Source organism: Symphalangus syndactylus, chromosome 11, assembly GCF_028878055.3.
Source record: "Symphalangus syndactylus isolate Jambi chromosome 11, NHGRI_mSymSyn1-v2.1_pri, whole genome shotgun sequence".
Lineage (NCBI taxonomy): Eukaryota > Metazoa > Chordata > Mammalia > Primates > Hylobatidae > Symphalangus > Symphalangus syndactylus.
The window spans coordinates 53,599,855-53,721,750 of NC_072433.2; the positions used below are offsets into that span (position 1 = coordinate 53,599,855).

Genomic DNA, 121,896 nt, shown 5'->3' on the forward strand with positions numbered 1-121,896 from the left:
GCTGCTCCATCTTCAATCTGGGGTCCTTGCTGAGCCCTGGGCCCAACTACTCCAACCCTGACCTCCTGGTATCCTCCTCACTGGGGACCCAGAGAGGGCCAGTCAGATCACTGCAAATCTCCTTACTAAGATACCACCCCAGGGACCGGGCACAGTGGCTCATGCCTGTAATCATAGCACTTTGGGAGGCCAAAGCAGGTGGATCAGTTGAGGTCAGGAGTTCGAGACCAGCCTGGCCAACAAGGTGAAACCTCATTTCTACCAAAAATATAAAAAATTAGCCAGGTGTGGTGGTGCACACCTGTAATCCCAGCTACTCGTGAGGCTGAGGCAGGAGAATCGCTTGAAGGAGGTGGAGGTTGCAGTGAGCCAAGATTGTGCCACTGTACTCCAGCCTGGGGGACAGAGCGAGACTCCATCTCAAAAAAATAATAATAATTTAAAAAATAAGATATCACACCAGGGGAGTTCCTCTTCAGTGTCGCCCCAAGGAAGTTCTTCTTCCTGACTTCTTGAATTCCACCTGTGGGACTAAGGATGTCCCTGTCACATAGATAGGAAACCTGCCAGTCATTTATGACTTCTCACTCTCCTTCCCTGGGCAATGCCATTAGCCACCAGGTCCCACGTGAGTAATGTCTTTATCCCCTGTTGAACCCTAACTCCTCATCTTGACTCCTAGAAAACATGTGTCCCAGCCGGGCACGGTGGCTCACGCCTGTAATTCCAGCACTTTGGGAGGCCAAGGCAGGAGGGTCACCTGAGGTCAGGAGTTCGAGACCAGCCTGGCCAACATGGTGAAACCCAGTCTCTACTAAAAATACAAAAATTAGCTGGGCATGGTGGTATCCGCCTGTAATCCCAGCTATTGAGGAGGCTGAGGCAAAAAAAGAAAACATGTGTCCCACAGCCAAGCCTAGGTCTTGTCTGGGGTCACAGTAACTTCTTATTGAATGGAAGAAAATAAAGCAGGGTGTTATAACCGGACTGAGCATCAGGAGACCTGGTTTCCTGACCTTGAGCAAGTTCTTTCTCTGAGCTCAGTTTCCCCATTTGGAAAAATCATCCAATTGGACTTCATGATCTCTGCAGGCCCTTCCTGCATACATCTGTCATCTAATACTTCATGAAACATTTGCTGAAATGTCCTCATTTCTGAGAAAAAAAACCCACCTGGGTTTTTCTCATTCTTGTGTTGACGGAGTTATAGTTCTCATCAGCTTCCTCCTTCTGGGGCTCTATGGCTGTGGGAAGACACAGGGGTATTGGGGGTACTTGTCTCCATAGGATTTTTAGGGAAATATAATTTATCATAAAATGACTAAGGCTGAGCCTCTAAGAGGAGAAAATAAGTTTATTTTTCTTTGCATTACATCACTGAGTTCCCATAGGTATGCAGAGGCCACCTAACAAAACCCCATCTCCCTGCCCAAAGAATGCCCAGTGGGCAGTAATAACTGTGTAAGTAAATGGTTTCATTATAAATAAAAGAACCTGAGAGGCGGGCTTGTGCTGTGGAGAGTACAATGGCCTGGAGGCCAGGAGACAGAGATGCTAGACCCAGGCCTGCTGTGTGACCTGGATATATCACTGGCTTCTCTGGGCCACACACTCCCCAGATATACCAACAACAGGGCAGGAACAGAGGGAAGGATGTGTCTGAGTTCCCAGGAGCTCACCCTTCAGCTGCAGGCGGATCTCCCTCCCCAGCTGTTTGATCTCATCGCGCAGGTTCTGCAGCTCCTGCTTCATGCCTGAATAAGAGAAGGCCAAGACTCCCAAACAGCAGCCCCCACCTCAACAAACCACTCTGGCCACCACCTGCATGGAACTACAACCCCCACAATCCCTGGGGCAGAGCATGCGCCCTGCAGCCAGGGTTTCACTCACTCTCCTCGGGAAGGGGCGTGGCCAGGATGGTGACCTGCTGTTTCTCCAGCTCCTGGACTTTATTCCCCAGCTTGACAATAGTCTGCCGAATTGTCCGGACCTGGGGAGGGTGACCGAGAGGGCTGAAAGAGATATGGGGTACTCCAGACCACGCTGCTCCTCGGGTCCTCCTACCCCCTCGCGAATCCAGGCGGAGACCCCAGCCCCTTACCTTCTGGAAGAACTCCTCGTCCGGGCTCCCCAGCCGTGCCGTGCCCGGGTGCACCACCAGCGCGACCCGCTCCTTGTCCTCTTCGTCCGAGCTGTCATCCCCCTGCCAGGCCCGGAGTCATTGGCACCACCGTTTCGCTGCAGCTCTTACCCCGCAGGACCCACAGGCTTCCGGGACTTTCCTTCCTGGCCATCAGCCACCCCTCCCTACCCCGAAGACCAGAAGTCCTGCGTTCCAGTTCGTCCGCCCGTCCCCATCCCCGCTGCCCTGGCGTCTCACCTGCCTCAGCTCGTGGGTCCTGTCCCGCATGGCCGCCTGAGCTCTCCCTCCCCGGCGCCAGAGCCGGGAGGCCCTCAAATTTGGAATTCTCGTACCCCACTCACACTCTGACACTCCCCTCCCTCCCCCTGCGGACCCCAACACCCCCACGAGCCGCCAGAGGCTGCGTCCCTTGCACCGCCCACAGTCAATGGGAAGGCGCCGACCCCGGGGACCCCCCAAGGTTCCACAGGTTGGAATTCCCTTTTCTTCCCCCCTCCAGCTCCCGCAGCCTCAGCCCCGCCCCTCCGTGATAAGTTCGGGGCATGCGCATATGGTCGCGTCTCTTTCTTGCCCGAGGCTGGGAAGGTGGAGTCGGAAGTTGTTGCGCCCCGAGCGGAAGCGGAGCTGCCCGGACGCGAGAACTCGCTACCGTCACCGGAACCGTTGCATCTTCCAACGGAAATCTGGTTGCCAAAAGGGGTAGGAATACGTCATTTGTACGTAATCCGAGACACCCGCATCTCACATCACCCCATGGTGCCCCCACCGCGTCACGTGACCAGCCCGGTCCCAAACTCGTGGACCGCAGAATGTGACGCTGTGACTGTCACGTGTCCCGGCTCTGTCAGCGCCGTCTCTGGGACGCCGTTCTCATCACGACGTCCCCGGCACCCCGACGACCGAGCGACGCCCACACGGCCCCAGCGAGGTGGGGAGGGGCGCGCCGACCACCCCCAGAGGCCTTTCGAGGCAGTGGGTGGTAGGACCCTTGCTGACTTCGCCTTCATTGCTTTCGAGTCCAGGGGCGTGGGCGGACTGACGACTTAGCATTTGGGGCTGTCAGCATCATGGGACCTTGAAAATCGGGAAATAATAGGATCCGAGTCGTCAGCGTCAGAAAATTGCAGGGTTGTGTGGGCAGGGAATCTGGGGGTGGGAAGTGACCTCAGTCAAGGCAGAAATCTCTTCTTCCGCATCCTTCTGGCGCAGCCTCTGACAGGTGGGCGGCCAGCCGGCGCCCTCCTTGAACACTGCAGCCCGGCTGCACTCACCACCTTGTGAGCCATCAGACCATTTCAGGGCAGCTCAGGCTAAGAAAAGTGTTTGTATTGATCACGCTGCCTCCCTGCCACTCACACACCCCAACCCCTGCCTTGCATCTGAGGCCAGGTAATGACTTTGTTCTTAACTGAATCTGGGGAGTTCCTAGCTCAGTACCAAGCACATTACGGGCCCTCTATAAATACTTGTGGACAGAATTTGAGCCTTTCATGTATCTGAGGATAAAGCCCCTGGTTCCTTGGTCTTCTTTAGGTTTCAGGCTTTCTGACTGTGACACTTCTCTAATCCTGGGTATCTAGATATTCACTCATTTTTTATTTTTAAAAATTTTTAGGAGATGGGGTCTCAGTATGTTGTCCAAGCTGGTCTCTAACTCCTGGGCTTAAGCAATCCTTCCTCAGCTTCCCAAAGTGCTGGGATTACGGGTATGCACCACCATGCACAGCAACATTCATTCATTTAATGGATATTTTTTGGGCACATACTATGGGCCAAACACTGTTCTAGGGCTGGAGATACATCAAGGGCTAATAGACAAAATTTCTGCACTCCTGGAATTTATATTCTCTAGAAGGAGTCCCCAAAGTCACTCAGCAAGTCTCAGCATAGCCGGGAACGAATAACGGGTCTCCTGGACCCCAGGGCTCTGTCCAGGAAGCTTCTGTGAAGGTACAAGCAAGGAAAGGAATGGACCGTTTCTGCTATGCCCTGGTCAGGAAACCTAGATTCCTGGGACTGAGTTGCTATGGACTTCTGGAAATCGCTTCCTGTCTCTTAAGTGTCGATCTCTCTCTGCACAGTGGGTAACTGTAGGGGGATGGGGAGATCATCTTTCTGGGTATCGGCTGCTCTAAACCTCCGTGATGATGAGGTTGGAAACTGTCAAGTGCTGTCTGATTCTATGTGAGGAGTTTTGGCTTTTCTCTTCCTGTTAAAACCCAGCTCAGGCATGGTGTGGTGGCTCATGCCTGTAATACCAGCACTTAGAGAGGCCGAGGCAGGCAGATCACTTGAGGCCAGGAGTTGGAGACCAGCCTGGCCAACATGGCAAAAACCTGTCTCTACAAACATAGAAAAATTAGCCAGGCATGAGGGCAGGTGCCTGTAATCCCAGCTACTTGGGAGGCTGAGACAGGAGGATTGCTTGAACCCGGGAGGCAGAGGTTGCAGTGACCTGAGATCATGCCATTGCACTCCAGCATAGGTGACAGAGTAAGACTCCATCTCAAAAAAACAAAATAAAAAAACTCAGCTAGTAGGAGAGTGGTGCCCTGATCAACCCACAGAGGGAATGCAGGGTTTTTCAGGAGGCCAAGCCCTGCCCAGTGGTGCCCCTGGAGATGATAAGGAAAGATTCTCTGCTCCTGGGTCTTTCATGTCAGCCTCTGGCTCTTCAGTCACTGCTGCTTGCCTCCTGCATCTTTTGTCCCCTGCCACCCGACCCCCTTCCCCCTCCTACTCTCTGTCTCTGAGTGGACACGGTGGAAGGGCTCTTGGACCCCTGACTCATAGTCCTGCGTGGGATCTTAAATAATGCATTACTCCTCTCTGGGACTCAATTTCCCCATTTGGCAGCTTGGTCCTATAATTTCTGCCTTGCCTAAGGTAGTACTTGGACAGTATCAAGTGAGGTTAGGAAGGATGTGGAAGGGGCTGGAAAACTGTTGAGGGTGCCCTCCCCTCTGGGCTTTTTTTTTTTTTTTTTTTTGAGGTCACGTCTGGTTTTGTTACCCAGGCTGGAGTGCAGTGGTGTGCTCTCAGGTTCAGTCAATCCTCCTGCCTCAGCCTCCCAAGTAGCTGGTACTAAGGCACGTACCACCATGCCTGGCTAATTTTTGTATATTTTTTTGGTAGAGACAGGGTTTCACCATGTTGCCCAGGCTGGTCTCAAAACCCTGGGCTCAAGCGATCCACCCACCTTGGCCTCCCAAAGTGCTGGGATTACAGGTGTGAGCCACTGTGCCCAGCCTCTCTGAGCTTTTAGTACTGTGGGTTCCAGCGTCTTCTGGGCCCCTTGCTCCCATCTTCCTCTTTGTTTCTCAGCGTCTTGATGGCATGCCATCTTCGTCCACTAAACTTCTCAGGATTATAATATTCATTATTTCATTTGTGGTCTCTGGGTGAGATCGCAGGGCTTTGGAATGGTGAATTAAGGTCACAGGAAGCTGGACTCCAAGCCTTGTGGTGGCATGTGGAGAGGAAAGAGGCCATTTAGAGAGATTGGCGCCGGGAGTGGAGCTTTCCAGAACTGAGCCCTTTGTTCCTCTCAGGCCCTCTGAGCAGCCTTGAAGGGGATATTAGCTATATTAGGCTAGGTGCAGTGGCTCATGCCTGTGATCCTAGCACTTTTAGGAGGCCAAGGTGGGTGGATCACTTGAGGCCAGGAGTTCGAGACCAACCTGGGCAACACAGCGTCTGTCTCTACAAAAAAAAAAAAATCTTCTTTTAATTACCCAGGGGCGCTGCCACTCTCCTGTAGTCCCAGCTACTCAGGAGGCTGAGGCAGGAGGATCACTTGAGTCCATGAGGTCAAGGGTACAGTCAGCAGTGATCTTGCCACTGCACTCCAGCCTGAGTGAGATCTTGTATCAAAAAAAAAAAAAAAAAAAAAAGTAGGTGGGTGCAGTGGCTCACGACTGTAATCCTAGCACTTTGGAAGGCTGAGGCAGGAGAATCCTTTGAGCCCAGGACTTGAGACCAGCCTGGGCAACATGCCAAGACCTCATCTCTGTTGTTGTTGTTGTTGTTGTTGTTTGTTTGTTTGTTTTGAGACGTAGTCTCGCTCTGTCTCCCAGGCTGGAGTGCAGTGGCACAATCTCAGCTCACTGCAGCCTCTGCCTACCGAGTTCAAACAATTCTGCCTCAGCCTCCCAAGTAGCTGGAATTACAGGTGCACACCACCGCACCCGGCTAATTTTTGTATTTTTAGCAAAGATGGGGTTTCACCATATTGGCCAGGCTGGTCTCGAACTCCTGACCTCATGATGCTCCCGCCTCGTGATATGCCTGCCTTGGCCTCCCAAAGTGCTGGGGTTACAGGCATGAGCCACTGTGCCCAGCCTAAGACCTCATCTCTAATTAGATTTAAAAAAATAATTAAAAATAAATAAATAGAAGTAAAAATAAAGTTTAAAAAAGTAAATTGGGTCTTGGGTGTATGGGTGGTGGGCGTGTATATTCGCTCCAGACTGTGCAGCTGTTGTGGAGCGGGGTGTGTTTCTTAACCTCTACACTGTGATCCAAGGAAAATACCAGCTGGGGTGGCTTCCCGTGTTCCACCCACCCTTGGGGGCTTGCTGTTACCTATTGCTTTGGACTGTCTTGGGGGAGAAGTGGGTGGACTGCCTGCCCCCACTAAGCCTTCTCCTGCCCCTGTCACAGGGCCTCGCCCACTCTCCCACACCTGCTAGGTTGGAGCCGACTACTGGAGAGGTTGTTGATCCTATCTGGCTCTACCCGGTCCTGAGGCTTGGCAGTTTGTCTTGTCCCCTCTACCTGTGGGTCCAGACCTATCTACATGGGAGCCAGATGACCTGGGTTGGAATCCCAGCCCATTCACCCACTGTAATAACTTTAGGAGGCAAGTTATATAACCTTTCTATACCTCAGTTCTCATTCATTTGTTTTTTTGTTTGTTTGTTTGTTTGTTTTTGGGTGGTGGTTGTTTTTTGAGACAGAGTCTCTCCAGGTCACCAGGCTAGAATGCAGTGGTATGATTTTGGCTCATCACAGCCACCACATCCTGGGTTCAGGTGATTCTTCTGCCTCAGCTTCCCGAGTAGCTGGGATTACAGGTGCCCACCACCAAGCCCGCCTCAAGTGATCCACCCGCCTTGGCCTCCCAGAATGCTGGGATTATAGGCATGAGCCACCGTGCCTGGCCCTCACCGAGGCCGGCAGATCACCTGAGGTCCGGGGTTCGAGACCAGCCTGACCAACATGGAGAAACCCTGTCTCTACTAAAAATACAAAATTAGCCAGGCGTGGTGGCACATGCCTGTAATCCCAGCTACTTGAGAGGCTGAGTCAGGAGAATCGCCTGAACCCGGGAGGCGGAAGTTGCAGTGAGCCAAGACTGCACTATTGCACACTGGGGGCCACAAGAGTGAAACTCCGTCTCAAAAAAAAACGAAACAGAAAAATCCGAATAATAATAGCACCATATTCATAGGATTGCTGTAAAGATGAAGTGATATTTGTAAAGCAAACAGAACAGCAGCTGGTGTGGAATGTCACTATGTCAGTGCTTCCTGCTGTTGTATGACGGTGATGATTGTTACTCTGAATCTTTTAGCAGCTCTAGTGTCTCTGCTAGAGGGTCCATGTTGCTGCCTATCTGGGGACTTCCTTCTGCTCTCCATCTCCTGGGTCCCACTGTGCACCAGGGCTGGGGCTATCAGCCTTGCCAGCTCACGCCCATCTCTTGTGTCTCCACTTGGAGCTGACATACCATATATTTTGCTAATTTATTTACATATTGGGCTAGGCATGGTGGCTCACGCCTGTAATCTCAGCACTTTGGGAGGCCGAGGCAGGAGGATCGCTTGAGCTCAGAAGTTTGAGACCAGTCTGGACGACATAGTGAGACCCCATCTCTACAAAATAAAAAATAAGGCCGGGCGCAGTGGCTCACACCTGTAATCCCAGCACTTTGGGAGGCCGAGGTGGGCGGATCACCTGAGGTCAAGAGTTTGAGACCAGCCTGGCCAACATGAAGAAACCCTGTCTCTACTAAAAATACAAAAATTAGCCGAGTGTGATGGCGCACACCTGTAATCCCAGCTACTGGGGAGGCTGAGGCAAGAGAATCGCTTCAACCTGGAAGGCAGAGGTTGCAGTGAGCCAAGATCACGCCACTGCACTCCAGCCTGGGAGACAGAGTGAGACTCTGTCTCAAAAAATAAATAAATAAATAATTTAAATAAATAAAATATTAGCTGGGTATGGTGGTGCGCACCTGTAGTCCCAGCTACTTGGGAAGCTGGGACAGAAGGATTGCTTGAGGCCAGTAGTTAAAGGCTGCGGTGAGCTATGATTGTGCCAGTGCACTCCATCCTGGGTGACAGAGTAGGACCCTGTCTCAAAAAAAATTTTTTTTAATAAAAAATAAAGGCCAGGCATGGTGGCTTACTTCTGTAATCCAAGCATTTTGGGAGGCTGAGGCGGGCAGATCACTTGACATCAGGAGTTCGAGACCAGCCTGGCCAACATGGCGAAACCCCGTCTATACTAAAAATAAAAATAGGCCAGGCGCGGTGTCTCACACCTGTAATCCCAGCACTTTGGGAGGCCGAGGCGGGCGGATCACAAGGTCAGGAGATCGAGACCATCCTGGCTAACACGGTGAAACCCCATCTCTACTAAAAATACAAAAACATTAGTCGGGCATGGTGGTGGGCGCCTGTAGTCCCAGCTACTCGGGAGGCTGAGGCAGGAAATGGCATGAACCCGGGAGGCGGAGCTTGCAGTGAGCCGAGTTCACGCCACTGCACTCCAGCCTGGGCAACAGTGCAAGACTCCATCTCAAAAAAAAAAAAAAAATGGGCCGGGCATGGTGGCTCACACCTATAATTTTAGCACTCTGGGAGGCCAAGGCGAGTGGATTGCCTGAGCTCAGGAGTTTGAGACCAGCCTGGGCAACACAGTGAAACCCTGTCTCTACTAAAATATAAAAAAATAGCCAGATGTGGTGGCGTGCACCTGTAATCCCAGCTACTCTGGAGTCTGAGGCAGGAGAATCGGTTGAACCCAGGAGGTGGAGGTTGCGGTGAGCCGAGATCGTGCCATTGCTCTCCTGCCTGGGCAACAGAATGAGACTCCATCTCAAAAAAAAAAAAAAAAAAAAATTTTACGTATTGTCTGTTATCACTGCTCCCCCGTCAACTAGAATGCAAACTCCACAGGACAAGGGTTTTCACCTGCCTTACCCCTAGTTGTGCCCCCAGCACCTACAACAGTGCCTGGTACACAGTAGCCACTTGACAAATACGAATGAATGAAATTATTTCTTATTCAATATTTATAAAGCACTTTATGTGCCGGGCACTAACATAAGCACTTTATTAACTCATTTAATCTCATAACAGTTTTATGAGGGAGGTACTATTACTGTCCTCATTTTATGGAGGAAGGAGTGGAGGCACAGAGAAATTGAGGAACTTGCCTGAGGTTACACAGCCAGTAAATGATACAGCCGGGATTTTAACCCAGATGCTGGAGCTCCACAGTTTGTATTTTTTCATTGTTATTGATGTTGAGACAGGGTCTTGCTTTGTCACCCAGGCTGGAGTTCAGTGATGTGATCATGCCTCACTGAAGCCTTGAATTCCTGGGCTCAAGGAATCCTCTCACCTCGGCTTACTGAGAGTAACTGGGACTATAGACGACTGCCACTATGTTTGGCTAATTATTTTATTTTATTTTTTGTACAAACGGGGTCTCATTATGTTGTCCAGGCTGGTTTCAAACTCCTGGTCTCAAGCAGTCCTCCCACCCGGGCTTCCCAAAGTGCTGGGATTACAGGCATGAGCCACCACTCCCAGCCCATACTGTTTGTACTCCTAACCACTGCACTGTGATCCCAGGGAAATACCAGTTCGAGTGGCTCCCCGCGTTCCACCTACCCTTGGGGACTTGCTGCCACCTATTGATATCCTGCTTCGGACTGTCTGGGGGAAGAGGGGCAGATGACTTGTACCCACTGAGCCTCCCCCCGCCAACGTCTCAGGTCTCTCCCAACCGCTGGGTTGGGGCTGACTGCCAGCGAGGTTATTGGTTCTCCCCTTCTCCCTGTGAGCTGTGTCCCAAGCAGCCAAAGATATCCACAAAGGACTCAAGTAAGGGCTGCAGTTAACCCTACAGACATCTCTGAGGCTGTTTCTGTGCCAAGCCCTAAGGGCCATGGAGATGATACGCCCCCATAGCTCTCTCCCCATGGGCATGTTTTGGGCTTAAACTTGACCACTCCCTAGAGTTTCATCTGAGACCCTCTCTTCCTCAAACTATTACATACTCTTGTGGCTTTGAATAACCATATGCTGGCCTGCAAGTCCCTATCTCCAGCCCCAAATTTCTCCTAACTCCAGACCCTTGAATCCACTTGCCTCCTGGAGGTCCCACAGACATTTTAAGCTGAAAGTGTCCCAAACTGGAAGCATTGCCTCCCGCTGAGAACCTCCTGAGCCAGCCACTCTTCCTCCTGTTTCCCATCCACGTGGATGACACTGTCATAATTTTACGATTGGGTCACCCATGTCATAATTTTGGCCCTGAACTTTATTCCTTTTTTTTTTTTTTTTTTTTTTTGAGACAGAGTTTTGCTCTTGTTGCCCAGGCTAGAGTGCAGTGGCTCGATCTCGGCTCACCGCAACCTCCACATCCTGGGTTCAAGCAATTCTCCTGCCTCAGCCTCCAGAGTAGCTGGGATTACAGGCATGCGCCACCACACCTGGCTAATTTTGTATTTTTTAGTAGAGATGGGGTTTCTCCACATTGGTCAGGCTGATCTCGAACTCCCAACCTCAGGTGATCCGCCCACCTCGGCCTCCCACACTGCTGGGATTACAGGCATGAGCCACCGCACCCAGCCCTATTCCTTTTTGTTGTTGTTGAGACGGAGTTTCGCTCTTGTTGCCCAGGCTGGAGTGCAGTGGTGCGATCTTGCCTCACTGCAATTTCTGCCTTCCAGGTTCAAGAAATTCTCCTGCCTCAGCCTCCCAAGTAGCTGGGAACACAGGCACAGGCGCACCCCACCACTCCCGGCTAATTTTTATATTTTTAGTAGAGACAGCGTTCCACTACGTTGCCAAGGCTGGTCTCAAACTCCTGGCCTCAGATGATCTGCCCACCTTGGCCTCCCAAAGTGCTGGGATTACAGGCGTCAGCCACCGCACCCGGCCTGCCCTGAACTTTATTCTAAAGGTGATGGATCATGCAATTTGTTTGGATAAACTATGTTAAAATGGTAGGAGATGCTGGGCACGGCGGCTTATGCCTGTAATCCCAACACTTTGGGAGGCCGAGGTGGGTGGATCATTTGAGGTCAGAAGTTTGAGACCAGCTTGGCCAGCTTGGCCAACATAGTGAAACCCCGCCTCTACTAAAAGGGGTAGTACTCCTCTACTAAGTGGAGTGCACTGACACAAAAATTAGACGAGCGTGGTGGCACACCCCTGTAGTCCCAGCTACTCAGGCGACTGATGCAGGAGAATCGCTTGAACCCAGGAGATGGAGGTTGCAGTGAGCCAAGATTGCACCACTGCACCCCAGCCTAGGTGACAGAGTGAGACTCTGTCTCAAAAAAAAAATAAATAAAATGCTAGAAGAAAATACGGTCAAAATCTTTTATAACTTTTGGAGTGAGGAAGGCCCTTCCAACTCCAACTCAGAATTCGGAAACTGTAAAAGAAAAGATTAATACCTTTGTCTACATACAACAATTCTGCATGGCAAAAATCATCATAAGTAAAATCAAAAGACAACTGTTGGGGTGCAGTGGCTCATGCCTGTAGTCCCAGCACTTTGAGAGGTCGAGGTGGGAAGATCACTTGAGGCCAGGAGTTGGAGACCAGCCTAGGCAACATGTTGAAACTCCATCTGTACTAAAAATATAAAAACTAGCTGGGTGTGGTAGTAAACGCCTGTAACCCCAGCTACTCGGGAGGCTGAGGCACAAGAATCACTTGAACTGGGGAGGCAGAGGCTGCAGGGAGCTGAGATCATGCCACTGCACTCCAGCCTGGGCAACAGAGCGAGATCCCCTGTCTCGAGAAAAAAAAAAAAGAAAAAAAACTGGGAAAAATATTTGCAGTTATTATCGCATACAACGGTCTAATCTCCCTACTATTTAAAGAGCTCTCATATATTGATAAGAAAGACCAGTAGTTCAATAAAAAACGGGCAAAGAACATGACAGTTCACAAAAACAATAAGGCCCTAGACACATATACAGATGTAAGTTTGGCAAAACACTCTTTTGGCAAGATTGTGGGGAGATGGGTCCTTTCACCCATTGTTGGTGGGAATGGAAAATGATACAAGCCAGACAATGTTTATCAAAATTACAAATGCATTTACATTTTGTTTTATTGTTGTTGCTTTGAGCAGGGTCTCACTCTTTAATGCAGGCGGGAGTACAGTGGTATAATCGCAGCTCACTGCAACCTTGATCTCCTGGGCTTATGTGATCCTCTTGCCTCAACCTCCTAAGTAGCTGGGACCACAAGCACACACCACCACCCCTAGCTAATTTTAAAAATTACTTGTAGAGACAGGGTCTCGCTATGTTGTCCAGGCTGGTCTCAAACTCAAGCGATCCCCTTGCCTCAGCCTCCTAAAGTGCTGGGATGACAGGTATGGGCCACTTCACCCAGCTGCATTTATACTTTGTTTTTCTTTCTTTCTTTTTTGAGACAGAATTTCACTCTTGTTGCCCAGGCTGGAGTGCAATGGTGCAGTCTCGGCTCACCGCAACCTCTGCCTCCTGGGGTCAAGTGATTCTCCTGCCTCAGCTTCCTGAGTAGCTGGGATTACAGCCATGAGCCACCACGCCTGGCTAATTTTGGATTTTTAGTAGAGACGGAGTTTCTCCGTGTTGGTCAGACTGGTCTTGAATTCTCTACCTCAGGTGATCTGCCTGCCTCGACCTCCCAAAGTGCTGGGATTACAGGCAGGAGCCACCGCGCCCGGCAAGCATTTACACTTTGAACCAGTCATCTTACTTCTGAAAATCTATCTGAAAGGGATTTCCATTTTATCAGTTAGCTACTCTTGGGTAAAAAACCACTCCCAAACCTTGAGTTTTCTTACCGAGATAAACAACAATGTATTGTTTCTCCAGATTCTGAGAGGAGCTGGTGGCTTATATTATGTAAGTGGCTGCAGTCAGCTGGCATCACGGCTGGGGCTGGATGGCCCAAGATGGCCTCACTCACCTGTTGTCTGCTATCTTAGCTCTGATGACTAGGTTGGCGGGAACAGTTGAGCCACTCCCAGCATCTTACATTTCTTCCTGGGTTTCTTCTTAGCATAATGGCCTCAGAGTTCCAGGAAAGTGAAAGTGGAAGCAGTAACGAAATCTTGAGGCCTTGCTCAGAATTTGCACATGACTTCTACCACATTCTGTTAGCCAAAGCAAGTCTCAAGTCCACACCAACTTCAAAGGTTGGGGAAATAGAATTTTAATTCAACACGTCTGCGCATGTATGAAATGACCCATCCATCCAATGTAATTCACGCAGTATTTGCAATAATCATAACTTGCCCATCAGCAGGTGCAGAGCTGTCAAAAAGAATTAGAAACTTCATTTTGCATAGATATGAAATACTTGTTCATTGAATATCAAAGTGTAGAATAAGTGTATCATGCTTACTGTTATGTAAGAAAAAAATTGTGTGTGTGTGTGTGTGTGTGTATTTGCTTGTATCTATGTCAGAGGCGTTTGAACCACAGCAACTCCATCTTGAATAGGAACTGGGTAAAATGAGGCTGAGACCCACTGGGCTGCATCCCAGACAGTTAAGGTGTTCTAAGTCACAGGATGAGATAGTGATCAGCACAAGATATAGGTCACAAAGACCTTGTTGATAAAGCAGTTTGCAGTAAAGAAGCCAGCTAAAACCCACCAAAACCGAGATGGCAATGAGAGTGACCTCTGGGCGTCCTCACTGCAGCACTCCCACCAGGGTCATGACAGTTTACCAATGCCATGGCAATGTCAGGAAGTTACCCTATATGGTCTAAAAAGAGGAGGCATGAATAATCCACCCCTTGTTTAGCATATAATAAAAAAATAACCGGCCCAGCGCAGTGGCTCGCACCTGTAATCCCAGCACTTTGGTAGGCCAAGGCAGGCGGATCACCTGAGGTCAGGAGTTCGAGACCAGCCTGGCCAACATGGTGAAACCCCGTCTCTACGAAAAATACAAAAATTAGCTGGGCATGGTGGCACACGCCTGTAATCCCAGCTACTTGGGAGGCTGAGGTAGGAGAATCGCATGAACCCGGGAGGCGGAGGTTGCAGTGAGCCGAGATTGCGCCACTGCACTCCAGCCTGGGCGACAAGAGTGAAACTCTGTCTCAAAAAATAAAAAATAAAAAAAAAAAACCATAAAAATGGGCAACCAGCAGCCCTTGGGGCTGCTCTGTCTGTGGAGTAGCCATTCTTTAATCCTTTACTTTTCTAATAAACTTGCTTTCACTTTACTCTATGGACTCGCCCTGAATTCTTTCTTGAGCAAGGTCCAAGAGCCCCCTCTTGAGGTCTGGATCCAGACACCTTTCTGGTAACATCTGCATAAAGAAATTCTGGAAGGTTTATAAGAAACTAATAAAAGTCGTTCCATAGGTGTGGTTCATGGGAACAAAGTGGCTAGTACAGCTGTTAGGGTAAGAATTTCACTGAACCCTTTTGGTATTATTTAGATTTTTGTATTATGTGAAAGTACCACCTATTTGAAAAAATATATCAAATAAATAATGGTAAAGAAAGAATGTTGATTGGGCGTGGTGGCTCACGCCTGTAATTCCAGCACTTTGGGAGGCCGAGGTGGGCAGATCACGAGGTCAGGAGTTCGAGACCAGCCTAACCAACATAGGGAAAACCCATCTCTACTAAAAAAATAGAAAAATTAGCTGGACGTGGTGGCGGGCGCCTGTAATCCCAGCTACTCAGGAGGCTAAGGCAGGAGAATTGCTTGAACCCAGGAGGCAGAGGTTGTGGTGAGCCGAGATTGCGCCACTGCACTCCAGCCTGGGTGACAGAGTGAGATTCCTTCTCAAAAAAAAAAAAGAAAAAGAAAAAAAGAAAGAATGTTAAAAGGTAATATATCAAAGAATGGTACCTTTGAGTAATTTTAAACCAATTTTAACTATGTCTTAGTTAGTTTGGGCTGCTTTAACAAAATACCATAGATGGGGTGGCTTAACCAACTGACATTTTTTTCTCACAGTTCCGAAGGCTGGAAAGTCCAAGATCAAGGTGCCAGCAGATTCCGTTCACAGTGAGGGCTCACTTCCTAGTTTGCAGACAGCCACCTTTTTGTATTATTACATGGCAGAGAGAGAAAGCTCTGGTGTCTGGTGTCTCTTCCTTTTTTTTTTTTTTTGAGATGGGGTCTCAAAAAAAGCCCAGGCTGGAGTGCAATGGCACAATCTCGGCTCACTACAACCTCCGGGGTTCAAGCAATCCTCCCACCTCAGCCTCCTGAGTAGCTGGTACTACAGGTGCATGCACCACGCCCAGCTAGTTTTTTTGTATTTTTGGTAGAGAAGGGTTTTGCCATGTTGCCCAGCCTGTTCTTGAACTTGTGAGCTCAAGTGATCCACCCGCCTTGGCCTCCCAAATTCCTGTGATTACAGGCATGAGCCACCACGTTTGGCCTTCTTCCTTTTTAAATAATGGCACGAATCCCATCATGCTCATTATCCTCCACCCTTGGGATCTCATCTAAACCTAGTTACCTTTCAAAGGCCTCACCTCCTACTCCCATCACATTGGAGGTTAGAGATTCAACATATGAGGCCGGGCACAGTGGCTCATGTCTGTAATTCCAGCACTTTGGAAGGCCGAGGCGGGCGGATCACTTGAGGTCAGGAGTTCAAGACCAGCCTGGCCTACATGATGAAACCCCATCTCTACTAAAAATACACAAAAAAATTAGCTGAGCATGGTAGTGTGTGCTTGCAATCCCCGCCACTCGGGAGGCACCTCAGGTGATCTGCCCGCCTCAGCCTCCCAAAGTACTGGGATTATAGATGTGAGCCACCGCACCTGGCCCCCGTTTGACTAATCTCTGCCTCCCCGTGCCACCTGGCACAGGACCTATTACACCTGTTGTGCTCAGGAACAAAAGAATGAATACCCATTTGACCTATCCATCCATTAACCAGTAAATCTCTATTCAGGCCCCACTCTTTGTACCAGGACGATGCTCTGATGCTAGATAGAGACATGGTGGTGAGCAAAACAAGTGTTTATCTGGGCAGGGCGCAGTGGCTCACATCTGTAATTCTAGTGCCTTGGGAGGCCAAGGCAGGAGAATTGCTTGAGGCCAGGAGTTTGAGACCAGCTTGGGCAACATCATGTCTCTACAAAAAAATTTAAAATTACTCGGCATGGTGGCATGTTCCTGTAGTCTCAGCTACTCAGGGGGCTGAGGTGGGAGGATCGCTTGAGCCCGCGAGCTCAAGGCTGCAGGGCAGAGAGTCCTGGTCGTGCCACTGAACTCCAGCCTGGGTGACAAAGTGAGATCCTGTCTCAAAAAAGGACTTCTCTAAAGTCTTTCAATAAAATTTAATTCTTTTCTCCCATAAAGGACATTAACACATGTTTTATTTTATTTATTTTTTTTTTATTTTTTTTTTGAGACGGAGTCTCGCTCTGTCACCCAGGCTGGAGTGCAGTGGCGCGATCTCGGCTCACTGCAAGCTCCGCCTCCCGGGTTCACGCCATTCTCCTGCCTCAGCCTCTCCGAGTAGCTGGGACTACAGGCGCCCGCCACCACGCCTGGCTAATTTTTTGTATTTTTAGTAGAGACAGGGTTTCACCGTGGTCTCGATCTCCTGACCTCGTGATCCGCCCGCCTCGGCCTCCCAAAGTGCTGGGATTATAAGCGTGAGCCACCGCGCCCGGCCTAACATATGTTTTAAAGATTTATTCTTTTTTTTTTTTTTTTTTTGAGACGGAGTCTTGCACAGTTGCCCAGGCTGGAGTGCAGTGGCATGATCTTGGCTCACTGCAAGCTCCACCTCCTGGGTTCACGCCATTCTCCTGCCTCAGCCTCCTGAGTAGCTGGGACTACAGGCGCCCGCCACCACGCCCGGCTAATTTTTTGTACTTTCAGTAGAGATGGGGTTTCACCATGTTAGCCAGGATGGTCTCGATCTCCTGACCTTGTGATCCGCCCGCCTTGGCCTCCCAAAGTGCTAGGATTACAGGCATGAGCCACCGCACCCGGCCTTAAAGATTTATTCTTAAACACTATAATTTTTTTTTTTTTTTTTTTTTTTTTTTTTGAGACAGAGTCTTGCTCTGTCGCCCAGGCTGGAGTGCAGTGTCATGATCTCGGCTCACTGCAACCTCTAACTCCTGGGTTCAAACAATTCTCCTGCTTCAGCCTCCCAAGTAGCTAGGACTACAGGCACATGCCACCACACCCGGGTCATTTTTTGTATGTTTAGTAGAGATGGAGTTTCACCATGTTAGCCAGGATGGTCTCAATCTCCTGACCTGGTGATCCGCCCGCCTTGGCCTCCCAAAGTCTTGGGATTATAGGTGTGAGCCACCACGCCCAGCAATTTTTTTTAATTAATTAAATTTTTTCCTTAGAGACAGGGTCTTGGTATGTTCCCCAGGCTTGTCTTGAAATTCTGGCCTCAAGTGATCCTCCTAGCTCAGCCTCCCAAAGTTCTGGGATTACAGGTGTGAGCCACTGCACCCTGCCAGGTACTATAGATTTCTATAAATGGCATTTTTACATTTCCTAGTAGTTTTGCTGGTATGATTTATAAAGGCAGTGTATTTCAAGATCTTACACTTTTTTTTTTGAGATGGAGTCTCGCTCTGTTGCCCAGGCTGGAGTGCAGTGGCACAATCTCAGCCCACTGCAACCTCTGCCTCCAGGTTCAAGCGATTCTCCTGCCTCAGCCTCCTGAGTAGCTAAGATTACAGGTTTGCACTATCACGCCTGGCTAATTTTTGTATTTTTAGTACAGACGGGGTTACACCATGTTGATCAGGCTGGTCTTGACCTCCTGACCTTGTGATCTGCCCACCTCAGCCTCCCAAAGTGCTGAGATTACAGGCATGAGCCACCACGCCCAGCCAAGATCTTTCTCTTATTCCATCAAACTTACTCCACATACAGTAACAGCAAGAGACCCAGGAGTGATCTAGGACCCTCCTCCCTCCATCATCTGTTCCAATCTGCAATCGTGTCTGACAAATTTCCCCCCATGACACACCTCTGTAATGGATGTTCCATCCCCACCTCTAGGCCTCGGTGCAGGCCTCGTTATTTTTGGCCTGGGTGATTCCTAACTGATCTCCCCATCAACCTACACAGAGCCAGAGTTACTGCCAACTTGACTGCACCTTGGTGGAAATTAGTTAAAGGCATTCTTTCTTCATGACACTGTACCTCCACCTGTCAGATAATTGTTATAATAAATATTCAAATACATGATGTCTGGGATGTGAGCAGTGCTCCTGGGGCATGCTGCTTCACATAGTGCACTCTGCCACAGCCATCTGTGGTGGTCCAGCACACGGCCACCAGCAGGATCTTTGTTTTTTTTTTTTTTTGTTGTTGTTGTTGTTTTTTTTTTTGAGACGGAGTCTTGCTCTATCACCCAGGCTGGAGTGCAGTGGCCCGATCTCGGCTCACTGCAAGCTCCGCCTCCCGGGTTCACGCCATTCTCCTGCCTCAGCCTCTCTGAGTAGCTGGGACTACAGGCGCCCGCCACCACGCCCGGCTAATTTTTTTGTATTTTTAGTAGAGACGGGGTTTCACTGTGGTCTCGATCTCCTGACCTCGTGATCCGCCCGCCTCGGCCTCCCAAAGTGCTGGGATTACAAGCGTGAGCCACCGCGCCCGGCCTGGATCTTTGTAAAATGAAAGTTTGATCGTGGTATTCTGTTAGGGGTTGAATGTTTGTGCTCCACCCCAGCCGCATTCATATTTTTTTGTATGTGTTTTCTTGAGATAGAGTCTTGCTCTGTCACCCAGGCTGGAGTGCAGTGATGTGATCTTGGCTGACTGCAATCTCTGCCTCCCAGGCTCAAGTGATCCTCCCACCTCAGCCTCCCGGAGTTCGAGATCAGCCTGGCTAACATGGTAAAACGCTGTCTCTACTAAAAGTACAAAAATTGGCTGAGCGTGGTGGCTTACACCTGTAATCCCAACAGTTTGGGAGGCTGAGGCGAGCAGATCACCTGAGGTCGGGAGTTGGAGACCAGCCTGACCAACACGGAGAAACCCCGTCTCTACTAAAAATACAAAATTAGCCAGGCGTGGTGGTGCATGCCTGTAATCCCAACTACTCGGGAGGGTAAGGCGGGAGAATCCCTTGAACCCGGGAGGCGGAGGTTGCAGTGAGCCGAGATCGCACCATTGCACTCTAGGCTGGGCAACAAGAGCGAAACTCCGTCTCAAAAAATAAAATAAAATAAAGTAAAATAAAATAAAACAAAATAAAATAAAATAAATAAAATAAAATAATAAAATAAAATATAAAATACAAAAATAAAATAAAATAAAATAAAAAATAATAGCCAGGTGTGGTGGTGCGTGCCTGTAATACCGGCTATTCAGGAGGCTGAGGCAGGAGAATCGCTTGAACCTAGGAGCCAGAGGTTGCAGTGAGCCAAGATCACGCCACTGCACTCCAGCCTGGGTGACAGAGCCAGACTCCATCTCAAAAAAAAAAAAAAGAAAAAAAAATTTAGCCAGGCATGGTGGCGCATACCTGTAACAATCCCAGCTATTGGGGAGGCTGAGGCAAGAGAATCGCTTGAACCCAGAAGGAGGAGATTGCAGTGAGCCGAGATCACGACATTGCACTCCAGCCTGGGCAACAGGAGTGAAACTCTGTCTCAAAAAAATAAAATAAAATAAAATAAATAAAATAAGGTAAATAATAAAAATTAGCAAGGCATGGTGGTGCATGCCTGTAATCCCAGCTACTCAGGAGGCTGAGGCAAGAGAATTGCTTGAACCTGGGAGGCAGAGGTTGCAGTGAGCCAAGATCGTGCCACTGCACTCCAGCCTGGGTGACAGAACCAGACTCCATCTCAAAAAAAAAGAAAAAAAAAATTAGCCAGGCGTGGTGGTGCGTGCCTGTAATCCCAGCTATTGGGGAGGCTGAGGCAAGAGACTCACTTGAACCCGGGAGGCGGAGGTTGCAGTGAACCAAGATGGCACCACTGCACTCCAGCCTGGGTGATGGAGTGAGACGCTGTCTCGAAAAAAAAAAATAGGCTTTTGAGACAGAAACTAGCACCCCATCTTGAAAATCAGTTATTCTTTTTTGCTTTTATTTTTCCCCTCCTTTCCTTTTATGCTGGGCTTTTAATAATGCTTAACTAGTGCTTGGCATAAAGAACTCCAGGAAGTGGCCTTGAAAAACTAAGCAGGGAATCAAGGTTGCAGCATGTCTGGCTCTGGGAAGAATGCTGAGTGCCTCCTGTATTCCTGTTGCACCCGAACCAGTGCCAGCCAGACCACCAGATGGCCCACTGCTCAAGACTGTCATCGAGACCAGACACACTGACCCATCTAGAGTCAACCTGTGCATAGCTTCCATATATCCCCTCTCATAACCACCCCCTCTCATAACCAACCCCCTACCAGCTGGGCGCGGTGGTTCATGCCTGTAATCCAGCACTTTGAGAGGCCGAGGTGGGGGGCTGCTGGTTGTGGGGGCATCACTTGAGCTCAGGAGTTTCAGGCCAACCTAGGGAACATAGCGAGACCCCATCTCTACAAAAAAAAATCAAAAAGTGAGCCAGGTTGGCCGGGCGCGGTGGCTCACGCCTGTAATCCCAGCACTTTGGGAGGCCGAGGCAGGCGGATCACGAGCTCAAGAGATCGAGACCATTCTGGCCAACATGGTGAAACCCCGTCTCTACTAAAAGTACAAAAATTAGCCGGGCGTGGTGGTGCGTGCCTGTAGTCCCAGCTACTCGGGAGGCTGAGGCAGGAGAATTGCTTGAACCCGGGAGGCGGAGGTTGTAGTGAGCCAAGCGCACGCCACTGCACTCCAGCCTGGTGACAGAGTGAGACTCTGTCTCAAAAAAAAAAAAAAAAAAAAAAGTGAGCCAGGTTGGTAGCATGTGCCTATAGTTCCAGCTACTTCGGAGGCTGACGTGGGAGGATCGCTTGAACCTGGGAGGTCAAGGCTGCAGTGAACTATAACTGTGCCACTGTACTCCAGCCTGGATAACAGTGAGAGATTGTCTCAAATAATAAATATATAAAACCCAGCCAGCCTGAAAATTTTGAGATGAGACTTTCAGACATTAGTCTGCCATCTCCTCGGTTTGCTGGCTCTCCGAATAAACCTGCTTTCCTCCTACCAACTCTTTTTTTTTTTTTTTTTTTAGACAGAGTCTCATTCTGTCACCCAGGCTGGAGTGCAGTGGCATAATCTTGGCTCACTGCAACCTCCACCTCCCGGGTTCAAGTGATTCTCCTGCCTCAGCCTCCCCAAGTAGCTGGGATTACAGACGTGAGCCACCATGCCCAGCTAATTTTTGTATTTTTAGTAGAGACAGGGTTTCACCATGTTGGCCAGGCTGGTCTTGAACTCCTGACCTCACGTGATCCGCCCATCCTGGCCTCCCAAAGTGCTGGGATTACAGGCATAAGCCACCGTGCTCAGCCCCCAACTCTCATCTCGTGTTTGGCATTTGGGCAGTGAGCAGCTGAGCCTGGATTTGGCTATGCTTTCCCTCTAGTGTCAGGAGGGCCAAGAAAGACACCGTGGCTGAACTTTGATAGATGAGCAGGAGGTGGGCTTGGGGATGTTAGAGGGAAAGGAGTTCCAGGGGACAAGAATGACATGAGGAAAGGCATGGAGATATGAAAATGCAGGGAATAACGGGATAGGAGTAGAGGGTGCGTGAGAATAGGTGGCATGCCCTAAAGTGGAAAGCCAGGTTAGGAAATTGGGGCTTTACCCCATAAGCAATGGGAAACCAGGGAAGTTTTCTGATCAGGCGCTGGCCTGGTTATATCGATATTTTAAAAAGGTTGGCCAGGCCGGGCGCGGTGGCTCACGCTTGTAATCCCAGCACTTTGGGAGGCCGAGGTGGGCGGATCACGAGGTCAAGAGATTGAGACCACGGTGAAACTCCGTCTCTACTAAAAATACAAAAAATTAGCCGGGCGTGGTGGCGGGCGCCTGTAGTCTCAGCTACTCGGAGAGGCTGAGGCAGGAGAATGGCGTGAACCCGGGAGGCGGAGCTTGCAGTGAGCCGAGATCGCGCCACTGCACTCCAGCCTGGGTGACAGAGCGAGACTCCGTCTCAAAAAAAAATAATAAATAAATAAAAAGGTTGGCCAGGCACAGTGGCTCACACCTGTAATCCCAGCACTTTTGGGAGGCCAAGGCGGGTGGATTGCTTGAGGTCAGGAGTTCAAGACCAGCCTGGGCAACATGGTGAAACCCTGTCTCTACAAAAAATACAAAAAAATTAGATGGGTGAGATGGCACGTGCCTGTGGTCCCAGCTACTCGGGAGGCTGAAGTGGGAGGATGGCTTGAACCTGGGAGGTGGAGGTTGCAGCGAGTGGAGATTGTGCCACTGCACTCCAGCCTGGGTGACAGAGCAAGGCGCCATCTCAAAAAGAAAAAAAAAAAAGGGTGGGGGGCACTGGGTAGCCAACTGCATAGGAAGAACTTCCTTCATGATTCACATGACTCACTTTGGGTAGCCCATAAGTGATCATGAATGTAATGAGCTTGAAATCACTGATCAGTGAGAAGAATTGCTATATGTGTGTGCCTGTGTCCATCTTTAGAGCTGCAGCCAGATTTGAGTGGTGCGCCATTCACTCATTCATTCCTATAACACATAATTACTGAGCGCCTACCATGTGCCAGGTTCTGTGGAGCCACTGGAGAACCAGCAGTGAACACACAACAGACAAAACTCCCTGCCTTCACAGTTTGCTTTGTTCTTTACGCCTGGGTAAAACGGGTGTGGGAATATGCCATTTATTCACTCTGATTTTTTTGTTTGTTTGTTTTTGAGACAGAATCTTGCTCTGTCTCCCAGGCTGGAGTGCAGTGGCACGATCTTGGCTCACTCCAACCTCAGCCTCCCAGGTTCAACCATACTGGTTGCCTCAGCCCCCAGAGTAGCTGGGATTACAGGCACATGCTACCACACCCGGCTAATTTTTATATTTTTATTTTTTATTTTTATGTATTTATTTATGTATTTTTGAGATGGAGTTTCGCTCTTATTGCCCAGGCTGGAGTGTAATGGCGTGATCTCGGCTTACTGCAACCTCTGCCTCCCAGGTTCAAGCAATTCTCCTGCCTCAGCCTCCCTAGTGCCTGGGATTACAGACATGTGCCACTATGCCCGGCTAATTTTATATTTTTGGTAGAGACAGGGTTTCTCCACGTTGATCAGGCTGGTCGCAAACTCCCGACCTCAGGTGATCCGCCTGCCTCAGCCTCCCAAAGTGCTGGGATTACAGGCATGAGCCACTGCGCCTGGCAGGTCACATTTGTTTTAGGGGCAATCACATTAAGGACTGAGGAGGAAGACATTATGTAAAGGAAAGGGGCTTCGTTCAAGTGGGAAGACCAAAGAGAGAAGGCTGTGCTGACGGCCCAGGTGAAAGACAGTGAGGGCCTAGACTGACCTGAGGTGGTGGGAACAGGAGAGGGCCTGGAGACGGCTCTGGGTGTCACAGTTGAGAGAGGAGCTATAAGAGCATGCTTTTATAAGAATGGGCTGTGAGCCGGGTGCAGTGGTGTGCCCCTGTAGTCCCAGCCACTCAGGAGGGTGAGGTAGGAAGACTGATTGAGCCCAGGAGTTTGAGTCCAGGCTGGGCAACAGAGTAAGACCCCATCTCTTGAAGAAGAAGAAGGAGAAGGAGAAGGAAGAAGAAGAAGAATGGGCTTTGCAATCAAAAGATACAAACAAGGTCAGACACAGTGGCTTATGCCTATAATACCAGCACTTGGGAAGCCAAGGTGAGAGCCCAGGAGGCTGAGACCAGCCTCATCTCTGCAAAAAAAAAAAAAAAAAAAAAAAAAAAAAACAGAAAGAAAAAAAGTTAAATTAGGGCCAGGTACAGGTACAGTGGCTCACACCTGCAATCCCAGCGCTTTGGGAAGCCAAGGCAGGTGGATCACCTGAGGTCAGGAGTTCCAGACCAGCCTGGCCAACATGGTGAAACCCTGTCTCTACTAAAAATACAAAAATTAGCCAGGCACGGTGGCAGGCACCTGTAATCACAGCTACTTGGGAGGTTGAGACAGGAGAATCACTTGAACCCGGGAGGCGGAGATTGCAGTGAGCCAAGATCGTGCCATTGCACTCCATCCTGGGTGACAGAGCGAGACTGTCTCTCAAAAAAAGAAAGAAAGAAGGAAAGAAAGAAAGAGAGAAAGAAAGAAAGAAAGACAGAAAAAGAAAATTAGCTGGACACAGTGGTGTACACCTGTAGTCCCAGCTACTCAGGAGGCTGAGATGGGAGGATCGCTTGAGCCCAGGAGGTCAAGGCTGCTATGAGGTGTGATTGCACCACTGCACTCCAGCCTGGGGAACAGAGTGAGACCCTGTCTCTGGAGAAAAAAAAAAAAAAAAAGTAAACAAGACCCCAGCCCTGCCCTTTATTAACCTTGTGAACTTGGATATGTTATGTGACCATTCAAAGCCTCAGTGTCCTGGTCTATACACTTGGGATCTTAGCAGTGGCTACTGTGAGGTTGGGAGGTTTCTGGGAGCTACCAGCATAGTGAATGCAACACATTGGATGCCCAGAACGTGATGGCATTATAATGGCAGGGAGGCAAGGACAGATTTCTGTGCTTTGAGTGGCTGGGTGGATGGAGTTGATGCCATCTCTGAGGGAGAACACAGGAAGGAGCACTTTGGGGAGGATACAGCCACCTCCTTGAGGTCCCCACGTCAGCGCTAGCCATGCCCACTGTAGTCATGGATCTACTCATGGCTCTGGGGGCATCTTCAATCTCTGTCTTCTTGGTGCCCAGCTCAGAGCTTAGGCATATAGTAGGGGCTGTCTTACGGGGGGAGGATCTGGCTCGCAGGTACAGATGTGGGCACTGCAGACACGGAGGTGCAGAAAGATGCAGGTAAAGAAGGAAGAGAATGCCAGGTGTGGTGGCCCAGGCCTGTAATCTCAGCACTTTGGGAGGCTGAGGTGGGAGGATCGATTGACCCTAGGAGTTCAAGACCAGCCTGGACAACATAATGAGACCCTGTCTCTACAAAAAATAAAATTAGCCAGGTGTGGTGGCACGTGCCTGTAGTCCCAGCTACTCAGGAGGCTGAGGTGGGAGAATCACTTGAGCCTGGGAGGTTGAGGCTGCAGTGAGCCGAGATTGCACCACTGTACTCTAGCCTGGGCAACAGAGTGAGACCCTAACTCAAAAAAAAAGAAAAGAGAAGAGAATGGATGGAGCCCAGGGAACCCTGAGGTTGAAGGGCTGTGGGAAAAGGGAAGGACCTGGAAGGAGGCTGGGAGACAACACTCACAGGTCAGGTTAGGGGGTAGGCGGGCGGAGCACCATGGACAGGAGGGTTTCAGGAAGAGGGGCTTATCAGGGTCACATGCTGCTGAGAGGTCAGGGATGGTAAGGCCCGACTGGCGGTGTGGGATGAGGGTTTATCAGACACAGATTTGGCACCAAGGAGGTCACTGGGTACCTGGCAAGAGAATGCCGGGTGCAGTAGCCCAGCCATGTAATCCCAGCACTTTAGGAGGCTGAGGCAGGAGGATCGATTGAGAGTCAAGACCTGTCCCATTGGAGACCGGCGCCCCATTGCAGGGGGTGGGAGGAGCTGGTGTGGTGTAAGGACGGGGAGAGGAGAGGTGGACATCAGAAAAGAAGGTCACTCAGACCCTCAGGGGCACTTGATTTCCCCTCCCACTAAGGACAAATTTCATGTTCAACAGTCAGAGCCATCTGCAGATGGGCCAGGAGGTCCTGGAAGGTAGTGAGCACCCTGTCCCCGGAGGCAGACAAGCAGAGCTCCGAGACCCACCGCAGCGGGAGAGGCCCAGGCTGTGCAACACAAGCCCCGTGTCCTTCTCGGCAAGCACCTGGCTACTTCCCTGCATCGTAAAAACCACACAGAGGGTCAGTCTTTCTATTTCTAGTGTCCAAAGAGCCTCCTGCAGGAACACACACGGGCTCACACCCAGAGGTGGTCGCGCGCAGCCTCACGCAGACACCAGACACAAAACACAGCCGCGATCTGTGTCTCCTGGAAAGGGATCCACATCCCGGCTCCCAGGTTATTCCCTGAATTCATTCCCTCACCCCCTCTTTCCGCCGTGCCACCCCACCCCCCGGGCCACTCTAGCATCTCCGCTTGGCTCTCCGCATCTCTCCCTGCTCCTCGGGCTCTGCCCACCCCCACCAGCCTCCAGGCCTCTCCCGCCCCCTCCTCGGGTGTCCCCCAAGCCCGTGACTACAACCCCCAGGCGCCCCCGGCCGGGGCGCTGCGCATGCCCCCTGCTCCCTGCGCGCTCCCGCTCCCCCCGCCCTCGCTTCCTCCTCACCTCCCTCCGCCCCCCTCCCCCGCGCTCGGCTCCCGCATCCCTCCATCCTACCCTGTGCCGCAGCCGCATCGCCACCGCAGCCCGGCAGAGCCGAGCCCGGTCCAGGCCCCTGCCCCTGCCCGGCCCTCGGCCAGCCGCTCCCGGCCCCGCCCCCGCCCGCAGGCCCCCCGCAGCGGCCGCGGCGCCCCCCACGCGGCGCCCCCAGACCCCGGCCTCCGGCACAGAGGCGGGAGACCCGGAGCAGCAGCAGAGGCAGGAGGACGAGGAGGAGGAGGAGGAGCCGTCGCAGGATGAAGGATCGGACTCAGGAGCTGCGGAGTGTGAGCTTGGGGGTGGGGAGAATGGGGGGGCGGGACCCCAATATTGGGGGAGCGTGTGGGGATGGAGTGGGGGAGGCGCTGGGACGTGGGGACGAAGGATGAGATCGGAGGTTGGTAGCCAGGGCACCCCAGTATCTTCAGGCGCCTGATGTCTCTCCAGTGAACCTGCATTTTGGGGACAGTGGCTGGAAGGGGTTGGAGGCCATTAAGACACAAGGGGGCAGGAGAGGTCTCAGGGGCCTCGAACACCCCGCATTCCCAGGAGGGCCCCGGGGTCTGGTCTGGGGATGGGAGAGAGTGGATGTCAGGAGAGACCGGAGGGGACTGTCATCCCCTGGGCAGGTTTGCCAAAGAGAAGCATGGGGGCGGTGACTGGGCCAGGCTGAGAGTCTAGCAGGACCCAGATTCAGGGGATGCTACAGGGAAGGACACAGGTTGGGACTGAGATGCCAGCACCTGGCAGTGAATGAAGTGTGTGTGTGTGTGTGTGCACACGCGCGTGTCACTCCCTGTAGGGAGGAGGCATCTCTCCAAGACAGGGAGGGAAGAGGTGGCCTCCGGAGAGAGCCAGAGGGCCAGGGCCTGAGACAGCGTGACCCAGAGGTGGGAGATGGGGATGCAGAGGAGAGGGCCATGGAACACGGGCCGCGCTCTGCTGGGGGGAACTGGGGCACCCCAGGCAGTCAAGGGCTGATGCAGGCCCCAGGTCTGCAGGCCTGAAGAGGCCTGGCTCCAGGAGTCTGGCCAGGCAGTCCCTGGTTTTGGGGGGACGGGGAAGGACTGCAGTGGAGGCTGTTACTTGGAGGAACTGGGGAATGGGGCTCGATAAGAATGGTTTCAGGGGCAGGGAGGACGCTGGGGCATTTGGAGAAATGACCTGGGGCCCCAAGGAGGCAGCGCTGACAGTCCTCACTGTGCTGGGCTGGTGGTGTTATGTTAATAAGAGTACCGGCCCTGGCTGAGCTGCCCAATGCACTGAGCCTTTACAGGGAACTGGTGGGTTGTTACCCCAGGGGTTATTACCCCACTTGACAGATGAGGAAACTGAGATTCAGGCGTGGGAAGGGACTTGCCCAAGGTCACCAAGCAAGTGGGTAGGGGGCAGACTGCAATCTGCTTTTCCTGTCTGCCAGGTTGACACAGGTCTCTGCTTTTCTGGCCTTTGAAACAGAAGTTTCAGCATTGGGGGGTGAAGAGCTGTCTCCTGGATTTGGGGTTGGGGACCCAGGTTACAGACAGACGAGGAGAATGTGTTTGGAGGCAAGTGACTGCTGTCTCTGGGGACAGACAGGTTGCCAAATGGGAAGCAAGGAGGAGCTGGTGGCTGAGGGAGGCAATTTTGAAGGTTTCTTTATTACATTTTTACTGAATATACACTCAGGCATGAGGAAAATGACAGTAATAATAAACATTGTTTGAAGTGTTTTATGCATATTCACTCATTTTGATCCTCACAGCAATCCTATGAGACTGGTTATCTCATTTCATAGATATATAAATATCTTTTTAGATATACAGATATATGTTATCTCATTTTATAGATAAGGACACTGAGCTCAGAGAGGTTAAGTAATTAGACCAAAGTCACACAGCTGGTAAAGGCTGGATTCAAACCCAGGCAGGCCGGCTTCAGCATCGGTGCTGTCAATTCCCCTCCTCACGGTGCAGTTTGCAGAGCAGGCTTTCATCCGTGATCTCATTAGAGCCCCACTGACCTCCTGGCAAGTGGACAGAGAGGCTCTTTCATTTTAGAGTTGGGGAAACTGAGGCCCGGAGTGGTTGAATAACTTGCCAAGGGTCACACAGCTAGCAGGTGAGGGATCCGGACTTAAACCCACCTCCCCTGCTACCAGGACTATTCCATGACTCCAAAACCCAGGGAAATGGAAGTGGGTTGGGATCAGGTGGTGTGGAATTAGGGTATAATTCAAGAAATAGGGAGGGAAAAGGCTAAGCGGGATAAGGGGGAGGCAGGGGAGGGGGAGGCCTCATGAATGAGTCAGGGGCCCCTGCTCAGAGGTAAGGAATCCTGTTGGCTGTGGCTGCCGGAGGTGGTGTGGAAGGGTGAAGGGGCTGAGTGGATGTGGTGGCTTTGGTATTAGTCACAGCTCAGGGAAACTGGAGATTCAAGAAGGGGCGGGCGGGGTGGGAAAAGCTGATAGATTCGGGTAGTGTAAGGGTCTCCCTGCTACAGTTGAAAGCAAGGAGGCTGGGATGCAGGAGACACCCGGCCGGGTGTGGGGGACCTGGAAACAGGGTCTCTGAGACACTGGGAAGGATGAGGCAGGGGCGGTGGTGGGAGGGGACATTAGCCCAGGGGACTGATTGTCTTTCCAACAGTACCTTGGCATTCCCAAGGGGTTCTCAAGTCCGTTTGTCACACAGTGGTTTCAGGAGCGAGACTGTCTGGGTTCAAATTCTAATTTTGCTACTTCCTGTGAGACCTTGGGCAAGTTGCTTAACCTCTCTGGTCCTCAATTTCTTTGTGTATGAATTGGGAGAAGTAAGAGTACCTGTTTCACAGGGTTATCCTGAGGATTGGAAGTAGTTAATATGCATCAAGTGCCTAGGAGGGGGCCTGGCGCCCAACAGTGCTGTGTGTCTGTTACCCAGCAGATGGCTTGTTTATTTCTCTTCAACACCACACAAGCCCCCTGCGATGGGCAGGAAATGGCCCCTATTTTATTTTGGAGTACATCGAGGGCCAGAGGGGGTAAAAAAACCTGACTTGGCCGGGCGTGGTGGCTCACGCTTGTAATCCCAGCACTTTGGGAGGCCGAGGCGGGAGGATCACAAGGTCAGGAGATCGAGACCACGGTGAAACCCCGTCTCTACTAAAAATACAAAAAACTAGCCGGGCGTGGTGGCGGGCGCCTGTAGTCCCAGCTACTCGGAGAGGCTGAGGCAGGAGAATGGCGTGAACCCGGGAGGCGGAGCTTGCAGTGAGCCGAGATCGCGCCACTGCACTCCAGCCTGGGCGACAGAGCGAGACTCCGTCTCAAAAAAAAAAAAAAAAAAAAAAAAACCTGACTTGTCCAAGGTCAGATAGCTCTTAATGGTCGAGGTGGGCTTGAACCAGGGTTTTCTGCGTCCAGTTTACCAGGCAACCTTGGTTGGTGCTAGGCTGGTTGTGAGACTGTGATGAGGAGTTAATCAGCTAAATAGGTGTCCCAGGGTCTAAGGAGTGAAGCCAGAGTGGGGCTCAAGAGGAAAGAGCAGAGCGAGTGAGGTGGAGAGGAAGGTGGGTTATGGGAGAAGACAGGAGGGGCACAGGGAGGGCTGAGGTCTGAGAGGCAGCTGTGGAGTCAGGTGGGAGAAGTGTGGAGACAACCTGGGAGGAAGGTGGGGCCTGCCGAGCAGGAGCCTGAATCTGAGGCTGGACAGGATGAAGGCTGCTGAGGGACCGCCCCGAGCCCCGAAGGCCCTCAGGTATGAGGCAGGCACAGCAGGTGCTTTAGAAACGCAGCCCTGAAATCACAGGGGGCAGAGACCAGCGAACCCTGGGTGACGGATCCATATCCTCCGGCTGCTCTGGGCTGCCTTTATTTATATTTTTAAAAATGTTTTTAGAGACATGGTCTTCTTCTGTCACCCAGGCTGGAGTGCAGCGGTGCAATCATAGCTCACTGCAGCCTTGACCTCCTGGTCTCCAGGGATCCTCCTGCCTCAGCCTCTCTAGTAGCTGGGATTACAGATGCACACCACCATGCCTGGCTAATTCTTTTTACTTTTGTAGAGATGGGGTCTATGTTGACCAGACTGGTCTTGAACTCCTGGCCTCAAATGATCCTCCTACCTCGCCCTCCCAAAGTGCTGGTATTCCAGGCATGAGCCACCGTGCTCGGCTGGCACTGGGCTTCTTTCTGCTATCCAAACACACAAGTTTACCCCTGTCCAAGGACCTTCACGCATGCTGTTCCCTCTGCTCAGCATGCTGTTCCCTCTGCCCTGAATTCTGTTTCCCCAGCATTGTGGCACAGTTGGCTCCTTCAGGACCTAGCTCAGATGTCACCTCCCCAGAAAAGCCCTGCTGACCGTCCTGTAGAAATCCTTCCCCAATCCCCCCCAACCCCCGAGTCTCTTGATCCCATCTTTCTGCTTATCTCCCTCCTGCTATTCAGCACAATCTGAAATGGTCTTGTTCACCTCCCATTGTCTGCCTCCCCCACTGGAATGCCAGCTCCCTGGAGGCAGGCTCTTCTCGCCTGTCTTCTTCACCACCACATCGCCAGCAGCACCAGAAGAGCACCTGGCATAAATCAGACACATCTGTTAGATGAATGAATGACTCTATGAGGCAGAGGGAGGATGAGAAAGGGGCAGGGGGTAAGGCAGGAAAGATGGAGGAGAGAGGTCAGGGTGAGAGGGCCAGGCTGCTCAGGGGGAGGGAGCAAGGAGAGGCCCAGCCAGGGAGACAGATGGACTGAAGCAGAGGGTGGGGGAAGGGGCACAGGGGGAGGCTGCTGCCTCCGATCAAACGATGATGCTTGCACCCCTGAGGAGCATGGGGAGCCTGTGTGTGTCAGTGCTGGGGCACTCATGTGTTTACACACACACACGTACACACACGCACACTCTCTCTCTCTGACTTTTCTGTCACCCAATTCCAGTCTCTTGCCGCCTCTGTGTTTTTGTCACCGTCTCACCATCTGTCTCTCTGGTCACTGACTTGCTGGCTCTCACTGTCACTCTCCTCCTTCCGTTTCTGTATCTGTCCTTGCCATCGCTCCACATTGACATACACACAAGGCCCGTGGTGGCTCCGCTGTGGAAGACTTGGACTTAGGGGGCCCATGAGGAGGTCAGGCTGCAGCTGGAGGCTTGGATCTGATGTGGGCAGTCCCCAGGTGCTTCTGGAAGGGGCTCAGGAGCACTGCATTCTCTCATTCAATCCCCCTCAAGTGCTCAAGGAGCTGTGTGCTGCAGAGCAGCGTGCCTCAGTTTGAGTCATCCCATCAGCTGTGTGATCCTGGGCAAGTTACCCAATCTCTCTGTGCCTCCACCTCCTCATCTGTCCAATGAGAATAAGAATATGACCTCATGGAGTGGTCGTGATGATTAAACAAGAAATGCAGGCTGGGTGCGGTGGCTCACACTTGTCATCCCAGTGCTTTGGGAGGCCAAGGAGTGAGGATCTCTTGAGCCCAGGAGTTCGAGACCAGCCTGGGCAATATAGTGAGATCCCATCTCTCAAAAAAAAAAAAAAGAAGGAAAAAGAAAAAAAAGAAATGCGAAGCACTTGTAATAGGACCCAACTCGTGGTAATCAGCACATATATGTTACATGTATGTGAATTTTTATCCTCCTCGATTTGCACATGAGGAAACTGAGGCTTGAATCGTTCACCTGTAACCTGAAGCCACCATAAAGCAGACTGGGGCACATTTGATCATCTTTTCCTAGGTAGTCTGGTTTGCCCACAGCCTGCTTTCTTTTTGGCTGGCCTAACTTCTTCCAGAAATGGATGCTGTGCTCATTACTAAATATGCATCACTCAGAGCACAGAGGGCCCCTCAGAGCAGGGTGGGCACTTGCACCAGCCTGCTCATTTCAGTGACAAGGGAACTGGGGCCCAGGGAGGAGCTGAAGTTTGCCTGGGGTCACACAGCAAGACAGACGGAGGCTGGGAGGCCTGGCCTCCTGTCCAAGCTCTTCCTGCAGCCCTGGGCCCCTCCTACTGATTTTCCGTCCTGGCTGCAGTTCAGCAGTCCTGAGGACATGGCAGAGTGGGCTTTTTAGGACCAGGAGGGACTGCCATCTGTCAGCAGGACAGAAGGGAGAGAGCCTGACATTTAGTGCCAGACAGTCCTGGGTTCAGGTCCTACCTCTGGCCTCATTTGCTGTGAAGCTTTAGGCAGGTCAGGCAACCTCTCTGAACCTGTTTCCTTGTCTGTAACATGGGATCGGCCGGGGGTAGGCATTGTTACCATTCAACAAATGCAGAGACTAGGCTCAGGGGTAGAGCCAAATGGTCTTCTAACAGCTGACCTGGGGCAAGTTTTTTTTTTTTTTTTTTTTTTAAGAGACATGGTCTTGCTCTGTCACCCAGGCTGGAGTGCAGTGGCACAAAATCACAGGTTACTGCAGTCTCTTAACCTCCTGAGCTCCAGGGATCCTCCTACCTCAGCCTCCCAAGTAGCTGGGACTACAGGTGCGCACCACCATGCTCAGCTAATTTTTGTATTTTTTGTAGAGACATGGTCTTGCTATGTTGCCTAGGCTGGTCTTGAACTCCTGGGTTCAGGTGATCCTCCCACCAGAGCCTCCCAAAGTGCTGGGATTACAGGCGTGAGCCACTACAACTGGCCTGAGTTATTTAGCTCTATGCCTCAGTTTCCCCATCTACAAAAGGGGGCTATAATACCTCCGAGGGGACTGTTTAAGAGTGAAATGGATAGATATGTGTGGAGCACATAGAACAGTGCCCGGCACATTGTATAACGCCATCTAAATATTTGCATAATTATAATTATGTTGGCCAATGGTCCTTACAGAGTCCTAATGAAGATTAAATGGGATAACTAGAATTTAAGACTTATGCAAAAAATACCATCAAGTGCTCTTATTTTGCTAGGTTGTCCGGACACAGAGCCTTCCCCAGATTGGGACTTAGCAGGCGCTCACTGAGAGAGAAAGTAACTGGGAGCGGAAAGTCAGCAGGGGAGGTAGCCCAGTCTGGAGCCTAACAGGGGTCTTTGTGGGGCTGGGTGCCCTTGGGCAAGTCACTCTCCTTTTTCCCTTCTGGCTTCCTGTTCCTTCATCTGTGAAATGAGGACGATGATGTTTATGCAGCTTTTCTCGCAGGGCTGGTGGTGCTAAGGATCAAAACGGATTATGGATGTAAAGGTGTTTGTAAATTGTAGAGGATTATTAGCGCTCAGCTCTCTTTGTATTTATTATACCAAATAAACCACACTTAGGCCTTCTATCTTTCTTCCTCTCTTGAGGACAAACAAATAGGTAGCCCAGGGTGCTCCAGAGATGAACCTAAGGGAGGTGGCTCCGAGAACAACAGGAGAGATTGAAATTAGATTTTAGGAAAGACTTCCTAACGTTAGCATGGGGAAGGGAGAGACACAGAACGGGAAAGTCTTCAGGCACCCGGGCCACAGAGAGGCCGCATGACCTGCGTAAGGCTGGCGGCTGAGTGAGTGGTTGAAGGGAGAGAAACAGCAGAGGAAGGCTTTTGGCTCTAGGGGAAGGAGGCCTTGTAGCACAGCTGGGTTTTGAGGACAGAGAAAGTGAAGAGCATCATGGTAGGCCGATGGGTCCTCAGAGGTGAGCCCAGCATCCCAGAGCCTCTCAGCGTCCCCAACTTATGCCACCTGTGCCGCCCCACTTTCTGGGGGCAGCTGTGAGCCAAGACGGAGGAAACCCCCTTTCCAGGTGGATGGTTGGGATTGTCTGGAAACTCAACACAAGTGCTGAACACATTTTCCGACACAGTGTGGACCCAGCGTCTGTGTGAAGACTCCCTGGAGTTCCATTTGGGCTGGGCTTAGCAGGGAGGCTGGAGTGGGTTCAGGAGTGTGGAGCTGGAGGCCCCCCGGGCTGTGCGGGCTTTTCCCGGGGCTGTGGAGCACTGCTGATCCTGAGTTTTGGCTGTGTGGACTGCACCTAGGTCCCATCTGGCCCTGTTTAGGTTCAGTCTGAGCTGTCTGGGATCTGTGTGAGCCTTGGCTAGTTCAGTCTGAGCCTGTCTGGTTTCTGTTAGGCCCTGTCTGCGTGTCGCTGGGACGATGGCAAGCTCTCCTTTTTGGATTCCAACTGACTACACCCCCAGGTGGATGCTGTTTGGATCCTGTCTTGATTTCACCCAGGCTCTAGTGGTTGGATTCTGTCTGAGCTCTGGCTGGGTTCTTTTTGGAAATCAGGATGAACTCTGTATACATTTCCACTGGGGCTGATCAGGGCTCCAGATGTCATTAAGCTTGATGGGCTCAGATTTTGCCGTCAGAACTCTGTCCCAAGCAGAGAAGGACTCAGGTGTGTGTAGCACGGGGCACCTCCCCTACAGCCTCTCCTGTCCAGCTCTGAGCGTGTGTGCAGACATGAGGCTCCGAGAAGCTGGAAGAACAAGCCCAGTGAGCCCTCCCAAATGTCCTCAGGGGTGCAGCTGAACGCCAGTGTGTCCACACATGTCAGTGCGGCTCAGCTGTGAGTCTGAGTGCGGGTGAACGCCAGCATCAGTGCATCTCTGTGTGGGTGTCCGGGGGAGGGGGGGTGGCTTATTCCTGTGTGCCTTGGGTGTCAGCTCTTCTGTCCATGTCGCGAGTCTGTCTGTCGGTGGCAGTGGTGCTGTGGGTGGGTAAATCCCTTTGTGTCTCTGAGCCCTGCGGGTGGAGGGTTGAGCAGCTGCAGGTTGCAACTGGGAAACCCAAGCCAGCAAGAGTAGGTGGGTGTGAAGTTGGAAGGGGCTGGATGAAAGTAAGTGAATCCACTGCGAGGGAGAGCCGGTTGGGAGGGGACGGAGAGTGGGCGGGAAGAGGGGGGCACCGGGCGTGAGGGAGGTCGGGGTGCTGCCCATGTCTCTTATCCAGCCCTCACTGCTTGCTCAACTTGGCGCCTGCCGCTGGCAGTGAAGTGACCTTGCACAGGGTACATGTCTGGTCGGGTGGGGCAGGAGAGGAAGAGAAGGAGTGAAGTGAGATCCGGGCAGGAGAGCAGGGACAGTAGGGAGATCCAGGCTCCCAGTTCTCCAGTCCAGGACGCTTCACGGAGCCCAGGGTCGGTTACTGCAAGCCTGACGTTGAGCTGGTTGTTGAAATATTGAAATCATCCCTATTGGCTGGTCAAGGCTGACTCTGCGCCCCCAAGGCCACATCTGCCCTGAGAGGGGGTCTTTTGCCAATTCCTTGTAAGGAATCCTTTGGGCTGACAAACACTTTTAGTGTCTTTGCCATCTCCTCTGCATGGGACCCCTCCCAGGACCCCTTCTCTGAGCCTAGAGCTGGGAGCACCTGTGTGTGCATGGCAGGGAGAGGGTGGGAGAGCCAGAGAGCCAGCCTTGGGGACCCAGGTAGGGCCTACTCACGGACTCAGCCTTCCTTGCCCCCAGGCGAAAGACAGTGATGATGAAGAGGAGGTGGTCCACGTGGATCGGGACCACTTCATGGATGAGTTCTTTGAACAGGTAATGGGCCTCCAAGGCCTCCAGCCCCAGCGCCCAGCTCCAGCACCTAGCCCCAGCCCCAGCCCCTAGTCCCACTGCCCAGCCCCAGCCCCAGCCCCAGCACCCAGCCCCAGCACCCAGCCCCAGCCCCAGCCCCAGCACCCAGCCCCAGCCCCAGCCCCTAGTCCCACCGCCCAGCCCCAGCCCCTAGTCCCACCGCCCAGCCCCAGCCCCAGCCCCAGCCCCAGCACCCAGCCCCAGCCCCAGCCCCTAGTCCCACCGCCCAGCCCCAGCCCCAGCCCCAGCCCCAGCACCCAGCCCCAGCCCCAGCCCCTAGTCCCACCGCCCAGCCCCAGCCCCCGCCCCAGCCCCAGCCCCAGCCCCAGCCCCAGCCCCTAGTCCCACCACCCAGCCCCAGCCCTGGCACCCAGCCCCAGCCCCAGCGCCCAGCCCCTAGCCACCAACAACTTCCTTTTCCCTGTCTCCCACTTCCCTGCTCCTGCACCCTCCCTGGCCTTTTATCAGCCGTTCTGGGGCTGGTCCATCCCCCTGAACCCTGGCTGGTTCCCCTGGAACCCGTTGTTTGGCCTGACAGCTTGGCTGGGTATAGCCGATTTTCTGCTCCAGGTGGAAGAGATCCGGGGCTGCATTGAGAAACTGTCGGAGGATGTGGAGCAGGTGAAAAAACAGCATAGCGCCATCCTGGCCGCCCCCAACCCAGATGAGAGTGAGTGTGGCTGCAGGTGACTGTGGGGTGGGAGGAGAAGGGGTCTGGGGTTCCCACCCAGACATCTCACTTGCCCTCACCCTCCCCTCAGAGACCAAACAGGAGCTGGAGGACCTCACTGCAGACATCAAGAAGACGGCCAACAAGGTTCGGTCCAAATTGAAAGGTGAGGAGTACAACCCCTCAACCAGGGAGGAAAAGAACTGTGGGTGGAGAGTGGTGGCTCAGGCCTTTGGGAGGCCAAGGTGGGGCCAATTGCTCGATCCCCAGGAGTTCAACACCAGCCTGGGCAACATGGCAAAACTCTGTCTCTGTGAAAAATACAAAAATTAGCTGGGCCAGTTTGGGAGGCCGAGGCGGGTGAATCACGAGGTCCGGAGTTCAAGACCAGCCTGGCCAAGATGGTGAAGCCCCATCTCTACTAAAAGCACAAAAATTACCTGGGTGTGGTGGCAGGCACCTGTAATCCCAGCTACTCAGGAGGCTGAGGCAGAGAATTGCTTGAACCCGGGAGGTGGAGGTTACAGTGAGCTGAGATCGCACCACTGCACTACAGTCTGGGTGACAGAGAGAGACTCTGTTTCAAAAAAAAAAAAAATTAGCTGGGCATGATAGTACGTGCCTCTGTTCCAACTACTCGGGAGGCTGAGGCACAAGAATCGCTTGAGCCCAGGGGGTCGAGGCTGCAGTGAGCCGAGATCATGCCACTGCACTCCAGCCTGGGTTACAGATAGAGACCCTGTCTCAAAAAAAAAAAAAAAAGGGGGGGGGGCTGGGCGTGGTAGCTCACGCCTATAATCCCAGCACTTTGGGAGGCCAAGGTGGGTGGATCACCTGAGGTTAGGAGTTCAAAATCCTAACCAAATCCTGGCCAAAATGGTGAAACCCCATCTGTACTAAAAATACAAAAATTATCCGGGCGTGGTGGTGGGCGCCTGTAATCTCAGCCACTTGGGAGGCTGAGGCAGGGGAATCACTTGAACCCGGGAGGCAGAGGTTACAGTGAGCCGAGATCGCGCCACTGCATTCCAGCCTGGGTGACAGAGCAAGACTCCTTCTCAAAAAAAAAAGAACTTTGCCATGCATTGAGCAAAACAGGCCTTTCTCTAACGAATTTCTACAAAGTTCCAGGAGCCAGATTATTAAACAGTGAGAAAGCACAAAACCCCAGCTTTCCCCCTTGCTCCAATTCTTTGGAGAAAGAGATATGATAGGAAATGAGGGAGAAGAGAGTGTTCGTCTAAATTGCATCTGAGCCCTGCTGGTTCCACCAGCATGAAGGTTCACCAGAAAAAGGTGATCTTCCGAGTGGCTTCAATTTCATTAAGTCCTCATCTCTCCTGAGCAGGCCCCCGGCATGGCACAGAGCACCCAGTGGGTGGGTCCAGCAAATGCCTCTGAATCGGTATCCTTGGCTCAGGACAGATTGGACTTGTGTGGCTGACATCAGGGGCTGGCGAGCTTTCAAGACGGACTTGCCAAATGTTCATTTATTCACTCTAATTTAAGGACTTGGGTGCTGGTAATAACCACCTTCCCCCAAAGCACCGTGGGTTGGGAACCTCCTTGTCTGCTCATACCAGGGAAATAGCAGTGTTACCGGCTTGCTGTTTTGCATGCTCCTGGTAAGTCAGTATCAGAAAATGTATGCTGAGTACCTCCAATGTCCGAGGCACATTGCTAGGCTTTGGGGAACAGGAGCTACACCAGCTACCTGGCCCAGAGAACACTGACCTTGGCCCAGAGAGAGAAGGGTAGTAACTCCATGCCCTCTGGACTCGAGGGGAGGCCATATGTGAGCCTCTGATGTGGATTTGTAAAAACAAGCCCTTTGTACTCAGGAGAGTCTGCTGGATGGAAACTGTCTGAATCTGGGAGCACGTTAAGTGCAAATCCAGGCAGACAGAGTCCAACCTCCACCATCAGCTCACCCTAGACAAGTCCCCTACTCTCAGCTTCCTTATCAGTACAGTAAGACAAATGAAAGCAATTTTAAAATCAGCTTGTTTTGGAGGTGGGGGGTGGAGGGCATCAAAATATATTTTTTTCCTGAGTCATACAAAGAATCCCAATATATAAAACATAAAAGTCAGATTGTTCTAGCTGAACTGGAGCTGGGAGCACCTACCTGCCTGACCGCTCTTTATTCTCTGCAACAGCCCCTGAAATTCCTTCTCAGAAACAAGGTTCCTGCCGGCAGTTTAAAATCCCCTGGGCTCAATGGTTTCTCTAGGTCCATCAAGCCTTGACCTTGAACACTCTCTGTAAGACCCTGGGGAGGGCTCTGTGGGTGAGGGGTTCAGGAATAGACCAAGAAAGAAGCTGGAAAAGTGGCTGTCGTTTAGAGAAGCTGACCTTTCAGACCTCCAGGAAAGGAGAGAGGATTCTCTTCGTCCTCTTCCAGCTGGTGGCATGAGCTCAGGCTTTGGGTGTGACCTTGAGTGAGTGGTTTTGCCCATTGGAAACTGAGTTTCTAGTCTAAAACATGAGCTGATATCACTAAACTCCCAGGAATGTTGTAAAAAGTCAATGAGATCCTGTAAGAGACCCCTCTCTCCGGACTTGGCCCCAGCCCCAAGGCTGACAGTCGGGCCCCAATCTGGGCCAGCTGATTCCAATATCCCTGGGCCAGAGCTGTCACTCAATCGGGGGAGCCTTGGGGTGCCATCCGGCCCCGTACCTCCCCCACTGCCAACAGAACGGAAGAGTGAGGCTCTTAGGAACGACCTGGAGGCCGGTGAGGTCTGAGAGGGCCGGTGATTCATCCCTGCTGCACTTTCTGATCTCACCGAGGTAGATTTTACCACGATCTCTTTTTTAGAAAATTGGAATGCTAGTGTCAGGAGTGCCTGATCCAGAAGCAGGAATCTCAGTTAATCTGTGCACTTTTCCAGAACATCCTTCAGAAGTGGGAATTCCCGGATCGGGGATCACCTTGCAGGGCAGGGAGAGGGCTGCTTTCTCCCTTGGAATATCCATGCGTTTGCCCTTGAATTCCCCAGGGAAAGAGGGGCCACTAGAACCTGATCCACCTGGAGGTGACTGCCTTCCATCAGAAAAAACGCAGGCTGCGTCCTTGCCCCCTGTCCAGAGGCTGTAGGAAGTAGGGAGCACCCCATATACATGGCCCCTTCAGGCGGGCTGGGCCGGCACCCCTCATGGAGTTGGACAGGAGTTACCACTGATGGGACTTTCCAAGACCCGGTTCTGCCACTAGAACAAATAGCCCCCTTCTGTCTGGTGACCCTCTGACCCTCAGTATCCCTTCCTGCCGGCCTTCGGAACCCCCTCAAACGTCTGTTCGTCTGTTTATCTGCTGGCTCCTAACACCACCCTGGGGCACCGCTGCGCGCACTCGCCCTGGGGATGACGTTTCTCCCCGGGCCTGGCGCTGCCGCGGGGTGTTGACCATTCGTACGCCCCGGACCCCCGCCCCATGCGCCCCGGGTCTCCCGCCCATCGCTGCGCCCTCTCTCCCGCAGCGATCGAGCAAAGCATTGAACAGGAGGAGGGGCTGAACCGTTCTTCCGCGGACCTACGCATCCGCAAGACTCAGGTAGGAGGCCGCAGCCCAGTGGGTGCCGGGCCGGGACCCGGCTCGGGAGGAGCCCAGGCTGGAGGCTGGCGGGCCAGGGCCAAGCACCGGCGGGGGCGTGGTCAGAGAGGGCTGGGGCAGGGCTCTGGGGGCGAGGCTAGAGGCGGGCGGGGCCCTGGGGCGGGGCTCTCGGGGAGGGCGGGGTCGAGCCGCATCTCAGCGCTGTAGCAGTGTCTCTAGCTGGTGTTGGCCTAAGGCGGGGGTACCGGGCGGGTAGGGAACCATGAACTTGTCAGGGTTTGGGATCGCGGCCCGAGCTGAAGAAGGGACCGTAAACTAATTCAGCGCGTCCTCCTTATTCCGCCCATGCACTGCCTCCTCACCTGCCTTGGTCTCTGCTCCCTGGCTCCCTCCCTGATCCCTGACTCCCTCCCTGATCCGTCTGTCCTCCCACCCCCACCGTAGCACTCCACACTGTCCCGGAAGTTCGTGGAGGTAATGACTGAATATAATGCGACCCAGTCCAAGTACCGGGACCGCTGCAAGGACCGGATCCAACGGCAACTGGAGATCAGTGCGTGTGCCCCCCACCCCAGGACCCCAAACTCTTCGAGGCTGCCCAAGCCCCCTTCCAGGCATTTCCTCTCTGGAGGGGGCCCCTGGCTTAAGGCGGCGTGGGAGGGTGGGCCCCGGGTCCCCGCCCCATCACCCCACCTCAGGCCCCCAGGCTGTCCCAGCCCCTGAGCAGGGAGTCCTTTCTTCCCGCAGCTGGAAGGACCACCACCAACGAAGAACTGGAAGACATGCTGGAGAGCGGGAAGCTGGCCATCTTCACAGATGACGTGAGCCGCGGGTGGGGCGGGCTCTGTTTTTGGAAAATTTTTGCCTCCCCTCCCTAAGTTCAGGTTGAACTAAGGTCCTAAGTCCACCCTGGAAAAATGAGCAGCGGGAAGCCTGAGCCGGGAACTGGGGAATTCCAAGGGAGCGGAGCAGGAAGGCACCCCCATCAGATGACGGAGTCGTTCGTGTGCCAGGCACTGTTCTAAGCACTTTCCATCTTCACATTCACCCACCAACTCATTTAATACTCACACATCCCCTTCGAGGAAACCCCATTTCACAGATGAGGAAAACTGGCCCAGAGAGATGAAATCACTTGGCAAGATCTCAGAGCGAGGGGGAGGGCCAGGAGTTGAATCCTGTCTAGTTTCAGAGTCAGAATTCTTGAGTCCTAGGATACACGACATACTCTGCTACTGAAGCAAGTCGTTTCACCAGAGAACTGATTTGCCTACATTAAAAGAAATTATTTTTTTAATTAAAAAAACTTTTTTTTCTTTTTTTTTTCTTCAAGATGGAGTTTTGCTCTTGTCACCTATGCTGGAGTACAGTGGCGAGATTTCAGCTCACTGCAACCTCTGCCTCCTGTGTTCAAGCGATTCTCCTGCCCCAGCCTCCCAAGTAGCTGGGATTACAGGCGCCCACCACTCGGCCTAAAAAAAACTTTTGTTTGTAGAGATGGGGGGTCTTCCTCTGTTGCCCAGGCTGGTCTCAAACTCCTGGGCTCAAGCAATCTGCCTGTCTCAGCCTCCCAAAGTGCTGGGATTACAGACGTGAACCACCGAACCCAGCCTAATTTGCCTACATTTTGAATTTTTTTTTTAAACAAGTTTTAGTTTTGCTTAGGTTTTGCCCCCTGTGCTGCCCTTGTCCTTTTACATGTGAAAGGATGAGCTGGTCGGGCCCAGTGGCTCACGCCTGTAATCCCAGCATTTTGGGAGGCCAAGGCAGGTAGATCACCTGAGGTCAGGAGTTCGAGACCAGCCTGGCCAACATGGCGAAACTCTGTCTCTATTAAAAATACAAAAATCTGGAGAGGATGTGGAGAAATAGGAACACTTTTACACTGTTGGTGGGACTATAAACTAGTTCAACCATTGTGGAAGTCAGTGTGGTGATTCCTCAGGGATCTAGAACTAGAAATACCATTTGACCCAGCCATCCCATTACTGGGTATATACCCAAAGGATTATAAATCATGCTGCTATAAAGACACATGCACACGTATGTTTACTGTGGCACTATTCACAATAGCAAAGACTTGGAACCAACCCAAATGTCCAACAACGATAGACTGGATTAAGAAAATGTGGCACATATACACCATGGAATACTATGCAGCCATAAAAAATGATGAGTTCATGTCCTTTGTAGGGACATGGATGAAACTGGAAACCATCATTCTCAGTAAACTATCGCAAGGACAAAAAACCAAACACCGCATGTTCTCACTCATAGGTGGGAATTGAACAATGAGAACACACGGACACAGGAAGGGGAACATCACACTCTGGGGACTGTTGTGGGGTGGAGGGAGGGGGGAGGGATAGCATTAGGAGATATACTTAATGCTAAATGACGAGTTAATGGGTGCAGCACACCAACATGGCTCAGGTATACATATGTAACAAACCTGCACATTGTGCACATGTACCCTAAAACTTAAAGTATAATAATAATAAAATAAAATTAAAAAAAAAAATTAGCCAGGCATAGTGGCACGTGCTTGTGATCCCAGCTAGTAGGGGGCTGAGGCAGGAGGATCACTTGAACCTGGGAGGCAGAGGTTGCAGTGAGCTGATATCTTGCCACTGCACTCCGGCCTGGGCAACAGACCGACACTCTGTCTCTTAAAAAAAAAAAAAAAAGAAAGAAAGGATGGGCTTTCCCCGAACCTAGTTCTTGTTTCTGTCAGTGGACTTTTGCCCCGGCCTGCCCACTCCTGTCTCTATTTCTGCTTCTAGTGGCAAAATGACTCTGGTTAAGGGTTCTAGACCAGGTTTAAAGGATGCGCTATGACTGTCTTAAAAGTTTTCAGCTCATTGTTATTTGGAGAACTGATCTTTGTTGAAAACGCGTTGAGCAGCCCGGTGTGATGGCTCACACCTGTAATCCCAGCATTTTGGGAGGCCAAAGCGGATGCATGGCTTGAGCCCAGGAGTTCATAGACCAGCCTGGGCAACAAAGTGAGACCCCATCTCTAACAAAAAAAAGTTTTTTTGATTTTAAAAAAATTTCTTTTAATGTAGGCAAATCAGTTCTGTGGTGAAACCTGCTTTAATTAGCCAGGCATGGTGGCCTGTGCCTGTAGCTACTCGGGAGGCTGAGGTGGAAGGATTGCCTGAGTACAGGAGGTCAAGGCTGCAGTGAGCTATGATAGCACCACTGCACTCCAGCCTAGGCGACAGAGCAAGAACTTGTCTCAACAAAGAACAAAAACCAAAAAAAAAAAAAAAAAAAAGACAGGGAGACTGAACACCGTCCAAACAGCCATTGGATGATTTCGGCTTATAGAATGGTCATAGGATGAGCAGGAGATGAGGGGAAAGGGAGTCTGGGCCTTGACTGCTGAAGGGAAGGTGTGGAGCCTTGAGTAGTGGGGAGCCATGGCAGGCTGTAGAGCAGAGGAGTGGCTCAATGTGGTAAGAACAGTGAGTAATTTGGGAAGTGAGTCACCTGGCTGAGGCTGGATGTTTGTGGAGAGGAGGCATATCTGACTGTGGGTTGCAGTCTCTTCCCCACTGGCAGTTTTTTTTTTTTGGCATGTTGGAGTGAAGTGAAGCAGTCATAGCTTACTGCAGCCTCGACCTCCTGGGGTCAGGCAATCCTCCTGCCTCAGTCTCCTGAGTAGCTGCGACCACAGGCGCCACCATGCCCAGCTAATTTCCTTTTTTTTTTTTTTTTTGATAGAATCAAAGTCTCACTATGTTGCCCAGGCTGGCCTCAAACTTCTGGGCTCAAATGATCCTCCTGCCTTGGCCTCCCAAAGTGCTGGGGTTATAGGCCTCTCCCTACTGACTCTTTTTTTTTTTTTTTGAGACAGAGTCTCACTCTGTGGCTCACTGCAAGCTCTGCCTCCCGGGTTCACGCCATTCTCCTGCCTCAGCCTCCCAAGTTGCTAGGACTACAGGCGCCCACCACCACGCCTGGCTAATTTTTTGTATTTTTAGTAGAGATGGGGTTTCACCACGTTAGCCAGGATAGTCTTGGTCTGGTGACCTCATGATCCGCCCCCCTCAGCCTCCCAAAGTGCTGGGATTACAGGCGTGAGCCACCTACCATGCGCGGCCGTGACTCTTTTTTTTTTTTTTGAGATGGAATTTCACTCTTGTTGCCCATGCTGGAGTGCAGTGGCGTGATCTCGGCTCACTGCAACCTCTGCCCTCCCGGGTTCAAGCAATTCTCCTGCCTCAGCCTCCCAAGTAGCTGTGATTACAGGTGCCCACCACCACACCAGGCTAATTTTTATATTTTTAGTAGAGATGAGGTTTTGCCATGTTGGCCAAGCTGGTCTCAAACTCCTGACCTCAGGTGATCTACCCACCTCCCAAAGTGCTGGGATTACAGGTGTGAGCCATCGTGCCTGACCGATGTGCACATATTAACTCACTCAGTCTTCACAACCACCCTGTGAGGTGGCAGTGTTATGATCCACATTTTCTAGGTGGGGAAACTGAGGCCAAGAGCAGGTAAATAATGTGCCTAAGGTTTCAGCTAGTAAATGACACTGGATTTGACCCTGGCCACTCCACTGTGGTGGAGGCGCTCGTGGCGGGGAAGGGTGATCGTAGCTCTCTCCCTCGTCGCCCTAGATCAAAATGGACTCACAGATGACGAAGCAGGCGCTGAATGAGATTGAGACGAGGCACAATGAGATCATCAAGCTGGAGACCAGCATCCGCGAGCTGCACGATATGTTTGTGGACATGGCCATGCTTGTAGAGAGCCAGGTACTGGCTCTACCACCCATGCCACCCTGGGAGCCTCCCTGGGCCTGAGGTCCCCTCTTCCAGCCCAGCCCCCATCCCTCCCTGTGCATGTCTCCTCTGTCTGCAGGGAGAGATGATTGACCGCATCGAGTACAACGTGGAACATTCTGTGGACTACGTGGAGCGAGCTGTGTCTGACACCAAGAAAGCAGTGAAATATCAGAGCAAGGCCCGGAGGGTGAGCGGGGCAGGCAGCCTGGGGGTAGGCGGGGGAGCCCAAGGCTGAGCCCGGGCTGAGGTGAGTGATGGCAGCGGGCGGGAGGCCTTATCTCTGGCTCTGACCTCTTCCTGTTTCTGTTTTCTCTCCCCTCTTCCCCCTGCCACCCTCTGCCCCGTCTGTCCCTGCATCTGTCCATGTGTCGGTCTCTCTCACTGTCTCCCTGTCTCACTCCTCTTTCTGCTGCAGAAGAAAATCATGATCATCATTTGCTGTGTGGTGCTGGGGGTGGTCTTGGCGTCATCCATTGGGGGGACGCTGGGCTTGTAGGCCCCCCCACCCTTCTCTCTCCCAGACCCTTCCCCCACCACATTGGGAGCAATACCCCCCACCCCTTTCACTCCATCCCGTGTTCCAGGCTCACCCCCAAAACAGACCCAGGCAGCCCCACCCCTCCTCCACCCCCACGGCAGACCCTGGTGTCCCTGGACCTCACCGGGCCATGGACCCCCCCCGCCCCCGCACGTAGATCGCAGCAGGCGTGATTACACATGCACACCAACATGCATGCCGCCGGCACATGCTCGAGACGTGTGGACACCCCAGCGTGCGTGTGCGTGTGATGTGTGTGATGCACCAGAGCACCCCCCCCCCACCTTGGGTGTGTGTTCGTGGTCTGAGCTTCCCCCTTCACTGGGGCTGTTGTGTAGACTGCAGCCGAGTGTAACACAGCAGCCCATCACGCCCTCTCTGTCCTCTGTGAACGGTGTGTGTGCGTGAGTGAGACCACAGATCTGTGGACACACCATTTGTGTACGTGGAATTTTGTGTTTGAGTGAACCTAATGCAACAGCAACAAAGCCACTGATAACCAAGCCCTTTGTGTCTGCTACAAACCAGGCAGGTGGTGTGTGTGGACTCACACTCACATTCTCAGAGGATCCAGGGAGGCCCAGGTACACACAGGCCATGGCAGACACCCCATGTCTTTGTTACCCCAGGGGCTGCGACATGTCCCAGGAGGGTGTGCATGCGTGTGTGTGTGTGTGTGTGTGTCCCCAGGATGTGCCTGAAGTGTTGACAGGTCTTCTCAGATAGAGCCCTCCACACTGTGGACTGGACACCTGTTTTGGGAGGGCACAGAAATGTGTATTTCTTGCTACCTAGAATGCAGCTGTGTGTGTGGCATGTGTGTGTGTGGCATGCGTGTGTGTGGCATGTGTGTGTGCGCATGTGTGTGTGTGTGCATGTGTGTGTGTTAGGGGCTCTCTACATGGTGTGCTTTTTACTTTTTTTTTTTTTTGAGACGGAGTCTTGCTCTGTCACCCAGGCTGGAGTGCAGTGGCGCGATCTCAGCTCACTGCAACCTGTGCCTCCCTGACTCAAGCGATTCTCATGCCTCAGCCTCCCAAGTAGCTGGGATTACAGGCGCCTGCCACCACGTCCGGCTAATTTTTGAATTTTAGTAGAGATAAGATTTTGACATGTTGGCCAGGCTGGTCTCGAACTCCTGACCTCAGGTGATCTGCCCACCTTGGCCTCGCTAAGTGCTGGCATTACAGGCCTGAGCCACCACACCTGGCCTACATGATGTGTTTCTGCCCTGCCTGACCTACATGGTGTGTTTCTGCCCTGCGTATTACACACACACACACACACGCGTGCATGCACACACACTTCTAAGGACGTGGCCCCATCCGTGTTTGTCTCTCCAATTGTCCTTGCCCTGCCCCTCTCCCCAGAGGTGCTGCCCAGTGCCGGTGTGGCCACACACATGGCTACATCATTGTGCAGCCAGAGCTTCCTGCCTGCCCGGCCTCAGGGCTCTGCACGCTCACACCTAGAACCTCATCGTCCTCCATGTCTCTGCCCAGCATAGCCCCGAGCCCCTAGAAGCCGGTACCTCTTAGTGTGCTCACACGTGGCAAGGCTGAGGTGGCCCCAGGCAGGGGCCATACCAGGCACAAACCATGCATGCTGGCATGGGTGCGGGGATCACACGAATGCCTCCTGGAAGGAAAGGGCTACTTGTAGGAATGTTACTGATGAGGCAAGATGCCAAGGACTTCCCTGCACAGATCAAAGATCAGGACACGACCCCTTCCTCACACACCCGCCTCAGACCTGGGAGAGGACTGTGTCCCCCACTGCCCCATCGGATGCTCTGGGCTCTGCCTCAGGGAACTCGGGTTTGGGGAACTGTTTATTTCAGACATACTGGAGTGGCCAGTGTGGCAGTGGCCACTCAGGGTGGGCTGGGTCCTGAGACCCATCCCCGACACCTCTCCTGCTGAACCCTCAGGCTGCTCCCCACATCAGGGTGTGACTGAGGGGTACACAGGTCTGGGTTTCCAGTGTGAGGAAGGGGCTAGTGCCTCCCCTGTTGTGTAGCCAGCACAGGCACAATTTGTGGGTTTGGTGGCAGGTAGGTGGTGCGTGGGAGAAAGGACAGTGTTAGAGGTCCCCGCTCCATGGCCCAGGAGCATGAAAGGTGAACACACAAGTACGCAAATGTGCCATGCCCTGGCATGGGGCTTATGTGTGCACAAGCGAGGGACTCGGTGTGTGTGTGCGGACCCCAGGGTCCCAGGTCATGTGACGTGTACGTGTGTGTGCATTGTGTGTGCATCGTATGTGTGTGTGCATTGTGTGTGTACATTGTGTGTGTGTGCATTGTGTGTGCATGTGGCCATACAGATGTGACCTCCCAGAACACAGTACCCCTCCACCTCTACCCGAGCTCAGATAGCCGAGCTCTCCCTTGTCCTGTGTGTGTGTCAGTGTGGCCACGTGCGTAACCCCAGGTGGGCTGTCCTGAGCTGGGGGCCTGCCTGTCCCTTCCCAGAACGCCCCTCTGCAGGACAGGAAGTCTGCCCCAAGTCTGGCCGCGGCCCTCCTGCTCCCATCTCGGGCTGCTTGGGAGACGTCAGAGCAGGCCCCAGCCCCCAGTCCCCTCTTCCGGCCGCCCGGACAGGACCCCCATTCAGCCCAGGTGTTTCCGGAAGTCCCATGGCCTTGGGGCCACAGGAGAAGGGTTGCAGCATGGCTGGGGCACCGCTCCCGCTGCCTGGAGTGGCATTGGGCCCACAGCTGCCCATCTCTGGGCCTCAGGTGGACCAGGGGATCTCTAAGGGTCTGCTGTGCCCTGACTTTCTATGCGTCCCCCACATCCTATGATGTGCCTGCTTGTTGGCTGCTGTCTGTGTGTGTCCTGGCGTGTTGTCTGGGGGCTGGTGTCTTTTGCATGTTCTCGGACAAACGTGTGCCACCTGCCCAGGCGCCTACAACCATTGAGCCCAGGTGTGCCCCACGTGTGCCCTGCGGGTGGTTCCCGGGCCTGGCCAGGGCTCAGTGCTCCTCTTCCCCCTCCTCCCTGTTCCTGCCCCTCACGAAGCACACTGCGTGTCCATCCCATGTACCCGTGGGTCGACGCACGCTCTTGCCACGCCCTGAGCGTGTACACATGACGTGTTCTATGCATTCACCCTGCCCCCCAGCCCGCCCCGCAGAGGACAAGATGGGTGGCCCCGGCTCCCTTTCCCCTAACCACCCCTGCCCGCTGTGCAGCCGTGTGCGTTGGCGTGTGTTTCTGTGTCGCTGGCGTGTCACGTGATGTAGCCGTGTTTGCTGACATGAGCCCCTGCCCCCTTCTCTGTTTCTCCGTTGGTTTCTAGAGCTCTCTCCCTCCCCTTCCCAGAGGGGACAGGACTCCTGGGGCCTGGCTGGGGCCCAGAGCCAGGCCGCCCTCTCCTGTTAGCCCTCAGAGTCCCATTTCTCTCTATTGGTGACCAACTCGCAAATGGATAAAACACAGGAAAATCCTGCCCCCGCCCTTCCGCCCTGCATGTCCTGTCCCCAGAGCCCCCCACCCCACCCCGGGCCAGGTCGGGCCCTGTGGGACGGGAGAAATAGCAACCAGTCCAACAGTGGGTGTGCCGTGTGCTCACTTCCTTCTGTCCCCACGTGGGATAAGCGCCGTGGGGAGGCGGACATGGGGTGGCGGGGCGGGAGGGAGAGCTGGACAGACAGATGGACACGGTTGTGGATGAGGCTTTTAATCCGGGCTCAGCCAGGTACAGCACTGGGGACATCCCCAGGCCCAGGGCTGGCGACGTGCCGGGAAGGAACTTGGGTAGAGAGGTGGGAAGTGAAAGCGCAGGGAGGCCATAGCCCTCCAGAGGGGAATTCTAAGACAGACGGTTGAAAGTGAGGCCTTTGAAAAACAATGGGAACATCACCTCCCAAAGAGGGACTGAGGTGGCTGGAGGAACCAGAGCCGCTTCTGCACTCTGCACCAAGGGTCGCGTGTGGATGTCAGGAGAGCGGCGTATGCCTGTGGAGCCTCTGCTCACTTCCTGCTCAGAAAGCCAGAAGAGAGCCGGGGCAGGTCACCAGGGCACCAGACACTCACCAAGTGGCCATCAGGACTGGGGTGAGAGGACAGAGGAAGGACACTGTGTCCCCAAACCCTGCCCTTGTGTCCTGACGGCCCTAGAACTTGGAGGCGTCAGGACACAACACAGACTCAAGGCTCCTGGATTGAAAACGTGGAGGGCTTGGGCTGGGCGTGGTGGCTCACACTTGTAGTTCCAGCGCTTTGGGAGGCCCAGGTGGGAAGATCACTTGAGCCCAGGAGTTCAAGACCAGCCTGGGCAATATAGTGAGACCCTGTCTCTACAAAAAAAAAAAAAGCCAGGTGTGGTGGCATGCACCTGTGGTCCTAGCTATTCAGGAGGCTGAGGCAGGAGGATTGCTTGAACCCAGGAGGTTGAGGGTGCAGTGAGCTATGATCACGCCACTGCACTCCAGTCTGGGTGACAGAGCAAGACCCTGTCTCAAAAAAAGAAAAAAAAAGAAAGAAAGAAAATGTGGAGGGCTCTAGGACAAGGACAGCCATTCTGGCCCCAGAGCCCTGCCTCCCACTCTGGAATGCAACCGTCCCTTCCCATCTAGGGTGTGAGGGCTCGGGACCTGGGTGGATGTGCTGTGATGGGCCTCCAGGCCCCAGCCCCACCGTCACTGGGCTGAACCCCTAGCGGCCTGTACCCAGAGAATGGTGCGGGTCCGGCTATCCTCCCACGAGAACAGGGGCTCATAGCCGAAATGGCGCTGAGCCTTGTCGGTGCTGACGGTGAAGGTGGTGTTGGCCACGGCCAGAGTGTAGGGGTTCAGCAGGGGTGCGTAGAGCACCAGCGGCCGCAGCAGCCACTGCAGCAGGGCATTGAGGGCAGCCAGGAACACCAGCAGCCAGTAGGGCAGCAGTGGGCGGGCGCCTACCAGCCGCAGTCCGCAGGGGCCCAGGAACTCCATGTTGAAGTCCTCGTAGCTCTTGTAGGGCGATCCATCGTAGCAGAAGTATACCTGGCCACCCATCAGGGCTGCCCGCTGCTCCAGCTCCCGGGCTGCCAGCACGTGCATCCAGGCAACATTGCCTGCCGGTGGCAGAAGAGAGGCGGACACACCCTGAGCGCCCTTGCAACACCACATCGAGGCTGCTCTCCTGGGCCACCCCCTCTTTGGGCCCAGGTCGTTGCCACCCACATCCCCACAGCAGCCTGGGAAAGGCTGCCTTCTCCCTCGCCCTGGTAGTCACTTGCTCTCCTGGGCCAGCCTGCATCTGCAAAGAACCTGGGGAGAGGATGGAGAAGCCAGGACCTGCGTGGTGGGCCCTGAGAGGCTTGAGGACTGCAGGATGGAGCGGCAGGTGACCTTATTCCCTGTGTAGATGCTACTTCCTCTAAAAAAAATAGTTTTAGAGACAGGGTCTCTCTCTGTCATCCAGGCTGGAGTCCAGTGGTGCGGTCATAGCTCACTGCAGCCTCCAACTCCTGGGCTCAGGCCATCCTCCCGCCTCAGCCTCCTAAAGTGCTGGGATTATAGATGTGAGCCACTGAACCCAGCCCTTTTAGTGCTGTGTAGACACTGTCCCTCTCCTCTCCCCTCCTGGGGAATGGCTGCTCCCATAGCTGCAATCTTCTCTGTAGCCTATGATACACTTTTTAATGTCCCAACTTGCATGGATCCTGTATTCTCTGCAGGCTGTGGAGACACATAATCACAGTCTACCTTGGCCCATGTATAGACAATATTTTTCTAGCCAGAGTCCACACTTCTCTCCCAGGGCCATGTGGGTCCCGCCCCCTTCTAGAGCAAGTCCTCATGCCATATTCTCAGCCTCCCCCTTCCTAGCCCAGTCCTCACCCACATAGACCCGGCCATGCTCCACAGAGGCCGGGATGGCCCGGAAGAGCCAACCTCCCAGGCGCAGGCCCTGGCGGTAGAAGTCCCTCATGATCTGGTGGCCTTCACCGTAGATGCCCGTGGGACGAAGGGCACATGTCACCAGGGGCAGCCCCCCACGGACCTGGTGGCAAAGGCAGGCACTGCTGAGACTTGGGACCCGACAGCTTGCTCTCGGCCCTGGCCTCCTTGGGCTAGCGGGGTAAGTGGGTGTGCAGGGCAGGAGCCCCACTTCTGTGCCTCCTTTTTCTGGGCTCACCTTCCTCCCGTTGGCCTCCAGGACCAGCCACTCAGCCAGGGCCTTGCTGCAAGGATAGGGGTGCCTATGCACTGCTTCGTATGGGGTGTCTTCGTTGCCCCTGGTGGGAGGAGAAGGAAGACTCAATGCTGAGGGAAATGGGCTCTTAGAGGACAGGAGGGCCTGCCGCTCACCTGTAGAAGGGGTGACCTTTGGTGTTAGGCCCCACAACTTCCATGCTGCTGGTGTAGACCAGGAACCGTGTTCCAGTCTGCACACAAGCCTCGATCACGTTCCGGGTGCCTGGCAGAGGAGGGGGCGTATCCAGGCTGCAGCTTCCTCCCTCTCTGCATCTTCCTCCTCCCCATCCCAGGTCCAGGGAAAAGAACGACAGGTCAGGGGAGGCGGGGGCAGGGCTGTCAATAGGACAACTTGTCCCAGGGGAGTCACAGGAGGTCAAGGCCAGAGTGGGGAACAAGCAGGCAAGATGGCCAGGAGTGTCCAGGGCTCCTCACCCTGCACGTTGACCTCATGGATGGTCTCGGGACTGGCCCTGCCAAACACGTCTACCAGCCCTGCCGTATGGATGACCACATGGGCTCCGGCCACAGCTGCTGCCACCTCATGGGCCTGGGTCACGTCCCCCTGGATGGCAGTCACCCTCACAGGCCCTGGCCAGGGTTGGAGGACACAGGCCATGTCACAGCTGGGTCCAGAGGCCAGAGGCTGGGTTCATCTTCCACCCTGGAGTCACGTTCCCAATGTGACTCACTCGAACCATCCATGTGGACAGAAACCAGCATCATCTGTTCCACTGCAGGGGTGGGGATCCCAGCTTGGGAAGGGGTGGGGATCCCAGCTTGGGAAGGGGTGGGGAAGCGTCCACACCCTCTCCACCACAAGCTCCCCCAACAAGAACCTGTCTTCAGCTCCTCTAGCCAGGGACCCAGGTGTCGGTCAAAGACCCGCAGCTCCCCGAGTCGGGGCTCCCGCTGCAGCAGCATTCGCACCACATGCTCTCCCAGGAAGCCGCAGCCCCCTGTGACCAGGTACACCAGCTTCTGGGCCTGTGCAGAGTCGGCCATGCCTGGCTGGGGAAGAGACCTTGGCTCACCCAGGGGCTGGCTGCCACCTGCCGCAACCACCTGTTACTGCTGGAGGTGCCCTGGAGCGGTGACAAGACTGGCGTTTGTGGGGAGGGCAGAGCTGATCCTGGGAGCTGCAGCAACCAGGCCACCTGCCGTCTGCCCCTGCTGATGGCTGAGTTATGGAGAGAGGGACGGGCTTGGGGTGCAGGAAGGGGTCAGGGTTTAGGGAGATTTGAAGGCAGTAAAAGGGTGGGGAGGCCAGGAGTTGAGGGAGGTGGAGGGAAGGTTATAGGAAGGCGGGAAGGGCCGGATGGAGGGAAAGGCCACTTGGGCACTGGCAGCGCCTCTGCCTACCTGCAGCCGCTGTCCCAGGGTGCCCAGACTGGCCCGGAGGGGCCCTCTTCTTTCGTCCAGGGCTGGCCGGCCCGCACACCGTCCCCTTCCGCTGGCTCCTCCTTCTCCCTCCTGCCCCATTCCAGGAACAGAGATCCGCCCAGCCACAACCCCCACCACTCTTGCCCCAAGGCGCCCCCTGGCGGCCGCTGTGTGCTCCACTGGCATCCGGGGCCAGCGGAGAACTTGCAGGGATGAAGCTCGAACTTGCAGAGTGGGCTGAAGGGCTCTGGGGCTGTGGGTGGAGCCAGCGGTGACCTCATCCCACAGTGTGACCTCAGGCCTTCCCTCCTGCTGGGCTTCCCAGGAGGCCAGAGGCCCAACCGCAGCTGCGATTCTAGGAAGGGGAGGCCTGACCTTGGCACCGCCCTGGTGGGCACTGGTGGGGTATTCCTGGTGCGGGTGCAGCTGCTGCAGCCTGTCAGGGGGTCCAAGACAGTCTCGGGGCCTCTGCAGGTCTGGGCTCTTGCCTGAAGGTCCCTTTATCCGCCCCACACTTCAGGTACCCACTTTTCTCTCTCTTCATCTTGCCCAACCCTCCGTGCCCTCCACCCCCAACCCCTCGCTCCTGCCCAAATACACCAAACACTTTTGTACAATAAAGTTTAATCACAATTATAAAAATGTGGCGTCGGGTTTGCACTATTAACATATGTACAGTCCAGCCCAGCAGAAGGGGCCCACCCCACCATCCTGGCCTGGCTGAGCCGGGGCGTGACACCAGGGTGGGAGGGTGACCCTCAGGGTCTGGCAGAAACAGATGAGGCAGGGTTCCAGGCACGGAGTCCCCAGGACTGGGGGTGCAGAGCCCCCCCAGGGGGAGAACATGGCCACTGCCCCAGAGACCCCTAAACTGGGGAGGCGTACACGCAGGGCATAAGGGGAAGTCCCCATTAACACAAAGCGAGAGGACTGTGCAGCCCCCCAGGACAGAATCTGTACAGGCCGGCACCCCAGGTTTCCACAGGAAACAGCTGCTGGCTGCTACAAAACATTTACAGCTTCTTCTCCGCAAAGAAAAACAATCAGGGGGTGGTGGGCAGGGGTGACAGGAAAGGCAGAAGCTGCCTCCAGGGACTGAGGCTCCCTCGCTGGGCTTGGGGTCCCCAACCCCACGCTTGGAGATGGGGGCATGTGGGCCCTGCTAAGCCCACTAAGGCTGGGGGGGTGCTGGGAGCTCAGGGCACCAGGGGGAATAAATAGGGGTGTGGGCACCCGTCCTGCCCCACCTCAGTTTAGGGAGCCCCGGCAGCTCTCTGTGCCACACAGACACGGGATCTTGTTGTCTTCCAGTGGGAACTTGTAGTCGTAGGTGATCTCCTCGTCCACGCCGATGGGCTGCTTGGAGTAGATCACGATCTTCTTCTGGGACTCGATGGTGATGACCTTGGCGTAGCAGTTGGGCTGCAGATGGAAGGGCGTGTGAGCCATGGCCACCCCCACCGACCCCCAACTCCTGCCCCAGCTGGCCCCTGGCGCACCGTGCAGCAGTGGTTGATGAATCTGGCCAGGTTGCCACACTTGGTGGCATCGATGATGGTGTCATGGTCCACCCGGAACAGGTAGCTGCTGCCAATGCCCTCCTGCACGTAGCGCTTCTCCCGCATGTCGGCCACCATCTGCCAGGGTGAGATGCGATGGTCAGGGAAGAGTCCCCCACTTCCTGCCCCTGAGCACGCCTGCCAGCCAGTACCTCAGGTCCACACCCACCAGGCCTAGAGCTGCAGTTCTGCCTGCGGCTCCCGCTAACCCGGCACTGACTCTCTCGACTGCTTCCAGGAGCCCTCCCTCTTTGGGGCAGCATCCTAAGCCTCTGGTGGCCATTCTAAGTCACCCGCAGGGGACTCCAGGGAAATCTGCACTGGGTAGGAGAGCCACTGGCTTCTTCGAGCATCTGCCTGGTCACAGTGGGGTCCCCGGACTGCCAGGGCAAGTCTGGGGCTGGGGATGCTCCTGAAATGACAGTGGCCATGTCACCGACGGCACCCTGCTCATCGCTAGTCCCTGGACCTCTCTCCAAAACAGGCACCTGTTGGCTGCCACCGGCCAACGCAAATGGCAGGCCACCCATGTCAGGCCCCGCACCTCCGTGTGAGGAGCAACCCTTACTTCCCAGAAGACAGTGACGAGCCTCTGCGCACCCTCCTCGGGTGACCTCACTCCCTTCCAGAGCCTCAGCCGCCAGCTATGTGGTGGGGACTCCTCCCAAACTTCCATTTCCAGCCAAAAGCCACCTCAGTGGAGCTGCTGGGTGTCATCCCCTAGATGTCCCTGGGGCACTGCAACCCCACATGTCCAGACTGGAGCTCATCTTGACCACATATTTGTTGTTCCTCCTCGCACCCATCTCACTGGCCATCCCACCATACCCCCAGCAGCTAAGAGCAGCACCGAGAGAGGGCCTCCCGTCCCCCCTCACCCTCTCACTGCTGAGCCCAGCCAACCACCTTGCATCCAAAGCCTACTCTCTGTCACCTCTGCTGCCACTGCTTGGGTTGGGCCACCCTTGCCTTTGCCTGGACACTGATGTCAGCCTAGACATGGAGCTCACTAGCCATGGGGCCCTCTCCTGAGGAAGGACCCTCTCCTGCAGAAAGCTCCAGGACTTTCCTCCTCTCACCACAGGCCCGAGTGGATTCACAGGCTCCCAAGCCCTTGCGGTCTGGGCTCCCCGTTACCTCCAGCCGCAGGTCGTTGCCACTGACCCGTGTTTTTTTGTTTTTTGTTTTTTGTTTTTTTTTTTTTTGAGACAGAGTCTTGCTCTGTCGCCCAGGGTGGAGTGCAGTGGCGCGATCTTGGCTCACTGCAGCCTCCGCCTCCCAGGTCCAAGTGATTCTCCTGCCTCAGCCCCCCTAGTAGCTGGGATTACAGGCGCCTGCCACCACGCGCCTGGCTAATTTTTGTATTTTTAGTAGAAACAGGGTTTCACCATATTGGCCAGGCTGGTCTCGAACTCCTGACCTCGGGTGATCTGCCTGCCTCGGCCTCCCAAAGTGCTGGGATTACAGGCGTGAGCCACTGCGCCTGGCCATGGCCCAGGTTTCTAATGAGCCAAGCTGACCTCCACACTCTCACAAGACGCCCTGCCTCCAGGTTCGTGCACATGGTGTCTCACAACCAAGTGCACACACACTGCCACTTGTCTGGGCCTGCGAGCTCCTTTCAGCTTTGCTCAAGCACCGTGGTCTCTGGGAGGTCTTAGGCCCCCCAGGTGTGTGTTCCCATAGCCCAACTCCCCAGATCTTGTTAATACCAAACACCATCCTTTTGGCTTTTGTTTTTTCTAGAGACACGGTCTCGCCCTGTTGTCCAGGCTGGAGTGCAGTGGTGCAATCTTGGCTCATGGCAGCCTCCACCTCGTGGTCTCAAGTGATCCTCCCACCTCCGCCTCCCAGGTAGCTGGAACCACAGGCACGCACCACCACGCCCGGCTAGCTTTTGTATTTTTTGCAGAAATGGGGTCTGGCAATACTGCTCAGGCTGGAACACCATCCTTTTGTGTGGATACTTGTTCAGTGCCTGTCCTCCCGCTTCCCAGGCCCTTTGAAAGGGAGCAGTGCTTGGCCGGATGCCATGGCTCATGCCTGTAATCCCAGCACTTTTGAGAGGCCAAGGCAAGCAGATCACAAGGTCAGGAGATTGAGACCATCCTGGCCAACATGGTGAAACCCCATTTCTACTAAAAATACAAAAATTAGCTGGGCATGGTGGCGCATGCCTGTAGTCCCAGCTACTCGGGAGGCTGAGGCAGGAGAATCGCTTGAACCCAGGAGGCAGAGGTTGCAGAGCGCTGAGATCACACCACTGCACTTCAGCCTGGCAACAGAGAGAGACTATGTCTCAAAAAAAAAAAAAAAGGGAGCAGTGCCATCAGCCGTGCCTCCTGCTGGACCACTGACACCTGCTGACCACACAAGAGGGAGGCTGGTCTCACTGGCTAGGTACCAAGGCTAGGGAGTGTGCAAGGCTTTAACCGGACAAATGGCATGTGTGTGAGCCCCCATGCTGTCTTGTTGCATCAGAAGCCGGGGCGGGGCTGGGAGCGCAGCCTCACCTGACGGATGTTCTGACCCACGTATTCGATGACCATCTCATCAGCAGCAATGGGTTCCATGGCAAACAGACCCCACTCGTGGATCCGGCTCCGGCCAAATCGGAGCTTCTTCTTCCGGAACTGGGGGGCAGACGGGAGACTCAACTGCCAGACACCTCCCACACCCCAGACCCTTGCTCTTCCCACAGACCTCCTGGGCAGAGGGCGTTCTGGCCACTTACCCCCCAACTCCACTCGAGGGAACCACAGAAGCCTGCTGGGTGGTCCCCTGGCCTCTGCCCCTTCCTGCCCCACCCCATCCCACCGAGCCCCTCCTGCAGCCCAGCCTCACCTTGAGCTGGTTGAGTTTTAGCAGGTCACTGTCCATGATGGCAGAGGTACCGATGGCACTCAGCAGCCGCCGCTGCTCGGACCGGCGCTCGGACAGCACGCGGTTCGTCCCCTGTGAGACACAGGGCAGGGAAGAGGTGAGCAGGGCAAGGAAGAGGTGAGCAGGGCAGGGAGGTGAGTGGCAGGAGGACGATGCGGCGGCGGGGTTGGGCCCACCTGAGTGTCCACGCCCTCCAGCTGCCGGGCCGAAACTGGGCACACGTCCAGGTACTTGTCCTTCTCCTTCTTGCTGATGGGGTAGTAGCCTTCGCTGCGGGCCGAGCCTGTCTGGTGCTCCCGGGGCCCGTCCTGGGGCCGCCGCTTGCGTTTTGGGGTGGTCAGGTTGGTGAGTGCAAGGTGTTAAGGAAGAGAACGGCTCCTCACTGGCCACCTGCATCCCAGCCAACGGAGAAGGCGGGGCCCACGCCGCTGAGCATACCCAGGAGAGGGAGAGGGGAGGAAGCCCCAGCCCCATTGTTCCTGCCAGAAATGCTTTGGAAGGCAGAAAAGAGGCACCAGGCAGACAGAAAAGATGGCTTGGAGTCAGAGGGGAGGCAGACAGAGTGGGGGACAGATGCAGGTGCCAGGAGGGGTCGGGGGAGGACCCAAGCCCGGGGAAGGCCACCCACACTCAGGATATTTGTGTGATGGACCCAGTGAGTGTCGTTGAGCCAGTCGGCCCCGCTCGTCTGCTGCAGCAGCCGCTCGTACGTGAGCCGCAGGTAACTCATGTCCTCTGAGTCCAGGCCTGAGTTCCAAATGTCATACAGGATGGTCATCTGTTCAAACTCACTGCGCGGCTCATAGGCGCGGGGCGGCGGCGGCGGGGGTGGGGGCGGCGGGCGGCGGCGCCGGGCGTGGGAGCGGAGGCTGCGCCTCCGGAGGGCACCCTCCCCATCGCTGCTGCTGCTGCTGTCAGAGGACTCCTCCTCCTCTTCCTCCCCCTCTTCTTCCTCCTCCTCTTCGCCCTCCTCCCGCTGCTGCTGCAGTTGCTGCAGCTTGGGCTCCTCTGCCTCAGCCACCACCACCTCGGGGGCCTCCAGGACCTCATCAGCTGGGGAACTGAAGAGGGCGGCGGGTGCGGGCACTGGCTCCGGGGGCCGAGGGGCTGGCGCAGGTGGCGTGGGCTTGACAGCCAGGGCATAGTTGTGCTCTAGGAGGATGTGGCTGAGCAGGGGCCCAGGGCGCTCGGCCTCGTCCGATGTCTCTGTGGCCTCCGAGTCTTCAACAGCAGGCAGGGCAGGCAGCCCGCGCCGGGCAGGGGTCAGGGCCAGGTCGGCCAAGACCGCCAGGTCCACCTCTGTCCCTGGCTCAGCCTCCTCTTCCTCGGTGGCGCGGCCTCGGCCCCCAGCCCGGCTCCGGCCTCCTCGGGACACCTCCTCAGGCCAACTCTTGACCAGAGACGCGTGGTCCAGGGGCAGGTTGCGGATGGTCCGCTCCACGCCCCGGGGGGCCTTGCGGGAGGCTGGGCCGGGAGACTTGGCCTGCGGCGGTGTGGCTGGAGGGGGCTCTGGGGCTGGCACCACCTCGATGGCAGAGAAGGAGACAGTTTTCCGGCGTTTTTTGGGTGGAGGCAGGAGCGGGATGGGAGAAGAGGGACGCTCGTCGGGGCGTGGGGCAGGGGCCGGGGGCCCAGCAGGTGGTTCTGGGGGAGGCAGGGGCACACTGGGGGGTGGCTCCTCCGTGGGGCCTGGGAAGGAAGCACATAGGAAGGAAAGGAGGTCAGGGAAACCCAGGCTCAGCCGCCCTGGCCGCCCATGACCACAGGCTGTGTGCTCTCCCCCGCTTCTGCCCAGGAACCTCGGGGGGACACAGACGCCCTGGCCTCAGCCCCACATCCCAGCAAGATGAACTCCCTTGATGAGAGGGGGTTTTCCACCTGTTCGTTACCGCAGTGACACATGTGGGGGACACTCGGAGTCCACACACACACCTTCCATGTCCTCCCGGAGCCACAGTCCAACAGGGGACACCACCACAACATAAGCTGTAGCCATGCTGAGAAGGGCGGCACCACTCGCCCTGGACTCCACTTTCCTACCCAGACTGGCGGGACAGCCCTGTGCCCAGGCCCCAGCCATGTCGCATGCCAAGGACCCAGTCAGCCACATTTCAGCTAAAATATCCATTATCTCCATCATAAACAATATTCTCAGTTTAGCAAAGTGAACATGATACAACCTAAAAAGCGGCATCTTTTTATTAAAATATTTTATGAAACTTGCCTTCCTCCCCATCCCCTACAGAACTTGAACATGCCCTGCAGGGAGGGGCAGGAGACAGTGCTGCTAGAGAAGCAGGGCTAGAGCGGAGATCCCAGGATGCGGGTGGCTGGGGAGGGAACACACTTGCTCCGAGCTAGGGGTGCTGCCTCCCCAGCACACCCCCAGGACGGGGAGTGCATCCTCCCTTGGCCGCCATCTCTGGGAAAGCCTGCATGAGGCTCCCAGAGCCAGCCCAGTGGATTTTGTGCCTAACACAAATCACACCTCTTACGTAGAGTAACTCATGTAATCCTCACAACAGCCCAAAGAGGTTCCTATCTTTTTTTTTTTTGAGATGGGGTCTCGCCCTGTCGCCAGGTGGGAGTGCAGTGGCGCAATCTCGGCTCACTGCAACCTCCGCCTCCCGGGTTCAAGCGATTCTCCTGCCTCAGCCTCCTGAGTAGCTGGGACTATAGGCATGCACCACCACAGCCAGCTAAGTTTTGTATTTTTAGTAGAGACAGGGTTTCACCATGTTGGCCAGGATGGTCTCGATCTCTTGACCTCGTGATCTGCCCGCCTCGGCCTCCCAAAGTGCTGGGGTTACAGGCGTGAGCCACCGCGCCCAGCAGAGGGTCCTATCTTACAGACAGGAAAACTGAGGCACAGAGATGTGGTCAGTTACCACATGACAGAACAAGCTCTGCTCCCAGGCCATGTGGGTTGAGCTCATGCTCTGAACTGCAGCCCACGGACTCACTGGCTTCACAAATGGCTTCCCCGCTCAGCTCCAACAGGGCCGCCAGCACCAGGCCCGGCCCTAGGAGGCAGCGATTCACCTGAGTCCACCGCACTCCCAACCCTGGCGCCCTGAGCCAGGCCCTTGGCTGCACCTTAGGCTCTACACACCCGCTGGGGTCTCAGCCTGTGGCAGCAACCCACTCCAGGAAGCCAGGGAGGACCCAGACGCGCCCAGGCCTCCTCTCATCTTCCTCCCCACCATGCTGGGGTAGCGCCCCCTACGGACCACCTCGCGCTTCAGCCTGCATGTCCTCAGGAAGCCTTGCTCGAAGGAGAACACACTCCTCCACCAGCACAGCTGCTGCACACACACTTCCCTCTGCGACTGTCCCAAAGGAAACCTGCCCATGCCTTTCATTTAGGAGACAACTTTTGGGGGCACCTGCCCAGTCAATACGACTCCCACCACCTTCCTCTGAGAACTGCTCTACTGCCATGCTCAGGTCCATGGGGCGAGGCCCCAGAAGTCAGTTCCTACTGCATAACCTGCCCCTCCCCAGGGCCATCACTAACATCCCCAGGCAGCAATCACTAAGACGGTGGTGACTGAAACCGGTTCTGGTTATTAGAAACTCAGTGAGCTGGCCGGGCGAGGGGGCTCACGCCTGTAATCCCAGCACTTTGGGAGGCCGAGGCGGGTGGATCACGAGGTCAAGAGATCGAGACCATCCTGACCAACATGGTGAAATCCTGTCTCTACTAAAAATACAAAAATTAGCAGGCGTGATGGCGTGTGCCTTAGTCCCAGCTATTCAGGAGGCTGAGGCAGGAGAATTGCTTGAACCTGGGAGGCTGAGGATGCAGTGAGTCGAGATGGCGCCACTGCATTCCAGCCTGGTGACAGAGCGAGACTCTGTCTCAAAAAAAAAAAAAGAGAAGAAACTCAGTGAGCCTTCACTAGGGCCCCCTTGCTCTGAGCCACGGCTCCTCTGTCCTCGGTAACTCAGACTCCCTTGTGGTGCCCTCTCACTATCCAGACACCAAGGAGCTGCCTGCATCTTCCTCTCCTCTTCCACCTCTGCCACCTCCCCAGGGGACTTGGCAATCACGCCTGTTTACCTGGATTCTTCCATCTCCAGTGATCCCCTTCAATCACCCTCAGCTCCCCTCAAGCAGCCACACACCTGGCCTTGTCGACCCCAGAATGGCTCCGCCTTGGAGATTCCCCATCCTCTCCAACATTCCCCACTGTCCATTCAGTCCGCCCCACTGCACCTTCAATTTCCCATCCTTCAGTTTCCCTCTAGCACATCACCCTCTTCCTAACTTCCTCCTCCGTCCTGCCAAGACCCTAGGGCCCGTACTTTGCCCTCTCTTGTCCCAGCACAGCCCCAGGTCCTCATCATTCCACCATACCTTTACCCTGTGGAGCCAGCCAGCAGCCTCTTCTCCCCTCACTCCCAGGCCCCAGCTCTGGCAAGGCCTTCCAGCATGGGGAGGCCCAGGCGAGAGGCTTGCTCTGTCTCCAGGATATAGTGCGGCAGCACAATCACTGTTTACTGCAGCCTCCTCGACCTCCTAGGCTCAAGCAATCCTCCCGACTCAGCCTCCCCAGAAGCTGGGACCACAGGCACGTGCCACTATGCCTGGCTTTTTTTTTTTTTTTCGTTGTTAGCCAGACTGGTCTCAAACTTCTGGGCTCAAGAGATTCTCCTGCCTTGGCCTCCCAAAGTGCTGGGATTACATGTGTGAGCCACTGCGCCTAGACTGGAGCAACTTTTCTCCACTTTCCAAGGTTCTTACTCCACCCTTCCTCTCACACTCCTACAGCACAGGGTTAAAAGAGGCCTCAGGCACAACACCCCCATCTCCCTGCCTCCCCACCGAAGGGTATAACTGCATCAGATCTGGAAGCTACTCCACCTCCCCAAAAAGGCCATGCCAGCAAGCGTTCCTCTCTCCTGGCACATCTACCTGGCCCCTGTTCCCTTCAGTGGAACATGCCCAAGCCTCACCTACTTGGAAAAACTAACCCCTCCCTCAACCCTGCCCTCTCTTCTTGCTCTCTCTCCAGCTCTGGCTGGTAACCTTGAGTTTGTCCCTGCATCTCACTAAGCCTTGAAGCCATCATCTATAAAATGGGAATCATAGGGAGGCTGTGGGGCAAGCGCAGTGGCTCACACCTGTAATCCCAGTACTTTGGGAGGCCAAGGTGGGCTGATAACTTGAGGTCAGGAGTTCGAGACCAGCCTGGGCAACATGGTGAGACCCTGTCTCAACTAAAGATACAAAAATTAGCCAGGCGTGGCAGTATGCACCTGTAATCCCAGCTGCTTGGGAAGCTGAGGCAGGAGAATCGCATGAACCCAGGAAGCGGAGGTTGCAGTGAGTCGAGATTGTACCACTGCACTCCCGGCTGGGTAACACAATGAGACTCCATCTCAAAAAAAAAAAAAAAAGTGGGGGAGGTTGTGGGGATTCAATGAGAAAATGAATTGTCAACATGCTATGCCTTGCCTAGAGCCTGGCACACATAGGTACTTGACACATGGGAGCTGATGTCACAACTCCCAATTCTTTTTTTTTTTTTTTTTTTGAGACGAAGTCTCACTCTGTCGCCCAGGCTGGAGTGCAGTGGTACGATTTCGGCTCACCGCAACCTCCACCTCCCAGGTTCAGGTGATTCTCCTGCTTCAGGCTCCTGAGCAACTGGGATTACAGGCGCCTAACAGCACGCATGGTTAATTTTTTTTTTTTTTTTTTTTTGGAGACAGTCTCACTCTGTCACCAGGCTGGAGTGCAGTGGCACGATCTCGGCTCATGGCAACTTCTGCTTCCCCGGTTCAAGCGATTACTCCTGCCTCAGCCTCCCGAGTAGCTGGAATTACAGGTGTGTGCCACTATGCCCAGCTAGTTTTTGTATTTTTAGTAGAGACGGGGTTTCACCATGTTGGTGCTGACCAGGATGGTCTTGATCTCTTGACCTCGTGATCTGCCCGCCTCAACCTTCCCAAGTGCTGGGATTACAGGCGTGAGCCACCGCACCCAGCCTAATTTTTGTATTTTTAGTTGAGACGGGGTTTCACCATGTTGGCTAGACTGGTCTGGAACTCCTGACCTCAAGTGATCTGCCCACCTCAGCCTCCCAAAGTGCTGGGATTACAGGTGTGAACCACTGTGCCTGGCCCCAACTCTCCTATCTCAGCAAGAGTGGTCCACCCTTCCAGAAAACTCCCCTCCCCTCATTCCTTAACACCCTGTAACTTGGCTTCAGTCTGAACCACTCAACTGAAATTGATAAGGTCACCAATGACCTCCTAACTGTCAAATGCAACAGATACTTCCTATCTCAGCCTTGCTGGTGGCCTGGTGATACAAGGCCACTCCCTGCTTTGCAGAACCTCTCCACTACCTGCTTCCCTTCTCGCCTCTGGTCACCGCTCTCAGCCTCCTTGGGTCCTGCTTGCCCACCGCTCGCACAGGATGGGAAGGCTCTGCCCTTTCTCTCCCTCCACTCGCCTAGCTGGGTTTACAAGTGAATTCACCGCTACACTTTTTTTTTTTTTTTTTGAGACGGAGTCTCGCTGTCACCCAGGCTGGAGTGCAGTGGCGCGATCTCGGCTCACTGCAAGCTCCGCCTCCCGGGTTCACGCCATTCTCCTGCCTCAGCCTCTCCGAGTAGCTGGGACTACAGGCGCCCGCCACCACGCCCGGCTAATTTTTTGTATTTTTAGTAGAGACGGGGTTTCACCGTGGTCTCCATCTCCTGACCTTGTGATCCGCCCGCCTCGGCCTCCCAAAGTGCTGGGATTACAAGCGTGAGCCACCACGCCCGGGCTTACACTTTCAAGACCTAAGCACCGACCTCATATCCAGCCTACGGTTTTTTCCAGACCCCAGATCCATGGATCCAACTGCCACTGTTTCTACTGGGAAGCCCGAGGGGCATCTCAAACACAACCCCAACTACACTCATCAGTTTTCTTCCTAATCCTGGTTTTCTTTCCAAGTTTCTTTTCCTGGGGAAGTTTAACCAAGTCATCCTACCTCCTAAATTTCCCTCCAATCCTCACCCCCATTTCCACTCTTCTGCCACATTAGAACCCCTCGGCTTTGGTTCATGCCATTAAATCTCACCTGCATCCTTTCAAACCTCCTCATGTCACCCACCTCCTTCCTCCTCTCTTCCAAATCTCTCCTCCTCCTGCTAGAATGGGCTTTCTGAAATGCAGATATGGTCAGGCCCCTCTCCTTCCTGCTCTGATGGGAATGGAAGAGGACTAAGATCCATGCCTTCTGACCTGCCGGTGACCCCACAGGCCCTTCTGCTACCCAATGGGCCCAGAAGAGGTTGGAGAGTCATCTGAGGTGTAATGAGAGCGTCAACTCCCCTCTCACGGGGTCTGGAGATTAGTAGAGTGCACCAGTGTGAGGAGGTCTTCCTGTGGGCGCTGCCTATCTCAGACCACAACAACATGCAACTGGGAGATCCCTGGGAGGCCATGCACATCTTCACAGCACATCTTATTTTTGAGATGGAGTCTCACTCTGTTGCCCAGGCTGGAATGCAGTGGCATGATCTCCACTCACTGCAACCTCCACCTCCCGGGTTCAAGCGATTCTCGTGCCTCCACCTCCCAAGTAGCTGGGACTACAGGCACACAACCCCACATCTGGCTAATTTTTGTATTTTCTGGTAGAGACAGGGTTTCACCATGTTGACCAGGCCAGTCTTGAACTCCTGACATCAAGTGATCTGCCCGCCTCAGCCTCCTAAAGTTCATAGCACATCTTGAACACTGACTTATTTGAGCTAACCTTGCAACACCCGAAGTCCAAGCTATCACCATAATTCGCCTTACATTCTACAATAGCCACTTAAGAGGCACCCTACATCCACTGTGGCCCCTTTCCAAGCTTTCTCTGCACTGCATTTTTTCGAAACATACATCTGACCATGTCATTCCTCTGATGGGTTTCTACTTCAAAATAAAGGCCAAATTCCTGACATGGCTGGCCTATTTGTCTGCTGGGCCCAACCCTCACTCACCTCTCCAGTTTCAGCCACCCCAGCGCCCCCTTGTGCTCAACCCTCTTGAAGGGTCGGCTTTCTTCCAGTCTTCCAACCCGCTGCTTCCCCTGCTGGAGGGCCTTTGCACACGTTAAGCCAGCCGTGCTGCCTGCTTTGCCCAGACTTCAGCCCAGCAGTACCTCAGCAGGAAGCCTTCCTCCTCCTGCAGATGTGCTCCGGCTGGCTGCCCTGTGCCTCTTCCTGGTGCTTCTCATGGTTCGTAACCACAGGTTTTCCTAGGTATTTTTTTTTTTTTTTTTGAGACTGAGTCTCACTCTGTCACCCAGGCTGGAGTGCAGTGGTGTGATCTTGATCTTGGCTCACTACAACCTCTGCCTCCTGGGCTCAAGTGATCCTCCCACCTCAGCCTCCCGAGCAGCTGGGATCACAGGTGTGTGCCACCACACCTAGCTAATTTTTGTAATTTTTGTAGAGATAGGGTTTCACCATGTTGCCCAGGCTGGTCTTTTTTTTTTCTTTCTTTTTTTGAGACGGAGTCTCGCTCTGTCGCCCAGGCTGGAGTGCAGTGGTGCGATCTCGGCTCACTCTAAGCCTCTGCCTCCTGGGTTCATGCCATTCTCCTGCCTCAGCCTCCCAAGTAGCTGGGACTACAAGCACCTGTCACCACACCTGGCTAATTTTTTGTATTTTTTAGTAGAGATGGGGTTTCACCATGTTAGCCAGGATGGTCTCGATCTCCTGACCTCGTGATCTGCCTGTCTCGGCCTCCCAAAGTGCTGGGATTACAGGCATAAGCCACCGCGCCTGGCCTCCTATGTATTTCTTACTCAATGAAGATGTCTTTCCCTATACACTGTAAGCACGGTAAGAGTGAGAACACTGCCTGTGAGGCTCAGCATCCCATTCCCTGTACCTACTGTTTGGCTGCAATGAGCACTCAATAAATATCTACTGCTTGAAAGAGCGGTTTCCTCAGCAGGCTAAGCTATGCGAATGTGCTAGAGTGTAACAACTAGACGTACAAATGAACAAAGGAAAGCAGCTAGGACCAAGTTCTTGATGTTAATACTTGTTTTCTACCTATTTGCCCATTTAATCACCTGCACTTGTTCACTACTCACTGAAGAACAGGCTTAAGAAAAATTAGGAGGAAGAACTTATTCAATAGGGCACTTTCTCCTTAATTTACTTGAGAAGAGACCAACCCATTTTACTTTAGTAGCTAGCTTAGCCTGGGGTTCTGTAAATCACAACAGTGCAGTTTGAGTGTGTCAGACAATCAATGTCTCTAGAAAGGAGTGACAGGAGATGGTGACATTTTCTTTGTATGTTTTTCTAATAAAGTCACACACTTGTACACAATAAATGCAAGCATCAGTTTTCTCTCTCTCTCACACACACACACACACACACACAGAGATCCAACCGACAACCCTGTGGCACCTACCTGCAGGCCTTGCTGGAGACGCCTCCTGTTCGGGCAGGGGTGTGACTGGGGAGCCTGCAACCCTCTCTGGCACTGGCACCTCCACAGGTGCTGGCGTGGGCACTGGGACTTCCCTGGGAGGTGGGGAGGCTGAGGGAAGGGCTGCTGGCTGCTCCTCTTCCTCTTCATCTTCAGAGGAGGACTCAGAGGATGAAGAGGACGAGGAAGATGAGGATGAGGAGGAGGAGGAGGATGAGGAGCTGGAAGAGCTGCTGCTCTCGGAGTCCGATGTGCTGTCATTTTCGCCATCTGAGTCAGCATACAGAGAACATTTGGAGGACGAATCGCTTTCCTCGTCCTCGCCTGGAAATCCAGAAGGGGCAGTCAGGAGAGGTGGGCAGACCTCACTTGGCCAGCCGTGGGCTCCTCACTCACTCCCTGCTGTGGATGCTGGGCTCTGGGCTAGGGATGGGGAAGTCCAACAGACCAAGGAGCTGCATAAGCAAACCATTTTCACGTGGAATAAACATCAGCACGCGCGCGGAGGATGGCAAAGGAAGCCCTAGACTCTATCTGAAGAGGCCCGACAAGGAAGGCATCCTGGGGGACAAGCTGAACTCAAGGACAAGGAGTCCACCACACAGACATGGGGACTGCACAGGGATGTCCGAAGCAAGAGGAAGTGGAGGCTTGGAGACTGGGAAGCAGGCTGCTCTGGCACTCAAACCTTACTAAAGTGGGTCTCAGGACCCAGTCTGGACGAAGGACTGGGTGAAAAAGGATTCTGGGCTGAAAAGGTTAAAAAACATGGCAGGCAGGCCGGGCGCAGTGGCTCACGTTTGTAATCCCAGCACTTTGGGAGGCCGAGGCGGGCGGATCACGAGGTCAGGAGATCGAGACCACGGTGAAACCCCGTCTCTACTAAAAATACAAAAAAATTAGCCGGGCGTGGTGGCGGGCACCTGTAGTCCCAGCTACTCGGAGAGGCTGAGGCAGGAGAATGGCGTGAACCCGGGAGGCGGAGCTTGCAGTGAGCCGAGATGGCGCCACTGCACTCCAGCCTGGGTGACAGAGCGAGACTCCATCTCAAAAAAAAAAAAAAAAACATGACAGGCTCTATATTCTGAGACTGCTCATGTACGGGAAGGGCTCGAAGAAACTGAAGAATTTCACAGTTTTTGAGGAACAGAATTGGATAAGTTAGACTAGAAGGTGGTGGCAGCTGGGGAGCAGACTGGAGGAGGGCAAGATGGAGCTGAACAGAGCAGGGCCAGGAGATAAACGGCCCATGGTGTCGGCCTGGGGAGACACCCTGTGGAGAACAAGTTGCCAGGAAGGACCTTATGGAGGGAAGTCACAGGGTCAGGAGTGCATTTTAGGAAAGAGATTCTATAAGCAGTTTGGAAAATGGACTGGAACAGAGGGAGAAGGACAGAAAGAGAGACAGGGAAAGCAGTCAAGACTGCTGCAAGAGGCTGGGTGCAGTGGCTCACACCTGAAAGCCCAGCACTTTGGGAGGCTGAGGTGGGTGGATCACTTGAGGTCATGAGTTCGAGACCAGCCTGGCCAACATGGTAAAACCCCATCTCTGCTAAAAATACAAAAATTAGCCAGGTGTGGTGGCTCACGCCTGTAATCCCAGCACTTTGGGAGGGTGAGGCAGGAAAATCGCTGGAACCAGGGAGGCGGAGGTTGCAGTGAGCCAAGATTGCATCACTGCACGCCAGCCTGGGCAACGAAGCGAGACTCCATCTCAAAAAAAAAAAAAAAATCCAGGTGTGGTGGCTCATGCCTGTAATCCCAGCACTTTGGGAGGCTGAAGTGGGTGGATCACCTGAGGTCAGGAGTTCAAGACCAGCCTGGCCAACATTGTGAAACCCTGTCTCTACTAAAAATACAAAAAATTAGCTGGGTGTGGTGGTGGGTGCCTGTAATCCCAGCTACTAGAGAGGCTGAGGCAGGAGAATCGCTTGAACTCAGGAGGTGGAGGTTGCAGTGAGCCGAGATTGCACCATTGCACTCCAGCCTGGGCAACAAGAGCGAAATTCTCTCAAAAAAAAAAAAAAAACAACATTCTGCCAGGCTGTCCTTTTGGACAGCTATGTCTCAGCAGAAGAGGGAGCAGGAGGGAGCAGGAGGGAGCATTCTGAGCACTGAGCTTATTGCCGTCAAGGGGCCAAGGGTTCCTAAGAATGTGGCCCAAACAGATGCCCTTGCAGAGGGCAAAGGTGACCCACAAGCCCAGCAGGAAGGTCACATGGGCTCAGAAAAGGGCTAGCCAGGCAGCCGAACCCCTCCTCCGAGCCCAAAGTCGATTCCACTGTCTGTGCTCACCATCCGACACCCCTGACTCCTTCTTTGTGGTATCCACAGCTTCCTCTCGATCTTCATCTTCCTCATCTTCTTCGTCATCCTCCTCATCCTTAAGAAAAAAGACAAATGGAGACTAACAGGAAAGGGACAACTAGTCCTACACCAGGCACAGCTGCCTGGGCTCCAACCACAGAGATGCTGGCTATGGGGAAGTAGGCTTCGGCCAGGAGCTGGCACCCGGGCCCTCACCTTCTCCGAGGAGGACTCCTGGGACGCCTCCTCCCCTTCACTGTCCAGAGCAAAGGACTTGCGGTGCTTGCCCTGGGTCTTGCCTCGCTCTTCATCCCGTTTTGGGGGCTTGGTCCCCGGACGTCCGGGCTCTCCAGCCTCCTTCTCTCGCTCAGGGTCTAGGCCAGCAGAGTGGTAGTTGAGGACATTTACCATCAACCACAAGATACTTGCCCTGTGCAAGGGGCTTTACATATACTATTACCAATCTTCCTGATGGTCTTCATTTTACAGATGAGAATTTGGAAGCTCATCAGATACATTCAAACACCTCAGTTACCTCATGTTTCATAGTTTTGTTTTTGTTTTTGAGACGGGGTCTTGCTCTGTCACTCAGGCTGGGGTGCAGTGGCATGATCACAGCTCACTGCAGCCTCAACCTGCTGGGCTCAAGCGACCCTCCTGCCTCAGTCTCCTGAGTAACTGGGACTATACAGGGGCATGCTATCACACCCAGCTAAGTTTTTAAAAATTTTTGTGGAGACAGGGTCTACCTATGTTGCTCAGGCTGGTATTGAACTCCTGGGTTAAAGTGATCCTCCTATCTCAGCCTCCTGAAGTGCTGGGATTACAGGCGTGAGCCATCGTGCTTGGCATATATATATATATATATATATATATATATATTTTTTTTTTTTTTTTTTTTTTTTGAGACAGAGTCTCGCTTTGTCGCCAGGCTGGAGTGCAGTGGCAAAATCTCGGCTCACTGCAACCTCTGCAGCCCGGGTTCAAGCAATTCTCCTGCCTCAGTCTCCCAAGTAGCTGGGACTATAGGCACCCGCCACCACGCCTGGCTAATTTTTCTATTGTTAGTGGAGACGGGGTTTCACCATGTTGGCCAGGATGGTCTCGATCTCTTGACCTTGTGATCCGCCCACCTCGGCCTCCCAAAGTGCTGGGATTACAGGTGAGCGCCACCTTGCTTGGCTTTAATATATATATATACACATATGTGTGTGTATACATACATATGTGTATGTGTGTATATGTGTATATATGCGTGTGTGTATATGTGTATATATGCATATATATGTGTGCATATATATATATATATATATATATATATATATATACGTACATATAGGTATATATATGCATTTTTTTTTTTTGAGACACAGTCTCATGCTATCACCCAGGCTGAAGTGCAGTGGCATAATCTTGGCTCACTGTAACCTCCACCTCCTGGGTTCAAGTGATTCTCGTGCTTCTGCCTCCCAAGTAGCTGGGATTACAGGTGAACACCACCATGCCTGGCTGTTTTGTATTTTTACAGAGACAGGGTTGCGCCATGTTAGCCAGGCTGGTCTTGAACTCCTGACCTCAGGTGTTCCTCCTGCCTCAGTCTCTGGAAGTGCTGGAATTACACTCAGGAGCCACTGCGCCCAGCCCACACAGTTTTAAATATGTCCTGTCCATTTGATCTTGTATCATTTTCTGGTCGGGTGGAAGAGGGAGCTGACTTGTTATGCCTGGCCCAAGAAAAGGGTATGAAGGCCAGTGGGTCTCCAGGGAAGCAGATCTGACTCAATGGGCAAGTTTCCAGGCCATGGTAGCTATTAAGCAAGGGCTCAAACTCAGGCAAACTAGGAGGAAGGTGGTAGGAGGGCATTAGCATCAGGTGGGAAACTTGGGGAGTTAAATGTTAACTCGGAATTCTGTGATTCCAGACACTGAATTTCATGGGTGGAAAAACCCAAAATACAGAAAATGTAAATCAGCAGAGCAGAGAAAGACCTGCAACTACAATCCGGGGAATAACCCTACCTGGTGCATCCCACACCTCCCAGAACTGCTGCATTTCAACCCTGCACCTCCACCTGGCTCTGCCCTCAGGACGACCTGACCCCTTCATCCCCACCTCTTGCTCTCACATCAGAACCCACACAGCACACCCCTTCTCCTTATGCCTGACCCTGCTCACCGTCTTCATCTTCCTCAGCAGGAGTGGAGGGACGAGGCCTCTTTTCCTCACTGGCCTCGGAAATTTCCGATGGCTCTTTCCGCTTTACCTGGGGGATGGGGAAAAGATGGGGCCTGTTTAGAACTCAAACACTCAGGCAGAGCACGATGGCTCACTCCTGTAATCTCAGCACTTTGGGAGGCCAATGCAGGTGGATCACCTGAGGTTAGGAGTTCAAGACCAGCCTGGCCAACATAGTGAAACCCCGGCGCTACTAAAAATACAAAAATTGGCCAGGCATGGTGGCGGGTGCCTGTAACCCCAGCTACTCGGGAGGCTGAGGCAGGAGAATCGCTTGAACCCGGGAGACGGAGGTTGCAGTGAGCTGAGATCACGCCACTGCACTCCAGCCTGGACAATAGAGCAAGACTCCATCTCAAAAAAAAAAAAAAAGAAAAAACTCAAACACTCATGGTTCCTGACCACCCCTACCCCAAGGAAGGAGGCCCCCTCTCCCTCTCCCTACCATACCCCACAAAATGACAGTTCTGAGTACCTTGAATGAAGGCAGCCGCAGGGCCCCTCTCAGCCCTGACCCAAAGGCGAAGGCCTCAATGCCCGTAGTGCCCCCGCTCTTGGCCCAGTCCACGAGGGACAGCAGGCCAGGCTCCTTCAGCTTCATCTTCTCTTTATCCTCCTCCTTGGCTTGCTGCTTGGCCGCGTTCTGGAATGGCTGCAGGCAGCAGTGGGGCTGAGCCCCAGCGCCCAGAACCCAGGCATTCCCTCCTGCCTGAGACCTACTCCCGGACCCCAGGAATACAGAACGCATCTACTTGCTGCTCCATATCTTGGTCACACCTGTCCCAGCCCCCACACAGCATTTTCTCAAAAGTCTGCTCATTTCACCCACCAGTCGTAAGAAATAGCCACCATTCCCACTTCACAAATGGCAAAATGGAAGACCAAAGCTTGAAGAGACCTAAGGGCCTTGTCCACCGCAAGCAAGCAAGCAATGGAGCCAGGACAAAGCTCTGCTGCCTCCCAGGCCCATCTGTGCCTGCTTCTCTGTCCCATCAATTCCCCTGCCCAGCCAGGGTGGCCTGGAGGGCCTGTGGCCTCTCTCCACTCGCCTCTGTCACCTGTCTCCTCTGAGCTGTGCAGCCTGGAGGAGCCAGAGGCCCATTTCCTCCTGCAAAGCCCAGGGCTCCCCGGTCCCAGGCGCTGGCCTCACCTTGGCCTTCTCCTCCTTGCTCTCCCACCACTGGTCAAAGGCTCCGAAGGCCACGTTCTCCACCATCTTGCGGTTGAGGTCTCGCTGCATGATGCTCTTCATCTCCTGGACCAGCATGGCGAGCACCCGGCCCACAGTGCCTGCCGTCGGGAGGGTCTTGCCCTCTGCCAGCTCTGCTTCTTCCCTGGGTGGCAGCCGGGCCTCCTCTCCCGAGACTGAGGAGGAGGGCAGGGGCTCGGCTGCCACGGGCATGGGCAGGTGGTAGGCCTCCCGTGAGTATGCCCCTCTGCCCTCCTGCCCCTGTGCATATAGAGCATAGGGCAAGCCATAGGCTGCCTCCTGCGGGGGTGGAAATGGGAGGAAGGCCTCCCCAAAGGCCCCACTTGGGGGGCCAGCTGAGGTGGCAATCAATCCCTTGCCCTGCCGCAGCTGATGGAGCCGAGTTAACATCTGGGTCTGCATCTGGAAGGACATGGGCATCCCTCCCCACTGAGCCCCAAGTCGGTCCATGAGCTCCAGGGAGTTCACAAAGTCATAGATGTGCGGGGGTGGTGGTGGAGGTGGGGGGTACTCAGGGGGCGGCGGCCCATCAGGTCTGGGTGGGAGGAGGTAGGCAGGTTGGTGGGGAGGATAACCAAGAGGAAGGGATGCCAGGTAGGGAGGAGGAGGCGGCGGGGGAGGGGGAGGCGGCGGAGGCTGCTGAGGGGGCGTCGGGGCCGGAGGGGGTGAGCCACCCCGGTCGTCGTCGGAGATCTCCATGTCGTCTCCAGAAGAACATGGAGAAGCCTGCGGGGGCAGAGGAGGGTCACAGAAGGCTTCTGCCTGTCCCAAGCCCTACTTTCTCATCTGGTTCCCTTCCCTCTCCCCTAGGCCCAACCCTGACTCCCAGAGCCCAGGTGCCTCCTCTGGCTGACCCCAGCCTCACCTGGTTCTGTCCATTTGCCTTGGGAGACTCCCGGGTGGCCCCTGGCTCCCCGCTCCCTGTAGGTGCCACATCCTCAAAATTAGCTGGGGCTGGAGGGGGTGTGCAGGGCCCGTGCCCTGACCCAGAAGGCACCTCACTTCCTGCATCTCTGGCCCCAAGGCTCACGCTGCTGTTCTCTTCCTCCTCCTCTGTGTCAGAGGCCAGGAAGGAAAACTTGGAGCGCTGCTCCTTCAGCAGCATCTCGATGCGGGAATCCAGGCTGCTGTGCTGGGCAAAGGGCACACTCTCATTGGTGGTCTCCGGGGCTGGGGAGCCAGAGCGGGCAGGTGAGGCTGGGAGGGGGGAAGTCCGAACTTCTTCTCTCTCAGGGCTGGGCCCTCCTCCACCCCCGCCTCCACCAGGTTCTGGAGGCTCCGGGGGTGGAGCCTCTGAGGCAGGAGGCCGGTAGTCCTGGTCGGTGGGCCGGCTGGGCTCAGGGGGCAGGTAGGAGGTGTAGGAAGGTGGGAAGCGCTCAGCTGTATTTTCAGCAAAAGGGGCTCCAGGGGGTTCCTCCCGCGTGGCCCGGCGTGGTGGGTAGGAAGTATGGCGCTGGTAGCGATTCCAGCTTTCATAATACGCTGGGTAGTTTGCATCAGAACTACGAAACTGAGAGGACGAGGAGGAAGAGGACGACGAGGAGGAAGAGGACAATGAGGAGGAAGAGGCAGAGGATGAGGCAGTGGCTGCAGTGGTGGCGGCGATGGCCGTGGAGGCGGTTGTGGAGGCTGAAGATGCAGAGAAGTGGCGGCGGGAAAAGGCATCTTGGTAGCTGTTCTCTGACCGCCGGGGCTTGAAGGAGGTTGAAGTGGTGCTGGAGAAGAAGCAGGGGAGTTAGCTGGGCTCAGCTCTCTATGAGCAAACCAGAGCATCCTGGGTCCCAAGGCCCAACGCCCCGCTATGCTGCCCTCAAAAGAAGAGCTATATGTTGGGTTCCTAGCTAGTGTGTTCCCTGAGGACAGCAATTTGTTGACTGAATCCACAGAGAAGCTAGGACAAATTATTTCCAACTCCCTCTTGGAGAGACTCTGGGCTTCTTCTTCCCAGTGGCAGCTCCCAGAGTTTGTGGCCGGGGCCCCAGGCGGGGTCTGCCCTGTACCTGCTGGAGTAGGCGGAGTCCTGAGAGTAAGGGGTGCTGCCCCGAGACGTGTAGGGGGTTCCTTGGGAGGACTGAGGGGTGAACTGGCCAAAGGAAGATGGGGTATCTTGTCGACTGCTGGAGAAGCTTGTGTCCTGGGAGCAGGGGGTGCCGTTGCCAGGAGTGCCCACCGCAGTGGCACCTGCTGGGTAGGCAGCTGTGTCGGAGGAAGAGCGGCGGCGGGATTCGGCCTGGAGCGACAGAGCAGGGCAAGGAGAGAGGAATGGGCTCAAACACCACTTGAAACCTGCCCTTCCCCAAACCAGGAATCCTAGTTCCCTCTTTTTTTTTTTTTGAGATGGAGTCTCGCTCTGTCGCCCAGGCTGGAGTCCAGTGGCATGATCTCGGCTCACTGCAAGCTCCGCCTCCCGGGTTCACACGATTCTCCTGCCTCAGCCTCCCGAGTAGCTAGGACTACAGGCGCCCGCCACCACGCCTGGCTAATTTTTTGTATTTTTAGTAGAGACGGGGTTCCACCTTGTTAGTCAGGATGGTTTCAATCGCCTGACCTCGTGATCCACCCGCCTTGGCCTCCCAAAGTGCTGGGATTACAGGCGTGAGCCACTGCGCCCCGCCCCTAGTTCCCTGTCTTTTGAAAGCATCTCAGCAGCTTTGCTTGGCTCTTCTTTGTTTAACGGGGAAGCCCGGAACTGCCCAAAGACTGCTCCTGCTCCGGGCACCATGCCCACATGGCTAGGGGCTGTGGCAGCCACAAACTTCTCACCGTCTCAGTGGCTGCACCCGAGCCTTGGAACTTCTCACTCAGGGCCTTGCCCCCAGTGGGCACAGTCTGAGGGGTGTAGGAGCCATTGACAATTAGTTCATAGTATTTCATTCGTTGTTGTCCTGGAGGGAGGGAAATGGGAACCAATTGTCAGATGGAGACACTAACTCCTTCCTAATCTGGTATTCCTGCTTCTTTCTCAGGCCTCAAGTTTCCTACAATTTCTTGGAATCTGGGTTTCAGGATTTCAGTTCTCCTACCATAACTCTACCTTTGGGACCTTCTACCTCATCTCTACCTCTGAACTACCACAAACAACATATTTTATGACACTTCACGATTTATCAAAAACACTTCTACTTATTTTACCATGTTGGATCACCAGAAGGGAAGCATCAGTATCTTGTTCTATAGGCTTAAAAGTGACCTACACAAAGTCACAGAATTGGTCATTGGAAAAATTGGAATTCAAACCCAGAGGCTCCATCACCCCATGCTCTTTATCCTGTAAACTAAAGCCCGCAGAACAGCAACCCGGGGACTAACGGAGCCTGCAGGAGCTGTGGAGTGAACACCTCAGAAACACCTTATGAGGAAAGAAACATGGTATTTAAAAACCAAGAGATTTCACACAAAAACCCAGATTTCTGGCTTGAGTGCAGTGGCACGATGTAACCTCCACCTCCCAGGTTCAAGTGATTCTCATGCCTCAGCCTCTCGAGTAGCTGGGATTATAAGCATGAACCACCACATCCAGATAATTTGTTATTTTTAATAAAGATGGGATTTCACCATGTTGACCAGGCTGGTCTCAAGCTCCTGTCCTCAGGTGATCCGCCCACCTTGGCCTCCCAGAGTCTTAGGATTACAGGTGTGAGCCACTGCATGCCTGGTCCTGGCTTTCTTTTACAAATCAAATTCAAGAATGTTAAACCTCATTTCTACTTGCGAACTGGCCAGTGCCTACTAATGGCTGCCTGCTCCAGACAATACTGCAATCTGCAGCTCGCCACAGACCCCACTGCTCCCCATCACTCAACACAGAAGCCCAGACCACCTTGCTTGCGTTCACAGCTCCTTTACTCTCTATCTCAAATTTCCAAACCAAAAAACCCAGAAAATCCAGTATTTCTGAGAATCTGGCATCAAAACCTATATGGGTTATAGAATGGCACATAGAACGATTAAAAAGAGGCCAGGCACAGTGGCTCACGCCTGTAATACCAGTACTTTGGGAGGCCGAGGCAGGCGGATCACCTGAGGTCAAGAGTTCAAGGCCAGCCTGGCTAACAGGGTGAAACCCTATCTCTACTAAAAATACAAAAATTAGCTGGGCATGGTGGCGTGCAAATGTAATCCCAGCTACTCAAGAGACTGAGGCAGAAGAATCACTTGAACCTGGGAGGTGGAGGTTGCAGTGAGCCAAGATCGTGCCACTGCACTCCAGCCTGGGTGACAGATTGAGATTCCATCTCAACAAAAAAAATTAAAAACAGGCTAGGCAGTGTAGTGAGACTTCACCTCTGCAAATAATTAAAAAAACTTTGGCCAGGTGTGGTGGTGTGTGCCTGTAATCCCAGCTACTCAGGAGGCTGGGGTGGTTGAGCCCAGGAGTTGGAGGCTGCAGTGAGGAAAGATCACGCCACTGCTCTCCAGCCTGGGTAACAGAGCAGGATCCTGTCTCAAAAACCAACCAACCAACCAACCAACCTGACCTGGGCTGATTTACTATAATCTATTCATCTTACCTAGTACAACCCTTCACATGATTTTTTTTTTCAGATAGTTATGTGCTTGATTATGGCCTATTGCCCAACCTTGCTGGAGACACCACACACACAAAAATCCATGTACCATAATTCCACTCTAAAATCTGATCTGATTTCAGAAACACAACTGGCCCCAACAGTTTCAGATCATGACCCTGGGTGCCTACCTGACCCTGACAGGCATTTGCGTGTACAACCTCCGCTGGAGGCCAAGCCTGAGTGGCAGGCAGAGGAGTCCTCACCTTTGATGTCAAGCTGGGCATGGATGATGTTGCCCATGACGGAGGTAAGGTGGAGGTTTTTGACCGTTTCCTTGGCGCCCCGAGTGCTGGTGAAAAGCACACGGGCCAGGCCCAGGTGCTTGCGCGTACGGGGGTGAAGGAGGATCTCTACCTCTTCCACCTCACCGTACTTACGGCACATATCCTTCAGGAAGGTCTCCCGCACGTTGTCATTCAGCCTTGCAAAAGTCACTTCCTTCAGTGGAATCTGTCCAATATAGAACTCGTCCAGCTGGGGAAAGAACAGGAGTTGGTACACTGACCACTGCTCCTTTGTCCTTCGGGAAACTTTAGCAAGCTCCATGAAGTCAAGAGAGAGGTCCAGGAAAGTGAGGGACAAGGGAAGGGGCCCAAAATAAGGGATCCATCAGACCTGACCCCTTTTCCCTGAATTATTCTCACCATAGAATAACAGCAAGAATTAAGAACAGAAACGTGCAAACTAGGCTGGGTGCGGTAGCTCACACTTATAATCCCAACACTTTGGGAGGATGAGGTGGATGGATCACCAGAAGCCAGGAGTTCAAGACCAGCCTGTCCAACATGATAAAACCCTGTCTCTACTAAAAATACAAAAAAAATTTAGCTGGACATGGTGGTGGGCACCTGTAATCCCAGCTACTCAGGAGGCTGAGGCAGGAGAATCACTTGAACCTGGCAGGCAGAGGTTGCACTGAGCCGAGATCACACCACTACACTCCAGCCTGGGCAACACAGTGAGACTCTATCTCAAAAAAAAAAAAAAAATTAAAAAAAAAAAAGAAATGTACACACTGAGGAATAAACATACGTGGAGAGAACGAGCTACAGGGCAATGATTCCCTAGCTCAGCCTTTACTAGGTAACTACCATGAACGAGGCACTGCGAATACAGAGATAGAAAGGAAAAGATTCTCGTACAGAAAAGTAGCAAGACATGCACATACAAACACAACACGACCCAGTGGCAGCTGACGCGTACGTGGTGTTCTGCAGCCCAGCGAAGGAAACCTTTGTACAGAGTATGATCAGGGAAGAATTCATAAAGATGGTGTCATTCTTACTGAGATTTGGGGATTAACAATTCATCAAAGACAAGGACCCCTAGGACATGGAAATATAAAACAACTTGGTGTTTTTGAAAAACTGCAAAGCGTATGGTGTGGATGTAACACAGGGGTGTGGTGTCAAGGCAGAGAATAAGGCTTGGCCAGGTCAATAACCATACATGTCAATGTCCCAAAACATGGACTTGGCAACAAAAGGAAAACAAAAGAGCAGTGACGCCAAAGAGACAAATGACAGCAAGGCAGAGGAGAAACTGAGGCAAGTACGAAGGCAAGGAGACCAGGTGAAATGAATACCAAAATCTACATTAAGTGGCAATAAGAATAGAAAGATGAAGAATAAAAAGGAAAAGAGCCAGGAGGATTCGGTGACCGACTGTGAGAGAAAAGGAGAGAATCACAGGCTGCCAGGCTGTACAGCTGAGTCGATGGTACTGCCATGTATGAGTAGAGAATAAAAGAAAAAGGTAGGTTAAGGAGGTAGATAATTTGTTTTAAATCCCTTAAACCTGAAACGTGTGGTCTCCAAATGAAACTGTCCCCCTACTAGGCATACAAGCCTGGAGATATTGGCTGGAAACAGATATTTGGAAGTCATCAACATTTAGGTAATAGTTGAAGCTGTGGGTGTGAAAGAGATTGTCCAAGTGAAGTGTACAAAGTAAAAAAAAAAAAAAAAGAGAAGAAGAAGAATGAAGGGACCCCACAGACAATTTATTTAGAAAGGAAGAATAAAGAATCAGAGAAGGAAATGAAGAACCACCAGTGTTCCAGGCCCAGTTCAAGGCCTGAAGCATATCCTGCCTAGGGTGGGGAATGGGAGTCCTCCAAGGAAACAAGATGGAAATGACATCGCCAAATGAGAGGTGGGGAACAGTGCAACCCAAGTAGACAGTGGCCTTGTCACTCCCCTTGACTGTCAAGGAACTGGGAGATCCCACTCTTGTGTGCTATGATGCACTGTCTAGGAATATACAGTGATACGTATAACAGCTAAACAGTCTTTACCTCACCCTTCAAGAAGTCAACACCCCAGCCACCAGGGATACACTTAGGACATCTGACCTGTACCTTTCTAGAAGATTAAGTGTACCTCCTGTCCAAAACAACTGAGTCTCACAGCCTCAGAGGTTGCTAGATCTGGCTGAGACCCTTTCATTGGAAACCCTTTTATTCAGCTATAGTGCCAAGACGCATCCTCCACACCCTCTTAGGACTACCACACCAGGAACCCAGCAGACACTTACCTTAAACTTAGGGACTGGGAGGGAAAAGTCTCTGTTTTTGGACCTGACATGGCAACGGGGGTCTTGGAGGTCTTCGACTGGTATATACTTTGAGTCCTAGGAAGGAAAGCGGCAGCAGAAAGAGAGCTCAGGGTGAATCCAGGCTGGGGAGCTCTAAGCAGCCCACCTGGACACGCACATGCAAAAGAGCTGGGTTCAACTGCCCACTTTCAAGAAGGCAGGCTACCGTTCTAGGTGCTGAACAGAATCACAGAGGACAGGGGCACCTGGAGCTCCCCAGATGGCAAGCAAAGGCCCGGGCACTCACGTTGACACTGAAGTGGACTCCATCATAGCGGTACACCTTCTGAGAAGGCCTGCGCAGGGCAGGGTCCAAGGCAGGATCCACGATGAGCTTGTAGTTCCGCCACTGGAAGCTCGGGGCCTTCTGCCCATCTCCCCCACCTTCCTGATCCATCTTTGCTCATTTACACTGTTAGGGACAGGGGGACACGCAAGAAGGGTCAGGACTTGGGCCTGACTCCCCTGCCTTTCCTCATTGGCCAACCCCGATTCCAGATTCTCCCATCACTCCAGTTTCCACCCCTCACCCTGACCCAGGGCTCCCCCAGATTCTCCCCTAAGTACCCTCTGTTTCGCCACAACAACCCAGCCTCTCTCCACCTCCCAACTCTACTGTCAGGCCCCCAGGCCCGTCTCGAGCCCCCTTACCTTCCCGCTCTCCCTAGCGCGCGCCCCACTTGGCCTCGGCGCAAGACCCCTCCCCCGCCCCCTGCAGGCCCCGCCCCCTCCCGCCTCCTCACCGGCCAGCGGCCCGGGCCGAGCCCGGCCACGGCTCCCACACACCCGCTGTCGTCCCCGCGCCCCGATCCTCCGGCCGAAAGGTGGCACCTCGTCGGGGCGCTGGAAACACCGCGAGACCGAGCCCGAGACCCGGCTTCGACCCCGAATCCGGGCGGGGGGTGGGGGGAACGCGCGCCGCTGCTCTCTCCTCCCGCCCCGGCGCGTTCTGCACCCCCCAGCAGGTCTCCGCGCACGCGCGCCGCGCGGCCCCACTCACCCGCTCCCGTCGAGCGGCTCGCCCTCCCCCCACCTCGCGCGGCACCTCAGCGGCGCGAGGCGGCGGCAGCGGCAGCGCGAGACCCGGCCCCGCAGCGGTGGCGGCGGCGGCGCCCCCCCACCACCACCTCCCCGGCGCGCGCACCAAACACCACCGCCACCTGCGCGAGGCCCAGCGGGCACAGGGTCTGCATTCGCACTTTCGCCACAGGCGCTGCCGGGGGACCCACGGGGCCGAGGGTAGCGGCTTCGTCTCGGCCGGCGCCCTGGGAGGCTCGAGAGTTGCGGCCCAGGGAGCCTGGAGATTGGCCGCATCCCCCGGAGAGTCGGCTTCGCCACGACGATCCAGATGCTGCGGCCCGGGATTTTGACGAATCGGCGGCGACGAAAGCTGCGACTAGTCCCTGAGGAAAAGGGGCGGGGCGGAGGGGAGGAGGCAAGCCAGCGCTGGGGAACCTTCAGTGGCGCGTTCGGCAGACGCAGATTCACCGGGCGGGCGGGGCGAATCGCTGGACAGGATGCCCGCCGCCTTGCTCCTGTTCCCCGTCCCTGCCTTGTACGGCCAAAGTCTGAGAGGCTGCAGATTCGCCACTGTTCCCAGCCTCAGCCGTAGCCTCCCCTTCATCCGCCTTGGTGGAGTCAAGAAAATAACGGCCCGTTAGCCAATCCCTGCTGGCAGAGTCGACAACTTTTTCTGGATTTTTCTTACTGGCCCAAGTGAGAGAATAGCCCGCTTCTGACCCTGGGGAAAATGCCTCCAGCCCAGCGCTCCTCTCAGAGTCCGATGAGAATTTTCAGCCGAGTATCGAGGGACCCGAGGAATTCTGAGGATCCGGCCTGGCGAATCTGCGGATTCTGCTGTGGGCGGGGCCGAGTCAAGGGGCGGGGCCAGGGTGTGCGGAGCCTGGGACTTAGGGGGCGCCTTCGGGAGGACCCACGAGGACTCACCCGGATGGGAGGGACAGCCGGGAGGTGGAAAAACACAACCGTGAGCGGTGACTCAGGCGGTTTGCCCCGCCTCGCACATAGATGCAGGGTGCCTTTCCTTCCCGTTATCGCCCTTGAGCGTCTGGCTGCTTAGGATGCCCATTTGCCAGATGGGGAGGGTGAGGCCTGTAGAAGGTACCCTAGTTTGCCGTACTCAAACCCACCATTAGTGGTTAAATCCAGGGACTGTCTCAAGGTTTTCTGATGACCCTAGTGGGGCCTAAGTGCTCTTAAATGGGCCCTGTAATAATAAACGAGGTCAGACAGGAACGGGACTGGACTGGTGTGTCCTCCTGGCGTCATGGTCCCAGTGCCCGCTTCTTTGGCTATGGCGCCCTATGCTCACGGGATGCCTCCGCACAAGGGCAGCAGCGGCCCAGGCCTACCCCTGGAACTTGGGCTAAGGGCTTCTGAAGGCTGGGCACCGTTTTGATCCCGTGTGGACGCAGGCACTCCCGGGAGGTCCCTTTTCCTGAGCTGAGGATGCCCCAGGCTCCTGATATGTGTACATCAGGCCCTCGCTATATGGCCTTGGGCAAGTTATTGACGTCTCTCAGTTTCGGAGTCTTCCTTTAAACTTGTATGTCAATTTGTACACATCCGAACAGTGCAGAAAAGACCCTAAGAGCCTGGTTTATGCAAATTCACCATTTTAAGTAATAGGAAAAGGTGGAAGGGAGACTTATCCAAGGTCTCACACCACAAGATAGAAGAAGATTAGGACTCTAAAATTTTGAGGGAAACAAGGCTGAAAAAATTAATTTACGTGGAGGCATAGGTGTTGAGATCAGATTCCTCTCTGTTCTAGTTGAAAGGCACTGGTTCCTTTTCTCAAATCAAAGAGAGATTCCCATGTGAGGGGTAGATAGTCCAAGTTCAGTTTCATGGACTAGCTGTGTGGTTTTGAGCAAGATCTTCAGCCTTCCCTGGCCTGTTTCCTTATCTCTGAAATGAAAATGATAAATAATGCTTGAGGTGTTGTGGGATTTAAATAAGATAACCTATGAAAGGCCCCTAGTATGTGGTAGTTGCTCAAGAAAGAAACTTGAGGCCAGGTGCAGTGGCTAACACTTGTAATCTCAGCACTTTGGGAGGCCAAGGTGGGAGGATCCCTTGAGCCCAGGAGTTCAAGACCAGCCTGGACAACATAGTGAGACCCTCCTCTCTACAAAGAAAAAAAATTAATTAGCTGGGTTGGTGGGACGTGCCTGTGGTGCCAGCTATTTGGGAGGCTGAGGTGGGAGGCTCATGAGCCTGGGAGGTCAAAGCTGCAGTGAAGCCAAGATTGCACAGCTGCACACCAGCCTGGGCAAAAGAGTGGGACTCTGTCTCGGCTGGGCGCAATGGCTCACGCCTGTAATCCCAGCACTTTGGGAGGCCAAGGCAGGTGGATCACTAGGTCAGGAGATCGAGACCATCCTGGCTAACACGGTGAAACCCCATCTCTACTAAAAATACAAAAACAAAATCAGCCGAGTGTGGTGGTGGGCACCTGTAGTCCCAGCTACTCGGGAGGCTGAGGCAGGAGAATGGCGTGAACCCAGGAGGCGGTGCTTGCAGTGAGCTGAGATCATGCCACTATATTCCAGCCTGGGTGACAGTGCGAGACAGAGCGAGACTCCGTTTCAAAAAAAAAAAAAAAAGAGTGCTTATACTAAACACTCAGGGAGGGCCGGGTGTGGTGGCTCATGCCTGTAATCCCAGCACTTCAGGAGGCCAAGACAGGTGGATCACCTGAGGTCAGGAGTTTGAGACCAGCTTGGCCAACATGGCGAAACCCCGTCTCTAATAAAAATACAAAAATTAGCCGGGTGTGGCAGCACACGCCCGTAATCCCAGCTACTCAGGTGGCTGAGGCAGGAGAATTGCTTGAACCCAGGAGACAGAGGTTACAGTGAGCCGAGATCGCACCACTGCACTCCAGCCTGGGCAACACAAGACTCCATCTCTAAATGAATAAATACTCAGTGGAAGAGATAGAGACTCTGAACTCAGGGACAAGAGTTCAAAGCCTGTAGCCTTGGAATAACTCTCCCCATTCAGAAGCTGTTGGCCCTTGTTAGCATCTGACAGGGTTACACCTGAAACCCACTCCCCTCCCAGGTCCTGTCCACCCAAACTTGCCACCACCCAGCTCTTGGGAACAAGTAAAGTTATCCTAAGAAGGCCTGCCCCGCATCCCCTTCACAGCAACAGGGACATCTGTGAAACACAATTTATTATATAAAAGAAGGTGCATCCAAATTCAGTGTCAGAAGAGCTTTGTATTCCAAGGGCTAAAGACTGGACCTTCTCCCTTAAAACCTCCTCACCCAATCCTTGCTAAGGACTCAGGCCTGGGGCAGAGGCTGTCAGTCTCTAAAGACCCCAGCCCTGGCCCAGGAGGGGGAGAACAAGTTTAGTGCATAGCGTGGGGCTAGGGCAGTGGGTCAGGCACCATCCCTGCTGTGAGTGGCCACAGGTCACCACGGTGGGGGAAGGTGGGGAGCTTGAACCTCCAAAGATAGGTTCGTTGTAGGACAAGCTAGACCAATGCCTGGGGTAGAAACACCCAAATCCCTCTACAACAACTAAAGCAAGAATGTGGAACCCATCGAAATCTTCCCCCAAAATGCCAACCATAAAACAGATTCTACAGAAATAAAGCAAGGAATCCCAGCACTTTGGGAGGCCGAGGTGGGAGGTTCACTTGAGCCCAGGAGTTTGAGACCAGCCTGGGAACATAGCGAAACCCCGTCGCTACAAAAAATACAAAAGAATTAGTCGGGTGTGGCAGCACACACCTGTAGTACCAGCTACTCACTACCTGGGAGGCTGTGGTGGGAGAATCTTTTGAGCCTGGAAGGTCAAGGCTACAGTGAGCTGTGACTGCATCACTACACTCCAGCCTGGGAAACAGAGACTGTCTCAAAAAAAAAAAAAAAAAAAAAATCAAACCAACAGTTGGCTGCCTTCTGACCTTCACATCCTGTATAGGAATGGAAATGGTGGCTAAAGTCAGCACCAAAGGTCCCACAAGCTCTCCCTGCCTCCCCTCTATCTACTGTATGATCCTTCAACTGAGGCCAGCCCAGGTGCAGAGTAGCTTGAAAAACCCAAGGGACAGACTGATGGGGAAAATCCTTGGGAATGTGGGAGCTGCCCCAAGGCCCAGGCCAGAGGACCCTGCAGGCAGGAATCTGAACTCTGCCTGAGAGTGGCCACTGGAAGTGGCTCCAGCCAGGGGATGGGGGGATGAGGTCTGTAGGCCCCTGCGGCCTCTTACAGACCCCGGAGGGAGGCAGTGCTTGCAGTGAGCGGTGGCTAACACCAGCCTCACACAGCCTGCAGCTCCCCCTGCAGGCGATTCAGTTCCTCTAGTTCCTGCTTGTAGCGGTCTGTCTTGTGTGCCACCAAGGAGCGGTAGAAATGCAGGGCAAAGGCCACAAACACGAGCCCCACGGGTACCATGATGGCCGTGGAGGCCATGGCTGCTTGCCAGCCTGGCCCATGGGCCCCACCACCACCACAGGCTTGCCGGGGTGGGCAGGCTGGCTCAGCCTGGGACGGTGCTGCAGACACAGAGGATGGTGGGAGATTAGAAGCTGGACTAAGGGAGGTAGCCACTGGTGCCAGAGTCCCGGGCACCCGGGATGTGGGCACCATGGGGGTCGGTGTGTCCAAGGGAGCCCCAATGGGCACAAACTTGACCCAACCAACCAGGACAACTTCAGCAAGGAAGAGAAAGGTGCCCAGGGCAGTGGAGAAGCCCCAGGCCAGCTCCACATAGCGGTGCAGTCTCTGGTGTGGTGACTGGTGGACAGAGTTGAGGTTGTGGATGTTGCTCACAGCTTCAATGTGGGGCAGCAGACACGTGGAGACCATGAGTGCAAACAGGTGCACAGCCACCAGCACGGTGGTGCAGGCACTGAAAGCCACCAGCAGGCCTGGTGGGTACTCGTGGTCGCTCTCCAGCTGCACCTCCACCATGGCCACCTGCAGGGGCAAGAGGGGATGTACTGATCTCCCCATAACCTCCTCAACTGTAGAAATTTTTTCCGCCTATTGGGATACATCACTGATACATATCCCTAGGACCTAGAACTGTGCCTGGCAGAAAGCAGAGACATTCAGTCTCTGTTGAGTAAACGAACGGACAGCTTTGCAAAGGCTCTGTTCTGGTTTCCCCACCTGCCTATCAAGAGGGCTGGATGGCCGGGCGTGGTGGCTCATGCCTATAATCCCAGCACTTTGGGAGGCCAAAGTGTGTGGATCACCTGAGGTCAGGAGTTTGAGACCAACCTGTCCAACATGGCAAAATCCTGTCTCTACTAAAAGTACAAAAATTAGCCGGGCATCGTGGCACATGCCTGTAATCCCAGCTACTCGGGAGGCTGAGGCAGGAGAACTGCTTGAACCCAGGAGGCAGAAGTTTGAGTGAGCCAAGATCATGCCACTGCACTCCTTTGCACTCCAGCCTGGGCAACAGAGCAAGATTCTGTCTAAAAAAAAAAAAAAAAAAAAGGGCCGGATGACATGTTTCTAACAGGTTTACTGCATAGGGATCAAACAGCAGATTCTGGAGCTGGGCTGCCTGGGATCATTCTCTGCTCTAGCTGTGTAATCTTGAGCAAGTCAGTTCTCTGTGTGCCTCAATTTCCTATCTGGAAATGGAGATTGATAACAGCACCTCCCTGCCTTATAGGGTTGGTATAAACATTAAATGAAATATACATGAAATGAGCTGGGAGTGGTGGCTCACGCCTTTCATCCCAACACTTTGGGAGGCTGAGTCGGGTGGATCACCTGAGGTCAGGAGTTCAAGACCAGCCTGGCCAACTTAGTGAAACCCTGTCTCTACTAAAAATATAAAAATTAGCCGGGCATGGTGGTGTGAGCCTGTAATCCTGGCTACTCAGGAGCTTGGGAGGCTGAGGCAGGAGAATTGCTTGAACCCAGGAGGCAGAGGTTGCAGTGAGCCGAGATCGCGCCACTGCACTCCAGCCTGGGCGACAGAGTGGGACTCTGTCTCAAAAAAAGAAAAAAAAAAAGAAAGGAAAGAAAGAAAAAGAAAGAAAAGAAAAAAGAAAGAGGAAAGGAAATGAAAAGGAAAAGCAAGAAAGAAAGAAAGAGAAAGAAAGAGGAAAGAAAAGGAAAAGGAAGAAAAAGAAAAGAACAGTGCCAGGCACAGAATAAGCACTAGGTATGTGTTTGCTGTTCTTGCTATAGTGAATGCTGAAGTCTGAGGACAGAGTTTACAAATTGGCACACTGTGGACCACTGCCAGCTTGCAGACGTGTTTTGCTTGGCTCACACAGTGTGTTTCTTAAAAAATGGAAGACGTTGCCAACTTGTAAAACTCAAGAGATTTCTTATATCCCTATTTCCAGATCCCCCTGAAAATTCGGAAGAACTGGCCACACTTGGCCTGCGTTCCTGCATGGCAACTATCAGCTCAAATCAGTCATGGCTGCTCCCCTTGGAAAGGTCATGGGGTCTCTCTCTCTCTCTCTTTTTTTTTTGGTAGATGCCAGGTCTTGCTATGTTGCCCAGGCTGGCTGGACTCGAACTCCTGGGCTCCTGGGCTTAAGCGATCCTCCTGCCTTGGCCTCCCAAAATGCTGGGATGAAAGGCGTGAGCCATCACCCCCAATGTCATGGGGTCTCTTGCTTGCTAGTCCCTACCCAGCCAACTTGGCATCCATATTACCTGCCTGGCCCTTTGCAAACATTTGAGTTGATGACCCTCTTCTAGGAATTTGTAAATGTGGAGTCTGGAACCAGATTGCTTAGGCTCAAATCCTGCCACTTACTTGCTGTGGGACCTTGGGCAGGTGTCTTAACATCTCTGATCCTCAGTTTCTTCATCTGTAAAATGGCCAGAGTAGCAGTACCCACTTTGTAGGCTAACAGATGACGTATATAAAGGCACTGAGGGCAGTGCCTGGTGCTTAGTGACAGCTGGATACAATTTGTATAATGCTACTCTAACTTAGGCCACCTGAGTTTCAGAATCCCACTCTCTCCCCATCTCTGGTCCTTGTAGGGTCTGTTCGATTGCTCTGGGCCTGGGGAAAGAAGGTAGGTGTAGAGGCTGGCGGGTGGAGGTAGGAAAACAGGGCTGAGTATTTTGGGAAATTGGGCCATAGCAGGTGTCAGGAGGTGTTTTCCACAGACAGGGATCTGGGCCAGGCTTAGTCCTGATTTCTCCCAGAGCCTGGCCCAGCCTCAGTCACCCCTGCTAGGACTGCGGCCAGTCCTGTCCCCAGAACCTAAACCTCCAGCCCTTTGCTCCTGCGGAGAAGGCTCGGGCCCTTAAGCTGTCACCCCAGCAACCTGCACCTGCATATTCTGCCGTGGAAGGATTGTCTCCTTGGGAACAGGCTGGACCAAGGGGTTGACCTCCCTCAGCTTGGGTGGCTGCTCCCTTCCCTCTGCAGGCTGTGCAGATGAAGGGGAGCCAAAGCCCTGTCCCCAGGTGATGCCCCCATCATGAAAGGTAAGCTGGTCTGTGGGTTCTGGGACCCCACATATTAGACCATAGGCTTATGATGACCCTTAGGGTTAGAGAGTTTCCCTGTCATTGTTCAAATACGGAGGTTGTGGCACAGATGGGGCAGGGACTAGCCCAGATCCCCTAGCGCCATGGTCCCCGCCCCAAGCGCCTCTGATATCCACCCCCACAGGAGTGCGTTCCCCAAAGTACCTCCTGCAGCTCACTTTCTCCTTTTTCCTGGGGTGATGGTGGGGAAACCCCAGACTAACAGAGCAGCAACCCTGGGTCCCAGTTCATGCGCTCCTGCCCAGAGGCAAGGCTTTTACTTTCCACACCTGTCCAATTAGCAGGCTAGTCTTAGCCATCCTTGGTAGGTGACCTGCTCTGACATGCCTGGCTCACCCTGGGGCGGTTACTTGGCGGGCTACAGAGGGCGCACCCTCCATGATCTCAGTTTCCCACTGGCTTGCAAGGGGGGTGGAGGCCTGTCTAGGGTCACACAGCTGGCCACAAGCAGGGAGGAGCCAGGACTGTGTCTGCTGATCCTCACCCTGGGACCTGCTTCCATCCCACTTCCTGTGAGGCCACCGCTGGGGCAGACCGTTAGCCGACACCCTCCTCCTGCACCTGGGGTTTATCAGCTTGAGACTCGCTTATCAGTTTCCTCATCGGCCTCCTTCCCCAGCGGCTCCCTCCCAGGCATGATCTCTTGTCAGTTTTCCTGGTTGACACTAGCACCTCTTGGGCCCGCTGGAGAGTGGCCACCTTCCCTGGGACGGGCCCACCCTCAGCTGGGTGACCCTTCCACCCAGCTGATCCATCTTGAGCCCCCCACCTGTTGATGCAGCCCCCACCCAGCTGACCTGCCTTTGAAGCTGGCACTGGGACTTAGGAACCACTTCTGCCAGGAACAGGCTCCATCTGGACCACTCTGCCTCATTGTTGCAGTCAACCCCACTGGTGATTTGTTCACCCCACTCCCACTATGACACCTTTAGGACTTTCGTGTCCTCCAGTGGCCCCGTCTCCTGGGGTCCCCTGTACACACACATCCATAAGAAGGGACTTGCTCAGTCCCGTGGGACCTTGTTCCTTCCCCCTTGACGAAAGCCCCCTCTGCCCTGACTCCCTTGGGACCTGTTTACTTTCCCCCCCCCGACCTGTGCCCCCCACGTGCTCTGCCCCCCCGGGTGTGACCCCTCCCGGCCCCTCACCATGGCGAAGCCCGAGAGCAGGGCAGACGTGCGGCTGGAAGCTTTGAGCTTGGCCCGGCTGAGGTAGAGGCGGCGCCAGCTGAGTGCCCGCAGCGAGTGCTGACTGGCCCCCATGAGGTCCAGGTAGCCGCGGTGCACGAACTCCCGGTACGTGGCCGAGCCTGCAGGGCTCTCGCCCTCAGGGTTCAGCGGGGCCTGCTCGCCCGCGTCCCCCTCGCCGCCCTTCATCTTGGGGGCGGCGGCACCAGGCGGTCACTACGGGGCGGAAGCGCCTCGGGGGCCCCAGCCGGGCCGGCCCAAGCCCGGGGGCGGCACCATTCCCAGACAGGGCGAGCAGGATGCAGGCGGCGGGCGCCCAGGAAGAGGCAGCCCCTGTGGAGCAGGAAGAGCAGCGTCTGCGGGGAGCCCCAGGGGCCGGAGCGGGACAGCGGAGGCCAAAACAGGAACTGGGACAGAGGCGGAGCCGGGGCTAGCCACATGATGGGGTGGAGCTGGGGACCGAGTCCCCGCAGTCCCGGGCCCGCAGAGATTCCCCGCGACCCCTACCCACCAAGAACATTATCCAAGCGCCCGGACCCCACCGAGGTGCACGCCAGCCCCAGCCAGCCCCCTCCAAGGTACAGCTGGACACCCCAGGTTCCACACTTCCAAATCCCTCCCACAATGAACCCAGGAGAGGTGAACCCACTCATCTGTAGGTAGGGACCCCGCAGGTACACACACGAACTCCGCGGCCCCGGCTGGAAGATTTTGAGTTTTATAGCAAACCGTATTGTACAGACCCGGGGCCCAGGGGCCCAGCCCGGCTGGGTCCCCGGCTTGCCCCTCGCCGGGCTGCCTCTTCCCTCCCGCAAGCGGCCCCATCCTCAAGCCTCTCGCTATCCCCAGGCCCCACCCCTCCGGCCTTTGGTCCGCCCAGCCCTCCCCCCACCCGCGCACCTCCCTGTTACCTGAGGTATGTGGATAGATCTCCCCTCCCCTACATGGTAAGCCCCGGCCCCCCGGAGGCCTGCGCGGAGGGGCGGGACCTGGCCCGGCTCATCCCCCGGGTCCCGAAGCCCCACCCCGCGCTGGAAGAAGGGGCGGGGAAGGAGGGCCAGAAGAGTCTGTTACTAGGTTCCCATGGCAACTAAGAGGGGGCCATTTCCAGCCTTAGCACTGGCATCGGGAGGTGTCCGTTGGCTGCTATTTCCATGGCAACCAGGAGTGGCGGTTCCCTGGGCAAATGGGATACAAGTTTCCATGACGATGAAAGAGTGGGAAGAGCCAGGCTGGAGGAGTCCCATGGTCCCCATCCTTGGGCTGGTGCCCCCAGCCATAATACGGGTCTGGTGGGTGCCGCCGCTCAATACAGTAAAACAAGAACGAGCCTGGGGGTGGCGCAGTCCCAAATGGGCGCCCACCGGCCCGGTCTCAGTCCAAGCTGGTCCAGTCCCCTCACACCCTGGCTCCCCCAGGTCCGAGGTTCCCCCGGTTCAAGTAACACTTCAGTACAGATGAATGTTCAAGTATTGTGCGGAGAGGCGGGCAGGGGGTTAGGGCGCCCCTCGCCACTCCCCTGGGCCGCGAGCTGAAGAGCGGCTGCCCGCGGCCCCCACTCCTTGCAATAGCTGCCGTTTTCAGTGACGTTCAAGGAGTCAGGGTCAGGGGGAAGGAACTGAAGCCTGGGGAGGGGGGAAGCAGAGAGGTGACCCGCAAGGGGGTATTGCTGTTCCCACACCTGCTGTCATCCCTACCTCCAGCTCAGCCCCGGCTTGCCCCTGGTTCCCCTACCTCTGACACCTGGATCCCCAATTGCTCCTCCGGTTTTCCTTTTGTGGCCCCACCCCCACCCCCCACTCCAAGTAACTGGTCTTTGTTCCCTGAACCCTTGGTGGTCTGCTGTCTGCCCCGCCCCCCGCCCCTTCCACCTCCCCCAGCCCCTGGCTCCCATATCCTGTGTGTCCTTTCCCCATTCTCCCCCCCCAACACTTGCACCATAACCCCCCTCCCACCGTCCCTTTGGCTCAGCACCCTCCAGTACCTCTGACCCACTCCCCCCAGGGGATGGACAATGAAGCAGGTAGCAGGGGGAGGACATGGGAAGGAGAAACCCCCAGAGATATCAGTGCAGGGGGGAAAGAAGGGGGTGGCTGGCTTGAGTCCCTGGGTGGGAATCCCAAGTCACTGACACTCAAGAATCCCAGGGTGGTGAGGTGGGAACCTGGCCTCCCAGCAGGGGTGAAATGAAGCCGGAGGTCCAGGCTCCTGTCGAGTCCGGGGGAGGGTGGGGGGCGCCCAACTAGCTGTCCTTGAGAAGCAGCTTCTCCTCAGGGCAGCGGAAGGGGCCAGGGGGCCCGGCAGCTGCCAGCCGGGCACAAGCTTCAGGTGAGAGCTGGCGGCAGGAGCGCAGGTCTAGGCGGCGTAGACGAGGGCAGCGGCGGAACAGCGGGAGGCAGTGGTCCGTTAGGCGGTGGCAACCTGGGGATGGGGCAGTGGCAGCTGAGACCAGGCAGGTGAGCAAGGGGTTGGCACTGGCCGTGGAGACCCACAGGCTGGCAGGAAGGACAGGGGACCATGCTTACCAGCAAGATTGAGGTGCACCAGGGTCTCGCGGAGTGGGGATGTGGGGGCCGTGAGGAGGTGAACACTGGGGTCCCCGACGTGGGCGCAGTGGCTCAGGTCCAGGGCGCTCAGCTGGGGTGCGTGGCGCAGCAGGAGCCGCAGGGAGGCATCTGTCAGCTCCAGACCTGCCAGGCGCAGTTCTGCCACCCCCTGCAGCCGACCACGGCTCTCTGTTTGCCCTGGGCAGCCAGATGAGAGGTCAGCACTCCTGGCCACTCCCATCCCTGCGCCCAGGTATCCAGACCATCTGCCCTCCACCTGCTTCCCACATAAGTGAGTGACCTGGTGCACTCTGCGGCTTGCTCTTCTCAAAAACACCCTCATGGCCTGACATCATCTGTCCACTCCTCACATTACCTCCTCGGAGCCTTCCACGATTATTGTATTTGAGACTACAATATTCTGCCAGGCATGGTGGCTCACGCCTGTAATCCCAGCACTTTGGGAAGCCGAGGCAGGCGGCTCACTTGAGGTCAGGAGTTCGAGACTAGCCTGGCCTAACATGGCAAAACCTTGTCTCTACTAAACATACAAAAATTAGCCGGACATGAGGGCAGGCACCTGTAGTCCCAGCTACTCAGGATGCTGAGGCAGAAGACTCCCTTGAACCTGGGAGATGGAGGTTGCAGTGAGCTGAGATTGTGCCACTGCACTCCAGCCTGGGCAACAGAGTGAGACTGTCTCAAAAAAAAAAAAAAAAGAAGAAGAGGGCCGGGCATGATGGCTTACACCTGTAATCCCAGCACTTTGGGAGGCCGAAGTGGGTGGATCGCAAGGTCAGGAGTTCAAGGCCAGCCTGGCCAATGTGATGAAACCCCATCTCTACTAAAAATACAAAAATTAGCCAGGCATGGTGGCAGGCGCCTGTAATCCCAGCTACTCAGGAGGTTGAGGCAGGAGAATCACTTGAACCCGAGAGGTGGAGGTTGCAGTGAGCCAAGATTGTGCCACTGCACCCCAGCCTGGGCAACAGAGCAAGACTCCATCTCAAAATAAATAATAAAAGAGTCTGTGACCTCCCCTCCTCTCTCTTGCTAGCTGTCTTGCCACGTGACATGCCGACTCCTTCATGTTCCATCAAGAGTAAAAGCTACCTGAGGCCTCCCCAGAAGCTGAGCAGATGCAGGCACCACACTTCCTGTACAGCTTGCAGAATCCTGAGCCAATTCAACCTCTTTTCTTTATAAATTACCCAGCCGAAGGTATTTTATAGCAATGCAAAAACTAATGTAATTCTCCACACTCCTACCACTTCCTTGCATCATTTTTTCCTCTTTTCTCACCATTTGACATATTATATGCATTTTTCTGACATATATACGTTTTCCTTTTTTTCTTTTTTCTCCCCCCCGAGACGGAGTCTTGCTCTGTCACCCAGGCTGGAGTGCCGTGGTACAATCTCGGGTCACTGCAACTTCCACTTCCCGGGTTCAAGCAATTCTCCTGCCTCAGCCTCCCGAGTAGCCGGGATTACAGGTGCACACCACCACGCCTGGCTAATTTTTGTATTTTTAGTAGAGATGGGTTTTCACCATGTTGGCCAGGCTGGTCTCGAACTCCTGACCTCGTGATCCACCCACCTCAGCCTCCCAAAGTTCTGGGATTACACATATGAGCCACTGTACTCGGCCATATATACATTTTTCTTATTAATCTTTCTTTCCTGCCACAAGGCTGTCAGTACTACAAAGGCAGGAATTTTTGTCTGTGTTGTTCATTGCTATAGTCCCAGCAACTGAGACAGAGTAGGTGTTCAATTTATTTTCGTTCATTCACTCATCAGACACATGACATCCCTGACAGGCCTACCATCCAGGCCCCTCTCCCACTTCCCTCCCCTCCATGGTCAGTAAGTCCCCATCAGGAGCCTCTCTTTTCTCCCTGGTCACCACTCGGGGTCAACACAACTGGTGCCTGAACTCCCGGCCCAGCCTTCTCACCTGCTCCACTTCTCTGCTCTTCTTTCTGGCATCCAGAAAGCCGATCTCAAATACAAATGGGACAGCATCCTCCTCTAAAATTCTCTGAGGGCGCCTCAAAGAGGTCCAGCCTTCTTGGTAGAACACCCCAGTTCCTATAAGGTCTCAGCTGCTAACTCCTCTCCCTCACCCCTAAACACCTGGGCCACATTCCACAAGTGGCCCTGCTTAAGAGACTCTGCCTGCCCCATGTCCCTCTGTCCCTGGTTTTCAGGTCTGAGCTCAGAGGCTCCCTGCTCCCCAGTCTGCAGGATCAAAGTGCTCGCACCCCTCATCTTGGCATCCAAAGAATATGGTCTACATTTATTTTATGCCAATGGCTCTCAAACTAGAGAGGCTTCAAAGTCACCTGGAAGGGCTGGTTAAAAGGGATTGCTGGTCCCAGCTGGGCGCGGTGGCTCATGCCTGTAATCTCAGCACTTTGGGAGGCTGAGGCAGGTGGATCATCAGGTCAGGAGTTCGAGACCAACCTGGCCAACATGGTGAAACCCCGTCTCTACTAAAAATACAAAAAAATTAGCCGGGTGTGGTGGTGCATGCCTGTAATCCCAGCTACTCAGGAGGCTGAGACAGGAGAATCGCCTGAACCAGGGAGGCAGAGGTTGTAGTGAGCCAAGATTGTGCCTCTGTACCCCAGACTGGGTGACAGATCAAGACTCCGTCTCAAAAAAAAAAAAAAAAAAGGGATTGCTGGTCCCATCCCCAGAGTTTAGACAGGTCTACAGGTTCATTTGTTTTTGAGACATGGTCTTGCTCTGTCACCCAGGCTGGAGTGCACTGGTACAATCACAGCTTACTGCAGCCTCGACCTCCCTGTAGCCTTGATCCTCCCACTTTGGCCTCCCAAAGTGCTGGGATTACAGGCCTGAACCACCGCACCTGACCAGAGTTTACTTTTTTTTTTTTGAGATGGAGTCTCATTCTGTAACCCAGGATGGAGTACAGTGGTGCAATCTCGGCTCACTGCAACTTCCACCTCCCAGGTTCAAGCAATCTCCTGCCTCAGCCTCCCAAGTAGTTGGGATTAAAAGCATGCACCACCATGCCTGGCTAATTTTTTGTATTTTTTTAGTAGAGATGGGGTTTCACCATGTTCGCTGGTTGCGAACTCCTGACCTCAAGTGATCTGCCCACCTCGGCCTCCCAAAGTGCTAGGATTACAGGTATGAGCCACCACGCCCGGCCCAGAGTTTGCTTTTTTAACAAGTTCTCCAGTTTTGTGGATGCTGCTGGTTCCCCGACCACACTTTAAGAACCACAGCCTTGGGAGACAAGATCTCTGATCATCATTCCTGTTTACAGCCAGGAAATCCAGGTCTGGTGATGCTGAATCTGAACTCTTACCACAGTGTTGTCTGCCTCCCAGGCACCAGCCTATCCCTAAGATAAACTATCAATAGATTAGGTGGCACAAACCATGAGGCTGCCCTCCAAACATGTTTTATGGAGTCTACAGAATGCTAAAAATTTCCTTAATGACTAACACTACAAAAAGGACATTTTTATAAATAAATTTACGTACTGAGCTTTTCCTTGAAGAATCGTAAGATGTGGCCTCACTAGGCACTCCTTCCCACCAGATGATGACTGAGGGGAGCTGGGTGGCTAGGTGCCACTCCCTAATGTCCTGTACCAATGCATCTCTTCTGTTACCTCCCAGGCCAACTCTATGGGCACTTGACTTTGCAAGCCCTAAATTTTAACCCCTCCTCCTGTCTTTGAGGAGCCAAGGGCCTGGAGAGGGGATATCTTTACAGATGCCCTCAACCTTGGGCCACAGCTAAAGGCACAAGGAGGAAAGGCCCATAGAGGAAAGCAGAGGAAAGAGAAGTCACTTCTGGCTTGGGCAGGGAGGAGTGGGCATCAGTGAGGATTTCACTGAGGTGGTGGCATTTAAGCTGGGCAAGAGTTTGAAGGTGTATGGGACTGTTCACAAGAGTAAAAGCCATGGAATCAACCTCAATGCCCATCAATGAAAGAATGAATAAAGAAAATGTGGTACATATACACCATGGAATACTATGCAGCCATAAAAAGGAACAAGATCATGTCCTTTACAGGAACATGGATGGAGCTGGAGGCCATTATCCTTAGCAAACTAATGCAGGAACAGAAATTGCATGTTCTCACTTAAAGGTGGGAGCTAAATGATGAGAACACATGGACATATCCATGGGAACAACACACCCTGGCCTTTCAGAGGGAGGAGGGAGAGGATCAGGAGAAATAACTAATGGTAAAGAGACTTAATACCTGGGTGATGAAATAATCGGTACAACAACCCCCCATGACACAAGTTTACCCATGTAACAAACCTGCACATATACCCATGAACTTAAAAGTTAAAAAAAAATTTAAAAGCTGAAAAAAAAAAAAAAAAAAAAAAAGGCCCGCCTTCCTGAGCTCCTGATAAAGGGCTGAACTGAACTGAATTCCAGCAGGAGGAAATGGACCAGCCAGCACTTTCTCACCTCCCAGGATGCACCATTCCCAATGCCCACCTTACCCCCCACCCACAGCTCTCCAACTCAGTCCAATTCCAGTAAGAGTGGACAATGGCTGAGTGCTCTGGCCTGACTGGGTGACCTGCAGCAGTCAATCCCTCTGGACCTCCAGTGCCTCATCTAGAATATGGGAAGAATCTTAGTTGCTTCTCTATTCTCCCCTTCCAGGGCTGTTGTGGAGGGGGCGGGGTGGGAAGAAGGGAACTATGAAAGAGAGGGGTGAAAGAACTCCAAAAGAAAAGATTCTTTTGGCCAGGCATGGTGGCTCACGCCTATAATCCCAACACTTTGGAAGGCAGAGGTGGGCAAATGACTTGAGACAAGGAGTTCGAGATAGGCGTGGGCAACATGATGAAACCCTGTTTCTATAAGAATTACAGGCCGGGCGCGGTTGCTCACGCCTGTAATCCCAGTACTTTGGGAGGCCGAGGTGGGCGGATCACGAGGTCAGGAGATCGAGACCATCCTGGCTAACACAGTGAAACCCCGTCTCTACTAAAAATACAAAAAATTAGCCGGGCTTGGTGGCGGGCGCCTGTAGTCCCAGCTACTTGGGAGGCTGAGGCAGGAGAATGGTGTGAACCCGGAAGGTGGAGCTTACAGTGATCCAAGATCGCACCACTGCACTCCAGCCTGGGCGACAGAGTGAGACTCCGCCTCAAAAAAAAAAAAAAAAATTCACAAAAAAATTAGCCAGGCGTGGTGGCACATGCCTGTAGGCCCAACTACTCAGGAGGCTGAGGTGGGAAGGATCACTTGAACCCAGGAGGCATAAGTTGCAGTAAGCCGAGATCTTGCCACTGCACTCCAGCCTGGGTGACAGAGCCAGATGGTCTCAAAAAAACAAAAAGAAAAACAAACAAACAAAAGGATTATCTTATTTCAGGGGACTGCAAATCTCCTTTTGAAAATCTTTCCTCAAACTAGACCTCTCCCATCCTGATTGCCTACTCATTCAAGTTATTCATTCAACAGCTATCTGCGGAGCAGCCACTGAGAACATGCTGGGGGACCAGTCAGTCCTTGCCCTCAGGCAGCTGGAGACCCTGGCAGGAGGGCACAGATGTGCATCAAGGCACTCCACAATTGCCCAGTATTATGCTGGCGGGCTGCTCTCAAAGCTGAGAGGGACTCTGAGCTCAATGTGGGGTGGGATCAGGGAGAGCTTCTTGGAGGAAGTGGCATTTATACCCAGGCCTAAAGGATGATGAGATTTAAGTAGATGAAGAGACATGGCCTCTGCTCCCAGCATCCTTCTCTGCCAATATGAGCCTCCTGCCCCACCAAACTGCTGGGTCTCATGCTCCCTGGGAAAACCCTGTTCCTTTCAAGGCTCAGTTCAAAGTACACAGCAGGTGGGTGAATGAATGAATAATGCCCAACCAGGGCCTTTCCATTCAAACTCATGTATTCTTTCCTTTCTTCAAATACTTTACCATCCAGCATGAGTCAGAAGCGACCTGAGAGGCCTCCTACCCTACCCTTGCCCAGCCCATTCTCCAGAAAAGCAAACAGAGGCTGCACCTGGTTTGGTGTCTGGTGGAGGCAGCAGCAGCTCCCGGAGCTGGGAATCTTTAACATCCTCGATCCAGCGGAGGTCCAGGAGCCGCAGGGCTGGCAGTGGGGCTGAGCCCAGGGCAGAGACAGAGAGCCAGGAGCAGCCAGAGAGCACCAGCTCCTGCAGGCCTGCAGAGAGAGGGCGCAGTCAGGAAGCAGGTGCTGTGAGGACTCTATCCCAGGCCTGTCCCTGTCCCCACTCTGTCCTCCGCACCACACACCCTACCTTGTAGTCGGTTCAGAAGCCACATGAGCTGCTTCTTGGAGACACCTGTCCAGCTGAGGTCCAGGGCACGGGGCTGGCGGCGAACCACACCACTGAGCATGGGCGGGGTCAGTGACTTCCGCCGGCTCAGGTCCATTCGAGGCCACAGACGCTTGTCATAGCACCTGGCGGCCACAGGGGGGAGACAGAGACCTCAGCCCTCAGCTCTCAGCAGCCCACAGTTCCCAGGCTCCCCAGCTCCAAGGGTGCACCCCAGCTCTCTTCTGGCCACACAGACAACAGGGTGGCAAGAAGCACCTGGCCTCAGCCAAGAGCACTGGGATTGGAACCCAACTCCATCACTAACTGGAAATGAGACCCTGGGCAAGTCTGTTCCTCTCCCTGAGCTTCAGAAGCCTCGTTTATGATTGAAGGCAATAGCCCCCCACTCTGCCAGCCCACAGGGCAGCTGTCAGGTCACACAGGCTCATCCCAGCTGTGGGCTCCCAGCATAGAAAGTGTGCTGCCCAACACATACACAACTGTCACGCATGCTGCCTGATGTCATGCCAAGGGGACTGGTGTTATCCAGTCGTCTCCAGCCACCCTTGGGCTTCTTGATTCCTGACTGAGTTCCAGTGCTCATGGGTCCTTGCCTCCTTTATTCATCTCTGCCTCTGATCCACACCTGTCCCATCTTGACAGCCAGCTGCCCGCAGCTGGACTTACAGCCCTAATATCTTCCCTATTACATTACTGTGTTCCTCCAACTACAATGTAAATTCCACAAGGGCAGATTTGCGTTTTCCACTTTTTGAAAAAAAATTTTTTTTGAGACAGGGTCTCACTTTGTCACCCAGGTTGGACCCAGGCTCACCGCAGCCTCAACCTACTGGGGTCAAGCAATCCTCCCACCTCAGCCTCCTGAGTAGCTGGGACTACAGGCACATGCCACCACACGACTTTTTTTGAGACAGAGTTTCGCTCTTGTTGCCCAGGCTGGAGTGCAATGGTGTGATCTTGGCTCACTGAAACCACCGCCTCCCGAGTTCAAGCGATTCTCCTGCCTCAGCCTCCAGAGTAGCTGGGATTACAGGCATGCGCCACCACGCCTGGCTAATTTTTTGTGTTTTTAGTAGTGATAGGGTTTCTCCATGTTGGCCCGGCTGGTCTCGAAATCCTGACCTCAGGTGATCTGCCCACCTCGGCCTCCCATAGTGCTGGGATTACAGGTGTGAGCCACCGTGCCTGGCCTATTTTTTTATAGAGACAAGGTTGTCCAGGCTGGTCTTGAACTCCTGAGCTCAAGCGATCCTTCCCTTGGCCTCCCAAGGGAAGCTGTCTCTTGCCTCCCTCCCTGCCCTCATGACTCTGAAAGGCTTTTCCTTGCAGAAGCCCTGGGCTGGGGCAGTGATTCCCAAGCTCCAGTATTTGCTGTTCACTTATCTGCATAACATGATTTATCTTTGAATCATCTCCTCTTTGCACTTAAAACCAGTATTATTTCACATAAATATGTTAATCTTAAAAATAAATACAAAGTCCAGGCGCAGTGTAATCCCAGCACTTTGGGAGGCCGAGGCGGACAGATCACGAGGTCAGGAGATTGAGCCCATCCTGGCTAACACGGTGAAACCCCGCGCCTACTAAAAATACAAAAAATTAGCCGGGCGTGGTGGCGGGCACCTGTAGTCCCAGCTACTCGAGAGGCTGAGGCAGGAGAATTGCATGAACCTGGGAGGCGGAGCTTGCAGTAAGCCGAGATCGCGCCACTGCACTCCAGCCTGGGTGACAGAGCAAGACTCCGTCTCAAAAATAAATAAATTAATTAATTAATAAATTACACAAAAAAGACCAGAGTTATTAAATACTAGCCAGGTGTTGCTGTGGCTTTAGGCTACTACCTGAAGACTACTTTTGTTAAACAGGGAGATAAGTATCAGAGAAGTGTTAGAAAAAGCACCCAATAGTAGCCGGGTGCAGTGGCTCACGCCTGTAATCCCAGCACTTTGGGAGGCCCAGGCGGGTGGATCACGAGGTCAGGAGATCGAGACCATGCTGGCTAATACGGTGAAACCTCGTCTCTGCTAAAAATACAAAAGATTAGCCGGGTGTGGTGGTGGGTGCCTGTAGTCCCAGCTACTTGGGAGGCTGAGGCAGGAGAATGGTGTGAACCCAGGAGGCAGAGCTTGCAGTGAGCCGAGATCACACCACTGCACTCCAGCCTGGGCGACAGAGCAAGACTCCATCTCAAAAAAAAAAAAAGCACCCAATGGAGAGACTCCCTTCCAATGGAGAGACTTCCTTTCCAAAACTCACAGAGGGATTAAGCCATATTTTTGTGTCACTGAAAAATGCCAGACCTACTCCAGAGGCCCAGTGTGTCGTTTCATTATTTTTCTGAGACAAAGTCTCACTGTTGCCCAAGCTAGAGTGCAGTGATGCAATCATAGCTTGCTGCAGCCTCAAACTCCTGGGCTCAAGTGATCCCCTTGCCTCCGCCTCCCATGTGGCTGGGACCACAGGTATGCTTAACTAATTTTTTCTTTTTTAATAGAGATGGGGGTCTCACTATGTTGCCCAAGCTGGTCTTGAACCCCTGGGCTCAAGCAATTCTCCTACCTCAGCCTCCCAAAGTGCTGGGATTACAGGCGTGAGCCACTGGGCCCAGCCCTGGTGTGACGTTTTAGAGAAGGCTGAGGGCACAGACACCAAGGCTTCAGTCCGAACACCTTCACCCCTCTGCTGCTTGCTCTCCTGTTCCCTCCTACCTTCATCCTGCTTTTCTGGCATTCTAGCCTCTCCCTCTCCTGATTCCTTCCTCTCAACTAATAAACATCTGCAAATCTCTCCAATTCAAAACATGAAAAGGAAAAAAAACAACTAATGCCCGACCCAGCTTCTACCCCTAGGTCCTGCCCCTTTGCTCTCTTTCAGTGAGCAGGAAAATCAGTGACATCTGCTCTATCCAAAACCTCTCTCTGCCCACTGTGACCCTGCTACAACTGCCTCTCAGCTTAACTGTCACCACTTCCTTGAAGCCACTTCCCTTCCACAGTCCACAGCTGGAAGGAAGCCCCTTTCCCTGAGGGCACCCACAGGCCCCCAACTGTGTTTCTGTATCATACTCCACAACAGCCAGGCCACACACCTGCCCACCTACAGACAGTGCTGTCTGATGCCAACATGTTGTGGCACATGCTGTGCCTCTGCCAGAAATGCCAACCCAGAGCCTTCGTGGCTCAGCTCCAGTGCCTCCTCTTCCAGGAAGTCTCCCACACCTTCCTTGGCTACAGCTCATCAGTCCCCCTGCTCTTGTACAACCAGGACACTGGGGTTAAACCTCAGAGGGACAACCAACAGTCACTGAGGGCCCTACTGATCCCAAGTGTCTGGCTTCCACTGGGCACACAGGAGGCAAAGACGACAGGTTCCTGCCATACAGTCAGGGAGACATGGACAGTCCGCAGTAACTGAGGTGACAAGGGGCATAGTAAGAGTCACCTCAAGGACTGGGTGGGGGAGCCTCCTGGGAGGACAATGCCTGACCTGAGACTCCGAGGAAAGCAGTAGTTATTTCAGCAAGGGGAGGGGGAGGAGGGTGTGTGTTCCAGATGGGCAAGAACCTGCGTCCAGGCCCAAGAGAGACAAAACGGAGAGCTCTGGAAACCCCAGGCCACAGGAACTCATCATCATAACCAGAGTCACGCTGATCACAGTGACTTCAGCACTACTAACCAGCCATTATCCAGGGTTCACTGTGTGCCAGGCACTGTCCCATGCATTAAGCACTGAACCTCATGCGAGCCCTAGGAGGTCAACATTACCATCATCATCTCCTTTCTATAATAAAGAAAATGAGGCAAGTGGGCGCGGTGGCTCACGCCTGTTAATCCCAGTACTTTGGGAGGCCAAGGAGGGTGGATCACGAGGTCAGGAGTTCGAGACCAGCCTGGCCAACATAGTGAAACCCCGTCTCTACTAAAAATACAAAAATTAGCTGGGTGTGGTGGCACACGCCTGCAATCCCAGCTACTCAGGAGGCTGAGGCAGGAGAATCACTTGAACCCGGGAGGCGGAGGTTGCAGTGAGCCGAGACCATAGCATTCTACCCCAGCCTGGGTAACAGAGTCAGACTCCACCTCAAAAAAAAACAAAAAGTAGCCGGGTGTGGTGGCGGGCACCTGTAGTCCCAGCTACTCGGGAGGCTGAGGCAGGAGAATGGCTTGAACCCGGGAGGCGGAGCTTGCAGTGAGCCGAGATTGCGCCACTGCACTCCAGCCTGGGCGACAGAGTGAGACTCCGTCTGAAAAAAAAAAAAAAATGAGGCCCAGAAAGTTTGAGAAGTGTATTCAAGGCCCCACAACTACCAAGTGGTAGGTAGCAGAGGCGGGGTTCCACCTAGCCTGCCTGGGTGGAAAGCCTGAATTCTGAGGAGAGAAGAGGCAAGAGTGGAGCTGCAAAGGAGGGATGGGTGTCATGTCAAGGAGGGCTGGAATGCCAGGCCACAGACTATCATGGTCACAGAGCCCAGAGCTGAGGATGTGAGCTGTGGGGATCTAAATCCCAGCTCTGGCACCTCCAGGCTTTGGGGGGCCTCAGGCAAGTCACTCGCCCTGTGTGGGCTTCCATTTCCCAAACTGTACAGTGGGGTGAAGAACAGCGCTTCCTTTAGAGGTTGCTGTGACAAGGAAAGGACACAATTCAGGGAAGTGGTTGGTGCAGTCAGTGGGCCCAGTTCATGTCCATATGTCCAACAGGACTGCGATGGTGGGCGTCTGTTGTGAGGGCGACAGGGAGCCACAGGTGGGTTCTTTCTAAGCCGGAGAATGACACTGAGACAAGAGGCAGGGAAAGCTCTAAGAGCCAAGGCGTGCCATCGTCCCAGAGACGTGTGGCTTGATGCCAAAGTCCCCTAACCCATTCACTTCCTCCTGGACTCCAGCCACCCCGCAATGAGTCCTCTCCTACTAGGCCGACCTGCAAACCCTCAATTCCAATCCTAACCCTCCCTCTTGCAGAAGCCCCCGGGAACAGGGAGCTGGACCAGCTCCTACTGCCCCTTGAGGGCTCACAGCCCCTAGGGCTCCAAGCACTGCCAGTTCCGCCCTCTTGTAGCTCTCTGGGTCCCGATGCCATGACTGTCCTCCAATCTGTCCACCTCCAGGCCCTACCCGACCATGATCACCTTGTATTCCAGTCCCTTCCTTGCCACCCTCTCTCTGTCTATGTCCTCAAAAGCCCCAACTCTCTTCCTTGCAACTCAACAACCCCTGCACGCCTTCCCTGCTGCCCTCTCTCCACTCTTCGCTGTTAAGGGATCACTTCCCTTTCAGTTCCAAGAGAAGATGGAAGCCACCAGACAGGAAAGCCTGCAGCCTCCTGCTGTCCCCTACACACGCCTCTCCAGCGCCACCCTCTGTATATCCTTCCACACTGCATCCTGCTCTCCTGTCCTTCGCTCACTCAGGGAAGATGATCTCACTGCCCACTGTCCGCCAGGTGCCGTTAGACACCAGGAACACAACAGGAACAAATGAATCAACTCTCTGCCTGGAAGCTGATGTCCTCCACTCCATTCAATATGGCTTTGGACCCCCAACCCACAGAACACAGCTAAGGACACTAAGGCCTCCTGGTAGCAAAATCCAACCACCACTTCCTGGTCCTTGATCTCCCGTGGCCTCTCGCCAGCATCCTCCTCTGCTTACCACATTCCCTCCTGCCTCGCTCTCTACTCGGGGGCACACCTCTGGCCATGAGCTCCTCCAATTATCTGGCTAGGCTCTTGCTCTAACTCACAAGTACTGATGTTTGATCTTTTGCCCTCTTCATCAAAGCTGCTTGGCTTGCTACCTACAGGCTGAGAACTCCCAAACATGTATCTTTCTCCTGAGCATCAGACCCACATGTCCTGAGCACACCACACAGGTCAGTCATCTGAGCTCTTTACCTTCCTGGAACCTGCTCCTCCTGAGCCTGGGGAATGATGCTGTTGCCCATCCAGGCTCCTGGGTCAGAAACTCACCTGAGGGTTACCCTGCTGTCCCCACTGCCAGTTAGTCACCAAGTCCAAGCCATTCCACATTTTTTTTTTTTTTTTGAGACGGGGTCTTGCTCTGTTGGCCAGGCTGGAGTGCAGTGGCTCGATCTTGGCTCACTGCAACCTCCGCCTCCCAGGTTCAAGCGATTCTCCTGCCTCAGACTCCCAAGTAGCTGGGATTACAGGTGCCCACCACCATGCCCAGTTTGAGGCCAGCCTGACCAACATGGTGAAACCCTGTCTCTTCTAAAAAAGTATAAAAATTAGGTGGGCGTGGTGCCGTATACCTGTAGTCCCAGCTACTCAGGAGGCTGAGGCAGGAGAATCGCTTGAACCCGGGAGGTGGAGGTTGCGGTGAGCTGAGATTGTGCCAAGGCACTCCAGCCTGGGTGACAGAGCAAGACTCCATCTCAAAAAAAAAAATTAGCCGGGGATGGTGGCGGGCGCTTGTAGTCCCAGCTACCTGGGAGGCTGAGACAGGAGAATCACTTGCATGTGGGAGGCGGAGGTTGCAGTGAGCCGAGATCACACCACTGCACTTCAGCCTGGGCGACAGAGCAAGCCTCCGTCAAAAAAAAAAAAAAAAAAAAAAGTTACCATTGCAAATCTCTCCCCACTATCCCTGCTTCTGTGCCCAGACCTCGCAGAGCCTCCTGAGTGGTCCTGCTATGCCCCCACAGGCCCCTGCTCTGCCCGGCTCTTGTCCTTTTCATTGGGAGGTGCCATCTGATTTTTAGTACCCTCCAGGCACTGTGCTACAGGCTTTGTAGGAATCCCTTCACTTAATCCCCACAAGGTGAGTATTCATACAAACCTAGACTACAGATGAGAAAACCAGGGCCTCAAGAGGTATCGCTCTCCACACATGGCCACGCAGCCAGTGAAACCCAAGGATGCAGACTCCAGGGCCCACACTGGGAGCCACTGCCTCTCGCTTTGTCTGCTTCGGGCCACATGTCTCCCGTTGAAGCAGAAATCAGGTCCTTTTCAGTTCTGGCTCCCACATGCCAGGCACAGAGCTGGCCTTGAAGGGGCCTCAGCAAACATTTCCTTGATTAGTACATGAGGCAGGTGTCATCCCCTGCAACTTCTGTAACTATCTGCTTCTATGTTGCAGCTTAACTGTACACTCTTCAAGGGCACAGATCTACATTCTGAGGCCTAATAGGCTGTGCGTTCAGCAACTATTTGCAACTAAGTAAATACTGGCTACAATGAGAGCTCTTTCAAGTAGTTCCTATTTCCCAGGTACTGTGCTCAGTTCTTTATGTGTATTAGCTCAAGAACACACTATGCAAAAGCATTGATTATCTGGTTTTTCAGATGAAGAAACCGAGACACAGAAGTTAACTGACTGGCCTAATGGTTTATAGCTCTTCAGCTATAACCATAACCGGTAGCTCATGCCTGTAATCCCAGCACTTTGGGAGGCCGAGGCGGGCGGATCGCTTCAGGTCAGGAGTTCAAGACCAGCCTGGCCAACATGGTGATACTCTATCTCTACTAAAATTCCAAAAAAAAAAAAAAAAAAAAAAAAATTAGCCGGGTGTGGTGGTGGGCGCCTATAATCCCAGTTACTAAGGAGGCCGAGGCAGGGGAATCGCTTGAACCCGGGAGGCAGAGGTTGCAATCAGCCAAGATCGTGCCACTGCACTCTAACCTGGGCCACAGAGTGAGGCTCCATCTTAAAAAAACAAAACAAAAAGATTCTGTCGCAGGCAATTTGCCTCCAGAGCCTGCACTCTGGTACTTTTGGCTGCACAATCTCTGCAGATATCAGAAGGCACCAGTGGCCCAGACCTGGTCCCAAAAGAAGACTAGAGTTTGAGTTCAGCCATGAACTTGTACTGTAACTTCAGGTGTCCCTTTTCTCTCACAGGGCTGCCATTATGAAGGTCAAATCAGCTAACCTTGGTGCAGTGCCCAACAGGGAGCCTGGTCCCAGCCACAGCGAGTCCCTGGGAAAGAGCCTGATAGCCTCGTTTACTGCAACATTTCTTGGGCACTTACACCGCCCTTTGTCCCGCGCTAGGGACATGAAGATAAAACAGACACAGTTATCTGCTCCCACCCCAGCAACTGACGGGAACATGAAATGAGTAAATGAATGAAGGCTTGTCAACACGCCGAAGGCCTCTGCTTGCTCTATGAGGGTAACAGCGCTGTGGGAGTTTGATGGAGAGGAGGAGGAATTTTGTTGGGGGCGAGATCAGAGAGGAAGACAAGAGGCTCGGGAGGATGACCGACATTTCTAACAGAGGCTGGGGGGCTGGGGGATGGGCAGAGGGCATTAGTGGTGGCTCCAGGGCAGAAGGAAAGCAGGAACAGAGTCAGGAGGTTCAAGCCTGGCTGTCTTTCGAGGGCAGGGGCAGCCCAGCACATGGCATTCTCCTATGTGAATGGAACCAATCATCAGACTGTTTTCAGAAGTGGCAGTATGAGAAGTGACAATGCAGTACAGTGCTCAGTGCTATGGCTGACACACACTAGACACTCAATATAGTCGCTACTATTAGGAGGAAAAGCACTGGAGCCAAAGGGCCTAGGTTCCAATGCCTAGTTCTACCACCACTTCTGTTCCACATGACCTTGGGCCTCAGCTTCATCTGAAAAAGGGGAAAATAACCTCTACCTCAAAGTTGTCTGGGAGGTTAAATGAGCCCATAAGTGGAAAGTAGCCTGCACACGGGAAATATGGAAGGATGCACTGTAATCTGTGCATACTATAGAAGTATCCCCAATATAAAAGCAAGGCCCACAGAGGGCCAGAGACCTACCGCAGGTCACCCAGCAAGCGGGAAGCCTGCTGGCCACGGAACGCAGGCCTGTCCAGGCCACTCACCAGCGGCTCCAAGTTCGGCAGACTCGCATGCAGATACACAGCTCCCGAGGCCCGAGGTGCTGGAAGACGCGAAGCCAGGCGGCCCGGGGCAGGGGGTGGTCGGATCCAGCAGCCAAGGGGAGTGTGTCGGGCTCAGGGCTTCGAGGCGGGGGCCGCACCACGTGCCGCTCCAGCTGTGGAGGCCGGGGTGGTGGGGCTGGGCCCAGGGGCCAGCTGAGCAGGGGCCCCCCGCTGCCAGGGCGCACAGCCCGCCGCCCCCCACGGTTCTCCTTCTCTCCGGAGCTGCCCCGGGCTGGCCGTCGCCCATTCCGGGCCTCGCCGGGGGCTTCGTCCTCACTCAGCGATGTGCCCGAAGAGTCGGAGTCGGAGTCTGAGTCCGAGGAGGAAGAGGAGGTGTCAGGAACCCGTTCCAGCAGCTGGCACATCCGCTTGAAACGCTCTAGCTTCTCCCTCTGCGGGGACGGGGACGGCACCGCTGGGCCCTCTGCAGAGGCCAAAGGCGGCTTTGGTTTCTGCAGGGAGACAGGGTTGATGCTGTTCTAGGGCCTGGGATACATTTTCCCACCCACCCCCCCCCACCCCGAGGAGTCACCAGGGGATGAACAGCCCGGGGGACAGTCCTGAGTTCCAGCCCTGGCTCTGCTCCGGACAGTGGGAGACCTTGCTAAAGCCACTGCCAGGCTGTGGGCCTCAGTTTCCTTATCGAGGTAACAGAAGAGTGCTAATTAAAATAATTTCCAGCCGGGCGCAGTGGCTCACGCCTGTAATCCCAGCACTCCGGGAGGCTGAGGCAGGAGGATCACGAGGTCAAGAGATTGAGACCATCCTGGCCAACATAGTGAAACCCTGTCTCTACTAAAAATACAAAAATAAACTGGGCATGGTGGCACAAGCCTGTAGTCCCAGCTACTCGGGAGGCTGAGGCAGAATTGCTTGAACCTGGGAGATGGAGGTTGCAGCGGGCCGAGATAACGCCACTGCACTCCAGTACAGGCAACAGAGCGAGACTCTGTCTCAAAAATAAAATAAAATAAAACAATTTCCAGCCCTTATGGGTTTGCATGGCTTAGGCAGTTCCGAAAGCAGTAGGGAATGGAGAAATGAGAGACCCTGCTTTGAATCCTGGCTTGCCCTCAACTCTGGATGGCTGTGGGAAGCCCCTGCTTCATCATCTACTACACGGACCAGCTGGAGCAGGCGTCTGTCTATCAACTGAAGGTAACAGTGATTGGCCCCACGAGCAGCACCCCGCATCGGCTGACTCATTCCGTCCTCACAGTATTCTAACACAGTGGTGACCTGGGCCACTCTTTTCAGACATGAGAAAACCGAGGCTTAAAGGCACAAAGTGACTTGTCCAAGGTTACAAACCGACAAACAGCAGAGGCAGGATTTGGACCCAATCAGGCAGACTCCTGTGTTGAGTGTCCGTGCCAAGTAATATCTCAATTCTGGCTTTACTGTGTGACTTGGACAAGTCTTCAAACCTCTCTGGGCCTTATTTCCCTTCAATCTGGGTAAATTTTATAGTTTACAAAGCTCACTGCCTTTCAGAACCTCGTTAGACTTATACAGTTCTGCGGCATAAGGGGGCAAGGCAGGCAGCAGCATCTCCACTACGTGGATAAAGAAACTAAGGCTCAGGGTGGCTGACAAGCTGCTAGGATCATACAAAGAGTAAATGGTCGGACAGAAATTTGAACTCAGTTCTCTTCCCTGTAAGGCTTGGAAAGATGAGGCAAGTAGGTCAGATGAGCCCTAAGCGTTTTTGGGAAGTCAGGGGCTCCTGTGGCCTGGACTCTCAACCCACCCTCTCACCCAACTCATCCCAGATGTCCGGACGCCCACCGTGGCCAAGTGGGGCTGGGGCAGAATAAGGTGAGCAGGAAAGGACAGGTCTTGGACTCCAGGGTGAAGGGTGCGGCAAGGGAAGGTGGGAAGGGGAGGGAGGAGGTCCCCGGCACACCTCCCAGTTCTCGGGAGGGAGCCCAGGGTGGCAGGATGAGAAAGCCTGGCTCGGATTCAGAACCCTGGGGGGTAGCAGGCCCGGGCCGCCTGGGTCCGATCCTCGGAGGAGGCAGGCGTCTCCACCCACCTTCTTCAGGTGCCTCTCTCGGCCTCCTTTCACCTACCAGGGTGAGAGGGAGATATGGGGGAAGGGAGAGACCCCATTAGGCCCTCATGGGCCAGAAATCTAAGGTCCATGCCCTCCTCTTAGACTACAAGTCCCAGAAGTCCCCGTCCCAGGGATAACTCTGAGCATGCTCACCTTGCACCCAGCGTCCTAGCCCACTGAGCATGCTCCATCTCCTCTTTCCTCCCCTCAGGCCCTCTCCAGCTCCTCCCTCCTCTCATGCAGGGATGATCTGAGCATGCTCTCTCCTGCCTCCCTAACCCACCCAGGGCTCCCAAAGCTTCTTGCAGTGCCAGCTCACCTCACCTGTCCCCCCCTCCTCCACACTGAGCATGCTCTATCCTCCCCCCACCCACCTCCTGAACTACATCTCCCAACAGTCCTTGGGGAACCCACAGAGCACGCTCCGAGGCCCACACAGCCCCACAGATCCAGCCAGGACTACAGCTCCCAGAATTCCTCAGGACAGGCCTAGTGAGCGTGCTCTGTGGCTCACCTTTTTCCTTGGGGTGGGAGGCTCATTCCCTGCCTCCCTTTCCTTTCGTTTGGGGGGCCCAGGCACGTCCTCTGGGGGGGGCCCGGCAGGCAGGGGGCCCTTGCGCCTGGGCGGGGGCGGTGGAAGTGGTGGCTCCTCTGTCAGCTTCCATCCGCTCCCCAAGCTGGCGCCCTCCTCGCCGTTGTCGGCCCTCCGGCGGCCAGGCCCCTCACCTGAATCCTAGGCAGGACGGAAGCTGGGGGTGAGGACCTGCACAGCTCCCCGACCCCCACCTACCTACAGCTCAGCCCAGCCTAGCCCCTACCTTGCTGGTGCGGCCTTCCTGGGTGCAGCGAGGGCACTCCCAGCAGTTGGGGATCTCTGCATTGATGACACCCTCAGCCTTCCCCATCTGCAGGCAAGAGGGCAGCGAGTGGGGGGTTGGCCGGGAAGCCCAGAGCCAGGGTGATCCCCCACTCCCTGCTCCCTGACAATCTGCCCCACCCCAGATGCCGGGGTCCCAGGGCCGTCACCTTCAGGCAGCCGGGGTGGACGATCTCGTTGCAGATTGTACACTCCATGAGGCTCAAACCAAATTTCTCTTCCTCTCCCTCCACCGTGTCCTCCTTCCCAGCCTCCCCACACAAGAGGCACACAGCTGTGTGTGGGAGCACGGGCTGTTGGGGGAGAGGGGACATCAGGGGCCCCGAAAGCTAACAACAGGGGAAAGACCCTTCCTTCTAGGGACCCTGGCCAGCTGCCAGATGAGGTGCAGCACCCATGGGTCAAGCTGGGTCTGATCCTGAGTTTGCTCCTTTTGGGAGGGTGACCTCAAGCAACTGATTTAACCTCCTTAAGTCTCCGTTTCTGCATCTGCAGAATGGGGCTAAGAATCTTTCCCTCGCAGGACTCTTGGGAGAGCAAGATAATACATGAGAGACACTGATACGTAGCTGTTATCACCTGTGACTATTATAGCTGGACCCAGGGCCAGTGTGACCCTGAAATTACAGCTGGCTTTGGAGAGGAGGACAGTAACACTCAGAGGGTGGGGAAGACAGCTTGGGGTGATACCAAGGTCGCTCCATGAGCAGCCCAAGGGTTGCAGCCCAAGGGTTGCTCTGAATCCCACAATGAACCCGGTTTTGGCAAGACCCCCTGGGAACACTAGGGAAGCCACTATTCCTGGGGAAGCGGGGGCAGCCTCAGACAGTGTGACTTTGGGGAAGACAGTGGTAGGACTGAGTCATAACAAGGATGCGGCAGGATCAAGGAAGATGCAGGTAGGGGGAGAAGGAAAAGTGAGGCAAGGGGTTGGGGGATAAAGGAAAAGAAGTGAGGGGCTGAGGGGTGAAGAGACCAACCAGGAAAGAGTGGCAGGAGGAACAGAGGGAGGTGGCAGAGTGGGGAGGGGGACGCAGGATGCAGCTGGCTCCTCGCGGCTGCTGGGGAGGGGCCGTGCTCTGGAGCCCAGGGACGCTCAAAGGATGAGGAAGGCAGGGCGGAAACCCATGCTTCCCTGATCCCTACTGTGTGCTGGGCCTTGTGGTAGACACACTCGCATCCATGCCATTGTTTAATCTTTACAACTCAGCAAAGGAAACATTTTACAGAGGAGGAACCTGAGGTTGATTCAGCATGATTTGCTCAAGGTCACATAAAGGGTGAGCTTGGCCTCAAATCCAAGACCACCTTGGGTGAGGAAGAGGCTAAAGAAGGGCAAGACCTGTTGGAAAGGGGCCATCTCTGGGGATGGGCACCCTCCTGCACAGAGACATCTTGCGGGGTGGTAGAGCAGGGGCTGGGCATTCTGCGGGGGTGTGACTCTGAGAGCTGGGAAGAGCCTGAAAGTGGGGACTGGGTCAGATCCTTCTGTGCACCTGGACACTGCTCCCAGCTTGGAGCTGAGGACAAAAATGGACATTGACACAAACTAGTGAATGAAGGGAAGAAATGAACCAGTGAAAAAACAGCCACTCCACAGTACAGGCTGGGAGGCAGTCACCAGCCATCCCAAGGAGGTATTGGGAAGGGTCAGCAGAGCCCAAAGGTGGGGGCAGAACTCACGGCAGTGCACTGCCGGAGCAGGCACGACTGCTTCATGCGCCCGGGCCCCCCGAACTTCTTCATGTCTCGGCAGAAGTGGCAATCCCCGCACTCAGTTCGCACACAGGCCCGGCAGCGGCGGCAGCGGGTTCGGCGTCGGCGCGCTCCGGCCCCCGGCCCCCGGCTGCTCGACGACATTGGGGGCGTCAGCAACGCCGAGGGCTGTGGGTGGATGGTGGCAGGGTGAGATGGGCCCACTGGGGCCCTGGCCTGGGAGACCCCCGACAGCTCCCTCCACCCACAGGCAGCTAGAGCCTGCCCTCTTCCTCAGGGGGACAAGGAGGTCACTCCCTCCTGTGTATCTGGGGGCCAATCCTCTACTCAAGGCCTGTCTCCCTGCAGCAGCTCAAGAGGAGCCCAAGAACTGCTTTCTGGCCTCGCTCCTCTACCACCTCCTCAGGGTCCCTTCCCTAGCCCAGGGAGCAGGAGGGGACACCGAGGCCCTCTCCTCTGCCATCCCCACACCGGAGCTCCTTGGAAAGACCAGGCACTCCTTGTCCGTGGTGTTAGCTTGGAGAGATCCCAACTCTTCCCCCGTTATCCGAGTGTAGAATATCCCAGGCTCTCCCCAGCCTCAATTTGGGGTAAACTGCCCAGATTCACCTCCCAGATACCCAGAGATTCCTAGATGGAAGCTCCGGACTTTTCTTCCCCCTCCCAACCTTTTCATCCACAGCAGCCATCCAATCTCTCTTCCCCTCAAACCAGTCATCCTCACCAGATCCAGAGAGATCCTTGCCCCCAAGTCCCTAACGATCTCCTCTGCCCACTAACTCCCCAGGGCTCTGACAGCCCTGGAGGTGCTTCTTCAGAGACCCTTCTCAGCCCAAGATCTCAGCCCCTCTTGTTCCCCATAGGGCTTCCTCCTCCAGGACACCCTCCTCTTGGATCCCTCAGGTCCACCTGGGCAGTCTCCCAAATTCCTCGGGATTCTAGAATCCAGCCTGACATCTCCCCAGAACTCAGGATGGGCTCAGTCCTAGGCACCCCCAGCTTCCCGGGCTGCTTTCATCTCTAATCATTTAGAATTCCTTGGGCTCCCCCTCCCATGGAAACCAGATCCTCCAAGATCCCATGTGGAATTAGAAGCCTGGAGGGTCTCTTCCCAGTCAGAGTCTTACCCCAGATTCCCCCTTTCCAGGGACTTCCATGCCCATCCATGGGGCTAAAGGGCCCTCCAGCGCTCCAGGGGAGGGGCCTGGAGGGCGGTGACTGCAGGCGGGGGTGGGGGCTTTCAAGGGGAAGCAGGGTCTAGGAAGGAGGGCCAGTTCCCCAGGGTGGAGAGGTCATAGGAAGGAGGGCTGGAGATGAGTTTGGAGCAGAGAGAGGGTGAGGCTGGGGGCGGGGAAGGTAGAGAGAGGCCGGGCTGAGGATGAATGGGAGTGGGCGCTGCCCAGGTCTGGGGGTGAGGAGGAGCCGCATGAACCCACCTCACACGTGTCCCGGGAGCCATCTCTCCCTTCTCGGCAGCTCCCGGCGGGTCGGCGGCCATCGGCAGCGGGGGGGCCGGGCGGCGCGGGGCGCGGAACGCTCAGAACGCCGGGGTCCACGGCCCCCCGAGGGCGCTCGGCCCCTCCCTCCGGCGGAGGCCGGGACGGCGGCGAGTGGAGATGGGGGGCGCCGGGGGCGAGGCCCTCCCACGGGCTGCGGCGCGGCCCTTCCAGGGGGAGGTCCTGCTCTGGGGGGCTCAGTCCCTCAGCCCCCCCAGGCCAACGGGGGCTTCTTGGGCGCAGGGTGCTCAGTTTCTGCCCGGGGCCCACTCAGTCCCGGGTCCGAGTCCCAGCTCCCCTCCCCCCACCCCGCCCCGCCTCTCCCCAGCGCCCCTGGCCCTTTAACTGGCCCCTTCCCGGACCCCACTGCCCAGGGGTCCAGGGCCAGGCCTGGGCCCCCCACCGTTTCCGGGGTTCAAGCCCCGCCCACCGCCGGTTCCCGGGGAGGGGGGGGTCGCTGTAACCTGCCCCCCTCCCCTGGGCCCGCCCCTGGACTGCGACCCCCTGCCCTACGGCTACGAGGCGAGCGGAGGGGGGGTGAAGGAAGCTGCTCCGGCCCCGCCCCCCCAGCCCGCGCTCACCCCCGACCTCTCCCCCTCCCCCCAGCGCGCGACCTTTGGGAGATAGGGATTTAAATAAAATTTGAATAAATCCCCCTCCTCAAGTGGGAGGGTGGAAGGAAAGGATAGAGGAGGAGAGGGAAAGGGGAAGGGGGCAGTTGGGTTGTCTTAGCCCCCCTGGTCCCCCAGCCCCGCGCTGCTACGGCCCGGGGCCCTGGCCGCCTCTCTCATCCCTCCTCAGCTCCTTCCTCCTTCCTCCTCTCTTCCCCCCTCCCCTCCCTCCTCCTTCCCTCCTCCTCCTCCTCCCCCTCTTTACTCCCTCCTTCTCCCAGAGGAACCCCGCCCCCTTCCCCCTCCTTCCTCCACCACCTCCACTTTCCAGGACGAACGCACGCAGGGCTCGACGGGAGTTGTAGTCCTGCGGCCACTGATGCTATGGGGGAACAATAGGACGCTGGGGGCACGGGAACTACAAACAGGATGGCGGAGGGCGTGCCCAGCCGGGAGCCGAGGATGCCGGGAGTTAGAGTCCCGTTGCCCCGAGGCTCCCAGTTGCAGAACATCGAGAAGGAGCGGGAACGATGACTACAAACAAGATGGCCTTCTCCCCAGACCCGACCTCCTTCCCAGGCACTCACACGCCCTCCTGTCCACAACCCTCCGCGTGTGTGGTACCTGACGGGAGTCGCAGTCCATCTGCTGCCTTCCCGCTGCCATTTCTACTCGTCAGGAACAATGGAAAGGTGAAAACGAACGAGGACTACAAGCAAGATGGCGGAAGAGGGACATACACCTGACTAGTCGATCTTACGAGGTGCGATGGGATTAGTAGTTTTCTAGCCTTCTAGTGTTCTTTAAGAATGGCGGGACCAGGAGGACGAGGAGACTACCGTAAAGATGGCAGGCCACCTAGCCTCTCCCGGTCTCCGCTTTCCACCACCTTGGGCACCTCGCCCTCCTGTGGTCTCGAAATCCCCCCACCAGTGGCGCACGGCCTGACGGGAGTTGCAGTCTCCCAGCTCCCGTCTATCATCTCCAGTCGAGACAATGGAAGGGGATGGGGCGGGACCACCGGCAAAGATGGCGGCTGCAGGGCCGGGGCGACGGCGACATGGGATGTGTAGTCCAGGCGCCTAGACTCTTCCCTGCGGAAATGAGGGAGAGGACTACGATAAAGATGGCGACCTCGCCCCTCGACCTTGCGCCGGTGCCTGCTGGGAAATGTAGTTCCCTGCCGAGCGCAACAGAGAGAGGACGTCGCTGTTGAAATGTGAATCCCGGCGGACACGCCAAATTGCGAGGCGACGGAAACGGAAAGACTCTTCTCTCCCCGCCGCCAGCTTCTGAACAGCCTGGCGGGAAATGTAGTCCCAAACTTTCACTCGTGAGTGGAGGGGGAGGATTTATGTCACCAGTGGGGATCAGTGCGGGTGGGGGAGAAAAACATCGGGCGATCCGGGAATAACGAATGTCCGCCTCCCCATGGGGCGAGGACTTCGCATTTCAGAGGAGGGCCCTTAAAGGAAGGCAGCAGGAATCAGTCTTGTCGACCAGGGGGGCGTGGTTCTCGTCGAGCGTGCATTCACACTGTTGTTCCCTAGAAAGCCTGGGCGCCTCCCACTCGGTTCATGCTGTTCAGACCTCCGGGAATCAGTGTCTTACAAGGCGTGCCGGCTCCGGGGAAAAGGACCTGGAATCACAGCGAATCCCCGCCCCGCCCCGGGAAGCCACCAAACCTTGCTTTTTCTCATCTGCCAAATGGGGACAATGGGGATAATGATCCCCACCTCGAAGCACAGTTGGGAGTGCTAAACAAGCCAATGTTCTTGTCACCAAAGTGCCCAGCTCTGGCACGGGGCACGCGGTGGTAGATCCCTTTCTAAGGTCCCTTCCTGCCCAGCCGTTCTGGGAGCCCAGGAATCCATGATGCCGGACGGAGTTAGCTCCTGTGAGAAGAAAACTGACCCGCAGGCTCCTGCCAGATTGAACCGACCCCCGCCCCTCCTCATCGGGGTCCTCCAGCGTCTGTTACCGAGCACTGCTCCCAGGGGGCGCTCAATCTCCATTGGACTGAGGTACTACAAACACGCTTTCCGCAACCTGGAGTTACAGGCGTTGCAGGCTGTCCAGCCTCATCCCCTGCCTGATATCCAGTCAGCCTTGGAGGTCTCTGCCTAGACACTTCAACTGCCTATGCAAATGGAACGGCTTCTCATCTTTCTGCCGTTTTTTGTTTTTTTGTGTGTTTTAAGGTCTTGCTCTGTCACTTGGGTGGGAGTGCAGTAGCAGGATCATAGTTTGCTGCAGCCTCGACCTCCTGGGCTTAAGCGATCCTCCTGCCTCAGCCTTGTGAATACCTGGGACTTCAGGCACGCGCCACCACACCCAGCTAATTTTTAAACTATAATTTTTTTTGTTGTTCAGACGAAGTCTTGCTATGTTGCTCAGGCTGGTCTCGAACTCCTGGCCACAAGTGTTCCTCCCGCCTTGGCCTCCCTAAGTGTTGGGATTATAGGCGTGAGCCAGCAGCCATACCGCTCTTCTCAATCTTCCTTCTCCGCTGGAAAACCTGCTCACTTCTGACCCCGAGACAGTCCCCTCCCCTTCCCCCTGTCTTCTGTGTTTGGCAGACCAGCCCCAGCGAGGACTTGGTAGTTGTGGTTTTTCTATCAGGCAAGTCAGTGGCTGGCCAGTGTAGTGTGAAGTCCCAGCTTGGCAGAAACTTGCCCAAGGCTGGAAGGGAGGTTCCTTTGCAGCTCAGGCTTTATGAGTCAGGAAATCCTTAGCCCTCCCTAGAGGATTGGCTGTCCCCTCTATCCTCACTGCTTGAATTTGGTGTTGCATGATTGATTTCTACCCTGTTCCGTCTGCTTGAGGGCTATCCTCCCCATGCCCATCTCACTTCTCCACCCAGTTCACTGTTCATCCTTTATAGGTCTCTATTTATGTATTTATTATTTATTTTTCTACTCTCCCACCTTTCTAAAAGGTCTCTATTTAAATGCCACTGTCAATCCCAGCACTTTGGGAGGCCTAGGCGGGCGGATCATGAGGTCAGGAGTTTGAGACCAGCAATGGCCAGTATGGTGAAACCCTGTCTCTCCCAAAAATACAAAAATTAGCCGGGCATGGTGGCATATGGCTGTAATCCCACCTACTCGAGAGGCTGAGGCAGCAGAATTGCTTGAACCCAGGAGGTGGAGGTGGCAGTGAGCTGAGATCGTGCCACTGCACTCCATCCTGGGCAACAGAGCGAGACTCTGTCTCAAATAAATAAATAAATAAATAAATAAATAAATCACTGTCCTGGCCAGTTGCAGTGACTCACGCCTATAATCCCAACACTTCGGGAGGCCAAGGTGAGAGGATAACTTGAGACTAGGGGTTCAAGACCAGCCAAGGCAACATAGTGAGGCCCCATCTTTACAAAAATACAAAAATTAGCTGGACGTGTAGTCCCAGCTACTTGGGAGGCTGAGGGGCAAGGATTGCTTGAGGCCAAGAGATTGAGCCTGCAGTGAGCTATGACGATGCCACTCACTGCATTCAAGTCTAGGTGACAGAGCAAGACCCTGCTCCTGGACATATTACTAAGTGCTTTCAGCATTTCATGTGGTCCTCATAAAAATCTTATGAGGGCCAGGCATGGTGGCTCATGCCTGTAATCTCAGCACTTCGGGAGGCCAAGGCAGGTGGGTCACCTGGGGTCAGGAGTTCGAGACCAGCCTGACCAATATGGTGAAACCCCATCTCTACTAAAAATAGAAAAATTAGCTAGATGTGGTGGTGTGCACCTGTAGTCCCAGCTCTTCAGGATGCTGAGAAAAGAGAATTGTTTGAACCTGGAAGGCAGAGGTTTCAGTGAGCCAAGATCACACCACTGCACTGCTGCCTGGGTGACAGCGAGATTCTATCTCAAAAAAAAAAAAAAAAAAAAAAAAAACCCACAAAACCTTATGAGGTAGAATTCCATTTTAGAGATGAGGAAACTGGGACCCTCAACTATGCAGAATGGATGAGTGGTACCGCCAAGATTCAAACCCCAGACTCCTGAACTCATGCTCAGAACTACTACAACATGCAGAAGGCCGGGCGCGGTGGCTCACGCTTGTAATCCCAGCACTTTGGGAGGCCGAGGCGGGTGGATCACGAGGTCAGGAGATCGAGACCACGGTGAAACCCTGTCTCTACTAAAAATACAAAAAATTAGCCGGGCGTGGTGGTGGGCGCCTGTAGTCCCAGCTACTCGGAGAGGCTGAGGCAGGAGAATGGCGTGAACCCGGGAGGCGGAGCTTGCAGTGAGCCGAGATCGCGCCACTGCACTCCAGCCTGGGTGACAGAGCGAGACTCTGTCTCAAAAAAAAAAAAAAAAACATGCAGAAGCAGAGCAAATCCAGTCATGTGTGCATTTAGTTCGGCATAGCAAAAACAACACATTTCTCAGGCAAAATGGATTTAAAAATCCTGAAATCTAGTCCAGGACCGTGGATTGTATTTAAAAAAATAAAAATAGAAGAAAAGGCTGGGCATGGTGGCTCACACCTGTAATCCCAACACTTTGGGAGGCTAAGGCAGCTGGATCACTTGAGGCCAGGAGTTCAAGACCAGCCTGGCAAACATGGTGAAACCCCGTCTCTACTAAAAATACAAAAATTAGCTGGGCGTGGTGGCGTGCACCTGTAGTCCCAGCTACTTAGGAGCCTGAGACATGAGAATTGCTTGAACCTGGGAGGTAGAGGCTGCAGTGAGCCAAGACAATACCACTACACTCCAGCCTGGACAACAAAGCCAGACTCGGTCTCAAAAAAAAAAAAAAAAAAAAAAAAAAGGGCCGGGTGCGGTGGCTCATGCCTGTAATCCCAGCACTTTGGGAGGCCAAGGTGGGCGGATTACCTGGGGTCGGGAGTTTGAGACCAGCCTGACCAACATGGAGAAACCCTGTCTCTACTAAAAATACAAAATTAGTCAGGCACAGTGGCGCATACCTGTAATCCCAGCTACTCAGGAGGCTGAGGCAGGAGAATCACTTGAACAGGGGGGGCAGAGGTTGCCGTGAGCCAAAATTGCACCAGTGTGCTCTAGCCTGGCAACAAGAGCAAAACTCCGTCTCAAAAAGAAGAGGAGGAGGAGGAGGAGAAGAAGAAGAAGAAAAGAAGAAGAAGAAGAGGAAGAAGAAGAAGAGGAGGAGGAGGAGGAAAGAAGAAGGAAGAAGAAGGGCAAGAAGAAGAAAAGGAAGAAGAAAGAAGAAGGAAGAAGAAGGGCAAGAAGAAGAAAAGGAAGAAGAAAGAAGAAGGAAGAGGAAGAAGAAGGGGGAGGAGGAGGAAAGAAGAAGGAAGAAGAAGGGCAAGAAGAAAAGGAGGAAGAAGAAGGGGGAGGAGGAGGAAGAAGGAAGAAGAAGAAGGAGAAGAAGAAGGAAGAAGAAGGAGAAGAAGAAGAAGGAGAAGAAGAAGAGGAGAGGAAGAAAGAAGAAGGAAAAAGGAAGGAAGTAGAAGGAGGAGGAAGAAGAAGGAGGAAGAAGGAGAAGGAGAAAGAAGGAGGAGGAGGAAGAAGGAGAAAGAGGAGGAAGGCGAAGAAGGAAGAAGGAGAAGAAGGAAGAAGGAGAAGAAGGAAGAAGAAGAAGAAGGAAGAAGGAGAAGAAGGAAGAAGAAGAAGAAGGAAGAAGAAGGAGAAGGAAAAGGAGAAGAAGAAGGCGGTTTTTATAGCTTCTGCCTAGAAGTGACATGTCAATTCAGCTCAGGTTTTATTGACCTGTCAAATAGCTAACCCTGGCCAGGCAAGGTGGCTCATGCATGTGATCCCAACACTTTGGGAGGCCGAGTTGGGCAGACTGCTCAAGCCCAGGAGCCCAAGGCCAGCGTGGGTAACTTGGCAAGGCTCTGTCTTTGCAAAAGAATACAAAAATTAGCCGGGGTGGTGGTGCACATCTGTAGTCCTAGCTACTTGGGAGGCTGAGGTGGGAGGATCGCTTGAGCCCAGGAGGTCCAGGCTGCAGTGAGCCATGATCGAGCCACTGCACTCCAGCCTGGGCGACAGAGTGAGGCCCTGTCTAAAAATATTACAGAGATAGCCATAACTAATTAAGGGGTTAGAGAAGCCGACTCTTGCCACATGCTTGGAAGAAGAAGAACTAGAAAACCTGTGGACAGCCCTTATGACAAGCACAGCTTCCTGTGGTTCCCAGGGGAAGTTAGTGCCACCGGATGGAGGCTTTTTCTGGGATACCACCCACTGCAAGGCACCCAATAATTGAACTCTTGTTACGTGGGATGGCAACATCGATATAGAACAGAGGAGTCTGATTGACATTGACCAAGGTGGGCAAGTGAATGGAAAATGCCTCTGTGAGAAGCTCAGGGTCAGCCTTGGGATCAGCAATCACCAAAAAGCCAAGCTCCCCAAGCTGCAATGGATCTGGTTACTGAAAACCCCAGAAGTGAAGTGGCCAGCAGTGTGTATGGCTTCAGATGGCCAAGGAACATGTTAGTAGACTTCACTGGCCAGTGATCCTGGGGGAATGGATGGCATCAGTGGCTGGGTTTGGGTTTATTTTCTTTTTTTTTAGACAGGGTCTTGCTCTCTTGCCCAGGCTGGTGTGAAGTGGTGCAGTCATAGTTCAATGCAGCCTCGACCTCCTGGGCTCAAGTGATCGTCAGCCTCTGGAAGTGCTGGGATTATAGGTATGAGCCACCACACGAGGCCAGTAGCTGGGTTTCTACTGGCAAAATTTAAAAAAATCAACTGGGTATGGTGGTGCCTGCCTGTAGTACCAGCTACTCGGGAGGCTGGGGTAGGAGATTGAGCCTGGAAGGTCAAGGCTGCAGTGAGCCATGATTGAGCCACTGCATTGCAGCCTGGGGAACAGAATGAAACCTCATCTCTAAAAATAAAAAATATAAATAAATACGTAGCTGGCTACCATTGAAAATATTCAAATATCAATCTAAGATTAAATAATTTAAAAAGTCTGAGGTACAGAATGGAATATACTATACATGCTATAAATACTAGTAAGTTGAAAGTAGTAATATAATGAAGAAAAATCTGGGTGTAGGGGAAGAGTGAGGAAAATATTAAAAATAAATAGCGACTGGGCTGGGCATGGTGGCTCATGCCTGTAATCTCAGCACTTTGGAGGTTAAGGCAGGCAGGTCACTTAAGCCCAGGAGTTCCAGACCAGCCTGGCCAAGATGGTGAAAACTGGTCTCTACTAAAAATGTAAAAACTAGCCGGGCATGGTGTTGCATGCCTGTAATCCCAGCTACTCAGGAGGCTGAGGCTTGAGAATCGCTTGAACCTGGGAGGCAGAGGTTGCGGTGAGCCGAGATTGCGCCACTGCACTCCAGCCTGAGCAACAGAGTGAGACTCTGTCTCAAAAAAAAAAAAAAAATGAACAAAGACAGGACTTGAGCCGAAGCCCACTGCCTCCTAAATTGCTGGGATTCCCAATAATTCAGCTTCTAGTGTGACCAAAACAAAGATGGAGACAAGTCGCCCTGCAGGGTAGGGCACAATGGAGGTGGGGGCGGGGGTGGGCAGAGCTGCTGACCTCTGACCTCTGCCAAGACAGACGCATTGGACAACAGAGCTGGGCCTGGGGTGAGGCTAATTC

General features: G+C 54.1%; 6 protein-coding genes across 19 annotated transcripts in view; 1 reads left to right on the top strand and 5 right to left on the bottom strand.

The window, feature by feature from the left end:
* The window catches only part of STX4 (syntaxin 4), a 6,519-nt gene extending 3,915 nt beyond the window's left edge, over positions 1 to 2,604 (bottom strand). The window contains exons 1-5 of one of the 2 annotated variants that reach the window (XM_055298873.2): positions 2,381 to 2,604; positions 2,102 to 2,203; positions 1,891 to 1,990; positions 1,680 to 1,754; positions 1,174 to 1,244 (exon numbers count right to left, since the gene is read on the bottom strand). In XM_055298873.2, the coding sequence (XP_055154848.1) occupies positions 1,174 to 1,244; positions 1,680 to 1,754; positions 1,891 to 1,990; positions 2,102 to 2,203; positions 2,381 to 2,410 (378 nt within the window). In that variant the 5' untranslated portion in view covers positions 2,411 to 2,604. Of the gene's footprint in view, positions 1 to 1,173; positions 1,245 to 1,679; positions 1,755 to 1,890; positions 2,013 to 2,101; positions 2,204 to 2,380 lie in introns of both variants that reach the window. The other variant, XM_055298874.2, reaches the window with a different exon arrangement.
* Positions 2,605 to 26,879: 24,275 nt separating this feature from the next.
* Positions 26,880 to 49,300, top strand: STX1B (syntaxin 1B). 2 transcript variants are annotated; one of them, XM_055298878.2, is made up of 10 exons: positions 26,880 to 27,011; positions 36,070 to 36,144; positions 36,751 to 36,850; positions 36,942 to 37,016; positions 40,333 to 40,406; positions 40,851 to 40,959; positions 41,154 to 41,227; positions 45,038 to 45,175; positions 45,282 to 45,392; positions 45,624 to 49,300. In XM_055298878.2, exons 1-10 carry the CDS (start codon positions 26,982 to 26,984, stop codon positions 45,699 to 45,701), a joined length of 864 nt encoding a protein of 287 aa, XP_055154853.1. In that variant the 5' UTR covers positions 26,880 to 26,981; the 3' UTR covers positions 45,702 to 49,300. The 2 variants fall into 2 exon arrangements, with proteins under 2 accessions (XP_055154853.1, XP_055154852.1); XM_055298877.2 differs by having other exon boundaries at positions 26,884 to 27,011; positions 45,621 to 49,300.
* Positions 49,301 to 49,410: 110 nt separating this feature from the next.
* HSD3B7 (hydroxy-delta-5-steroid dehydrogenase, 3 beta- and steroid delta-isomerase 7) lies at positions 49,411 to 53,392 on the bottom strand. 7 transcript variants are annotated; one of them, XM_055298850.2, is made up of 7 exons: positions 53,292 to 53,386; positions 52,769 to 52,940; positions 52,365 to 52,520; positions 52,044 to 52,152; positions 51,871 to 51,970; positions 51,573 to 51,735; positions 49,411 to 50,803 (listed from the first exon to the last, which is right to left on the bottom strand). In XM_055298850.2, the coding sequence occupies exons 2-7, from the start codon at positions 52,932 to 52,934 to the stop codon at positions 50,388 to 50,390; spliced, it is 1,110 nt and encodes a 369-aa protein (XP_055154825.1). In that variant the 5' UTR covers positions 52,935 to 52,940; positions 53,292 to 53,386; the 3' UTR covers positions 49,411 to 50,387. The 7 variants fall into 7 exon arrangements, with proteins under 7 accessions (XP_055154825.1, XP_055154822.1, XP_055154823.1 ...); XM_055298847.2 differs by having other exon boundaries at positions 51,573 to 51,970; positions 53,292 to 53,392; XM_055298848.2 differs by having other exon boundaries at positions 51,573 to 51,970; positions 52,769 to 52,936.
* Positions 53,393 to 53,919: 527 nt separating this feature from the next.
* Positions 53,920 to 81,485, bottom strand: SETD1A (SET domain containing 1A, histone lysine methyltransferase). 4 transcript variants are annotated; one of them, XM_055298800.2, is made up of 19 exons: positions 81,275 to 81,485; positions 80,362 to 80,526; positions 80,055 to 80,150; positions 77,723 to 77,993; positions 75,712 to 75,833; positions 74,949 to 75,178; positions 73,814 to 74,663; positions 72,889 to 73,674; positions 72,214 to 72,390; positions 71,679 to 71,766; positions 69,719 to 69,876; positions 69,491 to 69,578; positions 67,178 to 67,519; positions 58,394 to 59,443; positions 57,931 to 58,103; positions 57,716 to 57,826; positions 57,385 to 57,504; positions 54,812 to 54,949; positions 53,920 to 54,734 (listed from the first exon to the last, which is right to left on the bottom strand). In XM_055298800.2, the coding sequence occupies exons 2-19, from the start codon at positions 80,509 to 80,511 to the stop codon at positions 54,561 to 54,563; spliced, it is 5,124 nt and encodes a 1,707-aa protein (XP_055154775.1). In that variant the 5' UTR covers positions 80,512 to 80,526; positions 81,275 to 81,485; the 3' UTR covers positions 53,920 to 54,560. The 4 variants fall into 4 exon arrangements, with proteins under 4 accessions (XP_055154775.1, XP_063467998.1, XP_055154776.1 ...); XM_063611928.1 differs by having other exon boundaries at positions 81,314 to 81,444; XM_055298801.2 differs by lacking the exon at positions 81,275 to 81,485 and adding an exon at positions 81,115 to 81,266.
* A 2,816-nt stretch (positions 81,486 to 84,301) lies between these two features.
* On the bottom strand, positions 84,302 to 90,871 carry ORAI3 (ORAI calcium release-activated calcium modulator 3). The gene is made up of 3 exons (XM_055298875.2): positions 90,739 to 90,871; positions 89,789 to 90,528; positions 84,302 to 86,075 (listed from the first exon to the last, which is right to left on the bottom strand). Exons 2-3 carry the CDS (start codon positions 90,014 to 90,016, stop codon positions 85,416 to 85,418), a joined length of 888 nt encoding a protein of 295 aa, XP_055154850.1. The 5' UTR covers positions 90,017 to 90,528; positions 90,739 to 90,871; the 3' UTR covers positions 84,302 to 85,415.
* On the bottom strand, positions 90,524 to 118,225 carry FBXL19 (F-box and leucine rich repeat protein 19). Of its 3 annotated transcripts, none has more exons than XM_055298813.2 (11): positions 114,963 to 118,225; positions 112,199 to 112,399; positions 110,665 to 110,808; positions 110,457 to 110,543; positions 110,153 to 110,371; positions 109,618 to 109,650; positions 107,523 to 108,034; positions 98,659 to 98,822; positions 98,400 to 98,561; positions 92,353 to 92,571; positions 90,524 to 92,248 (listed from the first exon to the last, which is right to left on the bottom strand). In XM_055298813.2, the coding sequence occupies exons 1-11, from the start codon at positions 115,002 to 115,004 to the stop codon at positions 92,070 to 92,072; spliced, it is 1,962 nt and encodes a 653-aa protein (XP_055154788.1). In that variant the 5' UTR covers positions 115,005 to 118,225; the 3' UTR covers positions 90,524 to 92,069. The 3 variants fall into 3 exon arrangements, with proteins under 3 accessions (XP_055154788.1, XP_063468007.1, XP_055154787.1); XM_063611937.1 differs by lacking the exon at positions 114,963 to 118,225 and adding an exon at positions 113,668 to 114,543; XM_055298812.2 differs by lacking the exon at positions 114,963 to 118,225 and adding an exon at positions 113,359 to 113,613 and having other exon boundaries at positions 109,489 to 109,650.
* Between the last annotated feature and the right edge of the window lie 3,671 nt (positions 118,226 to 121,896).

Excerpts from the sequence above, each read along its gene's own strand:
- STX1B (XM_055298877.2), top strand. The coding sequence starts at position 26,982 with ATGAAGGATCGGACTCAGGAGCTGCGGAGT. Across the intron at positions 40,960-41,153 it reads CCAACGGCAACTGGAGATCA|CTGGAAGGACCACCACCAAC; the intron begins GTGCGTGTGCCC and ends TTCTTCCCGCAG. Across the intron at positions 45,393-45,620 it reads ATCAGAGCAAGGCCCGGAGG|AAGAAAATCATGATCATCAT; the intron begins GTGAGCGGGGCA and ends TTTCTGCTGCAG.
- HSD3B7 (XM_055298847.2), bottom strand. The coding sequence starts at position 52,934 with ATGGCCGACTCTGCACAGGCCCAGAAGCTGGTGTACCTGGTCACAGGG. Across the intron at positions 52,153-52,364 it reads CCATGAGGTCAACGTGCAGG|GCACCCGGAACGTGATCGAG; the intron begins GTGAGGAGCCCT and ends CTCCTCTGCCAG. Across the intron at positions 50,804-51,572 it reads GCATGGCCGGGTCTATGTGG|GCAATGTTGCCTGGATGCAC; the intron begins GTGAGGACTGGG and ends TGCCACCGGCAG.
- SETD1A (XM_055298800.2), bottom strand. The coding sequence starts at position 80,511 with ATGGATCAGGAAGGTGGGGGAGATGGGCAGAAGGCCCCGAGCTTCCAG. Across the intron at positions 73,675-73,813 it reads AGGCAAATGGACAGAACCAG|GCTTCTCCATGTTCTTCTGG; the intron begins GTGAGGCTGGGG and ends CTGCCCCCGCAG. Across the intron at positions 54,735-54,811 it reads TCATCAACCACTGCTGCACG|CCCAACTGCTACGCCAAGGT; the intron begins GTGCGCCAGGGG and ends TTCCATCTGCAG.
- ORAI3 (XM_055298875.2), bottom strand. The coding sequence starts at position 90,016 with ATGAAGGGCGGCGAGGGGGACGCGGGCGAGCAGGCCCCGCTGAACCCT. Across the intron at positions 86,076-89,788 it reads TGCTCTCGGGCTTCGCCATG|GTGGCCATGGTGGAGGTGCA; the intron begins GTGAGGGGCCGG and ends TTGCCCCTGCAG.
- FBXL19 (XM_055298812.2), bottom strand. The coding sequence starts at position 113,394 with ATGGGCATGGAAGTCCCTGGAAAGGGGGAATCTGGG. Across the intron at positions 98,823-107,522 it reads TGCCGAACTTGGAGCCGCTG|GTGCTATGACAAGCGTCTGT; the intron begins GTGAGTGGCCTG and ends TGTGGCCGCCAG. Across the intron at positions 92,572-98,399 it reads TCCACCAGACACCAAACCAG|GGCAAACAGAGAGCCGTGGT; the intron begins GTGCAGCCTCTG and ends CTGGCTGCCCAG.